This window comes from Lucilia sericata, unplaced genomic scaffold, assembly GCF_015586225.1.
Source record: "Lucilia sericata isolate MDLA Ls3-8-SP2 unplaced genomic scaffold, ASM1558622v1 Contig000714F_arrow, whole genome shotgun sequence".
NCBI lineage: Eukaryota > Metazoa > Arthropoda > Insecta > Diptera > Calliphoridae > Lucilia > Lucilia sericata.
Window position 1 is genome coordinate 62900 of NW_023994716.1, and position 144179 is coordinate 207078.

General features: G+C 32.0%; 3 protein-coding genes across 6 annotated transcripts; all 3 read right to left on the bottom strand.

Moving 5' to 3' along the window:
- Nucleotides 1-10667: 10667 nt before the first annotated feature.
- Nucleotides 10668-20634, bottom strand: LOC119607596 (suppressor of hairless protein). The gene is given in 6 exon segments (XM_037961578.1): nucleotides 10668-11421; nucleotides 12891-13098; nucleotides 13219-13562; nucleotides 13564-14100; nucleotides 19178-20206; nucleotides 20567-20634. Coding segments are annotated over 5 exon segments (2169 nt in total). The 5' UTR covers nucleotides 19922-20206; nucleotides 20567-20634; the 3' UTR covers nucleotides 10668-11085.
- A 4604-nt stretch (nucleotides 20635-25238) lies between these two features.
- Nucleotides 25239-26130, bottom strand: LOC119607594. The gene has a single exon (XM_037961577.1). It carries the CDS (start codon nucleotides 26041-26043, stop codon nucleotides 25489-25491), a length of 555 nt encoding a protein of 184 aa, XP_037817505.1. The 5' UTR covers nucleotides 26044-26130; the 3' UTR covers nucleotides 25239-25488.
- A 13347-nt stretch (nucleotides 26131-39477) lies between these two features.
- LOC119607593 (inactive dipeptidyl peptidase 10) lies at nucleotides 39478-79696 on the bottom strand. 4 transcript variants are annotated; one of them, XR_005231743.1, is made up of 15 exons: nucleotides 79624-79696; nucleotides 79488-79556; nucleotides 57493-57588; nucleotides 56350-56464; nucleotides 54118-54212; nucleotides 48431-48558; nucleotides 47751-47962; nucleotides 45573-45759; nucleotides 44902-45015; nucleotides 44668-44791; nucleotides 44362-44591; nucleotides 43305-44296; nucleotides 42879-43183; nucleotides 42238-42473; nucleotides 39478-39860 (listed from the first exon to the last, which is right to left on the bottom strand). XR_005231743.1 is itself a non-coding variant. In XM_037961575.1 (13 exons), the coding sequence occupies exons 3-13, from the start codon at nucleotides 56381-56383 to the stop codon at nucleotides 39804-39806; spliced, it is 2478 nt and encodes an 825-aa protein (XP_037817503.1). In that variant the 5' UTR covers nucleotides 56384-56464; nucleotides 57493-57588; nucleotides 79488-79696; the 3' UTR covers nucleotides 39478-39803. The 4 variants fall into 4 exon arrangements, 1 of the variants encoding a protein (XP_037817503.1); XR_005231742.1 differs by having other exon boundaries at nucleotides 79488-79690; XR_005231744.1 differs by having other exon boundaries at nucleotides 56350-56498; nucleotides 79488-79690.
- Nucleotides 79697-144179: the final 64483 nt, after the last annotated feature.

Sequence of the window (144179 nt, forward strand, 5' to 3'; positions counted from 1 at the left end):
TTAATTTTTTTTTCTTAATTTACAACAATAGCTTGTAAAATAGTAAAAATCAAGATTTTTTCCCATCATATAGGATCTGGAGGTTTGTGTGGTAAATATTGTTGTTGTTTTATTTCTAAGGCATAAACCTAGTAATTTGCAGTTTTCGTGTCATGATCGGTTGTTGTTTGTTTTTTTTCTAGATTTTTTTGTGGCTACTGTTGTTTCTATTTTTTCACCTTAACAGAATTTGTTAAAAACCCTACAACTTAAACATTTTAGTAAATTAATTTTACTTAGTTGTCGTTGTATTTTTTCAATCATCTAATTTATTTACAGAACAATAGTTGAAATACTGTTGAAATCTAGATTTTCCATGGGAAACAATTTTTTTGAAATGACAATGCCAGTTTGCGAAAAAAAAAGAACAACTGTAAATAGTTTTCAACACTTTTGTATAAAATTACTTATTAAGGAAATATACAAAACAAACAAATCAGACATATTAAGATTGAAATTCGCCCAACAAATCAGATATTTAAACTAAAGTTGGAATATTTATTGAAGTTTTTGCTTTAAAACTTAAAAATTTGTAAAATGCAGGCTAAAGAAACAAATTTCTAATACATACTTCAACTAAAACAAAAGACTTAAGACCAAAACTTTGCAATTCAAAACAAAGCAAACCAAGACAAAATAATTCTACGTATATATTTAATATTTTGAAAATGATCACCATTTTATACATGTTTGAACAATGTTCCTCCAAACTTTAATATTTATGTATATAAAATTTCGCAAAAAAAAACAACAGTTTCACAAAAGAATTTCAATTATTCGACAAAAAAACAAAAGACTTAAGACAAAAACTTTGTAACATATCTAAAATTTTTAAAAATTTTAAATCATTGGTGTATATATATAGTTCTGTTCTAGTTCAGTTCTAGTTCAGTTCTAGTTTAGTTCAAGTTCAGTTCTAGTTCTAGTTCAGTTCTAGTTCAGTTCTAGTTCTAGTTCAGTTCTAGTTCTGTTCTAGTTCTGTTCTAGTTCTGTTCTAGTTCTATTCTAGTTCTGTTCTGTTCTAGTTCTGTTCTAGTTCTGTTCTAGTTCTGTTCTAGTTCTGTTCTAGTTCTGTTCTAGTTCTGTTCTAGTTCTGTTCTAGTTCTGTTCTAGTTCAGTTCTAGTTCAGTTCTAGTTCAGTTCTAGTTCAGTTCTAGTTCAGTTCTAGTTCAGTTCTAGTTCAGTTCTAGTTCAGTTCTAGTTCAGTTCTAGTTCAGTTCTAGTTCAGTTCTAGTTCAGTTCTAGTTCAGTTCTAGTTCAGTTCTAGTTCAGTTCTAGTTCAGTTCTAGTTCAGTTCTAGTTCAGTTCTAGTTCAGTTCTAGTTCAGTTCTAGTTCAGTTCTAGTTCAGTTCTAGTTATTCTAGTTCAGTTCTAGTTCAGTTCTAGTTCAGTTCTAGTTCAGTTCTAGTTCAGTTCTAGTTCTGTTCTAGTTCTGTTCTAGTTCTGTTCTAGTTCATTTCTAGTTCAGTTCTAGTTCAGTTCTAGTTCAGTTCTAGTTCAGTTCTAGTTCAGTTCTAGTTCAGTTCTAGTTCAGTTCTAGTTCAGTTCTACTTCAGTTCAGTTCTAGTTCAGTTCTAGTTCAGTTCTAGTTCAGTTCTAGTTCAGTTCTAGTTCAGTTCTAGTTCAGTTCTAGTTCAGTTCTAGTTCAGTTCTAGTTCAGTTCTAGTTCAGTTCTAGTTCAGTTCTAGTTCAGTTCTAGTTCAGTTCTAGTTCAGTTCTAGTTCAGTTCTAGTTCAGTTCTAGTTCAGTTCTAGTTCAGTTCTAGTTCAGTTCTAGTTCAGTTCTAGTTCAGTTCTAGTTCAGTTCTAGTTCAGTTCTAGTTCAGTTCTAGTTCAGTTCTAGTTCAGTTCTAGTTCAGTTCTAGTTCAGTTCTAGTTCAGTTCGTAGTTCAGTTCTAGTTCAGTTCAGTTCTAGTTCAGTTCTAGTTCAGTTCTAGTTCAGTTCTAGTTCAGTTCTAGTTCAGTTCTAGTTCAGTTCTAGTTCAGTTCTAGTTCAGTTCTAGTTCAGTTCTAGTTCAGTTCTAGTTCAGTTCTAGTTCAGTTCTAGTTCAGTTCTAGTTCAGTTCTAGTTCAGTTCTAGTTCAGTTCTAGTTCAGTTCTAGTTCAGTTCTAGTTCAGTTCTAGTTCAGTTCTAGTTCAGTTCTAGTCAGTTCTAGTTCAGTTCCTAGTTCAGTTCTAGTTCAGTTCTAGTTCAGTTCTAGTTCAGTTCTAGTTCAGTTCTAGTTCAGTTCTAGTTCAGTTCTAGTTCAGTTCTAGTTCAGTTCTAGTTCAGTTCTAGTTCAGTTCTAGTTCAGTTCTAGTTCAGTTCTAGTTCAGTTCTAGTTCAGTTCTAGTTCAGTTCTAGTTCAGTTCTAGTTCAGTTCTAGTTCAGTTCTAGTTCAGTTCTAGTTCAGTTCTAGTTCAGTTCTAGTCAGTTCTAGTTCAGTTCTAGTTCAGTTCTAGTTCTAGTTCAGTTCTAGTTCAGTTTTCTAGTTCAGTTCTAGTTCAGTTCTAGTTCAGTTCTAGTTCAGTTCTAGTTCAGTTCTAGTTCAGTTCTAGTTCAGTTCTAGTTCAGTTCTAATTCAGTTCTAGTTCAGTTCTAGTTCAGTTCTAGTTCAGTTCTAGTTCAGTTCTAGTTCAGTTCTAGTTCAGTTCTAGTTCAGTTCTAGTTCAGTTCTAGTTCAGTTCTAGTTCAGTTCTAGTTCAGTTCTAGTTCAGTTCTAGTTCAGTTCTAGTTCAGTTCTAGTTCAGTTCTAGTTCAGTTCTAGTTCAGTTCTAGTTCAGTTTCTAGTTCAGTTCTAGTTCAGTTCTAGTTCAGTTCTAGTTCAGTTCTAGTTCAGTTCTAGTTCAGTTCTAGTTCAGTTCTAGTTCTAGTTCAGTTCTAGTTCGTTCTAGTTCAGTTCTAGTTCAGTTCTAGTTCAGTTCTAGTTCAGTTCTAGTTCAGTTCTAGTTCAGTTCTAGTTCAGTTCTAGTTCAGTTCTAGTTCAGTTCTAGTTCAGTTCTAGTTCAGTTCTAGTTCAGTTCTAGTTCAGTTCTAGTTCAGTTCTAGTTCGGTTCTAGTTCAGTTCTAGTTCAAATTTAGCTCTATGTCTATGATCTGATCTTTCATTCTATGCTCTAATCTATCGTTTAGTCTATAGGCTAGTTTATGATCTAGTCCATCTTTTAATCTTAGATCTAGTCTATAGAATAGTCTATAGTTTATTCTATGGTGTAGTATTTAAACAGTGGTATAGTCTATCATGTAGTCTAATGTATAGATTATAGTCTAGACATGGTCTATAGTCCAGCATATGGTCTAGTCTATAGTATAGTTTAGTATAGTCTATAGTCTAGTCGTTGCTCTAGTCTATGATCTAATCTATTTTCTATTCCATCGTCTAGTTTATCCTGTATTCTACGGTCTTAGAATATAGTCTAGACTATGGTTAAGTCTATGGTCTAGTCTAATTCATCATTCATCTTTTACATCAACTTTAGTTACAACTGATCAATGTTGTGGTTCGCGTTTTGAGAATTAATCAATCACAAGGTTTATAAGAGAGCTTCTAGAACAACGGATCATCTGTTCCGTTATGAGCACAGCAACGATCCATAGAAAAGTGAACAGAGGCACACCACAAGGAGGTGTTCTCTCTCCACTGTCGCCATAAAATGTTTACTCAAAACACTGGATTCCATGAGATATAAAAATGTTGCCTATGCAGATGATGTTGCGGTAGCAGTATCAGGAATCCGCTTGAATATGCACTCAGAATACTAAGTCGATGGAATAACAATAGTGGTTTGGGTGTAAATCTGAGCAAAACCGAACTTATACCTTTTACCAGGAAGTATAAGATTGACTCTTTTACACTGCCTCGTCTGAACGGAGTTGAACTCCCACATTCGGACTGTGCTAAATATCTAGGGGTTATTCTTGACAGTAAATTATCATGGAAACTCGACATCATAGCTAGATCGACAAAGGCCATAACGGCAATGAACATTTGCAAAAAAGCTATAGGAGCAAAATGGGGGATAAAACCCAAATCAGTGAAATGGATTTTTGAAGCGGTTATCAAGCCAATTCTGTTCTATGGAACTACCTTTTGGTGGAAAGCACTAACTGACTGAAAGACTGATAACTGAATCGCTAGGATCAGCTACGACGATATCCCTTTTCGTGCTGCTTAACTGGATCCCGACAGACTTGTTGGCCACTAAAATAGCACTCACGACGGTATTCAGACTGAATGAAATAATCGCATGGTAGTACAGACCATATGGACATGCTAGCATTACCGATAGGATAGGAAATTTACCGGTAAATATTGATTACTGCGTCCCCTAGTCCTTCCTCCAGAGAAGCTTCAGTTTCAACATCTCGGAAAATCTCGGAAAGCCTATCCGTGTACACAGATGGCTCAAAACTACGAGAACGAATAGGGGGCGGTATTTTCATTCCAGAATTTGGAATCAGGATTACTTTTAGAATCGGTAATGATTGTAATCCAATCCAGGCCGAAATATCGTCCATAAAAAGAACGGCAAATAGGCTCTGGTATCAGAGATATCCTTATCTTTACCGACAGTCAAGCTGCAATTAAGTCCCTGACATGTGTATACTCTACATCACGAATAGTCCAGGAATGCCGGACATCCTTAAATAGGATGGCGAGACATTCAAACATCGTACTCGTATGGGTACATGGATACGGAGACTCTACAGGCAATTGTATCGCTGACGAGCTCGCGAAGGCGGGCTAGCAGTTGCCTGACTCGGACATAGAACATTTCTGTGGTACTCCGATAGGTGTATGCAAAAGACTTATAGATAACATCCCAGTAAAAACTTTCATTACCATGTAAGGGGTTAAAATGCTAAAATTTACTTACACAATAGCATTTTAAGTCATTATTTTAACACGGTGATGTCATTGGAGGCAAGTACTTACCACAAATGATTACAAGTAATTAGAAAAAGTAGTCATTGTAAATCGCATGAAAAAACGTATACATAGAAGCTGTATATATCTTTACTGGCAAGAATTAGAAAGTATTTATATAATACATTATTAGTAAGACCTTATTAGACCACTTCTATGTAATCCAGGCGATATGTAGTAGTTATTGAACAGTATGTTATTAGGTAAGTAATTACAATTGAAAGCTATTACCCAGTTTTTGCTGGGATGTTTTATGAACTCTCTTGATTAACAATAAATCTCAATCCAGTTAGATTAAGGAGAATTTTTAAATCTTTAGTTAATCGATCGTGAAAGTATATAAGCAGAAAACTTCATACCCGGTCTTAATCTTAATGACGATCAGTTTTGTGATTTCAACTATTGATTTTGTATACTAAGTATTGGATTGATTTCTCACTAAAATTACAGAACTTTTGACGATCAATCATGTATTTATTTTAAAATTAAGATTTTATCTTACTTCATCTTTGTTGGAATGTTTATGATGTAGATAATATGTATATGAGCCTCTAAATACTTATAGATACCGAAATCCGTTCATCTATCGGTCTGTTAAAACCCAGATATCTTATGGTTACAAATCCTGAATAATACATAATTACACAATTGAAATATTAACCCTACTTTATAAAAAAATGTGAGAAAATCTTGAACTGTTTCTTCTCTGAAAATTAAACCGCTTTTTAAAAATTATAACAACTTGTTAATACCAACTAGTAATTCACCACAAAAATTTCCCCTTTTCAGACACATAAGAAAACATTCCTTAATATTAACGATATTTTCTCAAGATCTGATAAGAAAATTACTATTATTTCGAGAAAGAAAAAAACTTGAACTTGCATGTTTCGGCTAAAGTAATATTTAAAATAAAATTTCCCATCATTTATTAACACAACTTTGCGTGTTGAAAGTAGCTGCGACTTCAGTAATAGTATTGGAATGTCTTTAAGACAACAGCAACCAAGCAACCAACCACCTTAAGATCATAAATAGAGTTTTAGTGGGAAAAATTTTGTGTTGACTTTACTTCTGCAACCTCAAAATTAGTAATTCTAATGAGTCGGATGCAAAGCTAGTAAGTAGCTGAAAGTAACCCTCTTTTCTTATAAGATTTATTAAGAAAAAAAAAAACAATCCCCTTTGGAATAACATTTTCCCTATTTAGTTTATAGAGTTGCCAGCAAAAGAGCAAAAATTGTACAAGTCATAAACTACAGATGTCTCTTTCAAACTTTAGTGTAAAACTTACTTTCCTTAAGCTGCTATCTCTTTCTCTCATTATATGTTCTTATGGTTAAAAGACAAAAAACATTAATTATAAGAAAAAATTCTTAACTTCTTAGTTTTACTTTAACAAATAACTTTTCACACGCTAAATTATGTTGAAAAAAAAAAAACAAGTGGTAGTTTTTTTTTACATTTTTATGACAAAAAAATCACAACTGCGTGGGAATTTTATGCAAAAACAACTTTAGAATTTAAGGTAAAATATAAGAAAATAGAAAACTTTACCTTCCACCACTTACTTTTAAAATTATGTTGTGTGTCTTGCTTTGGTTTTTCTTTTAATGTAAGAATATTAATAAGTTGTTGTTTCTTTTTTTTTTGGTCTTTCTAAATTTTCATGGGAAATGAATTTGGTTGGCAGGTAACTTAAGATTTGTATCGAAATTTAACTGGAGCATTTAATGTTTTCTAACATTTTTCTGTTTTAATTCAGGCGTTTTTGCGTTGACTGCAAGCAAATAAAACGAAAGACTTAGGAAGGAAACATTTTTTGTGGCAAGCAAATGGCTGCAGAATGTTTATTGCTTAAGTCTTTTGTATTTTTTCTAAGTAGAACTGAACTAGAACTGAACTAGAACTGAACTGAACTAGAACTGAACCAGAACTGTACTAGAACTGCACTAGAACTGAACTAGAACTAAACTAGAACTGAACTAGAACTGAACTAGAACTGAACTAGAACTGAACTAGAACTGAACTAGAACTGAACTAGAACTGAACTAGAACTGAACTAGAACTGAACTAGAACTAAACTAGAACTGAAATAGAACTGAACTAGAACTGAACTAGAACTCAACTAGAATTGAACTAGAACTGAACGAGAACTGAACTAGAACTGAACTAGAAATGAACTAGAACTGAACTAGAACTGAACTAGAACTGAACTAGAACTGAACTAGAACTGAACTAGAACTGAACTAGAACTGAACTAGAACTGAGCTAGAACTGAACTAGAACTGAACTAGAACTGAACTAGAACTGAACTAGAACTGAACTAGAACTAAACTACAACTGAACTAGAACTGAACTAGAACTGAACTAGAACTGAACTAGAACTGAACTAGAACTGTACTAGAACTAAACAAGAACTGAACTAGAACTGAACTAGAACTTATATAGCAGTGAACTAGAACTGATTTAGAACTAAGCTAGAACTGAACCAGAACTGAATTACAAATGAACTAGAACTTAATTAGAACTAAACTAAAACTGAACAAGATCTAAATTAGAACTGAACTAGAACTGAACTAGAACTGAACTAAAACTGAACTAGAACTGAACTACAACTGAACTAGAACTGAACTAGAACTGAACTGGAACTGAACTAGAACTGAACTAGAACTGAACTAGAACTGAACTAGAACTGAACTAGAACTGAACTAGAACTGAACTAGAACTGAACTAGAACTGAACTAGAACTGAACTAGAACTGAACTAGAACTGAACTAGAACTTAACTAGAACTGAACTAGAACAGAATTAGAACTGAACTAGGACTGAACTAGAACTGAACTAGAATTGAACTAGAACTGAACTAGAACTGAACTAGAACTGAACTAGAACTGAACTAGAACTGAACTAGAACTGAACTAGAACTGAACTAGAACTGAACTAGAACTGAACTAGAACTGAACTAGAACTGAACTAGAACTAAACTAGAACTGAACTAGAATTGAAATAGAACTGAACTAGAACTGAACTAGAACTGAACTAGAACTGAACTAGAACTGAACTAGAACTGAACTAGATCTGAACTCGAACTGAACTTGAACTGAAATAGAACTGAAATAGATCTGAACTGGAACTGAACTAGAACTGAACTAGAACTAAACTAGAACTGAAGTAAAACTGAAGTAGAACTGAAGTAGAACGGAAGAAGAACTGAAGTAGAACTGAACTAGAACTGAACTAGAACTGAACTAGAACTAAACTAGAACTAAACTAGAACTGATCTAGAACTGAACTAGAACTGAACTAGAACTGAACTAGAACTGAACTAGAGCTGAACTAGAACTGAACTAGAACTGAACTAGAACTGAACTAGAACTGAACTAGAACCGAACTAGAACTTAACTAGAACTGAACCAGAACTGAACTAGAACCGAACTAGATCTAAACTAGTACTAAAAATAAATTAGAACTGAACTAGATCTGAACTGGATCTAAACTAGAACTAAACTAGATCTAAACTAGAACTAAACTAGAACTAAACTAGAACTGAACTAGAACTGAACTAGAACTGAACTAGAACTGAACTAGAACTGAACTAGAACTGAACTAGAACTGAACTAGAACTGAACTAGAACTGAACTAGAACTGAACTAGAACTGAACTAGAACTGAACTAGAACTGAACTAGAACTAGAACTGAACTAGAACTGAACTAGAACTGAACTAGAACTGAACTAGAACTGAACTAGAACTGAGCAGGAACTGAACTAGAACGGAACTAGAACTAAACTAGAACTGAACTAGAACTGAACTAGAACTGAACTAGAACTAAACTAGAACTGAACTAGAACTGAACTAGAACTAGAACTGAACTAGAACTGAACTAGAACTGAACTCGAACAGAACTTGAACTAAAATAGAACTGAAATAGAACTGAACTGGAACTGAACTAGAACTGAACTAGAACTGAACTAGAACTGAACTAGAACTGAACTAGAACTAGAACTGAACTAGAACTGAACTAGAACTGAACTAGAACTGAACTAGAACTGAACTAGAACTAAACTAGAACTGAACTAGAACTGAACTAGAACTAGAACTAGAACTGAACTAGAACTGAACTAGAACTGAACTCGAACAGAACTTGAACTAAAATAGAACTGAAATAGAACTGAAATAGAACTGAAATAGAACTGAACTAGAACTGAACTAGAACTGAACTCGAACAGAACTTGAACTAAAATAGAACTGAAATAGAACTGAACTGGAACTGAACTAGAAACTGAACTAGAACTGAATTAGAACTGAACTAGAACTGAACTAGAACTGAACTAGAAGTGAACTAGAACTGAACTAGAACTGAACTAGAACTGAACTAGAACTGAACTAGAACTGAACTAGAACTGAACTAGAACTAAACTAGAACTGAACTAGAACTGAAGTAGAACTGAAGTAAAACTGAACTAGAACTGAACGAAGTAGAACTGAAGAAACTGAACTAGAACTGAACTAGAACTGAACTAAAACTGAACTACAACTGAACTAGAACTGAACTAGAACTGAACTAGAACTGAACTAGAACTGAACTAGAACTGAACTAGAACTGAACTAGAACTGAACTAGAACTGAACTAGAACTGAACTAGAACTGAACTAGAACTGAACTAGAACTGAACTAGAACTGAACTAGAACTGAACTAGAACTGAACTAGAACTGAACTAAACTGAACTAGAACTGAACTAGAACTGAACTAGAACTGAACTAGAACTGAACTAGAACTGAACTAGAACTGAACTAGAACTGAACTAGAACTGAACTAGAACTGAACTGGAACTGAACTAGAACTTAACTAGAACTGAACTAGAACTGAACTAGAACAGAATTAGAACTGAACTAGGACTGAACTAGAACTGAACTAGAATTGAACTAGAACTGAACTAGAACTGAACTAGAACTGAACTAGAACTAGAACTGAACTAGAACTGAACTAGAACTGAACTAGAACTGAACTAGAACTGAACTAGAACTGAACTAGAACTGAACTAGAACTGAACTAGAACTGAACTAGAACTGAACTAGAATGAACTAGAACTGAACTAGAACTGAACTAGAACTGAACAAGAACTGAACTAGAACTGAACTCGAAAATTTTATTCAAATTGAAACTCCGTTAAAATGTTTTCTTTAAAAAATATTAAATTCTTTTTTTATTGTTTTTTTTTTTTTTTTATTACAGTATTATGTACTTAATTTTTACAATATTTTGTGTGTTTTAAGGAGTCTGTGTGTGTATGTGGTTTGTTTGTGTATTGGATTTGTTTTGTTTTTAGGGTGGAATATTTGTTTTTGATCTTATATACTTAAATATTAAATAGAATACATTATGTTAAAAACAAATTATACACTAATTTTTGTCTTTTATTTTGTTAATTGTAAATTATAACTTAATTAGAAATCTGTTTGTTTTGCTAATAAAAAAGAGAGAGTTGGTTGCAATAACTTATTATTAATAAAATATAATTTCTATAAAAACAGTATATGCAACATATAAAGTTTTATTTTTTTATATTCTTGCCGGTTTTTGCTTAATAATTTTAGGTTTTTTTTTTATTTTATAGTTTACATTAATTTTTAATATAAATTATTAAACCTAAAGAAGTGTATAAAAAAACTACTACTTAGTAGTTATTAATATATTTAATATATTTATTTTGTTTTATTTAAATATAAAATAAAATAGCAAGATTTTTGTATATAAAGAGTGTTACGAAATGTGAGTAGAGAGTTAAAAAAAGCAAAATAATAAACATTTGAAATGTTATTTACAAGTTAATAGAATTTAAAAAAAGTATACGTTTTTGCTTTAAAATAATACTAAAAAAATATATGTATATATTTTTACTTTAAAATTTAATGGAAATGACAAGATCTTTTTTATAAATTTTCTTTAAAGTTAAAAAAATCCCAAATCTGGCTAATTAAAAGGAAATCATATTCATTTAAAAAAAATTATAATAATAAATATAAATATAAAAAAATTTTACTTTGATTTGTTTTTCTCTTTTGTTATCATCATTTGTTGTTGCTGTAAAGGTTACAAACTTAATTTTAAATACCAAACAAAAATTGTAGGCAGCACTCAGGATAATCCACCCGCATGAGTATTCCATTGCACTTCTGACATTGAGGGTAAAGTTTGTTGTTGCTGCTGCTGCTGCTGCTGTTGCTGTTGATGCATATGATTAGCATTGAGTCCGCCTTGCGAACCATCACTGGGTGATCCCACATTATTGTTATTGTTGTTACTCATACTCGTTAGATTATTGTTATTAAGTCTTGTTCGCATTACATCTTCAGCTTGAGTACAGTGTGGTCTAGGTCCCGGTTCGGGTGTATAGGTAAATGTTAGGCCGGTGGCATAGATAATGCCATCGTTGCGTACTAGCGATATAGGCACTTGTGTGGGTTGACGGACCTGGGAAAGAGATACAATGTTTTGGCTCATAAGTATAAATCCCGTATAAAAACGCAACTAAAACTAAAGAAAAACTAGAAGTAGATCTAAAGTTTGAAACGAGAACGGAACTAAAAATGGACTAGAACAGAACTAGAACAGAACTGGAACAGAACTAGAACAGAACTAGAGCAGAACTAGAACATAACTAGAACAGAACTAGAACAGAACTAGAACAGAACTAGAACAGAACTAGAACAGAACTAGAACAGAACTAGAACAGAACTAGAACAGAACTAGAACAGAACTAGAACAGAACTAGAACAGAACTAGAACAGAACTAGAACAGAACTAGAACAGAACTAGAACAGAACTAGAACAGAACTAGAACAGAACTAGAACAGAACTAAACAGAACTAGAACAGAACTAGAAACAGAACTAGAACAGAACTAGAACAGAACTAGAACAGAACTAGAACAGAACTAGAACAGAACTAGAACAGAACTAGAACAGAACTGGAACGGAACTAGAACAGAACTAGAACAGAATTAGAACAGAACTAGAACAGAACTAGAACAGAACTAGAACAGAACTAGAACAGAACAAGAACAGAACTAGAACAGAACTAGAACAGAACTAGAACAGAACTAGAACAGAAATAGAACAGACCTACAAACAGAACTAGAACAGAACTAGAACAGACCTACAACAGAACTAGAACAGAACTAGAACAGAACTAGAACAGAACTAGAAACAGAACTAGAACAGAACTAGAACAGAACAAGAACAGAACTAGAACAGAACTAGAACAGAACAAGAACAGAACTAGAACAGAACTAGAACAGAACTAGAACAGAACTAGAACAGAACTAGAACAGAACTAGAACAGAACTAGAACAGAACTAGAACAGAACTAGAACAGAACTAGAACAGAACTAGAACAGAACTAGAACAGAACTAGAACAGAAACTAGAACAGAACTAGAACAGAACTAGAACAGAACTAGAACAGAACTAGAACAGAACTTGAATAGAACTAGAACAGAACTAGAACAGAACTAGAACAGAACTAGAACAGAACTAGAACAGAACTAGAACAGAACTAGAATAGAACTAGGACAGATTTAGAACAGAACTAGAACAGAACTAGAATAGAACTAGGACAGATTTAGAACAGAACTAGAACAGAACTAGAACAGAACTAGAACAGAACTAGAACAGAACTAGAACAGAACTAGAACAGAACTAGAACAGAACTAGAACAGAACTAGAACAGAACTAGAACAGAACTAGAACAGAACTAGAACAGAACTAGAACTGAACTAGAAAAGAGAAGTCTTGGAAAGCCTAACAATGTTTTTGGTTCGTTTGAATAACTATAATGCCGTTGGTTTAACTCAACCTTATCAGAAGGTTTTGAAAGAAAGAAATCATTATTTTTTACTATATCCTGTAACGAAAATTAAATTAAAGATCTTCCTTGTACTTACCCACAACCATTCACCTCTAAATTGTGATATCTCGGGTACAACACACAGCAGCGTTTCGGTGCAACGATACATGGTTTCGGCTTCCACATCACCGAACCACACCTGTAAATGGGGTGTAAAATTATCGCCACTTAATTCTAACATGGCAACATCGCCACCGCCATTGAGATTCAAAGAATTAACTATGGGTACGGGTGTAACGGGGGAACTAAAAATAAAAATCAAACAAAAATAAAATTATTAAACATTCTGCAAAAGATATTGTTTTTAAGGATATTGTTTTTTTTTTTACTTAATTCTAAAGTTAAAGTAACAAACGAATACTTACGATACTGGTCCCATGCCTTCATAAAACTGATATTCCGCCTTATCCGTTGATATAATCGTCCAACAGGCTCCATCATTAATCATCTCCTTATTTGGTTCCTTCGGACACGGCGTTGCTTGAAACTGTATGATTTTCTCTTGTGACAAACACAAATACATGCGATCAGTGTCCTTCATATAGAACGCACACTTATGCAGTTGTGAAACAGGATCATCAGCCTCTAACAAAGCCATTTGTTTGTCTACTTTGCGTATAATCAAACGTGGTAAAGCCATACCCGAAACCGAACACACCAGTTTCACCGTGGCCCCATAATGTATATAACCATCACGTACTTGAAACTCTTTCCGATTCTGATTCATTATCATCGAGCAGGTGTATGGTAAAGGCTCCCCACTGCGTCGAGGAGGCATGGAAATGACCATTCTCAACGTGCAGGTAACGGGTAGAGACAGTTTGTGAACGTAAACGATTGAAGAGTGCAACATTTGTGCCACTGGCTATACAGAGATCGGCATTTTTAAGCGACTGTTTCTTTTTTGAGGGTTTCGAGATGACTTTAATGCGTTTGGAATTGAATACCCCAATATCATGACCATTGCCATAGAACATTTTAACGGACAGCATGAAATGTTTACGTTTATCGGAATCGGATATGAAGAGTGTTTTGGCTGCACAATATTGTTTGCCATTTAGATCGAGCTGTTGCATGTCCTGATCAGCACTTCCAATGCCTATAAAGGCACATAGTTGGGCACCCTGTTCGCCTTCACCTTCTGCAGCATTTCTTCATAACGACGACGCCCAACCACTGCCAAAGAGATAAATGCACGGAGGAGGGCAGAAGAAACGTTTCTCATTACCGTAGGATTTTTGGGCGACCTGGAAAGAGAACAGAATAGTCAAACAAAAATACTAATACGAGCTAAAGTAGAACTAGAACTGAACTAGAATTGAACTAGAACTGAACTAGAACTAAACTAGAACTGAACTAGAACTGAACTAGAACTGAACTAGAACTGAACTAGAACTGAACTGGAACTGAACTAGAACTGAACTACAACTGAACTACAACTGAACTAGAACTGAACTAGAACTGAACTAGAACTGAACTAGAACTGAACTAGAACTGAACTAGAAACTGAACTAGAACTGAACTAGAACTGAACTAGAACTGAACTAGAACTGAACTGAACTAGACAACTGAACTAGAACTGAACTAGAACTGAAAATGAAAACTGAACTAGAACTGAACTAGAACTGAACTCTAGACTGAACTAACTGAAACTGAACTAGAACTGAACTAGAACTGAAACTAGAACTGAACTAGAACTGAACTAGAAACTGAAGACTAGAACTGAACTAGGAACTGAACTAGAACTGAACTAGGAACTGAACTAGAACTGAAACTAGAACTGAACTAGAACTGAACTAGAACTGAACTAGACTGAACTAGAACTGAACTAGAACTGAACTAGAACTGAACTAGAACTGAACTAGAATGAACTAGAACTGAACTAGAACTGAACTAGAACTGAACTAGAACTGAACTAGAATGAACTAGAACTGAACTAGAACTGAACTAGAACTGAACTAGAACTGAATTAGAACTGAACTAGAACTGAACTAGAACAGAACTAGAACAGAACTAGAACAAAACTAGAACAGAACTAGAACAGAACTAGAAAGAACTAGAACAGAACTAGAACAGAACTAGAACAGAACTAGAACAGAACTAGAACAGAACTAGAACTAGAACAGAACTAGAACAGAACTAGAACAGAACTAGAACAGAACTAGAACAGAACTAGAACAGAACTAGAACAGAACTAGAACAGAACTAGAACAGAACTAGAACAGAACTAGAACATGAACTAGAACAGAACTAGAACAGAACTAGAACAGAACTAGAACAGAACTAGAACAGAACTAGAACAGAACTAGAACAGAACTAGAACAGAACTAGAACAGAACTAGAACATGAACTAGAACTGAACTAGAACTGAACTAGAACTGAACTAGAACTGAACTAGAACTGAACTAGAACTGAACTAGAACTGAACTAGAACTGAACTAGAACTGAACTAGAACTGAACTAGAACTGAACTAGAACTGAACTAGAACTGAACTAGAACTGAACTAGAACTGAACTAGAACTGAACTAGAACTGAACTAGAACTGAACTAGAACTGAACTAAACTGAACTAGACTGAACTAGAACTGAACTAGAACTGAACTGGAACTGCACAAGAATTTAAACATTCATCATTAATTTTTCTAAAATATATTTCTTAAATCTCACAATTATTAAAGTCCACTTTTGTTCTACTTTATTTTTTGTGGTCTTTTCGTAAATAAATTATCGCCCCAAAATAACACCTTTACAAGCTCTACAACCAAAAACTCTCACGATGTGCTTTGAAGTGTAACAAGCGTAAGGTAAAACCCTCAAAGACCCAACAGCGGCAGCAAGAGAAAAATGCATAGAACAACAAGTAAGCAAGCACCTGATTAAAAACCTTTTAAGCATGCGCTGTATTTAACCACCAAAGTTGTTAAAACATTTTTCTATGGAAATGTACGATTCGCTTAAATAATAAATGAAGAAAAAAATATAAATCAAATCATCAAACATCTTAACCACAGAAATTTTATTCAGTTTTTCTAATTCAATTTGTCTATTTCTCAAAATTAACGACAAAATCTAGAAAAAAAATCAACAACCAGCAATAATTGCAATAATAAATTAAAAGCGTAAAAACAAACAAAAAAAAATCAACCATCAAAATTATGATTAGGAATTTAATTGTATTACAACTTTAATTAAATTTAAAAAGCACTTGTGCTGACGAGTATTACGACGACGACGATAGTGGTGATGATGATAATTTGTTTAATGCAAAAGTTATTCAGGTGTGAAGGATGTGAGTGAGAGCAAAAAAAAAATCAAACAAAACTTTAATAAAATAATAAAAAAGCAATGGTGACGTAGGCAATGTTAAGTTTGAATTTTTCAACTTTTGACCACAATGTCGAACTTTTATGGGATTTGATTTTTTTTTACTATTTTTCTTCTTAGTTTTAATTCTTTTCGCAGTTTGCATAATTAAGATAGTTTGTGTTTAGGGTTGCTTTAACCAAAAATATGCGGCAACTATTCTTTTTAGCAAAAACCAAAAGAATTTGAATAATTGACAAAACAATTTCGAAACTATAACATAATTTACATTTTAATGATTAAGTGGGGACAGAGAAGAGAACTGACAACTAAAGTAAAAATATGTTTTTATGCGGTTTAAGTTATCTTAAAGGTAAAATTATTTTGAAGCAGTGAATTATTTCTGTGAAGGAAATCTGTTTTGTTTTCAATTCAAATAAAAACATGATTATAACAGTTCGAATTTAGTTCTAGATCCGTCCTAGTTCAGTTCTGGTTCAGTTCTAGTTCAGTTCTAGTTCAGTTCTAGTTCAGTTCTAGTTCAGTTCTAGTTCAGTTCTAATTCAGTTCTAGTTCAGTTCTAGTTCAGTTCTAGTTCAGTTCTAGTTCAGTTTTAGTTCAGTTCTAGTTCAGTTCTAGTTCAGTTCTAGTTCAGTTCTAGTTCAGTTCTAGTTCAGTTCTAGTTCTAGTTCAGTTCTAGTTCAGTTCTAGTTCAGTTCTAGTTCAGTTCTAGTTCAGTTCTAGTTCAGTTCTAGTTCAGTTCTAGTTCAGTTTCTAGTTCAGTTCTAGTTCAGTTCTAGTTCAGTTCTAGTTCAGTTCTAGTTCAGTTCTAGTTCAGTTCTAGTTCAGTTCTAGTTCAGTTCTAGTTCAGTCTAGTTCAGTTCTAGTCAGTTCTAGTTCAGTTTCTAGTTCAGTTCTAGTTCAGTTCTAGTTCAGTTCTAGTTCAGTTCTAGTTCAGTTCTAGTTCAGTTCTAGTTCAGTTCTAGTTCAGTTCTAGTTCAGTTCTAGTTTCAGTTCTAGTTCAGTTTAGTTCAGTTCTAGTTCAGTTCTAGTTCCGTTCTAGTTCAGTTCTAGTTCAGTTCTAGTTTCAGTGCTAGTTCAGTTCTAGTTTCAGTTCTAGTTCAGTTCTAGTTCAGTTCTAGTTCAGTTCTAGTTCAGTTCTAGTTCAGTTCTAGTTCAGTTCTAGTTCAGTTCTAGTTCAGTTCTAGTTCAGTTCTAGTTCAGTTCTAGTTTCGTTCTAGTTCAGTTCTAGTTCAGTTCTAGTCAGTTCTAGTTCAGTTTCTAGTTCAGTTCTAGTTCAGTTCTAGTTCAGTTCTAGTTCAGTTCTAGTTCAGTTCTAGTTCAGTTCTAGTCTAGTTCAGTTCTAGTTCAGTTCTAGTTCAGTTCTAGTTCAGTTCTAGTTCAGTTCTAGTTCAGTTCTAGTTCAGTTCTAGTTCAGTTCTAGTATTTCAGTTCTAGTTCAGTTCTAGTTCAGTTCTAGTTCAGTTCTAGTTCAGTTCTAGTTCAGTTCTAGTTCAGTTCTAGTTCAGTTCTAGTTCAGTTCTAGTTCAGTTCTAGTTCAGTTCTAGTTCAGTTCTAGTTCAGTTCTAGTTCAGTTCTAGTTCAGTTCTTCAGTTCTAGTTTCAGTTCTAGTTCAGTTCTAGTTCAGTTCTAGTTCAGTTCTAGTTCAGTTCTAGTTCAGTCTAGTTCAGTTCTAGTTCAGTTCTAGTTCAGTTCTAGTTCAGTTCTATCTAGTTCAGTTCTAGTTCAGTTCTAGTTCAGTTCTAGTTCAGTTCTAGTTCAGTTCTAGTTCAGTGTCTAGTTCAGTTCTAGTTCCAGTTCTAGTTCAGTTCTAGTTCAGTTCTTAGTTTCACGTTCTAGTTCAGTTTCTAGTTCAGTTCTAGTTCAGTTCTAGTTCAGTTCTAGTTCAGTTCTCAGGTTCTAGTTCAGTCTAGTTCAGTTCTATTCAGTTCTAGTTCAGTCTAGTTCAGTTCTAGTTCATTCTAGTTCAGTTCTAGTCGTTCTTCGTTTCTAGTTCAGTTCTTAGTTCAGTTCTAGTCAGTTTAGTCAGAGTTCTTAGTTTCTAGTTCAGTTCCGTTCAGTTTTCTAGTTCAGTTCTATTTCAGTTCTAGTCAGTTCTAGTTCAGTTCTAGTTCAGTTTCTAGTTCAGTTCTAGTCAGTTCTAGTTTCAGTTCTAGTTCAGCATTCTATTCAGTTCTTGTTCAGTTCTAGTTCAGTTGCTATCTGTTCAGTTTCTAGTTCAGTTCTAGTTCAGTTCTAGTTCAGTTCTAGTTCAGTTCTAGTTCAGTTCTAGTTCAGTTTCTAGTTCAGTTCTAGTTCAGTTCTAGTTCAGTTCTAGTTCAGTTCTAGTTCAGTTCTAGTTCAGTTCTAGTTCAGTTCTAGTTCAGTTCTAGTTCAGTTCTAGTTCTAGTTCAGTTCTAGTTCAGTTCTAGTTCAGTTATGGTACTAGTCTATTTTTAGTCCAGTTCTATTAGAGTTTTAAATTAGTTCTAGTTCATTTTTCGTTCTAAGTTAAAATAATGAAGATATACGACTCATTTTTCATGACGAAAAGATTTTTCAAATAATTTTCTATATTTAATTGCTAAGGAATTTGAGTTTCCCCGTATGATCCAACTTATTTTGAAAGCAAAAACGAAATGCTTAATAATACCAAACTATTATGCTTTTCATATTTTAAGGAGCTAAATTCCTTTTCCAAAATAAAAGGATTTTAAAATATTAAAATAGCTAGATTAGGTTCCACAAGCAGTTATCGCGCAATATATACCACAGTGCAACTTGGATCCATAAGGTTGCTTTGTAGTGAAAATAGAAAATCGAAACAAATATTTCTCAAATAGGAAAATAATAAAAAATAGTTACATGGGTAATAATGTCTCTAAAATCAGGATGCACTAAGGATTTCAACAATTTCTTGATTTTCCCAACAAATTCTGATTATTTTTCTACAAAAACCTCAAAAGCTTTATTTTTATCGAAAATCTTAAGAATCTTATTAAAAACTGTCATTTAACTCACCTTTGCATGCAATATAACAATAACCATATCGTTACGTTCCCGCATATAACGTTCCATAGCATCGCGGGTTAATTTTTTCTCCTCAATATGTGAACGAAATGAGGTGGCGGAGGAGAGAGAACTGACGGAGGTATTTAGACCGGTGGACATTATGGAACCACCACCACCGCCGCCACCAGGATTGCCGCCAGTAAGACCGCGTGGCAACAGGGCCAAATGAGGATGATGTTGCTGTTGTTGTTGATGTTGCTGCTGCTGCTGTTGATGTTGTTGGTGAGCCTGCTGTAGATGATTGGGCGGACTGGGAGGCATTAAACCACCATTGCCACCACCGCCACCAACATTATGATGTAGAGGCGGACTGGGTGGGGTTTGAGCATAAGCATTATTGGCCATACCAGGACCAGAACCTAAACCAAAATGAGGCATAGGGGCGAGTTGGCTGGTGTGGGTAAAGGAAGATGAGGTGGCAGGTGATGAAGAGTTGATACTGTTGTTGTTGTTGTGATTAGGTGAAGTTAAAGGATTATAATTATCACAGTTATTGTTGCTAGTGCTGCTACTGCTGCTATTGTTGTGGGCCGGAGAATGTTGAGTTGGCTGTAAATGATAGGCAGTTGTTGCTGTTGTTGTAACGCCACAATTTGGAATGTTGGAGTTTTCAAAAAGCATATAATTTTGTGTTAAATTTAAAGTAGAATCCTGAGGATCTGTTATAAATTGCGGTTGCTTAAAACACTGCATTTAGTTAAAAATTTAACATTTTATTTAAAATTATTAAAGTTTTCTGCGGAGAATTTATTAAATACATTTTATTTATGTATTAGAGGATATTTTTACAAAAATGTTTGTTGTTTTTACTTTAAAACTTTATAAAATTGGCATTTGTTGTTTTGTGTTTAGTTAATTGGCACTTTTGTTAATAATGTATAAACAATTTGCAAGCAATTTAAAATAATAAACAATAAAATTTTAGTTAATTTCTCTTCTGTTTTTATCCTTTTTATCTGCAATTTTCTCTAATTCCCGCTTTCGTTTTGTTGGTTGAATAAAAAAAAAATAACAAAAACACGGTAAATATATTAAAAACAAGAGGAAATTATAAAAATAATAACAACAACCATTCAACACATTCTCTGCTTTGCTTTTCTATTACAACAAAAACAAAAATTCACACACAAATGTCACTTTAGCAGCTGTCATTTCTCACGCGCCGCGTATGTTAAGTTTACTTTAGGTTTTATTTAAAACTTATTTTGTTGTAGTTTTTTCTTTTAATCCTTTTAGTTTTTAATCAAAAAAAAAAGTTATTAGTTTTATTTAGTGTTGTTTTAGTTATATTCTGTGAAAATTTAAAACACCGACTGAGCTGTTTTTCACAAAACAAACCTCTTTTATTCCGCTGTAGCTTTTTTTTTAGTTTATCTCTTTTATACACTGTTTCTACTTGTTTTACGTCGTTGTTGTTTTCTTCTTCTACATATGTCGTTCATTGAAGTTGTTGTTTTATTGCTGCTTGTTCTTGTTTTGTTTTCAGCAAAGTGTCATAACAACTCTGTTATAGATATTAGTACTAAGAAAATGCAACTCTGTTTAATAGTTCAAAAATACTAAAATCATGTAAATTATAAAAAAAAAACCGTTATAATTAAGAATTTCTTGTTATATAATTGACTGAAATAATGTAAATTTATTTAAAAAAATATAGCTATGCCCAGTGTGCTTCGCTACACTCATCGTAATGGAGTAAAATAAATATTATTGCACAGTTTCTGTCTCTTTGTTTATTAATTCTGCAAATACGCCTAAACGGCTGGACGGATTTTCATAAAAGTTGTAACATAGATAGGTGTCTTTATGGATGCAATGATAGGCTATATAATTTTTCTAAAGTTGGGCCAGAAGGGGATACAAATTGGCGGAAAAGGAAAAAACCAGGTAAAAATTTATGTTTTTGTTTTATTGTGGTAAATGAAAGGACCAATTTTCTTGATATTTGGAACTTAGCTGGATTAGTCGATAGACTATACAATTTTTCAAAAATTTTACCAGAAAGGCATAAAACAATATAATAAATTACAGATTTTACTCCTTTACTTCCTAAAAAGAACGAATTTCAAAAAAAGTACCAGACAACTGACCACTTATTTTTAAAATTAACGACGATAAGTTTAAAATTTATGTTTTGTGTATAATTATTAAAAAATTGCCTATTATTTTAAAACAATTCCCAATGACACTCTTTTTTTGGGCCTTAAAAATACAACCCTGCATTTAAGCTCACTTCCTTTTACATTTCCCTTTTAACGCCTCTCTAATTGTCAGTTTTATTTTAACTCATATACCAAGCGTAAGTTTTCTATAAAATTTTAGGCGGGCTAGTGTGAAAAAATTATAAAATTGTGTTTTAATTTATTAAAAAAAGTGTTTAAATAGTAATAATTACAGCAAATAATAAAGAAATAACAAATTGTTCGTTTTATATTTTAAAACGTAATAAAAAGAAGTAAAAAGTTTACTTCTAAGCGGGCGTGAGTGAAAATTTGTTTCAATTGGCTGTAAATTAATGAAAAAAGGTTTATTTCTTTAAATATAATAAAATTTGTGTTAAAAAAGAAAAAAAAAATAAGTGTTATTAAATAAATAAGCAAAAAAAAGTAAAATTAATAAAAGAAAAGTGTGTGAAAGCAAAAATAAAAAATAAGTATTAAACGAAATAGATGAAGTGTCTCAGCTGCCACAGGTAAGTCTTTTTTGTTGTATGACTTTTTTTAAGCTAAATCTTTTTCCAAAAATCGTGCTAATAACTGTTCAGCGATTTAATAAAGATGTTTTCCGAAATACAGAGACTTAAATACATATTTCTTTATAAAATGTTATTTCAAAATTGCTTCCTTGAATACAGCATTCTGGAACTTCTTTGAAATTTAATTTGTTTGTTTTCTGCTGCCAGTTCTGACTGTTGATCTCAATCAGCTGTTAGATATGTACGTTAGGCTGGAAGACAAACAGACATTGCCTTGCTATACACACAGTAAGCAAAACCTTAACTGCTTTTTGTTTACTTTTAAGCATAAGCATTGTATTGGTCATAAAAGTATTAGAAGTGCCAGTACTCCTGTAAGTGCTACTTCAGTACTAGTTTATAATTCAGTTCAGTGCTATATCAAATCAAGAACACTTCTCGTTGATTCCAATTCCAGTTCAGTTCTAGTTCAGTGCTAGTTAAGTTTTAGTTGAGGCTCAGTTCTACTTCCTTTTTAGTTAAGTTTTTGTTCAGTGGAAGTTAGGCTCTAGTTCAATTCTGGTCCTTTCTAGTTAGATTAGAGTTCAGTTCTAGTTAGATTCTAGTTAAGTTCTAGTGCAGGCCCAGTTCTATTTAATGTTTAGTTAAGTTTTTGTTCAATTCTAGTTGAGTTCTAGTTGAATTTTAGTACTAGTTCAAGTTCTGTTCTAGTTCAGTTCTAGTCAGTTCTAGTTTAGTTCTAGTTCAGTTCTAGTTCAGTTCTAGTTCAGTTCTAGTTCAGTTCAGTTCTAGTTCAGTTCTATTCTAGTTCTAGTTAAGTTCGAGTTCTAGTTCTAGTTCAGTTCAGTTCTAGTTCAGTTCTATTCTAGTTCTAGTTCAGTTCTAGTTTAGTTCTAGTTCAGTTCTAGTTCAGTTCTAGTTCAGTTCTAGTTCAGTTCTAGTTCAGTTCTAGTTCAGTTCTAGTTCAGTTCTAGTTCAGTTCTAGTTCAGTTCTAGTTCAGTTCTAGTTCAGTTCTAGTTCAGTTCTAGTTCAGTTCTAGTTCAGTTCTAGTTCTAGTTCAGTTCTAGTTCAGTTCTAGTTCAGTTCTAGTTCAGTTATAGTTCAGTTCTAGTTCAGTTATAGTTCTAGTTCAGTTCAGTTCTAGTTCAGTTCTAGTTCAGTTCTAGTTCAGTTCTAGTTCAGTTCTAGTTCAGTTCTAGTTCAGTTCTAGTTCAGTTCTAGTTCAGTTCTAGTTCAGTTCTAGTTCAGTTCTAGTTCAGTTCTAGTTCAGTTCTAGTTCAGTTCTAGTTCAGTTCTAGTTCAGTTCTAGTTCAATTCTAGTTCTAGTTCAGTTCTATTCTAGTTCTAGTTAAGTTCGAGTTCAGTTCTAGTTTAGTTCTAGTTTAGTTTTAGTTTAGTTTTAGTTCAGTTCTAGTTCAGTTCTAGTTCAGTTCTAGTTCAGTTCTAGTTCAGTTCTAGTTCAGTTCTAGTTCAGTTCTAGTTCAGTTCTAGTTCAGTTCTAGTTCAGTTCTAGTTCAGTTCTAGTTCAGTTCTAGTTCAGTTCTAGTTCAGTTCTAGTTCAGTTCTGGTTCAGTTCTAGTTCAGTTCTAGTTCAGATCTAGTTCAGTTCTAGTTCTGTTCTAGTTCTGTTCTAGTTCTGTTCTAGTTCTGTTCTAGTTCTGTTCTAGTTCTGTTTTAGTTCAGTTCTAGTTCAGTTCAAGTTCTGTTCTAGTTCAGTTCTAGTTTAGTTCTTGTTCAGTTCTTGTTCAGTTCTAATTCAGTTCTAGTTTAGTTCTTGTTCAGTTCTAGTTCAGATCTAGTTCAGTTCTAGTTCAGTTCTAGTTCAGTTCTAGTTCAGTTCTAGTTCAGTTCTAGTTCAGTTCTAGTTCAGTTCTAGTTCAGTTCTAGTTCAGTTCTAGTTCAGTTCTAGTTCAGTTCTAGTTCAGTTCTAGTTCAGTTCTAGTTCAGTTCTAGTTTAGTTTTAGTTTAGTTTTAGTTCAGTTCTAGTTCAGTTCTAGTTCAGTTCTAGTTCAGTTCAGTTATAGTTCAGTTCTAGTTCAGTTATAGTTCTAGTTCAGTTCAGTTCTAGTTCAGTTCTAGTTCAGTTCTAGTTCAGTTCTAGTTCAGTTCTAGTTCAGTTCTAGTTCAGTTCTAGTTCAGTTCTAGTTCAGTTCTAGTTCAGTTCTAGTTCTAGTTCAGTTCTATTCTAGTTCTAGTTAAGTTCGAGTTCAGTTCTAGTTTAGTTCTAGTTTAGTTTTAGTTTAGTTTTAGTTCAGTTCTAGTTCTGTTCTAGTTCAGTTCTAGTTCAGTTCTAGTTCAGTTTTAGTTCAGTTCTAGTTCAGTTCTAGTTCTAGTTCTAGTTCTAGTTCAGTTCTAGTTCAGTTCTAGTTCAGTTCTAGTTCAGTTCTAGTTCAGTTCTAGTTCAGTTCTAGTTCAGTTCTAGTTCAGTTCTAGTTCAGTTCTAGTTCAGTTCTAGTTCAGTTTTAGTTCAGTTCTAGTTCAGTTCTAGTTCAGTTCTAGTTCAGTTCTAGTCCAGTTCTAGTTCAATTCTAGTTTAGTTCTAGTTGAGTTCTAGTTGAGTTCTAGTTGAGTTCTAGTTGAGTTTTAGTTTAGTTCTAGTTCAGTTCTAGTTCAGTTCTAGTTCAGTTCTAGTTCAGTTCTAGTTCAGTTCTAGTTCAGTTCTAGTTCAGTTCTTGTTCAGTTCTAGTTCAGTTCTTTTTTTTTTAAATATTTTCTTTTCTTTTTCTTTTTAATATTTAATCATACTTTTATCATCATTTTTTATTAAAAAACACTTTTTTCATTATTATGTATTAATATATTTATATTATTTTACTTATTTATTTAAATCTTTTTAAAAACACTTTATTTTTCTTGAAAACACTTTCCGTCTATTGTCTACGATACAAATTTGAAAACTATTCTTTTATTATCAACAACAACAAATTGCAAACCAATTTTCTGTCTTCCTTCTAACTAGTAACATAAATACCTAATTTTCCTTAAATTCAATTAAATATTCAAAATGTTTTATTGAATTTTTAATTGGTTTCGTTAATATTTTTCACTACATTCAATCACACTTTATTGATTTAAATAAAGTATAGAAAACTTAATAATGTGTGTCTGTTAAGACTTTGATTGCGGGAACAGTTTAAGTTTTCTTTGTTTCAAAGAAATTGAAACTATTATTTAAAAGGTGGAAGAGACAGTGTTGTCGATGGGAAAATTGTTTAAAGAGACAAGGGGTCAACTGTAAATTAGACTTTTTTAAAAGTTTTAATAGTTATTATCTTATTACAATAAAAGTTTAAAACTTCTTTAAACTTTTAGCAAAAAGAACACTTTCTGTTTAACAAAACATAATTTTATTGAATTTTCTTTTTCAATTTAACAATATCACATTTAAAATAACTTTTTGTAACAAATTAAAAATATGTTTAAACATACTTTCTTAACCACCTCTCTGTATTTGCTCTATAAGGCAAATAACCATGTATTTACTTCTATATATCAAGACAAATCCTTGGGAATGTTAACAGCTGCTCGTTGTCCATGTTCTCTATACAATGTTTACTGGGCAAACTAGTCTAGTAAAATATCCTCATATTCGTGCAAACTAAACGGCAATTGTATGTGTTTATTACCAGTTGTAATTAGTTGTAAAGACCGTATATCTTCGACATACGCTCCAGATACTCTAGATTTACCCAAATCCAATATTTCCAATTTTGGACAATTTTTACTTAACATTTCAATATAAACATCGTGTATCGATGGTGCTGGACATTTTATACGTAATACTTTTATATTTGGCATTTTTAGTTTAAAATAAAACGTATAATCCGGTCGATTATTCAAACGATTCGAATTATAGACATAGGCAAAATTATTGCTAACATCTATTTTTAATTGTCGTATATTTTCCTGATTAATGCGAAAGAATTGTTTGTATTGCTGCAGATCGAGTGGTTGTAAACATCTCATTTGGCTGTGAAGATCAGTGTATTTTTTAGACCAAATATATTTTGCAATCAAAAATTGAAAACGTTTACAGATTGTAGTAAGTTGTACTTGATCTTGGAGAGGTAACAGTTCGAATATTTGTAGGAGACAATCATCGTTTAGATTTGATAACATTATTTGGAGAAAATTGAAAGTTTAACTAGACATTGGAATAAATAAAGTTCACTTGACGACGATCACTTACTAATTGCAATTTTTGTTTTCAAGTACTTTGTATAAAACAGCTGTTGAATTAACCCTCAAATGAGCAAAAAAAATTTATTCAGTTTTAGAACTGAACTAGAACTAAACTAGAACTGAACTACAACGGAACTAGAACTGAACTAGAACTGAACTAGAACTGAACTAGAACTGAACTAGAACTGAGCTAGAACTGAACTAGAACTGAACTAGAACTGAACTAGAACTGAACTAGAACTGAACTAGAACTGAACTAGAATTGAACTAGAACTGAACTAGAACTGAACTAGAACTGAACTAGAACTGAACTAGAACTCAACTAGAACTGAACTAGAACTGAACTAGAACTGAACTAGAACTGAACTAGAACTGAACTAGAACTGAACTAGAACTTGAACTAGAACTGAACTAGAACTGAACTAGAACTGAACTAGAACTGAACTAGAACTGAACTAGAACTGAACTAGACGAACTAGAACTGAACTAGAACTGAACCTAGAACTGAACTAGAACTGAACTAGAACTGAACTAGAACTTAAAAAAAAACTGAACTAGAACTGAACTAGAACTGAACTAGAACTGAACTAGAACTGAACTAGAACTGAACTAGAACTGAACTAGAACTGAACTAGAACTGAACTACGAACTGAACTAGAACTGAACGAAAACTGAACTAGAACTGAACTAGAACTGAACTAGAACTGAACTAGAACTGAACTAGAACTGAACTAGAACTGAACTAGAACTGAACTAGACTGAACTAGAACTGAACTAGAACTAGAAACTGAACTAGAACGAACTGAACTGAACTAGAACTAAAAAAAAACTGAACTAGAACTGACTAGAACTGAACTAGAACTGAACTAGAACTGAACTAGAACTGAACTAGAACTGAACTAGAACTGAACTAGAACTGAACTAGAACTGAACTAGAACTAGAAACTAGAACGGAACTAGAACTGACTAGAACTGAACTAGAACTGAACTAGAACTGAACTAGAACTGAACTAGAACTGAACTAGAACTGAACTAGAACTGAACTAGAACTGAACAGAATGAACTAGAACTGAACTAGAACTGAACTAGGAACTGAACTAGAACTGACTAGAACTGAACTAGAACTGAACTAGAACTGAACTCGAACTGAACTAGAACTGAACTAGAACTGAACTAGAACTGAACTAGAACTGAACTAGAACTGAACTAGAACTGAACTAGAACTGAACTAGAACTGACTAGAACTGAACTAGAACTGAACTAGAACTGAACTAGAACTGAACTAAAACTGAACTAAACTGACTAGAACTGAACTAGAACTGAACTAGAACTGAACTAGAACTGAACTAGAACTGAACTAGAACTGAACTAGAACTGAACTAGAACTGAACTAGAACTGAACTAGAACTAGAACTGAACTAGAACTGAACTAGAACTGAACTAGAACTGAACTAGAACTGAACTAGAACTGAACTAGAACTGAACTAGAACTGAACTAGAACTGAACTAGAACTGAACTAGAACTGAACTAGAACTGAACTAGAACTGAACTAGAACTGAACTAGAACTGAACTAGAACTGACTAGAACTGAACTAGAACTGAACTAGAACTGAACTAGAACTGAACTAGAACTGAACTAGAACTGAACTAGAACTGAACTAGAACTGAACTAGAACTGAACTAGAACTGAACTAGAACTGACTAGAACTGAACTAGAACTGAACTAGAACTGAACTAGAACTGAACTAGAACTGAACTAGAACTGAACTAGAACTGAACTAGAACTGAACTAGAACTGAACTAGAACTGAACTAGACTAGAACTGAACTAGAACTGAACTAGAACTGAACTAGACTGAACTAGAACTGACTAGAACTGAACTAGAACTGAACTAGAACTGAACTAGAACTGAAATAGAACTGAACTAGAACTGAACTGGAACTGAACTAGAACTCAACTAGAACTGAAATAGAACTGAACTAGAACTGAACTAGAACTGGACCTGAACTGAACTAGAACTGAACTAGAACTGAACTAGAACTGAACTAGAACTGAACTAGAACTGAACTAGAACTGAACTAGAACTGAACTAGAACTGAACTAGAACTGAACTAGAACTGAACTAGAACTGAACTAGAACTGAACTAGAACTGAACTAGAACTGAACTAGAACTGAACTAGAACTGAACTAGAACTGAACTAGAACTGAACTAGAACTGAACTAGAACTGAACTAGAACTGAACTAGAACTGAACTAGAACTGAACTAGAACTGAACTAGAACTGAACTAGACTGAACTAGAACTGAACTAGAACTGAACTAGAACTGAACTTAGAACTGAACTAACTGAACTAGAACGACTAGAACTGAACTAGAACTGAACTAGAACTGAACTAGAAACTGAACTAGAACTGAACTAGAACTGAACTAGAACTGAACTAGAACTGAACTAGAACTGAACTAGAACTGAACTAGAACTGAACTAGAACTGAAATAGAACTGAACTAGAACTGAACTGGAACTGAACTAGAACTCAACTAGAACTGAAATAACTGAACTAGAACTGAACTAGAACTGGACCTGAACTGAACTAGAACTGAACTAGAACTGAACTAGAACTGAACTAGAACTGAACTAGAACTGAACTAGAACTGAACTAGAACTGAACTAGAACTGAACTAGAACTGAACTAGAACTGAACTAGAACTGAACTAGAACTGAACTAGAACTGAACTAGAACTGAACTAGAACTGAACTAGAACTGAACTAGAACTGAACTAGAACTGAACTAGAACTGAACTAGAACTGAACTAGAACTGAACTAGAACTGAACTAGAACTGAACTAGAACTGAACTAGAACTGAACTAGAACTGAATTAGAACTGAACTAGAACTGAACTAGAACTGAACTAGAACTGAACTAGAACTGAACTAGAACTGAACTAGAACTGAACTAGAACTGAACTAGAACTGAACAAGAACTGAACTAGAACTGAACTAGAACTGAACTAGAACTGAACTAGAAACTGAACTAGAACTGAAATAGAACTGAACTAGAACTGAACTGGAACTGAACTAGAACTCAACTAGAACTGAAATAGAACTGAACTAGAACTGAACTAGAACTGGACCAGAACTGAACTAGAACAAGAACTGAACTAGAACTGAACAGAACTTTAATAAAAATGAACTGGTACTGAACTAGCACTGAACTATAATCGAACTGAATTATTATTTGTCCCTATTTGTAGGTTGTATGGTTTATATAGTTCTCTTATCTGTAAAATACAACCCCGTTTAGTGGTGTATATAACTTATGCCCTTTTAATACAACCCTGCAGTTTATTATACTCACCTTAATTTCACCTAGTAGAGACACAAACCGTTTCCAACACACCAAACTTATCAACGTATTTTTACGCTAACTCAAACCACGCATGTCTTCGCGGTAAAAAATGTGTGTTTTATTTTTAAATTTCATAAATTTCAATTAAATCTAAAACAATGCTTAAGACCTGCCGTCAGTTTTTATTTAAAATCCCCCATATAATACACTTATTATGCTGGGTGTTTTGTATTATTACTTTTAGCTTGACTGTCTACACACAAAACGCTAAAGTGTTTTGTCATGTTACAATGTATGAAAAATGTCAATTAAAAATAATTTTGTTTTACTTTACTGGCGGTGGGGAACATTATTATTAAATATGTCAAAGAAAAAGCAAAAAAAAAAATATGAATGACATTTAAAAAGATTTATTTTTATTGTGAAAAGGGGAGAAGGGTTTTAAGGGAAGTTTTAAGGCTTGTTAAATTTGTAGAATTGTTACCAGGTTCTAAATAAAATAAAACATGTTTGTAATGATTTTTTTTAATTGTTTATTTACTGTTCTATTTTAAATAATTTTTATTCGTTTTCTTTATTACATGTTTTGTTATTAATTTTAATTGTATTTTTTTGTGTGTTTTAATGTTTTTAATTTTCTTTTCTAATTTTTAAATATAATTCCGTTTCTTTAAATGCTCTAATAAACTTTTAACTTAATTTCTGTATAATTTAATTTTTTTTTTTAAATTAATTTCTAACTTTTCTTTATTTATTAAGTTTAAATACTTTTATAATTTTTGCTTAGAATTTTAGGTTTTTCTTTATTCAAAATTAATTTTTATAGTTAGTGTTTTATTAATAATTAAATTTTCAAAAATAGTTTATGTTTTTTATGTTTAAACTAATTCTTGGAAGAGAAGAAATTTATTTTTTTTTATTAAATTTATTTTCATTAATGGATCACAAAGGTTTTATTTAGTAATTTTGTTTTTAATTTAAATTTTAAAATTAACTATACATTTTAGTAAGTATATGAGTATAATGTTTTATTAATTATTTTAAGTTTTTTTTCATATATTTTTTAAAAGAAACTTAACAATATTTACAAAGTATTTTTTTTATTATTTAAGGCTGGTAAGAAAGTTTTATTAAATTTTCTAGCAAATTTAATAAGTTATTTAAGTAACAAGTAAGAAAATACTTTAGTTTAATTAAATATTCTGGGAATATATTACAGTTTAACAAGTTTTTATTTAAAGAGGGTTTTTATGACTTCTTTACAGAATTTTAGTTTAGTTTTTAGTTATCATTATATAGTTTAGTTAATATTATTGCAAATTTTATGTTTTCTTCTAATTATTAATAATTTATAATTTTGTTTAATTGGTCCTTAGAATTCTACGTTTAAAACTTGTATTCCACTACTGGCATTTAGATTATTTATTTATATGCAAACATTTTAATCTTTTAATACTTTTATGTTTATTTATGTCTAATCAATTAAACATATTTTAACCATGTTTGTGTTAAAAACCACTACTTTTTAACGTAAACTGCTGGAAAAAAAAAACCTAAAAGTATGTTATATATATTTTCTATTTTTCATTTTATAATGGCTCCCAAAAGTAGGCCATAGAATTCGTTATAAGTTGCAGCTAATTTAAAAGTTTATGTATTAAACTAAAAGCATACTTTAAAATATTAAAACTTCTTCTTTTATTAAAATGTAAAAAAGGTCTTTAAATGATTATAATATTTCTATGTAAAAAAAAACCTTAAAGCAGGCCATAAACTTTGCCAAGTACACCATTAAAATGTATATATTTTGCAAAACTTTTAAAAAGCTTTTGTCTATAAAAGAAACTAAACATACTTAAACTATACTACGCAAAAGGTTACTAATTAAAACAACGTAAAGTTGAAATTAACAAAAACACAATCTATATTTATGGAATATAATATAAATAGCCTAAAGGTATGCTTCATTAATGCACATTTCCGTTCAATTATAGAATGTGGCAAATATAAATTGAGGAATAAATTAGACTTTACCAAGCATAAACAAGTATCAAATTCCCACCTGCTTAAACAAATTTTTATGAATAATTTATAAAATCACAAGTAATTTTACAATTTCAGTGAATTTAGTTAAGTTTATAGTTTCCTTATTGAACCACTGTTAAGGATACCAACTAAATTATCGGAAACTATTGCCATTAATATCAATGAAGCTGAAATTAACCACCGAAATTTTTACAAAGTGTTTACTTGAAATATTTAATTTAAAAGTGAATAAAAGAACCGTGAGCTAATAGTTTTGAAAAACCTTTAGCTAAAAAAATATTTTGTGGTAAAATGAAATAAAAAGAAAAAAATTTTCAGAAAATGTTTCCAGCATAAAACGAAAGGCTGCTAAAGGAGATAGAATTGGATCTTTACAGATAAAACATCGATAGATATACTTCCTATCTATATAAGATAACTGTAATCGTTCTCTTCGAAAAAGTTCTGAAGAAAGAATTTACTTGAAAAACATTGGCTCTAATGACAATCAAGCTGAAATTTGCCGCTGATACTTTTACATTCGCTAGAGAATTTAAACCCGTTAGCCAAGTGGCGCTTCTTAAGTAGTTTATACAAAATGTTTAGATATAAAACATTGATCTTTATCTTTGTAAGATAAATATAATCCATCCCTTAAAGAAAGTTCTTCAGCAGACTATTCTAAGCTCGAATATTACAAATTTGGTTGTAAAAGGAAATAAAAAGAAAAAAATATTTAGATTCTGATTCTAGTCATTTAGTCTAGTATTAAGTGTAGTACATAGCCTAGCCTAGAAACGAATTAGAATTGAACAAGAACTGAACCAGAACTGAACTAGAACAAGAACTGAACTAGAACTGAACTGAACTAGAACTGATCTAGAACTGATCTAGAACTGAACTAGAACTGAACTAGAACTGAACTAGAACTGAACTAGAACTGAACTAGAACTGAACTAGAACTGAACTAGAACTGAACTAGAACTGAACTAGAACTGAACTAGAACTAGAACTGAACTAGAACTGAACTAGAACTGAACTAGAACTGAACTAGAACTGAACTAGAACTGGAACTGAACTAGAACTGAACTAGAACTGAACTAGAGCTGAACTAGAACTGAACTAGAACTGAACTAGAACTGAACTAGAACTGAACTAGAACTGAACTAGAACTGAACTAGAACTGAACTAGAACTGAACTAGAACTGAACTAGAACTGAACTAGAACTGAACTAGAACTGAACTAGAACTGAACTAGAACTGAACTAGAACTGAACTAGAACTGAACTAGAACTGAACTAGAAATGAACTAGAACTGAACTAGAACTGAACTAGAATCTGAACTAGAACTGAACTAGAACTGAACTAGAACTGAACTAGAACTGAACTAGAACTGAACTAGAACTGAACTAGAACTGAACTAGAACTGAACTAGAACTGAACTAGAACTGAACTAGAACTGAACTAGAACTGAACTAGAACTGAACTAGAACTGAACTAGAACTGAACTAGAACTGAACTAGAACTGAACTAGAACTGAACTAGAACTGAACTAGAACTGAACTAGAACTGAACTAGAACTGAACTAGAACTGAACTAGAACTGAACTAGAACTGAACTAGAACTGAACTAGAACTGAACTAGAACTGAACTAGAACTGAACTAGAACTGAACTAGAACTGAACTGAACTAGAACTGAACTAGAACTGAACTAGAACTGAACTAGAACTGAACTAGAACTGAACTAGAACTGAACTAGAACTGAACTAGAACAGAACTAGAACTAGAACTGAACTAGAACTGAACTAGAACTGAACTAGAACTGAACTAGAACTGAACTAGAAATGAACTAGAACTGAACTAGATTCTGATTCCCGGTATAAAACGAAAGGCTTGTTAAGAAGAACATGGAGAGGACAATGAAACTATGGAGTATGCTTTTTGTCAGACTTTAATCGAAATTAGATGCAAACAATATTTTCCAAGTGAACTTTGAAGCTCAACTTTTGGGACAATAATATTTATAATTTTAAAACAGTAAAATAAAATTAAATAAAAATAAAAAATAATGTCGACAATTGTATGTTTTAAGTATAAATTTTATAAAATAGCCTTAAGATATTAAGTTATTGTATAAGTGTATGGAATTATGATTTAAAATCAATTTAAAAAAGTTTTTTGAAATGTTTAACAAAATGTTTATTTGTGTTAGAAAATATGTATTAAAAATTAAAAAAAGTTGTTTGAAATAAAAAGAAATAAAAAGAAAACTCTTAAACCACATTTCATAAAAGCTATTTTAAATGACATGAAATATTCATAACCTAAACAACAAACAAAGAATTTATAATAATTTTAAAAAGTATGCAGTAGATATTAAGTTAAATATAAACCTAAAAGCATACTTTATTAAGTGTATAAAAAGAAAATGAAAATTGTGGTTTTAAACAGCTGACAAATTTAATATTTTAGGAAAAATTTCGCAAAGAACTTTTAAATTCTTAAATCTGTGCTAAATATTTAGCCTAAAAGTATACTTCATTATATAAAAAGAGAGAGAAGACCATTTAAATAAAATTTGTAACTATCACCTTTCCCTTAATCGTGCACTTATGTCTCTTCATTAATTTTATTCTTATAAGTTTATCTCTTGCCCACAACACATATTTTTATAATGATTAATTTTCTTTTCTTGTGTTAATGGAAAAACGGCCCAAAACCTAAAGTTTTGTGTTTTTAATTCTTCTTTATCTAACAAAGATTAAATGTTTTTCTCACAATCGATATATTAAATGCCAGCTAAACCTACCTCTAAGCTTAGCAGCATTTTGCCTAAGATAAATTTGTATGTTTACAGCATACCTTTAGGCGGTCAATTCTCATTAAGAAATACTCATCAAAAATTAAACCCCAACATAAAATAGTCCAATTAAAGTTGATGTTATATTAAAAAGAACTGTAGTTGTTAATTATAAATTACAATTTATTGTTAAAAAACTCCTGTTTATAGTTGACATTTATTAAAATCAGGCAAACAATAAGCTGATGTCAGGGAGAAAATGCCAGAAGGTACATTAATATTAAAGGATAGAAAAATTACTTTTTAAGTTTACTTTTTAGATTGAAGTCATAATCTATAAATAAAACTTAGTATAAATAAAATATCGGTTACAGTTTTATGTCCCTCTCTATGTTTTTGCTTAGAAAAACATAAATTTTATATTATTGATCCTTTACGCACACAAAATTCTAAACAATAAACAAATAAACTTGTTTACAGACGAATTAGTGGCTTTCTCTAGCCTAAATGTATGCTTTAAACTTTCAATATTTATGTTAAACTAAAAGTATACATTAGTTATGAGGGGAATAAAGGAGGAAAGCAATGGGTTTATTTAGTTGTAGTTAAAATGGCTACAGTAATTAAACCATTTCTTCATCAATCTAACAATCTAGAGAATATATCTCAATATTTCTTAATTTGTTTAAAGAAGTTGAGTAAAATTTAAGTTGTCATTTTTATTTTTTCTATTTGGGACCTTTAAAATATTTTCGTTTTTGTTTCTACTTGTCAAGAAGTGGAAAGCTTATTTGTCATTAGCCTTTTTTGGCTTGGGTTTGAGAGTATAAGGATGTGTGTTACAAAATGTACACACACTTATTCATTCATTCTTTCATTCACTTAAAATTCCTTTTTGTTTTGTGTTCGTATAATGAATAGAGCAGTAGTTTCTTTTGTTTTTTCATCTCTTTTTTTTTTGAACTTTAAGCTTAACTAAAAGTGTAGCATACTTTATGCTGTTAAAATGGATAAAAATCTAAAGTATACTTTAGGGTTGAGTAAATAAATATAAAAGTTTTTGTTTTGGTTATAAATTCTATGTTAGCATTAAAGTGGTTAGAACAGGGGAACATTTAAAACAAAAGCAAACTTTTTGTGTAATAATTTTTGAAAAATTACGAAATGTTAAAGAATTTTGTTGAAATTTAAGGTCTTAAGCTGAGTTTTTTAATTTTGCCGATTGCATTTTCGTACTCGTACTCTTAGTCGTAATCAAGAACTCATGAATTCTTCTTGACTTTGTACTCTTAGACAACATCCAGAACTCCCGGTTTCGTCTTGACTTTGTGTGGTATTGCCGATTTTATTTTATTCGTACTCTTAGTCGAAATCAAGAACTTTCGAATTCTTTTTGAATATGTTTGGTATAGCCGATTAAATAACATTCGTATTCATAGTCCAAATCAGGAACTTCCGAATTCTAATTAACCAAAAGCAACTTTCTTCGATTATCTTTCTAAAGAGGACTTTACCAGTTTTCAACGTCACCTCAGTACAACTCGATCAATTCCAGAATTTTAACTTTCTGACAAATCGGTATGAATAGAAAGCTTTACTATGAAACTTGTGTCCATCGATAAAGCTCATTTCTAGCTTAAAGAGTTTGTTAATAAATATTTAAGTATATTAAATTGGGCGAGATGTGGTTTCAAAAGGATGGAGCCTTGTGTCATATGGCGACTGAAATCATCGTTTGAATTAAAATAAAAAAAATGCCTATATTTAACTTGATGTCTCGAAATGAACCTGTCAATAGGCCTCTAAGGTCTTGCGACAAGAAGTCATTAGTTTATATGCTGATAAACCAGTAACAATTGAAGACAATTTCAGTGCTATTTGCGACATACGGTCAGCAATGTTCGATTAAGTTGGTCAAAATTTGACGTCCACAACGTCAACCTAATCTAGCCAGTTCGTCCGCAATCTCATTACCATGTACATTACAATGCCCCGGCACCCAACACAATCTAATGACAAACGGTCTAATAATGTCTCTAAGGGCATTTCTACAATTTACAACTAGGCGCGGATCTACCGTGTGACAAGCTAATGCTCTGAGAGCAGCTTGACGGATCGTTATGATTCTGTACCAGTTCTGTCGCTTTCCAGATGGGAAAGATCTATATTTTGATTAAAATTTACTTTTATGTTTTATATTTTACAATTTAAAGTTCTATCAGGCTTCAATTCAATATCTTTATATTGCCTACTTTTGGTGACATGTTTTCCTCACTTTTCACTGCCTACTTTAGGGAGCTCTTTATATACTATATCTTAATCTTTAAGCTAATTTAAACTATTAAATTTTATATTAATTTATCGCAATTATACATATTTTTAAAGCTTTTTTACGGTTGCGCAAGACTTTACTAAAATATTTTTTTTTTTTTATTTTCAATTTGTACTCAATTGTGGGATTAAGATAAAATTAAATAAATAAGAGCAGCAGCGCACAATACATTAGTTTAATTAACAGAATATAAAAATGACATTTGCAAATGTATACATATTGCAATTATTGACAACACAAAAACAATTTTAATTAAATTATAGCCATACGCCAGGAATAGTTTTTGTTTTTTGTTCACTTTAAATTAATTTTAATGGAGCAGTTAAAAATTGTACTAATTAATTAAGAGCAATTAAAATTTATTCATTAAATATTGCTGGTTGTTTTTTGTTTTTGTATAACTATGTATATATACATAAATATAAGTATTTATTTTAGAGAATTCTGTTAATTATTAATTTATTATTATTTTTGTATTTGTTTTTTTTTTTTTTTAAAGCTACATTTTATTTTAATTGTATTCATAAAATATTTATTAACAAAACATTATAAATAATAAGCCTAACATTATTAAGGGTATTCACAGTATGTTTTATATTGTATCGTATGAATCGTTACTATTAGTTATAACTAGTTGCTCTTTGCTTATGGTGAATACCCTTATAATACTTGCTATTTCATATTTTTTCAATTTTGCCCGTTTAACAAAATGTTTAAATATTAAATTTGTTGATCTGACTTTTTATATTGTTAAATTATTGATTTTTGTTTTAAATATTTAATGTTATATTTTGTTAGTTTTCCTTTATTTTACGGGATTTTTTGGCTTGTTTTATTATTTTAGTTTAATATTTTAAAACAAATTCCTTTTACCTTTTACAATATTTTCTATATATTTTGTCAGGGTCTTTTTTTTAAGTATTATAAGTTCTTATAGTTATTAACCCTTTAGTGGCTTAGGGATTTATTTAGTTTTTGGTTTAGAGAAAGAATAGGAACTTGATAGGAGTTAAAAACATGTTAAGTGGTCCTTCGAACCATACGGAAATTGAGTTTTATGTTTTTCTCATGTAAAATTATCCCAGATCTTGTTGATTGCTTTAGGTAAAAATATATCGAAAAAATCGATGGAATAGACTTTCAGATGACAAGAAAAGAATGAACTAGAACTGAACTAGAACTGAACTAGAACTGAACTAGAACTGAACTAGAACTGAACTAAAACTGAACTAGAACTGAACTAGAACTGAACTAGAACTGAACTAGAACTGAACTAGAACTGAACTAGAACTGAACTAGAACTGAACTAGAACTGAACTAGAACTGAACTAGAACTGAACTAGAACTGAACTAGAACTGAACTAGAACTGAACTAGAACTGAACTAGAACTGAACTAGAACTGAACTAGAACTGAACTAGAACTGAAACTAGAACTGAACTAGAACTGAACTAGAACTGAACTAGAACTGAACTAGAACTGAACTAGAACTGAACTAGAACTGAACTAGAACTGAACTAGAACTGAACTAGAACTGAACTAGAACTGAACTAGAACTGAACTAGAACTGAACTAGAACTGAACTAGAACTGAACTAGAACTGAACTAGAACTGACACTAGAACTGAACTAGAACTGAACTAGAACTGAACTAGAACTGAACTAGAACTGAACTAGAACTGAACTAGAACTGAACTAGAACTGAACTAGAATTGAACTAGAATTGAACTAGAACTGAACTAGAACTTGAACTGAACTAGAACTGAACTAGACCTGAACTTTGAACCTAATTTTCACTTTTTTAATTAAAATATAGATTTTTCGTATAAAATTCGAATTTTCACTAAAAATCGGAAATATCACAAAAAATTTGGATTTTGACTAAAAATTTTATTTTTCATTAAAAATTCGATTTTTCACTAAAAATTCGATATTTTACACAAAATACGATTTTAATAGAATATCACGAAAATAAATACTAATGCTCAGCCTATATTCTAGTCTAAAAATATTGACGTTTTAATGTTTAGACATAATAACCGATTTCCTAACAAAGAGTTCTAACTTAATCTATATAATTAAAATTATAGTGTTTGTTCTGAACTACGGCACCAGATGGGAGAAAATTTGACATTTGTGTTCCAGGGATCGTGAATGTTCCTGTTAACTTTTTAATTTGTCGGATAGAGTGCGTTGAAGTCAATTTCCTGTCAATTACAGCTAAATCTCTAATCCGAATGATTTTAAAATTAATTTAAACTGGAGAAAAATATAGGCCAATAGTTGGAACGATAACATGGACCACGTACAGCTAGTTAAGCTATAAAAGCGAGGAAAATATTATAGTTCATAATGAAAAGAAATCTTTGGGTCAGATGGTCCTTCCAACAATATTGGATTACTGAATAGTTAAAAATAAAAGCATACTTTTAGGCTAAAATTTAAGGAATAGTTAAATGCGTTCTAGTATAAACCATGCCACCGTTAAAGGGTTAATTTTAAATACTATACTTTTTGTTATTACATTTTTGTTTCATGTTTTTGTTAGTTGTGTGGTTATTTCAATTCACTTTCATGTTTATTTTTATTACATAGTTGTTGTTATAGTTATTTTTTCATTTGTTATTTCTTTTCAGTTGATGTGTTGTTGTTGCGGTTGATGTTATTGCGGAGCTGTTGCTTATTTTGGTAAGTTACTATTTGTTATTTTTTACTATTACAGTTCTTGTGTTTTTCTTTATTTTCTTATTTTTATGTTTGCAAATTGTTGCAAAATTTCAATTCATTGCATATTTTTAGGTGCATTGTTTTGTTTTTGTGAGTTTTTTTCTAGTTTTGTTTTTATTATTCACAACCATGTTTGTTTTTTTTTCAAAGTTTTTTTTTATAGTTTTTCTTTTATTATTGGAAAAGTTGTTTAGCATTTAGTAGTTGTAACATTTCAAAACTATTACTTTTAGTTGTTGCAAATTTGATTAAGTTGTTATTTGGTATGATTTGATTATGTTTCCGTTTCCGTTTAGGTTGTAACTGCTGTTTAAGTTTTTAGCACTTTTTTTATTATTGTTTTTTGTTTTGTTTTCTTATATGTATTTGTTATAACACAAATTATTTATAAGGGAATATATTTAGTTGCTTTCGTTTTACTCACACATCATTCATTCATTACACAAACAAATAGACATTTTGAAAAATTTATTGCTGTTGATTATCACCACCATTACCCAGGCCAGCTTTCGTTTCCGGTGGTACCTGTTTGTAGATATGAAAAAAAAAGAAATAAAAATAAAATTTATGTTTGTTTAAAAAAAGTCCACAATTTGTTATAAACATTTTGTAAGTTTCTTGAAAAATAACGCTATAACAAAAAAATCAGGCATTTTATTTATATTCATATATATCAACAACAACATTAAGAATTTATTTTTGTTAAAAAAAAACAAAATTACAAATGTTTCTTTTTTTATTATTTTCATAATAAAAATGTCTGTTACGTTTTTTTATGTTTGTATAATGATAACAGTAATAATCATAAAAGTAATCATTAAAAGTAAAAGAAAGTAAGAGCGAGCGCGAGTGTGTTATAAAATAAAACAAGCATAATTTTAGGCATTGTGACATTTAGATTTAAATAAATATTATTAGTATGTGTTTGTTTTTTATTTATATACTAAAGAAATTATTATTTTTTTATAAGATGCTGGTATTACAGTTTAAAGCACATTTATTTCCTCCTTTTAATTTAAAAAAAAAGAAAAAAGTTTTAAAGCTTAAGTTTAAAGCTTAAAGTATTAGTTTGTTTTTGTTATATATATTTAGAAGCATTATTTTTTTAAATAGAACAAAAGCATTATCTGTTTTAAAGGATGCCATTTAAAAAAAGTTAATTACAGAACAAAGTTTTGAGGAATATTAATTTGTGTGTTAATAATTCTGTTCAAACGTTAAATTTAAAATTGAATCTAAGGATTCACCTATTAGCCTGATTTACAGGCGGGTAAACAGAAATAAAAAGAAAAAAATATTATCGGATTGGCAGCCTTGTGGTTTCATTCTTTTCATCGTGCACCAGAACTGTACTAGAACCGATGTAAAATTTAACTAAAACTAGAACTGAACTAGAACTGAACTAGAACTGAACTAGAACTGAACTAGAACTGAACTAGATCTGAACTAGAACTGAACTAGAATGAACTAGAACTAAACTGGAACTGAACTAGAACTCAACTAGGACTGAACTAGAACTGAACCAGAATTGAACTAGAACTGAACTAGAACTGAACTAGAACTGAACTAGAACTGAACTAGAACTGAACTAGAACTGAACTAGAACTGAACTAGAACTGAACTAGAACTGAACTAGAACTGAACTAGAACTGAACTAGAACTGAACTAGAACTGAACTAGAACTGAACTAGAACTGAACTAGAACTGAACTAGAACTGAACTAGAAACTGAACAGAACTGAACTAGAACTGAACTAGAACAGAACTAGAACAGAACTAAAACTGAACTAGAACTGAACTAGAACTGAACTAGAACTGAACTAGAACTGAACTAGAACTGAACTAGAACTGAACTGGAACTGAACTGAACTAATGAACTAGAACTGAACTAGAACTGAACTAGAACTGAACTAGAACTGAACTAGAACTGAACTAGAACTGAACTAGAACTGAACTAGAACTGAACTAGAACTGAACTAGAACTGAACTAGAACTGAACTAGAACTGAACTAGAACTGAACTAGAACTGAACTAGAACTGAACTAGAACTGAACTAGAACTGAACTAGAACTGAACTAGAACTGAACTAGAACTGAACTAGAACTGAACTAGAACTGAACTAGAACAGAACTAGAACAGAACTAGAACAGAACTAAAACTGAACTAGAACTGAACTAGAACTGAACTAGAACTGAACTAGAACTGAACTAGAACTGAACTAGAACTGAACTAGAACTGAACTGGAACTGGAACTGAACTGAACTAGAACTGAACTAGAACTGAACTAGAACTGAACTAGAACTGAACTAGAACTGAACTAGAACTGAACTAGAACTGAACTAGAACTGAACTAGAACTGAACTAGAACTGAACTAGAACTGAACTAGAACTGAACTAGAACTGAAATAGAACTGCATTTCTACAGCTATTGTAAGGATTTCGACATTTCATGCTAGTTCGGCATCTTATTAAAAATGTTCGGTATTCGAAGGTGTCAGATGAACGTAGATCCATATATATTTGAATATCATTTCAATGTACACAATTAATTCAATTCTATTGTTTCTCAAAAATACATTCAGAGATGAGATTTTACATCAAACAGAAATGAAAATGAGTTATCCTGGATGGTAGAGGAGAGTTTTATTTTCTAGAAATTTATTCTGCAACGGAATACCTACTAATTAAAATGTTAATTGAATTCGAATACGCATCCGCAGTTAATTTAATTAGTAGCTTAAGCTTATTTATTTTAGTTAACATTTTAAAAAACACTTATTTAAAAACACTTAAAGAATAAAAATCATATATGTAAAACATACACACACATCAAAACAACATCGAAAAAATTTACATTTTTGTAATCTTTTTGTAAATTGTATAAAAAATATTCACACTGGTACCTTTGGAACGATGTTTAAATCGTTTATATAGTTTTTGGCTTTTTTATTTTATTTTCTAATTTAAATTTACATTTCGTTATTTTTTTTGGTTTCATTTCATTTTGTATGATTGATTGAGATTTTTTATTTTTCTTTCATTGTTCATGGTAATTTTTTTTGGCATTAATTTATGTATAAAAGCTATGAAAGTCCAAAAAATCCGAATAATCGGTTTGATTAGCCTGCTGTTGGTCAAGCTATAAAACAAACAGAAAAATGTAGATGGCGGTAGTGGTAAAATGTTGAGTAAAACGTTTACGTTAACAAAATTTTTTTGGTTTTTCACATGATGTCGTGTTGTTTGTTATTATTTTTATATTAATTTTGATTTTAATTAATTAGAATTAAGTGAAAGAAAGTTAAGTGAGTTGAGAGAAAAAACAAAAGAATAATTTGAAAAAACTTATAATTATATGAAATGTTTACAATATTTACTTTATATGTATAAGTTTAGTATTGAATTAATGAAGAAATTATTAAAGAAAGTAACTAGTTTATGTATTAGACTTAAAATATTATTGTTTAAAGTATTTACTTTATTATGTTTAAAACAAAAGAATATGGGAAAAGGATGTTTAAAAATTTTTTTTTGGAATACATACCAATTTCTTAAAACAATCATCAAAGAAGGCGGTCATAGAACGATATAAATGCCTTTTTACACCCGATAATTGATGACCCTCATCGGGGTATATTTGTTGTTTGTATAGTACACCTTTATTAGTTAAGGCTCTGGATAGAACCATAGATTGCTGTAGATGTACATTATCATCTGCAGTACCATGAATCAATAGGAATTGTTTATCTCTTAGGTTGTCTACATATTTGGAGAGATCACCCTCTTCGTAGCCTTTATAATTGTCGGTTACATTAGGAAAACTTAAATAGCGTTCAGCATAAGTGGAATCTAAAAGAGAGGAAACAAAAGAGTGTATTTTATGTGACTAAATCAAGAACCTGGAGTTCTGTCATCAGCCTGTTTAAAAGGCGGGTAAACAGAAATAAAAAGAAAAAAATAAATCACTTACCATATAATTTCCAATTCGTTACCGGACTAACACTTATGCCGCACTGGAATATCGACTGAGCGCCAGCCAAAGCCAAGGCGGCCGTATAACCACCATAACTCCAACCCCAAACACCCATGCGACGATTATCGATAAAATGTAAATTATCACGTAAATATTCGCTAACTTCCAATTGATCCGAAACTTCAACTGTACCCAGTCTTTTATAAACCTCATGCAATAGTTGATAACCCTGACCCGACGAACCACGTCCATCAATTTCGATTACAATATAATCTTTATTACCCGACAAATAAGTATTCCAATCAACATGCCATTTATCGGTAACCAATTGAGTGCCAGGACCCGAATATACATGTAATATAGTGGGATAACGGGTTATTTCATCTTCTCTTAAGACGGGCGGTAAATAGAGCTTAACTTGAGCATGATAGCCACCGGAAATCATAACGGGAAATGTTTTCACCTGAGGCATAGCCGTCTTGGACATTTTCTCCTTTAGACGTGTGTTATTCTGTATAACCATAAGCAGTTCTAAGGGTAAATGATGTTTTTCAATGCCATTTGCTGTACGTTCTTTTTCCACACCATTGACTATATAAATACTAGAAGTGGGTATGGCAGGGCCCAAGCACTCGATTAGCACAAATCTAGCATGTAAACTAGGTGGAAATTTGGCGGTATTATATAGACATTCATCGGAGTCTTCAGAAATTTTCGATTCTCTTGGATGTTTTTGTTCCAAAGGTAATGCTGGTCCCGCCACCGCTGGAGCATCATCCGAATTTTCCCAATCATCATCCCAGGCGGTAACCAGTTTAGGTGGTGGTTTGGTGTGAGCCTCATAGGCATAAGTGCCATCACTGTTTTTGGGTATGGGGCAAGTTAAACAATCTGGAGCATATATGGGTGAACCATGACGTGGCGGTAAAGCTGATACTCTATACAAATGCTGCTGGGAAGGCAAACGTTCGGGTACGCCCAAAAAGTAGCTAAAATTTGAACAAAATTTATAAATACAACGAAATCTTAAACTATTCCTTATTCTCATACTAACATCCAATTATTCTCTTGATCCCAGTGCAACAACTCTTTCACCTCATATTGACCATGAGTCAGTGGCAAGACCCTTTTCTTGGCCACATGTACGTGAACTATATGACGAAAATAGCCTGAACTGCCATCACGCAAAGGCGATATTGAGATATAAGAAGTACCATTGGCAGCAAATAACGGCACCGTTAATGTATCCACCCAACCGCGACCATCACCACTAACACGATGGGTCTGTTATTTTTTATAATGCCAAGCATAAACTTATTTGTATCTCTATTTATTAAATATTCCATTCTTAATAACTTACCTCAACACATACAAACATAGGCGCTTTGCATACGCTAACCACAGAAATATTTTGCGGTCTATTTAACCAGACCACGCTAACTTCATTTTCACTTACCCAACTGGCGCTGGTAATATAATAATCTCTGTAATATGGCGGAATAAAGAAAATGTAAAGTATATTTATTTTTTGTTAGTTAATGGGCTGCAAATGGAATTGTTGTTAAGGCAAGGAAATCTTTTATGAGTAACTTACTCGTTTTGTAGGACTTGCGGTGGTTGCACATCACGCGTATGTATTCTTTCGGCATTCTTTAGGTCTACAACACGTAGTGTTACAGTGGGATTTTGTGTGCCCGGTTTTGGATATCTGTAAGAAGATACAAGAGTTTATAGTCTAGTCTATATTTTAGCTTGTAGTCTAGTCTAGCTAATACATAGTATAGACTATGGTATAGTCTAGTCTCTAGCCTATTGAACAGTCTATAGCCAGGACTATTGTATAGTATATAGTCCAGCCTATAGTCAAGTCTATAGTCTAATCTGCAGTCTAGAGTAGTACTTAATACTTAGCAGTTACAGTCACGTTTAAAAATTATTACTTGACAGACTTTGTTGCTAAGGATTCTTATTATTTTAAGTACCTTTTTTATGGCAACATTTAATCATCAAATACAATTAACGACAAAAGACTAACATTAAAATTTACAAGGACTTTTCTATGTGTCCTTGTTAAAACACGACATTTTTTGTAAATTCAGTTTTATATTTATCACAAAATCTCATATATCCCAGTACAATCTACTAACAAAAAAACGACAAACTTCTTAATGAATTTTTAATGAACTTCCTTTAAAAATTATGTGTATGTATTCAGTGCTATAAACTATAAATGACACGACAACTACGTCTTTTTTTCTAACTCACCTTAATGACCTTATTTCCGGATACAAATTAGCATTTGGATGATGGCCAGCATTAGGATTTCCAGCATTTGTTGTACCATACCAAGCGAAATGTTGTTCTTGCACTAATGAATCATTGAATGAAGCATATAACATGGTACGACCATCATGTGAAAGCCATATTGCATTATTTGCATTTAAAATTTCCTCTATAAATAAAAAGTGGCATAATGAAATAGAAAGTAATAAAAACGAATCACATTAAAATTGTAAATAATCATAAGGAGGTCGGACAGTAGTATGTATTAAGTAAGTACCTCCTAATAACATTTAAGGAAAATAATAATAATGTTGACAAATATATCCGAGTGAAGTCGAGTCAAGCCTGCTTGATGTGTGTGACAAAGGAAATTCAATTTGAAAGCAATTTTTTCAGACAAATACATATATCAACGACTACTGTGAGTGTAGCAGGAGGTTAGGTTGAAAAGACATTTAGAGCAGAACTAGAACAAAATTAGAACAGGACTAGAACAGAACTAGAACAGAACTATAACAGAACTAGAACAGAACTAGAACAGAACTAGAACAGAACTAGAACAGAACTAGAACAGAACTAGAACAGAACTAGAACAGAACTAGAACAGAACTAGAACAGAACTAGAACAGAACTAGAACAGAACTAGAACAGAACTAGAACAGAACTAGAACAGAACTAGAACAGAACTAGAACAGAACTAGAACAGAACTAGAACAGAACTAGAACAGAACTAGAACAGAACTAGAACAGAACTAGAACAGAACTAGAACAGAACTAGAACAGAACTAGAACAGAACTAGAACAGAACTAGAACAGAACTAGAACAGAACTAGAACAGAACTAGAACTAGAACAGAACTAGAACAGAACTAGAACAGAACTAGAACAGAACTAGAACAGAACTAGAACAGAACTAGAACAGAACTAGAACAGAACTAGAACAGAACTAGAACAGAACTAGAACAGAACTAGAACAGAACTAGAACAGAACTAGAACAGAACTAGAACAGAACTAGAACAGAACTAGAACAGAACTAGAACAGAACTAGAACAGAACTAGAACAGAACTAGAACAGAACTAGAACAGAACTAGAACAGAACTAGAACAGAACTAGAACAGAACTAGAACAGAACTAGAACAGAACTGAACTAGAACAGAACTAGAACAGAACTAGAACAGAACTAGAACAGAACTAGAACAGAACTAGAACAGAACTAGAACAGAACTAGAATAGAACTAGATCAGAACTAGAATAGAACTAGAACAGAACTAGAGCAAAACTAGAACAGAACTAGAACTGAACTGGAACTAGAACAGAACTCGAAAAGAACTAGAACAGAGTTCGAATAGAACTAGAACAGAAGTAGAACAGAAGTAGAACAGAAGTAGAACAGAACTAGAACAGAACTAGAACAGAACTAGAACATTACTAGAACAGAACTAGAACAGAACTAGAACAGAACTAGAACAGAACTAGAACAGAACTAGAACAGAACTAGAACAGAACTAGAACAGAACTAGAACAGAACTAGAGCAGAACTAGAGCAGAACTAGAACAGAGCTAGAACAGAACTAGAACAGAACTAGAACAGAACTAGAACAGAACTAGAACAGAACTAGAACAGAACTAGAACAGAACTAGAACAGAAGTAGAACAGAACTAGAACTAGAACAGAACTAGAACAGAACTAGAATAGGACTAGATCAGAACTAGATCAGAACTAGAATAGAACAGAACTAGAACAGAACTAGAACAGAACTAGAACAGAACTAGAACAGAACTAGAACAGAACAGAACTAGAATAGAACTAGATCAGAACTAGAATAGAACTAGAACAGAACTAGAGCAAAACTAGAACAGAACTAGAACTAGAACTGAACTGGAACTAGAACAGAACTCGAAAAGAACTAGAACATAGTTCGAATAGAACTAGATAAGAGTTCGAATAGAACTAAGTTATTTTTATTATTTAAACAACTTTTCCTACTGACCTCCCACACTCGAATAAATAAAAAATCTTGCACTCACAAATGACACAACTAATAGTCATTTTGTCATTCAATAGTATTTATAGTGCTTGTTATAAACTAAACATTTACACTCATACATACTAGCAAGCAGCTCCTCTAGCTGTGCTTTAACTAACTCACTCAACTTACCTTCATATAACCAATCAGGTATTCCATTAAAGATAACACCAGGTATGGCATCACTCGTTATACGATGTACAGGTTTAGAATGCACCTCCTGGCAGTAATAGATGTCGTAATTGTAGACTAAAACGAGGGCATGTGAGGCGGGTGTAAAATGTGCATAATGCAAATACGGCCATTCATTGTCGCTGGCATCGATTTTCAATTTAATACTTTCACTGTTTAAAAAAACCAAAATCATCGTCATCATCATGAATACAGCCAACACATTGTAGATATGCCGGTGGTTTTGAAAAATGCAATAGACACCATCACAAGCAGGATAAAAGAAAATGCAGGAAAATTGAAAAAAAGAATAAAAGAAATAAATATATGTATATTCAATATTTAATGTAACGTAATGCAGTTAGTTTAATATAATATTCCTGAGGTGATTTCTCTGGGTTTACAAAGTGTGAAATTGCATAGTAAAGAGGAGAAAGAGCAAGTATGGAGAAAGTCAATTTTAGGTTAATTTGTAATCTGAGATAATACTAATCCAGTTTTTATCAGATTAATTCATTTAACACTTCATAACCAAGTTTTAACTGATCAATTTCAACTCTCCTTTTTCTATCTCTCTCACACTTTAAAATGCATACACATTAAGAACTAAGTATAGCCTACTTTCGCGCGCTCTAGCTTACCTAGTTTGAATGTCAAACAATGTATATTGTGCCAAAAACGAATAACGGAACAATTTGATAACGTTTTGTGACAATAATAAAAAACGTTTATCCGCTGATATGGAAAATGTATACGGTGACAATGTTTTCTATATAAAAAAGAGAAAATATTTAAGAAAATCCATCATATATTCAAAAAATTAACGTCATATATTTAATGCAATTAATTTAAAGTTTGTAATAAATGACAGCCATATTTAATAACTACATATTTAAATAATAACTATAGCAAAAAAAACGTAAATATAATATTAATAAATGTTACAATTAAACCATAACAGTGAATGAATGAACTGACGGCAGAGACAGAGAGAGAGACATGGCAGGACATGAAAAGGAATTAATAAATTGTACAACATGTGTTACATACAATTATGATATGCCATGGTTTCTGATGTTAAAGAATAATTTGTTATTATATACATACGTGGTTATAACAAAACGATAAATTGCTTTTGACTGCTTTTCCCTATTTTCCTCCTTTTTTATGGTGTGGGGAGGGTGAAGTGTTTATGTGTGTTTGTGTTGTGCAACAAGGATTACATGTGTTTACAATGCGGTTAAGAAGGATATTTTCATAATAAAATATATGTATATGATTAAGGGAAATAATTGCAATAAAAACTATTAAGTCAATGTAGTATGAAAATAGCAATATAATTGTATTTAATTGTGTTATATACATATGTTATTTAATAAGGATGGGATATTTTAATAATTTAAGCTCTCAATTTTAAATGGCAAAGTTCCTGGGAAATCACCTAAGGGTGTTATTCTATACTAGTACTGTTCTAGTTCTGCTCTAGTTGTTTTTAGTGGTGTTGTAGTTGTGTTCTAGCTGTGTTCTAGTTGTATTCTAGTTGTGTTCTAGTTGTGTTCTAGTTGTGTTCTAGTTGTGTTCTAGTTGTGTCTAGATGTGTCTAGATGTGTTCTAGTTGTGTACTAGTTGTGTTCTAGTTATGTTTTAGTTAAGCTCTAGTTGTGTTCTAGTTCTGTTCTAGTTGTGTTCTAGTTTTGTTCCAGTTCTGTTCTAGTTCTGTTCCAGTTCTATTCTAGTTCTGTTCCAGTTCTTTTATAGTTTTGTTGTAATTTTGATGTGTTCTAGTTGTATTTTAGTGTGTTCTAGTTCTGTTCTAGTTCTGTTCTAGTTCTGTTCTAGTTCTGTTCTAGTTCTGTTCTAGTTCTGTTCTAGTTCTGTCTAGTTCTGTTCTAGTTCTGTTCTAGTTCTGTTCTAGTTCTGTTCTAGTTCTGTTCTAGTTCTGTTCTAGTTCTGTTCTAGTTCTGTTCTAGTTCTGTTCTAGTTCTGTTCTAGTTCTGTTCTAGTTCTGTTCTAGTTCTGTTCTAGTTCTGTTTCTAGTTCTGTTCTAGTTCTGTTCTAGTTCTGTTCTAGTTCTGTTCTAGTTTCTGTTCTAGTTCTGTTCTAGTTCTGTTCTAGTTCTGTTCTAGTTCTGTTCTAGTTCTGTCTAGTTCTGTTCTAGTTCTGTTCTAGTTCTGTTCTAGTTTCTGTTCTAGTTCTGTTCTAGTCTGTTCTAGTTCTGTTCTAGTTCTGTTTCTAGTTCTGTTCTATCTGTTCTAGTTCTGTTCTTTTCTGTTCTAGTTCTGTTCTAGTTCTGTTCTAGTTCTGTTCTAGTTAGTTCTGTTCTAGTTTCTGTTCTAGTTCTAGTTCTGTTCTAGTTCTGTTCTAGTTCTGTTCTAGTTCTGTTCTAGTTCTGTTCTAGTTCTGTCTAGTTCTGTTCTAGTCTGTTCTGTTCTAGTTCTGTTCTAGTTCTGTTCTAGTTCTGTTCTAGTTCTGTTCTAGTTCTGTTCTAGTTCTGTTCTAGTTCTGTTCTAGTTCTGTTCTAGTTCTGTTCTAGTTCTGTTCTAGTTCTGTTCTAGTTCTGTTCTAGTTCTGTTCTAGTTCTGTTCTAGTTCTGTTCTAGTTCTGTTCTAGTTCTGTTCTAGTTCTGTTCTAGTTCTGTTCTAGTTCTGTTCTAGTTCTGTTCTAGTTCTGTTCTAGTTCTGTTCTAGTTCTGTTCTAGTTCTGTTCTAGTTCTGTTCTAGTTCTGTTCTAGTTCTGTTCTAGTTCTGTTCTAGTTCTGTTCTAGTTCTGTTCTAGTTCTGTTCTAGTTCTGTTCTAGTTCTGTTCTAGTTCTGTTCTAGTTCTGTTCTAGTTCTGTTCTAGTTCTGTTCTAGTTCTGTTCTAGTTCTGTTCTAGTTCTGTTCTAGTTCTGTTCTAGTTCTGTTCTAGTTCTGTTCTAGTTCTGTTCTACGTTCTGTTCTATTCTGTTCTAGTTCTTCAGTTTCTGTTCTAGTTGCTGTTCTAAGTTCTTCTAGTTCTGTTCTAGTTCTGTTCTAGTTCTGTTATGTTCTGTTCTAGTTCTGTTCTAGTTCTGTGCTTAGTTCTGTTCTATGTCTGTTCTAGTGCTGTTCTAGTTCTGTTCTAGTTCTGTTCTAGTTCTGTTCTAGTTCTGTTCTAGTTCTGTTCTAGTTCCGTTCTATTCGGTTCTAGTTCTGTTCTAGTTCTGTTCTTAGTTCCTGTTCTAGTTCTGTTCTAGTTCTGTTCCTAGTTCTGTTCTAGTTCCTGTTCTAGTTCTGCTTCTAGTTCTGTTCTAGTTCTGTTCTAGTTCTGTTCTAGTTCGGTTCTAGTTCTGTTCTAGTTCTGTTCTAGTTCTGTTCTAGTTCTGTTCCTAGTTCTGTTCTAGTTCTGTTCTAGTTCTGTTCTAGTGCTAGTTCTAGTTCTGTTCTAGTTTCTTGTTCTAGTTCTGTTCTAGTTCTGTTCTAGTTCCTGTTCTAGTTCTGTGTCTAGTTCTGTTCTAGTTTCTGTTCTAGTTCTGTTCTAGTTCTGGTTCTAGTTTCTAGTTCTAGTTCTGTTCTAGTTCTGTTCTAGTTCTGTTCTAGTTCTGTTCTAGTTCTGTTCTAGTTCTGTTCTAGTTCTGTTCTAGTTCTGTTCTAGTTCTGTTCTAGTTCTGTTCTAGTTCTGTTCTAGTTCTGTTCTAGTTCTGTTCTAGTTCTGTTCTAGTTCTGTTCTAGTTCTGTTCTAGTTCTGTTCTAGTTCTGTTCTAGTTCTGTTCTAGTTCTAGTTCTGTTCTAGTTCTGTTCTAGTTCTGTTCTAGTTCTGTTCTAGTTCTGTTCTAGTTCTGTTCTAGTTCTGTTCTAGTTCTGTTCTAGTTCTGTTCTAGTTCTGTTCTAGTTCTGTTCTAGTTCTGTTCTAGTTCTGTTCTAGTTCTGTTCTAGTTCTGTTCTAGTTCTGTTCTAGTTCTGTTCTAGTTCTGTTCTAGTTCTGTTCTAGTTCTGTTCTAGTTCTGTTCTAGTTCTGTCTAGTTCTGTTCTAGTTCTAGTTCTGTTCTAGTTCTAGTTCTGTTCTAGTTCTAGTTCTGTTCTAGTTCTGTTCTAGTTCTGTTCTAGTTCTGTTCTAGTTCTGTTCTAGTTCTGTTCTAGTTCTGTTCTAGTTCTGTTCTAGTTCTGTTCTAGTTCTGTTCTAGTTCTGTTCTAGTTCTAGTTCTGTTTTAGTTCTGTTCTAGTTCTGTTCTAGTTCTAGTTCTGTCCTAGTTCTGTTCTAGTTCTGTTCTAGTTCTGTTCTTGTTCTGTTCTAGTTCTGTTCTAGTTCTGTTCTAGTTCTGTTCTAGTTCTGTTCTAGTTCTGTTCTAGTTCTGTTCTAGTTCTGTTCTAGTTCTGTTCTAGTTCTGTTCTAGTTCTGTTCTAGTTCTGTTCTAGTTCTGTTCTAGTTCTGTTCTAGTTCTGTTCTAGTTCTGTTCTAGTTCTGTTCTAGTTCTAGTTCTGTTCTAGTTCTGTTCTAGTTTGTTCTAGTTCTGTTCTAGTTCTGTTCTAGTTCTGTTCTAGTTCTGTTCTAGATCTGTTCTAGTTCTGTTCTAGTTCTGTTCTAGTTCTGTTCTAGTTCTGTTCTAGTTCTGTTCTATTTCTGTTCTAGTTCCTGTCTAGTTCTGTTCTAGTTCTGTTCTAGTTCTGTTCTAGTTCTGTTCTAGTTCTGTTCTAGTTCTGTTCTAGTTCTGTTCTAGTTCTGTTCTAGTTCTGTTCTGTTCTAGTTCTGTTCTAGTTCTGTTCTAGTTCTGTACTAGTTCTGTTCTAGTTCTGTTCTAGTTCTGTTCTAGTTCTGTTCTAGTTCTGTTCTAGTTCTGTTCTAGTTCTGTTCTAGTTCTGTTCTAGTTCTGTTCTAGTTCTGTTCTAGTTCTGTTCTAGTTCTGTTCTAGTTCTGTTCTAGTTCTGTTCTAGTTCTGTTCTAGTTCTGTTCTAGTTCTGTTCTAGTTCTGTTCTAGTTCTGTTCTAGTTCTGTTCTAGTTTCTGTTCTAGTTCTGTTCTAGTTCTGTTCTAGTTCTGTTCTAGTTCTGTTCTAGTTCTGTTCTAGTTCTGTTCTAGTTCTGTTGTAGTTCTGTTCTAGTTATGTTCTAGTTCTGTTCTAGTTCTGTTCTATTCTCTTCTGATTCATTTCTTTTCCTGAAAATGTCTGTCACCACATATTTACTTCATGTTCTCCGAAGCGTATGATTAATATTAACTTTTCATTAATTTGAAAAACATTAAATTCCTATCGTTAATTTCAAAATAGACTATGTTGATCTGTAACTGAAATACAATGTATTGAGCTAACAATTTTTTATAATTTATGTAATTTTCTAATGTTTGTTATCCTCGACGTATGCTTTTTTCATAAAATTTTTATTTAATTTATGTTTTTTTTAGAATTTGTATAGAAAATTAAATTCAATTGTTTGTGTACGAAAATAAATTCTTTTTCAATGACAAGCTGACATTGTTAGCAAAATTTCTAACAATTTCATTGATAACAAATTAAACTATAAATTGTATGCAGAGAGAAAATAAAAAACATTTCGTCCTTTGTTATTCAAATGATTTATTAGATTTGAAATATTTGTAAAAATACTAAGAACGACTGAAGATTATATTAAAAAAAGCAAATAAATATTAAATGATGGTCAAGTAATAAGAGCTCTTTCAGCCCTATCTCCCCATTGGGATTAAATATGAAAAAATATGTTCAACAAGGATTATTAAAGACGTTAAAGTTGAAGAGGGTGGTGTGCTCATTACAAAAAGTATAAAATTTGAATATTGTTGTAAAAGAGGATTATTAATGCAAAGGTAGTTGATATTTTTTTTAAAAAAGTTAAATAATTCAATTAACAATAAAAACAAGTTTTATTAAAAAAAATTGCACAAAGAAAAAACGTTTTTGCTTGTTAAAATATTTACTGATAAAATATGACTAACAAACAGTGGAAAAGTAAACGGAAGAGGGAAAGGTTGGACGTATAACAACGACATAAATAATAACGGACCAAATCAAATGTTAAGTCAAGTATAAACACTCGAGATAAAGTCTGTCTGCCCCAGACAATACAAATACACAGAAAACAAAATTAAAAACAAATACAAACGAATGAAAGGAATCACAAACAAGGAATGTTAAGAAATAAACGAGGGGTGGCTAGAAAACTAAATTCCCTTAAATTAAATCTAATACTTAAGCAATGACCATAAATAAAACTTAGTACTTAAAGAAAGAGCAAAATATATTAAAAGGATAAACAGATAAATATCTAAAATGTTCAAAAGCATATAAAGATAAAAATAATAAAATATAAAGAGGAAATGCTAAACAAGAAGTATGAATACTTTAAGAACAAACTTACAAATGTAACATTTGACATTAAGACACGTTCAGTTAGATTGGCAACATTCAAAAGACAAATGCGTCCCCAATGATCTTGATAAAGGAATTCTTCTTCTGTAAATAGAAAAATGAACATAAAAAAAAGAAAATATATTTATTAAATGCACATAAACTTCATAAACAAAATGGAATTTAATTATCTAGAAGATGGATTGTGTAGAAAAATACTTAAAGTTTTAATAAATAAGTTTATAAAATATAGTCTATAGTCTAGTCTATAGTCTAGTCTATAGTCTAGTCTATAGTCTAGTCTATAGTCTAGTCTATAGTCTAGTCTATAGTCTAGTCTATAGTTAGTCTATAGTCTAGTCTATAGTCTAGTCTATAGTCTAGTCTATAGTCTAGTCTATAGTCTAGTCTATAGTCTAGTCTATAGTCTAGTCTATAGTCTAGTCTATAGTCTAGTCTATAGTCTAGTCTATAGTCTAGTCTATAGTCTAGTCTATAGTCTAGTCTATAGTCTAGTCTATAGTCTAGTCTATAGTCTAGTCTATAGTCTAGTCTATAGTCTAGTCTATAGTCTAGTCTATAGTCTAGTCTATAGTCTAGTCTATAGTCTAGTCTATAGTCTAGTCTATAGTCTAGTCTATAGTCTAGTCTATAGTCTAGTCTATAGTCTAGTCTATAGTCTAGTCTATAGTCTAGTCTATAGTCTAGTCTATAGTCTAGTCTATAGTCTAGTCTATAGTCTAGTCTATAGTCTAGTCTATAGTCTAGTCTATAGTCTAGTCTATAGTCTAGTCTATAGTCTAGTCTATAGTCTAGTTGTCTAGTCTAGTCTATAGTCTAGTCTTGTCTTCAGTCTAGTCTAGTCTAGTCTATAGTCTAGTCTATAGTCTGTCTAGTCTATAGTCTAGTCTATAGTCTAGTCTATAGTCTAGTCTATAGTCTAGTCTATAGTCTAGTCTATAGTCTAGTCTATAATCTAGTCTATAGTCTATTCTATATAGTCTCGTTCTATAGTCTAGTCTATAGTCTAGTCTATAGTCTAGTGTATAGTCTAGTCTATAGTTTAGTCTATAGTCTAGTCTATAGTCTGTCTATAGTCTAGTCTATAGTCTGGTCTATAGTCTAGTCTATAGTCTAGTCTATAGTCTATTCTATAGTCTAGTCTATAGTCTAGTCTATAGTCTAGTCTATAGTCTAGTCTATAGTCTAGTCTATAGTCTAGTCTATAGTCTAGTCTATAGTCTAGTCTATAGTCTAGTCTATAGTCTAGTCTATAGTCTAGTCTATAGTCTAGTCTATAGTCTAGTCTATAGTCTAGTCTATAGTCTAGTCTATAGTCTAGTCTATAGTCTAGTCTATAGTCTAGTCTATAGTCTAGTCTATAGTCTAGTCTATAGTCTAGTCTATAGTCTAGTCTATAGTCTAGTCTATAGTCTAGTCTATAGTCTAGTCTATAGTCTAGTCTATAGTCTAGTCTATAGTCTAGTCTATAGTCTAGTCTATAGTCTAGTCTATAGTCTAGTCTATAGTCTAGTCTATAGTCTAGTCTATAGTCTAGTCTATAGTCTAGTCTAGTCTAGTCTATAGTCTAGTCTATAGTCTAGTCTATAGTCTAGTCTATAGTCTAGTCTATAGTCTAGTCTATAGTCTAGTCTAGTCTAGTCTATAGTCTAGTCTATAGTCTAGTCATAGTCTAGTCATAGTCTAGTCATAGTCTAGTCATAGTCTAGTCATAGTCTAGTCATAGTCTAGTCATAGTCTAGTCATAGTCTAGTCATAGTCTAGTCATAGTCATAGTCTAGTCATAGTCTAGTCATAGTCTAATCATAGTCTAATCATAGTCTAGTCATAGTCTAGTCATAGTCTAGTCATCGTCTAGTCATCGTCTAGTCGTAGTCTAGTCATATTCTATTCTCGTCTAGTCTATATTCTAGTCAATAGTCTAATCTATAGTCTAGTCTAATCTGCAGTCTTGTCCATAGTCTAATATATACTCTAGTAAATAGTCTAATCTGCGTTCCAGTCTGTAGTCTAGTCTATAATGCAGTCTAGTCTGTAGTCTAGTCTATAGTCTAGTTTGTAGTCTTGTTTGTATTCTAGTCTATAGTCTAGTCTATAGTCTAATCTGTAGTCTAGTCTATATTCTAGTCTATAGTCTGGTCTGTAGTAGTCTAGTCCATTGTCTAGTCTGTAGTCTAGCCATTGTCTTAATTACTCTTAGAAATACAATAGTTTTACTCACCATTTACCCAGGTGCCATTGGTTTTTTGTGGCATAAATACGCCATCAACAATTTCTTGCAATTTAAGACGTTGACCTTTGACTCTGGGCCCTTCATCGGGGGGAGTGAGAAGTACCTTTTATAAAAGCAAGAATTTTATATGACGTTTTCTACATAACCAAACATTTAACAAACAAAATATAAAACCAAACAAATGAATAATTTAAAATTAACAAAACCAAACCAAAGACACACACAAACATAAAATACAGTTTTGTTAATAAGTTTTTTTGTTTTATTTTTTTGGATTTAGCACAACAACCATAGACAAAAGAGGTTTTAATTTGAAGACAAAAAAAGTTATAAAAACAAATAGTTAATAAATGAAAGAGAAAAAAGGGGGGAAATGAAAATTGCAAAAAACATAACAAGTGCCTCAAACCAAAGAAAAATAAACAAAAATAGCAAAAATATTTCATTAAAACCAATTGTTTTTGTGTGTGAGAGAGATAGAGGAAGGAGAAGAAAAAAATATATACCACACATACGCAAATATTATTACAAAAATGAAAAAGAAATGTAAACCAAAGGACCACATTAGGAGGAAGAGAGAAAAGAGGGTGAGAAAGAGAGAGAGTGAAGGAAAACCATAATGAAAATAACAACATTTTTGACACACATTCATACATACATCCACATGATGGACATTCAATTATTACAACAATAATAATCATAATAATAAAATAAAAGTTTAAAAAGAATGAAAAAAGAAGAGACAAAAAAAGAAGGGCACACATAAACTTTATGACTAAAATAAAGGATTATTAATATATTTTTTGTTTGTTTTGTTTTAATTTGTAAAAAAAATATTTTCTAGTTTTTTATACAAATATTAGAAATATTTTCAAAAAAACAAATATTTTTGGGTTTAGTACATTGACATGCAAAATGTCAAAACAAATTCCACTAAAACATGTTCACTTTGACTTGTCCTCTTTTGTTATTTTTTTCTTTTGGAAATTTGTTTATTTTTAGTTAGTTTTTTGTTAATGGACATTCCGTGTTCTAAACATTAAGTAATTGTTGCTATTTAGTTGACCTCAGTGTTTGGTTTTTATTTATTTTGTTGTTGTTTGAGTTCCTTGAGTTTGTTGTTGTACTCACCACTGATGTTACAATTAAAGCTAAAACTATTGTTATGACCAATAAAGCAATGAATATACCACGCCAATTACGTTGATTTGGATTACCGGATACCAGCTGTAAATGCGAAAAGGAAAATGGGAAAATTAGTTGGAAAATTATGAATAATTGGATCTAGTTAGTTGTAGGTTTAATTAAATGTCTAATAAATATAATATTATGTATAGCATGCAAGTTCTCTGAAGAAACTTAACTCTAAAGAGAGATAGTCTAAAGATTCGACTATAGACTAGACTATAGACTAGACCATAGATTGGACTATAGACTTTACTATAGCCTAGACTATAGACTAGACTATAGACTATACTATAGACTAGACTATAGACTAGACTATAGACTAGACTATAGACTAGACTATAGACTAGACTATAGACTAGACTATAGACTATACTATAGACTAGACTATAGACTAAGACTATAGACTATACTATAGACTAGACTATAGACTAGACTATAGACTAGACTATAGACTGGACTATAGAGTAGACTATAGACTAGACTATAGACTAGACAATAGACTAGACTATAGAGTAGACTATAGACTAGACTATAGACTTGACTATAGACTAGACTATAGACTATACTATAGACTAGACTATAGACTAGACTATAGACTAGACTATGGACTAGACTATAGACTAGACTAAGACTAGACTATAGACTAGACTATAGACTAGACTATAGACTAGACTATAGACTAGACTATAACTAGACTATAGACTAGATATAGACTAGACTATAGACTAGACTATAGACTAGACTATAGACTAGACTATAGACTAGACTATAGACTAGACTATAGACTAGACTATAGACTAGACTATAGACTAGACTATAGACTAGACTATAGACTAGACGATAGACTAGACTATAGACTAGACTATAGACTAGACTATAGACTAGACGATAGACTAGACGATAGACTAGACTATAGACTAGACTATAGACTAGACTATAGACTAGACTATAGACTAGACTATAGACTAGACTATAGACTAGACTATAGACTAGACTATAGACTAGACTAGACTATAGACTAGACTATAGACTAGACTATAGACTAGACTATAGACTAGACTATAGACTAGACTATAGACTAGACTGTAGACTAGACTATAGACTAGACTATAGACTAGACTATAGACTAGACTATAGACTAGACTATAGACTAGACTATAGACTAGACTATAGACTAGACTATAGACTAGACTATAGACTAGACTATAGACTAGACTAGACTAGACTATAGACTAGACTATAGACTAGACTATAGACTAGACTATAGACTAGACTATAGACTAGACTATAGACTAGAATAGACTAGACTAGACTATAGACTAGACTATAGAACTAGACTATAGACTAGACTATAGACTAGACTATAGACTAGACTATAGACTAGACTATAGACTAGACTATAGATAACTATAGACTAGACATAGACTAGACTATAGACTAGACTATAGACTAGACTATAGACTAGACTATAGACAGACTATAGACTGACTATAGACTAGACTATAGACTAGACTATAGACTAAGACTATAGACTAGGATAGACTATAGACTAGACTATAGACTAGACTATAGACTAGACTATAGACTAGACTTATAGGACTAGACTATAGACTAGACTATAGACTAGAATAATAGACTAGACTATAGACTAGACTATAGACTAGACTATAGACTAGACTATAGACTAGACTATAGACTAGACTATAGACTAGACTATAGACTAGACTATAGACTAGACTATAGACTCGACTATAGACTACTATAGACTAGACTATAGACTAGACTATAGACTAGACTATAGACTAGACTATAGACTAGACTACTAGAGACTATAGACTAGACTATAGACTAGACTATAGACTAGACTATAGACTAGACTATAGACTAGACTATAGACTAGACTATAGACTAGACTATAGACTAGACTATAGACTAGACTATAGACTAGACTATAGACTAGACTATAGACTAGACTATAGACTAGACTATAGACTAGACTATAGACTAGACTATAGACTAGACTATAGACTAGTCTAGACTATAGACTAGTCTAGACTATAGACTGGACTACAGCCTGGACTATAGACTAGACTATAGACTGGACTACAGACTGGACTATTGACTAGACTACAGACTAAATTATAGACTAGACTATAGACAGACTATAGACTAGACTATAGACTAGACTATAGACTAGACCATAGACTAGATTATAAACTAGATTTTATACAATACTGTAGACAAGACTACCACAATAAGCTTTATCTGTGATCACTTTTACTTTTTCCCAAAAACCGACTTTTTTGCATGGAAAAGTCCATGAAAACTAAAAACCTTAATAACTCAGTAAATACTGGGTTTTTAAGGAAAATAAGCATAATCTGTGATCACTTTTACTTTTTTCCTAAAACCGACGTTTTGGCACGAAAAAGTCCATGAAAACTAAAAACCTTAATAACTCAGTAAATACTGGGTTTTTAAGGAAAATAAGCATTATCTGTGATCACTTTTACTTTTATCCAAAAACCGACTTTTTTGCATGGAAAAGACCATGAAAACTAAAAACCTTAATAACTTAGTAAATACTGGGTTTTTAAGGAAAATAAGCTTAATCTGTGATCACTTTTACTTCTTCCCAAAAACCGACTTTTTGCATGGAAAAGTCCATGAAAACTAAAAACCTTAATAACTTAGTAAATACTGGGTTTTAAGGAAAATAAGCTTAATCTGTGATCACTTTTACTTTTTCCCAAAAAACCGACTTTTTTTGTATGAAAAAGTCCATGAAAACTAAAAACCTTAATAACTCAGTAAATACTGGGTTTTAAAGGAAAATAAGCTTAATCTGTGATCACTTTTACTTTTTCCCGAAAGCTGAATTTTTTGTATGGAAAAGTTCATGAAAACTAAAAACCTTAATAACTCAGTAAATACTGGGTTTTTAAGGAAAATAAGCTTAATCTGTGATCACTTTTACTTTTTCCCAAAAACCGACTTTTTTGCATGGAAAAGTCCATGCAAACTAAAAACCTTATTAACTCAGTAAATACTGGGTTTTTAAGGAAAATAAGCTTAATCTAATCACTTTTTCTTTTATCCAAAAACCGACTTTTTTGCATGGAAAAGACCATGAAAACTAAAAACCTTAATAACTTAGTAAATACTGGGTTTTTAAGGAAAATATGCTTAATCTGTGATCACTTTTACTTCTTCCCATGAAAACTAAAAACCTTAATAACTTAGTAAATACTGGGTTTTAAGGAAAATAAGCTTAATCTGTGATCACTTTTACTTTTTTCCAAAAACCGACTTTTTGGCATGAAAAAGTCCATGAAAACTAAAAACCTTAATAACTCAGTAAATACTGGGGTTTTTAAGGAAAATAAGCTTAATCTAATCACTTTTACTTTTATCCAAAAACCGACTTTTTGCATGGAAAAGTCCATGAAAACTAAAAACCTTAATAACTTAGTAAATACTGGGTTTTAAGGAAAATAAGCCTAATCTGTGATCACTTTTACTTTTTCCCAAAAAAAACGACTTTTTGTATGGAAAAGTCCATGAAAACTAAAAAACTTGAATAACTCAGTAAATACTGGGTTTTAAAGGAAAATAGGCTTAATCTGTGATCACTTTTATTTCTTCCAAAAAAACCGACTTTTTTTGTATGAAAAAGTCCATGAAAACTGAAAACCTTAATAACTCAGTAAATCCTGGGTTTTAAAGGAAAATAAGCTTAATCTGTGATCACTTTTGCTTTTTCCCGAAAACTGAACTTTTTGTATGGAAAAGTCCATGAAAACTAAAAACCTTAATAACTCAGTAAATACTGGGTTTTTAAGGAAAATAAGCTTCATATCTGTGATCACTTTTACTTTTTCCTAAAAACCGACTTTTTTGCATGGAAAAGTCCATGAAAACTAAAAACCTTAATAACTCAGTAAATACTGGGTTTTTAAGGAAAATAAGCTTAATCTGTGATCACTTTTACTTTTTTCCAAAAACCGACTTTTTGGCATGAAAAAGTCCATGAAAACTAAAAACCTTAATAACTCAGTAAATACTGGGTTTTTAAGGAAAATAAGCTTAATCTGTGATCACTTTTACTTCTTCCCAAAAACCGACTTTTTTGTATGGAAAAGTCCATGAAAACTAAAAACCTTAATAACTCAGTAAATACTGGGTTTTTAAGGAAAATAAGCTTAATCTGTGATCACTTTTACTTTTACACAAAAATAGACTTTTTGTATGGAAAAGTCCATGAAAACTAAAAACCTTAATAACTCAGTAAATACTGGGGTTTTTTAAGAAAATAAGCTTAATCTGTGATCACTTTTACTTTTTCCCAAAAACCGACTGTTTTGCATGAAAAAGTCCATGAAAACTAAAAACCTTAATAACTCAGTAAATACTGGGTTTTTAAGGAAAATAAGCTTAATCTGTGATCACTTTTACTTTTTCCCAAAAACCGACTTATTTGCATGGAAAAGTCAATGAAAACTAAAAACATCAATAACTCAGTAAATACTGGGTTTTTAAGGAAAATAAGCTTAATCTGTGATCACTTTTACTTTTACACAAAAATAGACTTTTTGTATGGAAAAGTCCATGAAAACTAAAAACCTTAATAACTCAGTAAATACTGGGGTTTTTTAAGAAAATAAGCTTAATCTGTGATCACTTTTACTTTTTCCCAGAAACCGACTTTTTTGCATGAAAAAGTCCATGAAAACTAAAAACATTAATAACTCAATAAATACTGGGTTTTTAAGGAAAATAAGCATAATCTGTGATCACTTTTACTTTTTCCCAAAAGCCGACTTTTTGCATGGAAAGTCCATGAAAACTAAAAACCTTAATAACACAGTAAATACTGGGTTTTTTAGGAAAATAAGCTTAATCTGTGATCACTTTTACTTTTTCCCAAAAACCGACTTTTTTATGAAAAAGTCCATGAAAACTAAAAACCTTAATAACCCATTAAATACTGGGTTTTTAAGGAAAATAAGCATAATCTGTGATCACTTTTATTTTTTACCAAAAACCGACTTTTTTTATGAAAATGTCAATGAAAACTAAAAACCTTAATAACTCAGTAAACACTGGGTTTTTAAGGAAAATAAGCTTAATCTGTGATCACTTTTACTTTTTACCAAAAACCGATTTTTTTATGAAAAAGTACATGAAAACTAAAAACCTTAATAACTCAGTAAATATTGGGTTTTTAAGGAAAATAAGCTTAATCTGTGATCACTTTTACTTTTTCCCAAAAACCGACATTTTTGTATGGAAAGGTTCATGAAAACTAAAAACCTTAATAACTCAGTAAATACTGGGTTTTTAAGGAAAATAAGCTTCATCTGTGATCACTCTTTCTTTTTCCCAAAAACCGACTGTTTTGCATGAAAAAGTCCATGAAAACTAAAAACCTTAATAACTCAGTAAATACTGGGTTTTTAAGGAAAATAAGCATAATCTGTGATCATTTTTACTTTTTTCCAAAAACCGACTTTTTGCATGAAAAAGTCCATGAAAACTAAAAACATTAATAACTCAGTAAATACTGGGTTTTTAAGGAAAATAAGCTTAATCTGTGATCACTTTTACTTTTACACAAAAATCGACTTTTTGTATGGAAAAGTCCATGAAAACTGAAAACCTTAATAACTCAGTAAATACTGGGTTTTTAAGGAAAATAAGCTTAATCTGTGATCACTATTCCTTTTTTCCAAAAACCGACTTTTTGCATGAAAAATTCCATGAAAACTAAAAACCTTATTAACTCAGTAAATACTAAAACTTAAAACCTTAATAACTCAGTAAATACTGGGTTTTTGAGGAAAACAAGCTTAATCTGCAATCACTTTTACTTTTTTCCAAAAACCGACTTTTTTGCATGAAAAAGTCCATGAGAACTAAAAACCTTAATAACTCAGTAAATACTGGGTTTTTTAAGAAAATAAGCTTAATCTGTGATCACTTTTACTTTTTTCCAAAAACCGACTTTTTTGTATGGAAAAGTCCATGAAAACTAAAAACCTTAATAACTGATTAAATACTGGGTTTTTAAGGAAAATAAGCTTAATCTGTGATCACTTTTACTTTTTCCCAAAAACCGACATTTTTGCATGGAAAAGTTCATGAAAACTAAAAACCTTAATAACTCAGTAAATACTGGGTTTTTAAGGAAAATAAGCTTAATCTGTGATCACTTTTACTTATTCCCAAAAACCGATTTTTTTGCATGGAAAGGTCCATGAAAACTAAAAACCTTAATAACTCAGTAAATACTGGGTTTTTTTAAGCAAATAAGCTTAATCTGTGATTACTTTTACTTTTTCCCAAAAACCGACTTTTTTGTATGGAAAAGTCCTTAAAAACTAAAAACCTTAATAACTCAGTGAATACTGGGTTTTTAAGGAAAATAAGCTTAATCCGTGATCACTTTTACTTTTTCCCAAAAACCGACTTTTTGCATGGAAAAGTCCATGAAAACTAAAATCCTTAATAACTCAGTAAATACTGGGTTTTTAAGGAAAATAAGCTTAATCTGTGATCACTTTTACTTTTACACAAAAATCGACTTTTTGTATGGAAAAGTCCATGAAAACTAAAAACCTTAATAACTCAGTAAATACTGGGTTTTTAAGGAAAATAGGCTTAATCTGTGATCACTTTTACTTTTATCCAAAAACCGACTTTTTGCATGAAAAAGTCCATGAAAACTAAAAACCTTAATAACTCAGTAAATACTGGGTTTTTAAGGAAAATAAGCTTAATCTGTGACCACTTTTGCTTTTTCCCAAAAACCGACTTTTTTGTATGGAAAAGTCCATGAAAACTAAAAACCTTAATAACACAGTAAATACTGGGTTTTTTAAGAAAATAAGCTTAATCTGTGATCACTTTAACTTTTTCCCAAAAACCGACTTTTTGCGTGAAAAATTCCATGAAAATTATAAACCTTAATAACTCTGTAAATACTGGTTTTTAATGGAAAATAAGCTTAATCTGTGATCACTTTTACTTTTTCCCAAAAACCGACTTTTTTGCATGGAAAGGTCCATGAAAACTAAAAACCTTAATAACTGATTAAATACTGGGTTTTTAAGGAAAATAAGCTTAATCTGTGGTCACTTTTACTTTTTCCCAAAAGCCGACTTTTTTGCATGGAAAAGACCATGAAAACTAAAAACCTTAATAACTCAGTAAATACTGGGTTTTTAAGGAAAATAAGCTCAATCTGTGATCACTTTTACTTTTTTCCAAAAACCGACTTTTTTGCATGAAAAAGTCCATAAAAAAAGTAAAAAGCTTAATAACTCAGTAAATACTGGGTTTTTGAGGAAAATAAGCTTAATCTGTGATCACTTTTACTTTTTCCCAAAAACCGACTTTTTTGTATGGAAAAGTCCATGAAAACTAAAAACTTTAATAACTCAGTAAATACTGGGTTTTTAAGGAAAATAAGCTTAATCTGTGGTCACTTTTACTTTTTCCCAAAAACCGACTTTTTTGCATGGAAAAGACCATGAAAACTAAAAACCTTAATAACTCAGTAAATACTGGGTTTTTAAGGAAAATAAGCTTAATCTGTAGTCACTTTTACTTATTACCAAAAACCGACTTTTTTGCACTGAAAAGTCCATAAAAACTAAAATCCTTAATAACTCAGTAAATACTGGGTTTTTAAGGAAAATAAGCTTAATCTGTGATCACTTTTACTTTTATCCAAAAACCGACTTTTTGCATGAAAAAGTCCATGAAAACTAAAAATCTTAATAACTCAGTAAATACTGGGTTTTTAAGGAAAATAAGCTTAATCTGTGATCACTTTTACTTTTTCCCAAAAACCGACTTTTTTGCATGAAAAAGTCCATGAAAACTAAAAACCTTAATAACTCAGTAAATACTGGATTTTTAAGGAAAATAAGCTTAATCTGTGATCACTTTTACTTTTTCCCAAAAACCGACTTTTTTGTATGGAAAGGTCCATGAAAACTAAAAACCTTAATAACTGATTAAATACTGGGTTTTTAAGGAAAATAAGCTTAATCTGTGATCACTTTTACTTTTTTCCAAAAACCGACCTTTTGCGTGAAAAAGTCCATGAAAAACTAAAATCTTAATAACTCAGTAAATACTGGGTTTTTAAGGAAAATAAGCTTAATTTGTGATCACTTTTAATTTTTCCCAAAAACCGACTTTTGTATTGAAAAGTCCATAAAAACTAAAAACCTTAATAACCCAGTAAATACTGGGTTTTAAGGAAAAGAAGCTTAATCTGTGATCACTTTTACTTTTATCCAAAAACCGACTTTTTGCATGAAAAAGTCCATGAAAACTAAAAACCTTAATAACTCAGTAAATACTGGGTTTTTAAGGAAAATAAGCTTAATCTGTGATCACTTTTACTTTTTTCCAAAAACCGACTTTTTGCATGAAAAAGTCCATGAAAACTAAAAACCTTAATAACTCAGTAAATACTGGGTTTTTAAGGAAAATAAGCTTAATCTGTGATTACTTTTACTTTTTCCCAAAAATCGACTTTTTGCATGGAAAAGTCGATAAAAACTAAAATCCTTAATAACTCAGTAAATACTGGGTTTTTAAGGAAAATAAGCTTAATCTGTGATCACTTTTACTTTTTACCAAAAACCGACTTTTTGCATGTAAAATTCCATGAAAACCAAAAACCTTAATAACTCAGTAAATACTGGGTTTTTAAGGAAAATAAGCTTTATTTGTGATCACTTTTACTTATTCCCAAAAACCGACTTTTTTGCATGGAAAGGTCCATGAAAACTGGGTTTTTAAGGAAAATAAGCTTAATCTGGTGTCACTTTTACTTTTTCCCAAAAACCGACTTTTTGCATGGAAAAGTCCATGAAAACTAAAAACCTTAATAACTCAGTAAATACTGGGTTTTTAAGAAAAATAAACTTTTTATCAAAAACCGACTTTTTTGCACTGAAAAGTCCATAAAAACTAAAAACCTTAATAACTCAGTAAATACTGGGTTTTTAAGGAAAATAAGCTTAATCCGTGATCAAAAATCGACTTTTTGCATGGAAAAGTCCATGAAAACTAAAATCCTTAATAACTCAGTAAATACTGGGTTTTTAAGGAAAATAAGCTTAATCTGTGATCACTTTTACTTTCTCCCAAAAACCGACTTTTTTGTATGGAAAGGTCCATGGAAACTAAAAACCTTAATAACTTAATAATAAATAACCAAAACCCGACTTTTTTGCATGGAAAAGTCCATAAAAAAAGTAAAAACCTTAATAACTCAGTAAATACTGGGTTTTTAAGGAAAATAAGCTTAATCTGTGATCACTTTTACTTTTTCCCGAAAACCGACTTTTTTGCATGGAAAAGTCCATAAAAACTAAAAACCTTAATAACTCAGTAAATACTGGGTTTTTAAGGAAAATAAGCTTAATCTGTGATCACTTTTTCTTTTTCCCAAAAGCCGACTTTTTGTATGGAAAAATCCATTAAAACTAAAAACCTTAATAACTCAGTAAATACTGGGTTTTTAATGAAAATAAGCTTAATCTGTGATCACTTTTATATCTTAGCAAAAACCGATTTTTTGCATGGAAAGGTCCATGAAAACTAAAAACCTTAATAACTCAGTAAATACTGGGTTTTTAAGGAAAATAAGCTTAATCTGTGATCACTTTTACTTTCTCCCAAAAACCGACTTTTTTGTATGGAAAGGTCCATTTAAACTAAAAACCTTAATAACTTAATAATAAATAATCAAAACCCGACTTTTTTGCATGGAAAAGTCCATAAAAACTAAAAACCTTAATAACCCAGTAAATACTGGGTTTTAAGGAAAAGAAGCTTAATCTGTGATCACTTTTACTTTTATCCAAAACCGACTTTTTGCATGAAAAAGTCCATGAAAACTAAAAACCTTAATAACTCAGTAAATACTGGGTTTTTAAGGAAAATAAGCTTAATCTGTGATCACTTTTACTTTTTCCCAAAAACCTACTTTTTTGCATGGAAAAGTCCATAAAAAAAGTAAAAAACTTAATAACTCAGTAAATACTGGGCTCACTTTTACTTTTTACCAAAAACCGACTTTTTTGCACTGAAAAGTCCATAAAAACTAAAAACCTTAATAACTCAGTAAATACTGGGTTTTTAAGGAAAATAAGCTTAATTTGCGATCACTTTTACTTTTTCCCAAAAACCGACTTTTTTGCATGAAAAAGTCCATGAAAACTAAAAACCTTAATAACTCAGTAAATACTGGGTTTTTAAGGAAAATAAGCATAATCTGTGATCATTTTTACTTTTTTCCAAAAGCCGACTTTTTGGCATGAAAAAGTCCATGAAAACTAAAAACCTTAATAACTCAGTAAATACTTAATCTGCGATCACTTTTACTTTTTTCCAAAAACCGACTTTTTTGTATGGAAAAGTCCATGAAAACTAAAATCCTTAATAACTCAGTAAATACTGGGTTTTAAAGGAAAATAAGCTCAATCTGTGATCACTTTTACTTTTTTCCAAAAACCGACCTTTTGCGTGAAAAAGTCCATGAAAACTAAAAACCTTAATAACTCAGTAAATACTGGGTTTTTGAGGAAAATAAGCTTAATCTGTGATCAGTTTTACTTTTTCCCAAAAACCGACTTTTTACGTGAAAAATTCCATGAAAACTATAAACCTTTATAACTCAGTAAATACTGGGTTTTTAAGGAAAATAAGCTTAATCTGTGATCACTTTTACTTTTATCCAAAAACCGACTTTTTGCATGAAAAAGTCAATGAAAACTAAAAGCCTTAATAACTCAGTAAATACTGGGTTTTTAAGGAAAATAAGCTTAATCTGTGATCACTTTTACTTTTTCCCAAAAACCGACTTTTTTGCATGGAAAAGTCTATAAAAAAAGTAAAAACCTTAATAACTCAGTAAATACTGGGTTTTTAAGGAAAATAAGCTTAAACTGTGATCACTTTTACTTTGTTCCAAAAACCGACTTTTTTGCATGGAAAAGTCCATAAAATCTAAAAACCTTAATAACTCAGTAAATACTGGGTTTTTAAGGAAAATAAGCTTAATCTGTGATCACTTTTACTTTTTCCAAAAACCTGACTTTGCATGGAAAAGTCCATGAAAACTAAAAACCTTAATAACTCAGTAAATACTGGGTTTTTATATTATATTCTTTATAATTAATAACACTCATACGCCAGAGTGTTTTAGGTCTAAAGCATTAAATAATATTAATCATACGCCAAGTTTAAGGCAAGCTTTTCAATTTAATTTGTTTTTATTTTTTCCAAAAAACTTTTACTTTTTTAATGGCATTTTTAATGTTTAAAAAATTTTAATGTGCCAATTTTATTACTGATAAAACAGCTGTTACCATTTAGAAAAATATAAAACCGGAAAGTAAAGTAAATAAAAAACGCCTCTTCCATTAACCCAACGCCCTTGTCTAACACAACAGTGAACACGAAATTTGCATATTTCATTTTATTTAAATTTTACCATTTTACCATCATGTTAAATGCGCTTGGTTGGATAATGAAGTGTTTTCATTGTTTTCGCTACTGCCAAAACTCTTTACTTTGGATTAGTTTATTTTATAAAAGACTTAAAATTTTGTTTGTTTTTAAGGAAAATTCACTATCAAGGTAGTAGTGGTTATTGATACTTTTCTTAAACTTATTATACTATTGAATAAAACTTTGGTTTCTTTACAATCTCACTCTTTTGTTCTAGCAACATAAAGTAGGAAAAACTTTGCTGAAATGTTTCCATAAGTTTGTAGTATTAAAGGCAAGTTTATGTTTCCAACATATAACTTTTAACGTATTTTAACTATTTGATGCATTGTTCTAAAGGAAAAAAAACTTTAATGCAGATTTTGTTGGCAGGCAAAGTTCATCAATAATGATATGATATGGCAACAAGAAAGTTGAATGTAGTTTATGGAGATAAAAGAATTTACTTCAGCAAAGTATCTGTAGTACTTTATTAAGTATTGACTTTATTAGGGAACAAGAAGTGAACTGGAACTGAACTAGAACAGAAATAGAACAGAAACAGAACTAGAAGAGAACTAGAACAGAACTAAAACATAACTAGAACAGAACTAGAACTGAACTAGAACAGAACTAGAACAGAACTAGAACAGAACTAGAACAGAACTAAAACAGAACTAGAACAGAACTAGAACAGAACTAGAACAGAACTAGAACAGAACTAGAACAGAACTCGAACAGAACTAGAACAGAACTCGAACAGAACTAGAACAGAACTAGAACATAACTAGAACATAACTAGAACAGAACTAGAGCAGAACTAGAACAGAACTAGAACAGAACTAGAACAGAACTAGAACACAACTAGAACATAACTAGAACATAACTAGAACAGAACTAGAACAGAACTAGAACAGAACTAGAACAGAACTAGAACAGAACTAGAACAGAACAGAACTAGAACTAGAACAGAACTAGAACAGAACTAGAACAGAACTAGAACAGAACTAGAACAGAACTAGAACAGAACTAGAACTAGAACAGAACTAGAACTAGAACAGAACTAGAACAGAACTAGAACAGAACTAGAACAGAACTAGAACAGAACTAGAACAGAACTAGAACAGAACTAGAACTAGAACAGAACTAGAACAGAACTAGAACAGAACTAGAACAGAACTAGAACAGAACAAGAACAGAACTAGAACAGAACTAGAACAAACCTAGAACTAGAACAGAACTAGAACAGAACTAGAACAGAACCAGAACAGAACTAGAACAGAACTAGAACAGAACGAGAACAGAACTAGAACAGAACTAGAACAGAACTAGAACAGAACTAGAACAGAACTAGAACAGAACTAGAACAGAACTAGAACAGAACTAGAACAGAACTAGAACAGAACTAGAACAGAACTAGAACAGAACTAGAACAGAACTAGAACAGAACTAGAACAGAACTAGAACAGAACTAGAACAGAACTAGAACAGAACTAGAACAGAACTAGAACAGAACTAGAACAGAACTAGAACAGAACTAGAACAGAACTAGAACAGAACTAGAACAGAACTAGAAACAGAACTAGAACAGAACTAGAAAGAACTAGAACAGAACTAGAACAGAACTAGAACAGAACTAGAACAGAACTAGAACAGAACTAGAACAGAACTAGAACAGAACTAGAACAGAACTAGAACAGAACTAGAACAGAACTAGAACAGAACTAGAACAGAACTAGAACAGAACTAGAACAGAACTAGAACAGAACTAGAACAGAACTAGAACAGAACTAGAACAGAACTAGAACAGACTAGAATAGAACACTAGAACAGAACTAGAACAGAACTAGAACAGAACTAGAACAGAACTATAACAGAACTAGAACAGAACTAGAACAGAACTAGAACAGAACTAGAACAGAACTAGAACAGAACTAGAACAGAACTAAACAGAACTAGAACAGAACTAGAACAGAACTAGAACAGAACTAGAACAGAACTAGAACAGAACTAGAACAGAACTAGAACAGAACTAGAACAGAACTAGAACAGAACTAGAACAGAACTAGAACAGAACTAGAACAGAACTAGAACAGAACTAGAACAGACTAGAACAGAACTAGAACAGAACTAGAACAGAACTAGAACAGAACTAGAACAGAACTAGAACAGAACTAGAACAGAACTAGAACAGAACTAGAACAGAACAGAACATAACTAGAACAGAACTAGAACAGAACTAGAACAGAACTAGAACAGAACTAGAACAGAACTAGAACAGAACTAGAACAGAACTAGAACAGAACTAGAACAGAACGGAACTAGAACCAGAACTAGAACAGAACTTGACTAGAACAGAACTAGAACAGCACTACAAATTAACTACATTTTACCTTTTATATCTAAGTTGGTTCCAAGCTTAAGGTTCTCAAACCCATCGTTAACCATTTAGATACTTGAATATCTTTTTTTAATAATTTTCTTTTCATCTAGTTGTAATGGTTATTGTTGTTGTTATGTTCTTTAGCAGCTGTTGTTATTATTATATTTTTTTGATATTTTTTGAAGAACTTAAACAACACTAACTGACAGTTTGATTCAAGGTTATATTCGTTATGCACTTAAAAAATCCTTTTTCTATTCGAAAACATATTTGCACTCAAACATTTACAATTTATTACTACCACCAACAACACATGGTTGGTTGATGAGGATGAAAAAACCTCCGTACAAAGAGAATGAAAAAAAACCCTTTTGGTCTGAATTCGAGAACACACATGTCATCACATCACTTGTTCAGGATGATATTGTGACATTACACAACCACTTGATCGTTTTACTTACAAAACACAGACACACGTGAACAAGCGTTTCATTCAAATGAAAATAAAAATATTTGTGTTCAAGGGATGTTCAAAGGATGTATAGAATGAGTTTGTAAGATTGTTCTTTATACATTGTTGTCGTTGGGTTTTGTTGTTGTGTTGATGTTATTTCTCATACACACAATTTTGTTTTAACTTTCTTTTAATACTGAATTTCTTTCTAGATGCTGTTGTTTTTGTTATTGTTGTACATTTTCAATTGTTCATACGTACTTAAGTGTTTGTACAACATTTGGTTACACCTCTTTTGTCAAATGTCTCTATCATATTTCATATGCCGGGGAAAAGCAGAGGTTCTTAAAAGTTACTTCAAAATTATTAACAATTTGTCAAGGAGTTCCTCTATAATCATAAACTATAGCCATTTTAAGAACCTCTGTCTTAAAAGGACAATATTTTAAGTATGCTATAAAAAAACTATATATTGTTGATTTGTCATTTTAAATTTTTCATACCGGAACCATAGTTATTGCAATGCCTGATGTTGCAAAAAATATCAAAAGATAGAAATTATTTTTTATTACAAAAAGAAACGACAATGCAGCAGAGAATGTATATTTTGAGGGCTTGCAAATCATTTTAAATGATGTTTGAAGATACACATGAATCTTGTATGAGCTCAAGAAAACTAAACAGCAAAAATTCTATCTTACACACAAGTGTCTGCAATTGAAAAGGATATCTGCTGGCAAAATTTATTATAAATAGATATTTTAATATTAATATAAAGTTGTTAAAGCTATAACTTAAAACAGCAATTTATAAAATTTATAAGTTGTAATCAAATACAGTTCAAAGAAATGAGTAATAGAGAGATTTTGGGAAGGACATGCTGTGACATGTTATTCTATGTGAGAAAGAACTTCAGTTTGATATGAATGTGCTTGATGTTTTGATATTATAGCCTACAGTGTGGTCTATAGTCTAGTCTATAGTCTAGTCTATTGACTAATAATAGTCTAGTATATAGTCAATCAATAGTCTAGTCTATAGTCTGGTCAATAGTCTAGTCATAGTCTAGTCTATAGTCTAGTCTATAGTCTAGTCTATAGTCTAGTCTATAGTCTAGTCTATTGTCTAGTCTATAGTCTAGTCTATAGTCTAGTCTATAGTCTAGTCTATAGTCTAGTCTATAGTCTAGTCTATAGTCTAGTCTATAGTCTAGTCTATAGTCTAGTCTATAGTCTATCTATAGTCTAGTCTATAGTCTAGTCTATAGTCTAGTCTATATCTAGTCTATAGTCTAGTCTATAGTCTAGTCTATAGTCTAGTCTATAGTCTAGTCTATAGTCTAGTCTATAGTCTAGTCTATAGTCTAGTCTATAGTCTAGTCTATAGTCTAGTCTATAGTCTAGTCTATAGTCTAGTCTATAGTCTAGTCTATAGTCTATCTATAGTCTAGTCTATAGTCTAGTCTATAGTCTAGTCTATAGTCTAGTCATAGTCTAGTCTATAGTCTAGTCCTATCTAGTCTATAGTCTAGTCTATAGTCTAGTCTATAGTCTAGTCTATAGTCTAGTCTATAGTCTAGTCTATAGTCTAGTCTATAGTCTAGTCTATAGTCTAGTCTATAGTCTAGTCTATAGTCTAGTCTATAGTCTAGTCTATAGTCTAGTCTATGTCTAGTCTATAGTCTAGTCTATAGTCTAGTCTATAGTCTAGTCTAGTCTATCTATAGTCTAGTCTATAGTCTAGTCTATAGTCTAGTCTATAGTCTAGTCTATAGTCTAGTCTATAGTCTAGTCTATAGTCTAGTCTATAGTCTAGTCTATAGTCTAGTCTATAGTCTAGTCTATAGTCTAGTCTATAGTCCTAGTCTATAGTCTAGTCTATTCTAGTCTAGTCTCATAGTCTAGTCTATAGTCTAGTCTATAGTCTAGTCTATGTCTAGTCTATAGTCTAGTCTATAGTCTTAGTCTATAGTCTAGTCTATAGTCTAGTCTATAGTCTAGTCTATGTCTAGTCTATAGTCTAGTCTATAGTCTAGTCTATAGTCTAGTCTATAGTCTAGTCTATAGTCTAGTCTATAGTCTAGTCTATAGTCTAGTCTATAGTCTAGTCTATAGTCTAGTCTAGTCTATAGTCTAGTCTATAGTCTAGTCTATAGTCTAGTCTATAGTCTAGTCTATAGTCTAGTCTATAGTCTAGTCTATAGTCTAGTCTATAGTCTAGTCTATAGTCTAGTCTATAGTCTAGTCTATAGTCTAGTCTATAGTCTAGTCTATAGTCTAGTCTATAGTCTAGTCTATAGTCTAGTCTAGTCTATAGTCTAGTCTATAGTAGCTAGTCTATAGTTCTAGTCTATAGTCTAGTCTATAGTCTAGTCTATAGTCTAGTCTATAGTCTAGTCTATAGTCTAGTCTATAGTCTAGTCTATAGTCTAGTCTATAGTCTAGTCTATAGTCTAGTCTATAGTCTATAGTCTATAGTCTAGTCTATAGTCTAGTCTATAGTCTAGTCTATAGTCTAGTCTATGTCTAGTCTATAGTCTAGTCTATAGTCTAGTCTATAGTCTAGTCTAGTTAGTCTATAGTCTCTAGTCTAGTCTATAGTTAGTCTATAGTCTCGTTCTATAGTCTAGTCTATAGTTAGTCTATAGTCTAGTCTATAGTCTAGTCTATAGTCTAGTCTATAGTCTAGTCTATAGTCTAGTCTATAGTCTAGTCTATAGTCTAGTCTATAGTCTAGTCTATGGTCTATTGTCTAGTCAAGTCTAGTCATATTGTTAGTCTAATAGTCTTAGTCTATTAGTCTAGTCAATAGTCTAGTCTATAGTCTAGTCTATTAGTTCAGTCTATAGTTCTAGTCTATAGTCTAGTCTATATTCTAGTCTATAGTCTAGTCTATAGTCCTAGTCTATAGTCTAGTCTATTAGTCTTAGTCTATAGTCTAGTCTATAGTCTAGTCTATAGTCTAGTCATAGTCTTAGTCTATAGTCTAGTCTATAGTCTAGTCTATTAGGCCTATGTCTAGTCTATAGTCTAGTCTATCTTTCTAGTCTATAGTTCTAGTCTATAGTCTAGTCTATAGTCTAGGTCTATAGTCTAGTCTCTAGTCGACAGTCTAGTCTAGTCTATAGTCTAGTCTATAGTCTAGTCTATAGTCTAGTCTATAGTCTAGTCTGTAGTCTAGTCTATAGTCTAGTTCTATAGTCTAGTCTAATAGTCTAGTCTATAGTCTAGTCTATAGTCTAGTCTATAGTCTAGTCTATAGTCTAGTCTATAGTCTAGTCTATAGTCTAGTCTATAGTCTAGTCTATAGTCTAGTCTATAGTCTAGTCTATAGTCTAGTCTATAGTCTAGTCTATAGTCTAGTCTATTGTCTATCATAGTCTATCTATAGTCTAGTCTATAGTCTAGTCTATAGTCTAGTCTATAGTCTAGTCTATATCTAGTCTATAGTCTAGTCTATAGTCTATCTATAGTCTAGTCTACAGTCTAGTCTATAGTCTAGTCTATAGTCTAGTCTATAGTCTAGTCTATAGTCTAGTCTATAGTCTAGTCTATAGTCTAGTCTATAGTCTAGTCTATAGTCTAGTCTATAGTCTAGTCTATAGTCTAGTCTATAGTCTAGTCTATAGTCTAGTCTATAGTCTAGTCTATAGTCAGTCTATGTCTAGTACTAGTCTAGTCTATAGTCTAGTCTATAGTCTAGTCTATAGTCTAGTCCTCGTCTATCTATAGTCTAGTCTATAGTCTAGTCTATAGTCTAGTCTATAGTCTAGTCTATTCTAGTCTATAGTCTAGTCTATAGTCTAGTCTATAGTCGAGTCTATAGTCTAGTCTATAGTCTAGTCTATAGTCTATCTATAGTCCTAGTCTATAATCTAGTCTTAGTCTAGTCTATAGTCTAGTCTATAGTCTAGTCTATAGTCTAGTCTATAGTCTAATCTATAGTCTAGTCTATAGTTTAGTCTATAGTCTAGTCTATAGTCTAGTCTATAGTCTAGTCTATAGTCTAGTCTATAGTCTAGTCTATGTCTAGTCCATAGTCTATCTTAAGTCTAGTCTATAGTCTAGTCTATATCTTGTCTAGTCTAGTCTATACTTTTATTTTATGTTCCTCTTAGGCGTATGATTGTTGTGCTTATATTAATTAATAATAAAGTTCCGCCACATAAACACTGTTCTTAATTATAGCAATTTCCTGAAGCGTATGAGTGTTCGAATAATTAAATAGAAAATTACGTATACGCCTCATTTAACACAATTTTAATAATATAGTTGAAACTGAAATAAAATATAGAAAATCCTGGTGGTTTATAATTTAGTTTCTTTTGTAAGATGATACTTTTTTCTCTAAACATTGTGTCTTTTATTTCTAATATTTGTAGTAGCATTCTTTTAGGTTTAATTGTTTGCTCAACTGTTGTTAGTTTTTTTCTTTAATTCTTTTTTATATCTTCCACATTCTCGACTTAATTGTCAAATCATTTATTTCAATTATTTTATTATAGCTTTTAATGTTTGTCTTGTCAATTAGTAATTTTATTTTATTTTTTATTCGACAAAAGTTTTCAGTTCGCTTTTTCAAATCTAATTAGCGCATTTAATCTAAAAGAAAAACTATAATGTTTTTGAAGACTATAAAACTTACGCTTGGAAAATCATTTAATTAAGTAGATGACGATGAAATGAGACACAAAAAAATGTTATGAGAAGGAAAAACAATAATGAAAAATGGCAAAACAAGGCGGATCTTTAAAAGGTGTTATTTGCCGGAAAAGTTAAATAAATTGGTCATTAGGTTTGTTGGTTTCAAAAGAACAGGAATTGATTTTTTTACATAATAATGAACAATTTTGAATTAATATTAACTCTGTCCCCTCCTCTTTCCCACTGCCTTTTAATAACCGATACTATACAAGTTAATCTCTAAGAAAAGCTGCACAAAAAATTTTAATTTACAACATGTACTTGTATATTAGTGGTTATTTTGTTGTTATTTTAGTCCTGCTGTTAGTTATAGTGATTATTTTTTTCTCTGCAGCTAAAAAACCATTCAACATTTTAAACTGGTCATTAGAAAAGCGTCCTTTAAGGCGACTAACGAAGCGTTTAAATTTTATGTTTTGTATTTTGCTTCTAAGCATGAAAAAAACAAGTTGTAACAAGTTTAAGTTTAATTTTGTTTAATTTTATTTCTTTTCGTTTTAGAAAATTTATACCAAAGGAGCTTCGGCGGGTAAGTGAGAATGAATAGAAAACTAAATGAAAACATATTCTAGGTTATAAAGAAAGTTTTTGAAATCGAAAAACAAGTTTGAGGGGATTTATGATGGAAATAATAATTTCTTTTAAATAATGAACAGAAGTAGAACAGAACTAGAACAGAACTAGAACAGAACTAGAACAGAACAGAACTAGAACAGAACTAGAACAGAATTAGAACAGATTAGAACAGAACTAAACAGAACTAGAACAGAATTAGAACAGAACTAGAACAGAACTGGAACAGAACTAGAACAGAACTAGAACAGAACTAGAACAGAACTAGAACAGAACTAGAACAGAACTAGAACAGAACTAGAACAGAACTAGAACAGAACTAGAACAGAACTAGAACAGAACTAGAACAGAACTAGAACAGAACTAGAACAGAACTAGAACAGAACTAGAACAGAACCAGAGCAAAACTAGAACAGAACTAGAATAGAACAGAACTAGAATAGAACAGAACTAGAATAGAACAGAACTAGAATAGAACAGAACTAGAACAGAACAGAACTAGAATAGAACAAAACTAGACACTAGAACAGAACTAGAACAGAACTAGAACAGAACTAGAACAGAACTAGAACAGAACTAGAACAGAACTAGAACAGAACTAGAACAGAACTAGAACAGAACTAGAACAGAACTAGAACAGAACTAAACAGAACTAGAACAGAACTAGAACAGAACTAGAACAGAACTAGAACAGAACTAGAACAGAACTAGAACAGAACTAGAACAGAACTAGAACAGAACTAGAACAGAACTAGAACAGAACTAGAACAAACTAGAACAGAACTAGAACAGAACTAGAACAGAACTAGAGAGAACTAGAAGAGAACTAGAACAGAACTAGAACAGAACTAGAACAGAACTAGAACAGAACTAGAACAGAACTAGAACAAACTAGAACAGAACTAGAACAGAACTAGAACAGAACTAGAAGAGAACTAGAAGAGAACTAAACAGAACTAAACAGAACTAGAACAGAACTAGAACAGAACTAGAACAGAACTAGAACAGAACTAGAACAGAACTAGAACAGAACTAGAACAGAACTAGAACAGAACTAGAACAGAACTAGAACAGAACTAGAACAGAACTAGAACAGAACTAGAACAGAACTAGAACAGAACTAGAACAGAACTAGAACAGAACTAGAACAGAACTAGAACAGAACTAGAACAGAACTAGAACAGAACTAGAACAGAACTAGAACAGAACTAGAACAGAACTAGAACAGAACTAGAACAGAACTAGAACAGAACTAGAACAGACTAGAACGAACTAGAACAGAACTAGAACAGAACTAGAACAGAACTAGAACAGAACTAGAACAGAATAGAACAGAACTAGAACAGAACTAGAACAGAACTAGAACAGAACTAGAACAGAACTAGAACAGAACTAGAAAGAACTAGAACAGAACTAGAACAGAACTAGAACAGAACTAGAACAGAACTAGAACAGAACTAGAACAGAACTAGAACAGAACTAGAACAGAACTAGAACAGAACTAGAACAGAACTAGAACAGAACTAGAACAGAACTAGAACAGAACTAGAACAGAACTAGAACAGAACTAGAACAGAACTAGAACAGAACTAGAACAGAACTAGAACAGAACTAGAACAGAACTAGAACAGAACTAGAACAGAACTAGAACAGAACTAGAACAGAACTAGAACAGAACTAGAACAGAACTAGAACAGAACTAGAACAGAACTAGAACAGAACTAGAACAGAACTAGAACAGAACTAGAACAGAACTAGAACAGAACTAGAACAGAACTAGAACAGAACTAGAACAGAACTAGAACAGAACTAGAACAGAACTAGAACAGAACTAGAACAGAACTAGAACAGAACTAGAACAGAACTAGAACAGAAAGAACAGACTAGAACAGAACTAGAACAGAACTAGAACAGAACTAGAACAGAACTAGAAAGAACTAGAACAGAACTAGAACAGAACTAGAACAGAACTAGAACAGAACTAGAACAGACTAGAACAGAACTAGAACAGAACTAGAACAGAACTAGAACAGAACTAGAACAGAACTAGAACAGAACTAGAACAGAACTAGAACAGAACTAGAACAGAACTAGAGCTGAACTAGAACTTTATTGGAACTGAACTAGAACTAAACTAAATTAGAACTGAACTAAGGGAGAACTAGAGCACAATTCCGTTAAAGCTAGAAGTAAGCTAGAGTTTTTCACAAAAAATTTTTTAAATATTTGAAAAAAAATATTAAACTATTTTTAGTTATGCTTAACTATTAAGTTTATAATCTAGTGTTATATAAAAAAAAACATAATTTACCTCATCATCATATTGTCCTGTTCAGGCATGTCGTCTGTATTTTTCTCAATTTTGTTGGCTTAAATAAAACTGCAAATTAACGAAAAAATGATAATAATTTTCCTCAAAAAAGAAGAAAATTAAAGCGATTTTTTACTTTAAATTTTTGTCAAAGTTTTTGCACACTAAACTTCATGCGTTTTGCTGTTGTCGGCGACGTTTTAAATTTTCTAAAATTTTAAGGATTTCAATTTAACACTTTGTTGTTTTTTAGTTGTTTGCATGTGTATATGTATTTGTAGAATATGTCGTTGCTTTTTTTGGTTAGAAAGAAGACCTTGTACTTGTAACCTTTCTTGGTAAAAAAAAAAACGTTTCTAGTCAAGTGTCTTCTCTACCTTGTAGTAATTAAAGTAGTTTTTTAGTTTTGTCTATACGTTTGTTTTTCTTTTTTAGTTTTTGTTTGAAGGTTTTTTATTTTGCTTTAAGAAACAAGTTGCAAACACTTATTAAAATGTAAGAAAAAAGATCTCACAAAGACACTAGTCTGCTGCAGCTGTTGACTACTGTAACATTAATGTGTTTGTCACTGTAGTTTCTGTCATAGTAAATGCTGTCGACATCATTATCTTGTTGGTAATTACTGCGTTAATTGCTGTTGCTGCTCTTGCAGTTGCAACGTTTTAGTATATTCATTAACATATTTCAGGGGGCACAACATACACTTTAATTACTGTCTCAACTATGTTGCTGCTCAATGTTAAGTAATGTAGTGGTTTATAGCAGCAGCAGCCGTTTCCATAACCTTGACTTTCTAATTGAAGTGTTTTTTCTTTTCGTTTTTTGTTCGTGTTTTATGATTTTTAAGAAATATGTATGCTGCTAGGACTTTTTTAAATTTTTCGTTTCAAACTGCAATTAAAGCTGAGACTTTTACACAAGACAGAACTAATTTTTTATTAGTTGTTTTTTTGTTACCAATATTTTTATGTTTTGGATTTTTCAAAATCCATTAAAAACCAATTATTGCCATTTTCAAGTCATCACCATGCTAATTATTCAATTTTGTTTTTTTTTTCTGGTGGTATGTATGTTGTAAGTAATTTATGTTCTAGTTCCGTTCTAGCTCTGTTCTAGTTCTGTTCTAGTTCTGTTCTAGTTCTGTTCTAGTTTTGTTCTAGTTTTGTTCTAGTTTTGTTCTAGTTCTGTTCTAGTTCTGTTCTAGTTCTGTTCTAGTTCTGTTCTAGTTCTGTTCTAGATCTGTTCTAGTTCTGTTCTAGTTCTGTTCTGTTCTAGTTCTGTTCTAGTTTGTTCTAGTTCTGTTCTAGTTCTGTTCTAGTTCTGTTCTGTTCTTTCTAGTTCTAGTTCTGTCTAGTTCTGTTCTAGTTCTGTTCTAGTTCTGTTCTAGTTCTGTTCTAGTTCTGTTCTAGTTCTGTTCTAGTTCTGTTCTAGTTCTGTTCTAGTTCTGTTCTAGTTCTGTTCTAGTTCTGTTCTAGTTTGTTCTAGTTCTGTTCTAGTTCTGTTCTAGTTCTGTTCTAGTTCTTTCTAGTTCTGATCTAGTTCTGTTCTAGTTCTGTTCTAGTTCTGTTCTAGTTCTGTTCTAGTTCTGTTCTAGTTCTGTTCTAGTTCTGTTCTAGTTCTGTTCTAGTTCAGTTCTAGTTCTGTTCTAGTTCTGTTCTAGTTCTGTTCTAGTTCTGTTCTAGTTGTGTTCTAGTTCTGTTCTAGTTCTGTTTAGTTCTGTTCTAGTTCTGTTCTAGTTCTGTTTTTAGTTCTGTTCTAGTTCTGTTCTAGTTCTGTTCTAGTTCTGTCTAGTTCTGTTCTAGTTCTGTTCTAGTTCTGTTCTAGTTCTGTTCTAGTTCTGTTTATGTTCTGTTTCTAGTTCTGTTCTAGTTCTGTTCTAGTTCTGTTCTAGTTCTGTTCTAGTTCTGTTCTAGTTCTGTTCTAGTTCTGTTCTAGTTCTGTTCTAGTTCTGTTCTAGTTCTGTTCTAGTTCTGTTCTAGTTCTGTTCTAGTTCTGTTCTAGTTCTGTTCTAGTTCTGTTCTAGTTTGTTCTAGTTCTGTTCTAGTTCTGTTCTAGTTCTGTTCTAGTTCTGTTCTAGTTCTGTTCTAGTTCTGTTCTAGTTCTGTTCTAGTTCTGTTCTAGTTCTGTTCTAGTTCTGTTCTAGTTCTGTTCTAGTTCTGTTCTAGTTCTGTTCTAGTTCTGTTCTAGTTCTGTTCTAGTTCTGTTCTAGTTCTGTTCTAGTTCTGTTCTAGTTCTGTTCTGTTCTAGTTCTGTTCTAGTTCTGTTCTTCTAGTTCTGTTCTAGTTCTGTTCTAGTTCTGTTCTAGTTCTGTATAGTTCTGTTCTAGTTCTGTTCTAGTTCTGTTCTAGTTCTGTTCTAGTTCTGTTCTAGTTCTGTTCTAGTTCTGTTCTAGTTCTGTTCTAGTTCTGTTCTAGTCTGTTCTAGTTCTGTTCTAGTTCTGTTCTAGTTCTGTTCTGTTCAGTTCTAGTTCTGTTCTACTGTTCTAGTTCTGTTCTAGTTCTGTTCTAGTTCTGTTCTAGTTCTGTTCTAGTTCTGTTCTAGTTCTGTTCTAGTTCTGTTCTAGTTCTGTTCTAGTTCTGTTCTAGTTCTGTTCTAGTTCTGTTCTAGTTCTGTTCTAGTTCTGTTCTAGTTCTGTTCTAGTTCTGTTCTAGTTCTGTTCTAGTTCTGTTCTAGTTCTGTTCTAGTTCTGTTCTAGTTCTGTTCTAGTTCTGTTCTAGTTCTGTTCTAGTTCTGTTCTAGTTCTGTTCTAGTTCTGTTCTGTTCTAGTTCTGTTCTAGTTCTGTTCTAGTTCTGTTCTAGTTCTGTTCTAGTTCTGTTCTAGTTCTGTTCTAGTTCTGTTCTAGTTCTGTTCTAGTTCTGTTCTAGTTCTGTTCTAGTTCTGTTCTAGTTCTGTTCTAGTTCTGTTCTAGTTCTGTTCTAGTTCTGTTCTAGTTCTGTTCTAGTTCTGTTCTAGTTCTGTTCTAGTTCTGTTCTGTTCTAGTTCTGTTCTAGTTGTTCTAGTTCTGTTCTAGTCTGTTCTAGTTCTGTTCTAGTTCTAGTTCTGTTCTAGTTCTGTTCTAGTTCTGTTCTAGTTCTGTTCTAGTTCTGTTCTAGTTCTGTTCTAGTTCTGTTCTAGTTCTGTTCTAGTTCTGTTCTAGTTCTGTTCTAGTTCTGTTCTGTTCTAGTTCTGTTCTAGTTCTGTTCTAGTTCTGTTCTAGTTGTTCTAGTTCTGTTCTAGTTCTAGTTCTGTTCTAGTTCTAGTTCTGTTCTAGTTCTAGTTCTGTTCTAGTTCTGTTCTAGTTCTGTTCTAGTTCTGTTCTAGTTCTGTTCTAGTTCTGTTCTAGTTCTGTTCTAGTTCTGTTAGTTGTTCTAGTTCTGTTCTGTTCTAGTTCTGTTCTAGTTCTGTTCTAGTTCTGTTCTAGTTCTGTTCTAGTTCTGTTCTAGTTCTGTTCTAGTTTGTTCTAGTTCTGTTCTAGTCTGTTCTAGTTCTGTTCTAGTTCTGTTCTAGTTCTGTTCTAGTTCTGTTCTAGTTCTGTTCTAGTTCTGTTCTAGTTCTGTTCTAGTTCTGTTCTAGTTTGTTCTAGTTCTGTTCTAGTTCTGTTCTAGTTCTGTTCTAGTTCTGTTCTGTTCTAGTTCTGTTCTAGTTCTGTTCTAGTTCTGTTCTAGTTCTGTTCTAGTTCTAGTTCTGTTCAGTTCTGTTCTGTTCTAGTTCTGTTCTAGTTCTGTTCTAGTTCTGTTCTAGTTCTGTTCTAGTTCTGTTCTAGTTCTGTTCTAGTTCTGTTCTAGTTTGTTCTGTTCTAGTTCTGTTCTAGTTCTGTTCTAGTTCTGTTCTAGTTCTGTTCTAGTTCTGTTCTAGTTCTGTTCTAGTTTGTTCTAGTTCTGTTCTAGTTCTGTTCTAGTTCTGTTCTAGTTCTGTTCTAGTTCTGTTCTAGTTCTGTTCTAGTGTTCTAGTTCTAGTTCTGTTCTAGTTCTGTTCTAGTTCTGTTCTAGTTCTGTTCTAGTTCTGTTCTAGTTCTGTTCTAGTTCTGTTCTAGTTCTGTTCTAGTTCTGTTCTAGTTCTGTTCTAGTTCTGTTCTAGTTCTTTCTAGTTCTGTTCTGTTCGTCTGTTCTAGTTCTGTTCTAGTTCTGTTCTAGTTCTGTTCTAGTTCTGTTCTAGTTCTGTTCTAGTTCTGTTCTAGTTCTGTTCTAGTTCTGTTCTAGTTCTGTTCTAGTTCTGTTCTAGTTCTGTTCTAGCTGTTCTAGTTCTGTTCTAGTTCTGTTCTAGTTCTGTTCTAGTTCTGTTCTAGTTCTGTTCTAGTTCTGTTCTAGTTCTGTTCTAGTTCTGTTCTAGTTCTGTTCTAGTTCTGTTCTAGTTCTGTTCTAGTTCTGTTCTAGTTCTGTTCTAGTTCTGTTCTAGTTCTGTTCTAGTTCTGTTCTAGTTCTGTTCTAGTTCTGTTCTAGTTCTGTTCTAGTTCTGTTCTAGTTCTGTTCTAGTTTCTGTTCTAGTTCTGTTCTAGTTCTGTTCTAGTTTTCTGTCTAGTTCTGTTCTGTTCTAGTTCTGTTCTAGTTCTGTTCTAGTTCTGTTTCTAGTTCTGTTCTAGTTCTGTTCTAGTTCTGTTCTAGTTCTGTTCTAGTTCTGTTCTAGTTCTGTTCTAGTTCTGTTCTAGTTCTGTTCTAGTTCTGTTCTAGTTCTGTTTCTAGTTCTGTCTGTTCTAGTTCTGTTCTAGTTCTGTTCTAGTTCTGTTCTAGTTCTGTTCTAGTTCTGTTCTAGTTCTGTTCTAGTTCTGTTCTAGTTCTGTTCTAGTTCTGTTCTAGTTCTGTTCTAGTTCTGTTCTAGTTCTGTTCTAGTTCTGTTCTAGTTCTGTTCTAGTTCTGTTCTAGTTCTGTTCTAGTTCTGTTCTAGTTCTGTTCTAGTTCTGTTCTAGTTCTGTTCTAGTTCTGTTCTAGTTCTGTTCTAGTTCTGTTCTAGTTCTGTTCTAGTTCTGTTCTAGTTCTGTTCTAGTTCTAGTTCTGTTCTAGTTCTGTTCTAGTTCTGTTCTAGTTCTGTTCTAGTTCTGTTCTAGTTCTGTTCTAGTTCTGTTCTAGTTCTGTTCTAGTTCTGTTATAGTTCTGTTCTAGTTCTGTTCTAGTTCTGTTCTAGTTCTGTTCTAGTTCTGTTCTAGTTCTTTCCGTATTCTGTTCTAGTTCTGTTCTAGTTCTGTTCTAGTTCTGTTCTAGTTCTGTTCTAGTTCTGTTCTAGTTCTGTTCTAGTTCTGTTCTAGTTCTGTTCTAGTTCTGTTTCTAGTTCTGTTCTAGTTCTGTTCTAGTTCTGTTCTAGTTCTGTTCTAGTTCTGTTCTAGTTCTGTTCTAGTTCTGTTCTAGTTCTGTTCTAGTTCTGTTCTAGTTCTGTTCTAGTTCTGTTCTAGTTCTATTCTAGTTCTGTTCTAGTTCTTTCTAGTTTGTTTCTAGTTGTTCTAGTCTGTTCTAGTTCTGTTCTAGTTCTGTTCTAGTTCTGTTCTAGTTCTGTTCTAGTTCTGTTCTAGTTCTGTTCTAGTTCTTTCTAGTTCTGTTCTAGTTCTGTTCTAGTTCTGTTCTAGTTCTGTTCTAGTTCTGTACTAGTTCTGTTCTAGTTCTGTTCTAGTTCTGTACTAGTTCTGTTCTAGTTCTGTTCTAGTTCTGTTCTAGTTCTGTTCTAGTTCTGTTCTAGTTCTGTTCTAGTTCTGTTTAGTTCTGTTCTAGTTCTGTTCTAGTTCTGTTCTAGTTCTGTTCTGTTCTAGTTTTGTTCTAGTTTTGTTCTAGTTCTGTTCTAGTTCTGTTCTAGTTCTGTTCTAGTTCTGTTCTAGTTCTGTTCTAGTTCTGTTCTAGTTCTGTTCTAGTTCTGTTCTAGTTCTGTTCTAGTTCTGTTCTAGTTCTGTTCTAGTTCTGTTTCTAGTTCTGTTCTAGTTCTGTTCTAGTTCTGTTCTAGTTCTGTTCTAGTTCTGTTCTAGTTCTGTTCTAGTTCCGTTCTAGTTCTGTTCTAGTTCTGTTCTAGTTCTGTTCTAGTTCTGTTCTAGTTCTGTTCTAGTTCTGTTCTAGTTCTGTTCTAGTTCTGTTCTAGTTCTGTTCTAGTTCTGTTCTAGTTCTGTTCTAGTTCTGTTCTAGTTCTGTTCTAGTTCTGTTCTAGTTCTTTCTGTTCTAGTTCTGTTCTAGTTCTGTTCTAGTTCTGTTCTAGTTCTGTTCTAGTTCTGTTCTAGTTCTGTTCTAGTTCTGTTCTAGTTCTGTTCTAGTTCTGTTCTAGTTCTGTTCTAGTTCTGTTCTAGTTCTGTTCTAGTTCTGTTCTAGTTCTGTTCTAGTTCTGTTCTAGTTCTGTTCTAGTTCTGTTCTAGTTCTGTTCTAGTTCTGTTCTAGTTCTGTTCTAGTTCTGTTCTAGTTCTGTTCTAGTTCTGTTCTAGTTCTGTTCTAGTTCTGTTCTAGTTCTGTTCTAGTTCTGTTCTAGTTCTGTTCTAGTTCTGTTCTAGTTCTGTTCTAGTTCTGTTCTAGTTCTGTTCTAGTTCTGTTCTAGTTCTGTTCTAGTTCTGTTCTAGTTCTGTTCTAGTTCTGTTCTAGTTCTGTTCTAGTTCTGTTATAGTTCTGTTCTAGTTCTGTTCTAGTTCTGTTCTAGTTCTGTTCTAGTTCTGTTCTAGTTCTGTTCTAGTTCTGTTCTAGTTCTGTTCTAGTTCTGTTCTAGTTCTCTTCTAGTTCTGTCTAGTTCTCTTTTATTTCTGTTCTAGTTCTCTTCTAGTTCTGTTCTAGTTCTCTTTATATCTGTTCTAGTTCTTTTCTGGTTATGTTCTGGTTCTGTTTTGTGTCTGTTCTGATTCCGTTTCGTTTCCGGTTGTATTCTAGTTCGTTTGTTTCAGGTCTATACTTGTACAGATGCAGTATTGATCTAATTTACTTAGTTCTTTTAAATCTGTGTATATACTTTTTTTATACTTTTTGTGCGATCAATTCCGTTCCATTATATTATTCCGGTTCTTTTCTTTTGACATTGACATTTTTTTTTAATTTTTTTTCTTTCCTTTTTGACGCTTTCTGCTGTTTTTCCATCAAATCTGCTGCATGTGTATAACTTTATAACATTTTTAGCTGGAAAATGAAAAAAGAGAAATTTTCGTTATATTCTAAAAATTTTCCATAAAATTTTTGTGGTTTTTTGTTTGGGTTTATGGTTTTAATCATGCTTTAATGGATTTAGTAGCCAATTTTGTTTGGTTTGTTTGTGCTGGAGGAGGTTTGTGTTGGGATGGGCTGTTTTTATAATGATGTTGAAATCCAATTGCGTTATGTGTTAGTGTTGTTGTGTTTGTTTGCATTTGTTTTTATATTTTTTGATATCCTGTTTTGTTGCATGTGTTAGTTTTTTTTATTTCCCTTGTTTAAAATCGTTTCTTTGTGAATGTTTGTTTTTGCGCTGGTTACGTGTTAGTGTTTCTTTTTTTTTTTTTTTTGTAAATTGCAAGTGTTATAATTTATGTGTTTTTTGTTCTATTTTAACGTGTTGTAACCATTTCGTTTTTTTTTCGCCTCTTTTAGACAAATGTTTGTATGTTTCTATGCTTTTTTCGGCATGCATCATGAAATATGTGTTTTCTAAGTTTTTCTGTTTTTTTTGGTGAATACATATGTGGAGATTTTAGTTTTTATTTTTAATATATTGTTAGTGTTTGTGAAGATTTCTTGTAGGTTTTTTTTTATTTTTTTGTTACATGCATGTATTTCATTGTTTGTAAAGTCAAGTAGTTTAAGGTTAAATATTTACATTGTTATTTACATGGTGTGTTTGTAAGAGTTATTTGTGTTTTTTATGGTAAATAGGTGAGCTTTTTTCATTTCTCTGGTCTGTATGTTAAGTGTTCTGCCATTCGTGCAAAAAATATATACTTTTTTTGGTATTTCTTTAGTATAGTGTACTAACAAACAGATTACGTGCTTTTAATAAGTGCAAAGAATATATAATTTTTATTAAGTATAAAAAAATTTACATACATTTACATATATTTTATACAGTTTTTGTAGTTTTAAATGTGCTCATATTTAAAAAAAAATTACAAATTATATTTGCCGAGTTAAAACAAAAATCTCTAATAGAATATTATAATTTATCATAATTTTCAAAAAGAACTAGAACAGAACTAGAAAAGAACTAGAACAGAACTAGAACAGAACTAGAACAGAACTAGAATAGAACTAGAACAGAATTAGAACAAACTAGAACAGAACTAGAACAGAACTAGAACAGAACTAGAACAGAACTAGAACAGAACTAGAACAGAACTAGAACAGAAACTAGAACAGAACTAGAACTAGAACAGAACTAGAACGAATAGAACAGAACTAGAACAGAACTAGAACAGAACTAGAACAGAACTAAAACAGAACTAGAACAGAACTAGAACAGAACTAGAACAGAACTAGAACAGAACTAGAACAGAACTAGAACAGAACTAGAACAGAACTAGAACAGAACTAGAACAGAACTAGAACAGAACTAGAACAGAACTAGAACAGAACTAGAACAGAACTAGAACAGAACTAGAACAGAACTAGAACAGAACTCGAACAGAACTAGAACAGAACAGAACTAGAACAGAACTAGAACAGAACTAGAACAGAACTAGAACAGAACTAGAACAGAACTAGAACAGAACTAGAACAGAACTAGAACAGAACTACAGAACTAGAACAAACCAGAACAGAACTAGAACAGAACTAGAACAGAACTAGAACAGAACTAGAACAGAACTAGAACAGAACTAGAACAGAGAACTAGAACAGAACTAGAACAGAACTAGAACAGAACTAGAACAGAACTAGAACAGAACTAGAACAGAACTAGAACAGAACTAGAACAGAACTAGAACAGAACTAGAACAGAACTAGAACAGAACTAGAACAGAACTAGAACAGAACTAGAACAGAACTAGAACAGAACTAGAACAGAACTAGAACAGAACTAGAACAGAACTAGAACAGAACTAGAACAGAACTAGAACTGAACTAGAACAGAACTCGAACAGAACTAGAACAGAACTAGAACAGAACTAGAAACAGAACTAGAACAGAACTAGAACAGAACTAGAACAGAACTAGAACAGAACTAGAACAGAACTAGAACAGAACTAGAACAGAACTAGAACAGAACTAGAACAGAACTAGAACAGAACTAGAACAGAACTAGAACAGAACTAGAACAGAACTAGAACAGAACTAGAACAGAACTAGAACAGAACTAGAACAGAACTAGAACAGAACTAGAAAGAACTAGAGCAAACTAGAACAGAACTAGAACAGAACTAGAACAGAACTAGAACAGAACTAGAACAGAACTAGAACAGAACTAGAACAGAACTAGAACAGAACTAGAACAGAACTAGAACAGAACTAGAACAGAACTAGAACAGAACTAGAACAGAACTAGAACAGAACTAGAACAGAACTAGAACAGAACTAGAACAGAACTAGAACAGAACTAGAACAGACTAGAACAGAACTAGAACAGAACTAGAACAGAACTAGAACAGAACTAGAACAGAACTAGAACAGAACTAGAACAGAACTAGAACAGAACTAGAACAGAACTAGAACAGAACTAGAACAGAACTAGAAAGAACTAGAACAGAACTAGAACAGAACTAGAACAGAACTAGAACAGAACTAGAACAGAACTAGAACAGAACTAGAACAGAACTCGAACAGAACTAGAACAGAACTAGAACAGAACTAGAACAGAACTAGAACAGAACTAGAACAGAACTAGAACAGAACTAGAACAGAACTAGAACAGAACTAGAACAGAACTAGAACAGAACTAGAACAGAACTAGAACAGAACTAGAACAGAACTAGAACAGAACTAGAACAGAACTAGAACAGAACTAGAACAGAACTAGAACAGAACTAGAACAGAACTAGAACAGAACTAGAACAGAACTAGAACAGACTATGCCTTTTTTGCTAAAATTCAATCAATATTTTTAAATTTTTAAAATTGTGCTTTCATATTACAAATGTAATAATGTAAAAATGTAGTAGGCTTTACATGCCACCCATAAATTATGATAGGATTTAAGAAATTTTTATCTCCTCTTTTTTTCTAAAGAAAAAAATCAGCTTTTGTTACCTCTTCGATTTCATGCAAACATTTAATACGAACTATTCAGCCATTAATATTTCCTCCTTTTTTATTTAGTGTTCATAAATCTCTTCTTTTCCTTTTCAGTGTAGTTATTGTCATATTTTGCGTGTGTTTGAGAGGAGCAGGAAATTTTCAAACCTTTGTTTGTTTTTTTTTTTTTAGTGTATTTCAGTGGGAGTTTAGTTATTTTTTTTGCAGCCTATATATATGCAATGAAATATGTTGAACACAAATATTTTGTATTGCTCTTGAGAGATTTTTTTAAAGGGAAAAAAGATGCATGTGTGTGGGTGTGAGTGGGAGTTAAAATTGTATGTGTTTAAACGTTTTTGAACTGCTTTTTATGGTTGACTAAAGTTATTTATACAAAAAATTTACACAAATTTTATATAAATAAATAATTTTTTAAAGTGTTTAATAATAAATATGTATAAAAATAAGTGACAAATACACATACATATGTACATATGTACGGATTTAAAGAGAATTTGTGAATATTGGGTGATAAAAAAAATCAAAAGTCTGTTTTTTGTTAAACAGACGCATAAAGCGGAAACAGGAAAACGGAAGGGAAAAGAACGATAAAGAAAAGCATTTGAGAGTATTATTGATTAAAGTTTAAAAGAAAAATATTAAATATTTGAACTAAAATTGCTAAATATTTTGCTTTAAATAAATAATTGAAATATTTGACCTTAAGGTAGCAACAACAGTTTCATAAATATTAAACACATTTACAATTGGAACTTTAATTAAAGTTATCGATTAATTTAAGTTGATTAACTTTTATAATTAAACAAATCTCTAGCATAATTATAGTTTGATGATTAAATAAATAACTTTACTTAATGCTTTATACAAACTACTATTGACTTAATTGATTAATCTTCTCTATGCCAGTATATTTTTGTTGTTGTAAATCCTTGCAATTTTCTTTTAACTTTCTTTACATTTTCCCAATTATAATGTATAACTTCCCTTTCCTATTGCCCCCAAACGCCCCCCATTAGAAATGCTTAAGCTGCCACTTTTAGTAACATGCTCAACATATTTTATGGTTTCTTCTTGTTACTTAATTTTGTTGCCATAATTATTATTCTAGTCTCATATAGTGGCCACTAACACAACCACAATGTTAAGTATATAAAACAGTGATTAATTGTTGTTATATAAATAAATACTTAAACAAAAAAAAACAAGGAGAAAAAATATTACTCATTCATTTCAATTCAGTTGATTTCGTTTTATTTTAGTTACATTTTCTTCATGTACTTCATTTAAATTCATTGAATTATTAAAAAATATAAAACATTATCCTGTCACGTACATCATTGCACTGACATACGAAATTATATTATAACATGGGTCAACTAAGAGGGGGACGGACGTAGGGGGAAGGAACACAATTTATTTATGCAATATGTATAAAAAAAAATTTATACAAAATATGGACAACAAAAGCTAAATTAACAATTATATAAAATACGAGGGTTGTTAAAAATTTTTACAATTCAGGTTAAGTTCTGTTCTAGTCGTGTTCTAGTTATACCCTACACCACTTTAGTGGGGAGGGTATATTGGGTTTGTGCTGATATTTGTAACGCACATTAATGTTGGTCCTATGCCCACTTTAAAGTATATCAAACAGCTTAGAATCATTTTCTGATTCGATTTAGCTATGTCCGTCCGTTCATGTAAACCTCTTAATCAAACTACTGGTCGCATTTTTGAAGATAATTCAATGAAATTTAGTACATGATCTTCTATTGTTTCACTGACGAAGTCTATTGAAAATGGTTATGATCGGTCCATTATTTTACCTAGCCCCCATACAAATAAACCCCCGAAGAGGGCTTGTATACATTGTAATCAAAGTACAGGTCACAATTTTGCAGATAATTCAATAAAATTTTGCACATGATATTCTAAAGTACTAGAGACAATTCCTATTGAAAATGGGTAACATCGGTCGAATATTTGACCTAGCCCGCATAAAACTGAACCGCCCGAATAGGGCTTTTAAGTTCATAATTATGTTCAATATACAATTTCTTAATGATAGGGCCTCATTTGAGCCCCTACACAAAGCCCCCTTTGTGTAGGTATATGGCGAAAGTATATCTGAGACAATTCAACATTAATGCTTTATTATGAACACTAAATCACATCTTTTTTTTATAACTGGTGTAGGGTATTATATGGTCGGTCCCGCCCGACTATAACTTCTTACGTGTTCTGTTATAGTTCTGTTCTAGTTGTGTTCTAGTTCTGTTCTAGTTCTTTTCTAGTTCTGTTCTAGTTCTGTTCTAGTTCTGTTCTAGTTCTGTTCTAGTTCTGTTCTAGTTTTGTTCTAGTTCTGTTCTAGTTTTGTTCTAGTTCTGTTCTAGTTCTGTTCTAGTTCTGTTCTAGTTCTGTTCTAGTTCTGTTCTAGTTCTGTTCTAGTTCTGTTCTAGTTCTGTTCATAGTTCTGTTCTAGTTCTGTTTAGTTCTGTTCTAGTTCTGTTCTAGTCTGTTCTAGTTCTGTTCTAGTTCTGTTCTAGTTCTGTTCTAGTTCTGTTCTAGTTCTGTTCTAGTTCTGTTCTAGTTCTGTTCTAGTTCTGTTCTAGTTCTGTTCTAGTTCTGTTCTAGTTCTGTTCTAGTTCTGTTCTAGTTCTGTTCTAGTTCTGTTCTAGTTTCTGTTCTAGTTCTGTTCTAGTTCTGTTCTAGTTCTGTTCTAGTTCTGTTCTAGTCTGTTCTAGTTCTGTTCTAGTTCTGTTCTAGTTCTGTTCTAGTTCTGTTCTAGTTCTGTTTCTAGTTCTGTTCTAGTTCTGTTCTAGTTCTGTTCTAGTTCTGTTCTAGTTCTGTTCTAGTTCTGTTCTAGTTCTGTTCTAGTTATGTTCTAGTTCTGTTCTAGTTCTGTTCTAGTTCTGTTCAGTCTGTTCTAGGTTCGTTCTAGTTCTAGTTCTAGTTCTGTTCTAGTTCTGTTCTAGTTTGTTCTAGTTCTGTTCTAGTTCTGTTCTAGTTCTGTTCTAGTTCTGTTCTAGTTCTGTTCTAGTTCTGTTCTAGTTCTGTTCTAGTTCTGTTCTAGTTCTGTTCTAGTTCTGTTCTAGTTCTGTTCTAGTTCTGTTCTAGTTCTGTTCTAGTTCTGTTCTAGTTCTGTTCTAGTTCTGTTCTAGTTCTGTTCTGTTCTTGTTCTTTTCTAGTTCTAATCTGCTTCAGTTCTCGTTTTTTTCTTTATACATTTCTTAATTCTTTTTACGACTTTTCATTATTTTATCCTTGTTTTTTCATTTTCTATGATTTCATTAACTTTGCCAATATCCAATTAAATTCCCATAAAATTATATTGTTTAGTTTTTAAAAGAATTTCATGTTAAAAAAAATGATAACTTCAATTGTTTCTACTGTATCGACCACCCTCTAAGAATTTATATTAAATTCTTTTAAAAAAAATGTGTTTAATATTTGAATTTCGCTTGTTCAGCTGTCTGTGAAAGACATGGAAAGTAAGGTATATCAGATTGGACTCAAATTGTATTGAATATTTTCTTTTAATTCAATTTAAATTGAACAAGAAATTCTCTTATATATTTGCCTTAAGTTTTCCATGTTAATGCATATTTATTAAACCAACAGTTGTGTTGATTGTGATTTTCTCATTTTCATGTATTTTCCATTTAATGGAATATTTAAATGAAATTATTAGCCTGCTGCCCTCCTGAGGTCTGTTCACCTTGTAAATGTCAAGTTCAGCCTTCAAAGTTTATAGAGGTGGCATATAGTGCCCAACACCACCATCACTTTATCACACTTTGTAGTATAGATAGTTTATTGTGTAGTTGTTGTTGTTGTTTTTGCTACAATCTATTGGTTTATGTTTATAAATAGTATTTTATTGTCTGAATTCAAATGTTTTTGTTGGCTGCTCCAAAAATCGAATAGCAATGACCAACATCAACAATAATGGCAGCAACAGCAACAACAACATTTTTCATTTAAACACTTTTTACAAACAGACAGCAAATAAATTGTATTAGAAATTTACATTAGTCTGTCTGTCCATACGTCTGTCCGTCCGCTTTTGTTAGTTTTCCCATTCATTCAGTTATATTTTTATTTAGATATTTTTCGTTGTTGTTTTTATTAGTTAATTGTTTATAATTTTTCTAGTTTTTTGGTTTATGTTTATAAATTTTGTTTTGTTTTTTATTTGTTTTCGTTTATAAAAAAACAAATATTTGAAGAAAAAAATCTATAGAATAATAAAATAAACAAATAGTAAAATGAGTAAAATAAATAAAATTTTTATAGAAAATCTATATGAGATAAAATCAAAGATATTTAGACAACAAATAAACCAGGAATCGGTTTCTAAAGAATTAAAATTCCATATCTCTTCTAAGTGTCAACTCATCATAAACAATTCATGTCATTTGTAAGGTAGAGAGTGAGCACAGAATCGTGTGTAAGCTAGAGATAAAACGCCAAAGCAATTAGAGAGCTACCCTCTTTTATATTATCTCTCTCTAACTAGTCTCTTCTACTCTTCAATACAAACATTTCTTCATTCAGTAAACAAACATATTGTTGAACAATTCACTGGTTACGTTTTTGCTTTAATTGCTTGTATCCCCCTCATATACGTATAATGTTTAATTAAAAAATCTTTTTCGATATAAAACTCAATAACGTAATTGAGAAAAATTTTATGAAAATAAAACGTACATTGAATGAGGAATCCATAATTTATTGTTACATTTTCCAATTAAGTCATTAAACGATTTTTTTTTGGTGTTTTGGCTACAATTTCTATTTACGTTGAAAAATTTCATATAAATTATTTAAAATGTGAAGAAAATTGATAAAATAGAATTTTAATTAATATTTCGAATTATAGACAAACGAAAGGTGATGAGCGTGAAATCATCAAAATGAAAGATATGTAATATAATATGTAATTGTAGGGAGTATAAAGTTCTGTTTTAGTTCTGTTCTAGTTCTGTTCTGTTCTAGTTCTGTTCTGTTCTAGTTCTGTTCTAGTTCTGTTCTAGTTCTGTTCTAGTTCTGTTCTAGTTCTGTTCTAGTTCTGTTCTGTTCTAGTTCTGTTCTAGTTCTGTTCTGGTTATGTTTTAGTTCTGGTCTAGTTCAGTTTCTAGTTCAGTTCTAGTTCAGTTCTAGTTTCAGTTCTAATTCAGTTCTAGTTCAGTTCTAGTTCAGTTCTAGTTCAGTTCTAGTTCAGTTCTAGTTCAGTTCTAGTTCAGTTCTCGTTCAGTTCTAGTTCAGTTCTAGTTCAGTTCTAGTTCAGTTCTAGTTCAGTTTTAGTTCAGTTCTAGTTCAGTTCTAGTTCAGTTCTAGTTCAGTTCTAGTTTAGTTCTAGTTCAGTTCTCGTTCAGTTCTAGTTCAGTTCTAGTTCAGTTCTAGTTCAGTTCTAGTTCAGTTCTAGTTCAGTTCTAGTTCAGTTCTATTCTGTTCTAGTTCTGTTCTAGTTCTGTTCTAGTTGTTCTAGTTGTTCTAGTTCTGTTCTAGTTCTGTTTCTAGTTCTGTCTAGTTCTGTTCTAGTTCTGTTCTAGTTCTGTTCTAGTTCTCTTCTAGTTCTGTTCTAGTTCTGTTCTAGTTCTGTTCTAGTTCTGTTCTAGTTCTGTTCTAGTTCTGTTCTAGTTCTGTTCTAGTTCTGTTCTAGTTCTGTTCTAGTTCTGTTCTAGTTCTGTTCTAGTTCTGTTCTAGTTCTGTTCTAGTTCTGTTCTAGTTCTGTTCTAGTTCTGTTCTGTTCTAGTTCTGTTCTAGTTCTGTTCTAGTTCTGTTCTAGTTCTGTTCTAGTTCTGTTCTAGTTCTGTTCTAGTTCTGTTCTAGTTCTGTTCTAGTTCTGTTCTAGTTCTGTTCTAGTTCTGTTCTAGTTCTGTTCTAGTTCTGTTCTAGTTCTGTTCTAGTTCTGTTCTAGTTCTGTTCTAGTTCTGTTCTAGTTCTATTCTAGTTCTGTTCTAGTTCTGTTCTAGTTCTGTTCTAGTTCTGTTCTAGTTCTGTTCTAGTTTGTTCTAGTGCTGTTCTAGTTCTGTTCTAGTTCTGTTCTAGTTCTGTTTAGTTCTGTTCTAGTTCTGTTCTAGTTCTGTTCTAGTTCTGTTCTAGTTCTGTTCTAGTTCTGTTCTAGTTCGTTCTAGTTCTGTTCTAGTTCTGTTCTAGTTTGTTCTAGTTCTGTTCTAGTTCTGTTCTAGTTCTGTTCTAGTTCTGTTCTAGTTGTTCTAGTTCTGTTCTAGTTCTGTTCTAGTTCTGTTCTAGTTCTGTTCTAGTTCTGTTCTAGTTCTGTTCTAGTTCTGTTCTAGTTCTGTTCTAGTTCTGTTCTAGTTCTGTTCTAGTTCTGTTCTAGTTCTGTTCTAGTTCTGTTCTAGTTCTGTTCTAGTTCTGTTCTAGTTCTGTTCTAGTTCTGTTCTAGTTCTGTTCTAGTTCTGTTCTAGTTCTGTTCTAGTTCTGTTCTAGTTCTGTTCTCTTCTGTTCTAGTTCTGTTCTAGTTCTGTTCTAGTTCTGTTCTTGTTCTGTTCTAGTTCTGTTCTAGTTCTGTTCTAGTTCTGTTCTAGTTCTGTTCTAGTTCAGTTCTAGTTCAGTTCTAGTTCAGTTCTAGTTCAGTTCTAGTTCAGTTCTAGTTCAGCTCTATTTCAGCTCTAGTTCAGTTCTAGTTCAGTTCTAGTTCAGTTCTAGTTCAGTTCTCGTTCAGTTCTAGTTCAGTTCTAGTTCAGTTCTAGTTCAGTTCTAGTTCAGTTCTAGTTCAGTTCTAATTCTGTTCTAGTTCTGTTCTAGTTCTGTTCTAGTTGTTCTAGTTGTTCTAGTTCTGTTCTAGTTCTGTTCTAGTTCTGTTCTAGTTCTGTTCTAGTTCTGTTCTAGTTCTGTTCTAGTTCTGTTCTAGTTCTGTTCTAGTTCTGTTCTAGTTCTGTTCTAGTTCTGTTCTAGTTTGTTCTAGTTCTGTTCTAGTTCTGTTCTAGTTCTGTTCTAGTTCTGTTCTAGTTCTGTTCTAGTTCTGTTCTAGTTCTGTTCTAGTTCTGTTCTAGTTCTGTTCTAGTTCTGTTCTAGTTCTGTTCTAGTTCTGTTCTAGTTCTGTTCTAGTTCTGTTCTAGTTCTGTTCTAGTTCTGTTCTAGTTCTGTTCTAGTTCTGTTCTAGTTCTGTTCTAGTTCTAGTTCTGTTCTAGTTCTGTTCTAGTTCTGTTCTAGTTCTGTTCTAGTTCTGTTCTAGTTCTGTTCTAGTTCTGTTCTAGTTCTGTTCTAGTTCTGTTCTAGTTCTGTTCTAGTTCTGTTCTAGTTCTGTTCTAGTTCTGTTCTAGTTCTGTTCTAGTTCTGTTCTAGTTCTGTTCTAGTTCTGTTCTAGTTCTGTTCTAGTTCTGTTCTAGTTCTGTTCTAGTTCTGTTCTAGTTCTGTTCTAGTTCTGTTCTAGTTCTGTTCTAGTTCGTTCTAGTTCTGTTCTAGTTCTGTTCTAGTTCTGTTCTAGTTCTGTTCTAGTTCTGTTCTAGTTCTGTTCTAGTTCTGTTCTAGTTCTGTTCTAGTTCTGTTCTAGTTCTGTTCTAGTTCTGTTCTAGTTCTAGTTCTGTTCTAGTTCTGTTCTAGTTCTGTTCTAGTTCTGTTCTAGTTCTGTTCTAGTTCTGTTCTAGTTCTGTTCTAGTTCTGTTCTAGTTCTGTTCTAGTTCTGTTCTAGTTCTGTTCTAGTTCTGTTCTAGTTCTGTTCTAGTTCTGTGTTCTAGTTCTGTTCTAGTTCTGTTCTAGTTCTGTTCTAGTTCTGTTCTAGTTCTGTTCTATTTCTGTTCTAGTTCTGTTCTGTCTGTTCTAGTTCTTTTTTAATTCTGTTCTGTTCTAAATATTAAAATTTTTAAAATTTTCTTTTTATTTACCAATAAAGAAAATCATATTTTCTGTTTAAATTTATTCATTGACAACAACAAACTAAGATGAAAACCCAGGAAAATATAAATGAAATGTTTGTTAACTGGCCTGTCAAACGTTGGAGTGTAATTGAAATGTTTTTTTTTTTTCTATTTTGTAACTGGCGTCAGACTCTTATTGGAACACCCAGGCGCTTTAACTAGACATAGTTTGTTATATATGTATATGTTTTTCCTTGTTCCCATTTCGAAGCCTATAGACAGACTATGGCTTTTTATTTTAGTCATTTATTTATTTTTTATTCTACTCATTCCCTTGTAAAATATTTTGTCTACAAGTTGATTTTATTTGTCCTATTATTTTTGATGTTTTTTTTCTGTTTTGTCGGATTTCATTAACATTGTTAGGAAAACTTCTTGAAACATCATAAACGTGCTTGACTTTAGTAGAAGGCTTTAGTCACTTGACTTAAAGTGTAGTAGAGGTAATCACAGTTTGTAATTTAAGTATTGCTTCTCTCTATATGTTTAACCCTTCGTAATAAAACCATAAAATCCTAATATTTATGTGAATTTGGACTGTTATTTAAAACTTATTTTGGAGTTTATGTTCAATCTGTGATTATCCTGAATGTTTTATATGAAGTATGAAAAAAAGTTCATAAACTTTTTATGAAACAAAAAATAAAACACAAATACATAAACTTAAACAACTTACACGTATGTGTGTGTAGTATCTATGTGTGTAGCGGTATGTCTGTGTCAGTAACCAATTCTCAGCCTTGTTAGTATGTATCTTCAAATGGCAAAAAGAAGAAAATGAAAATAAAACAACAGCAAAAAGCAATTTATAGGCATTCCTTTTCTGTCAGCTGAAATACCAGTCACAGACAACCACAAATATCCTTTTTCATGTACTTTGTTTTTTTTTTCTTCTTCTACATTTTATGCACATCATCATGAATATGAATAAAAATAGACCCAACAGTTTTAATTGGACAAAAGGTATCCTATAATTCTACCACAGAAATCAAGTCAGTCGCTCCTTTTTTATACCTATATAATCTAGGGAATAATTAGATTAGTAACAGCTAAAATCATTATTGTGTGCCTTACCTCGCCAAACTGCCGGGTCCGTACACACACTTTAACAAAGCCTTTCACACAAACTACTAAGGCCTGAGAACAGAGAAGTTAATGTCGGAAATCTAGACAATTTGACGGGCAAACCGTAGTATTAAAATCAAACACACAGTAACAACAAGACAAAGAAAAAGTGGTTTTGTACAAATATAGAGGGTCACTTAAATGGAAAAGAAAAGAAAATTTGAAAGCAACGACAACAACAGTGATAACATTAAAAGGATGATAAAAAACTAATACAATATTTTGTTTACAAGAAGAGGGATTCTACCATCCTATAAAAAATTTCAGGGTACATTTCCAGTTCTCGGCTTTGGTTCTGTTATAGAATAGAACTAGAACAGAACATAGAACAGAACTAGAACAGAACTAGAACAGAACTAGACAAACTTAGAACAGAACTAGACAGAACTAGAACAGAAACTTAGAACAGATATAGAACAGAATCAGAACTAGAACAGAACTAGAACAGAACTAGAACAGAACTAGAACAGAACTAGAACAGAACTAGAACAGACTAGAACAGAACTAGAACAGAACTAGAACAGAACTAGAACCGAACTCGAACAGAAACTAGAACAGACTAGAACAGAACTAGAAACAGAACTAGAACAGAACTAGAACAGAACTAGAACAGAACTAGAACCAGAACTAGAACGAACTAGAACAACTAGAACAGAACTAGAACAGAACTAGAACAGAACTAGAACAGAACTAGAACAGACTAGCACAGAACTAGAACAGAACTAGAACAGAACTAGAACAGAACTAGAACAGAACTAGAATAGACTAGAACAGACTAGAACAGAACTAGAACTAGAACTAGAACAGAACTAGAACAGAACTAGAACAGAACTACAACAGAACTAGACAGAACTAACAACAGAACTAGAACAGAACTAGAACAGAACTAGAACAGAAACTAGAACAGAACTAGAACAGAACTGAACAGAACTAGAACAGAACTAGAACAGAACTAGAACAGAACTAGAACAGAACTAGAACAGAACTAGAACAGAACTAGAACAGAACTAGAACAGAACTAGAACAGAACTAGAACAGAACTAGAACAGAACTAGAACAGAACTAGAACAGAACTAGAACAGAACTAGAACAGAACTAGAAACAGAACTAGAACAGAACTAGAACAGAACTAGAACAGAACTAGAACAGAACTAGAACAGAACTAGAACAGAACTAGAACAGAACTAGAACAGAACTAGAACAGAACTAGAACAGAACTAGAACAGAACTGGAACAGAACTAGAACAGAACTAGAACAGAACTAGAACAGAACTAGAACAGAACTAGAACAGAACTAGAACAGAACTAGAACAGAACTAGAACAGAACTAGAACAGAACTAGAACAGAACTAGAACAGAACTAGAACAGAACTAGAACAGAACTAGAACAGAACAGAACTAGAATAGAATAGAACAGAACTAGAACAGAAAAGAACTAGAACAGAACTAGAACACTATAGACTAGATTATAGACTAGACTATAGACTAACTGTAGACTTGACTATAGACTAGACTATAGACTAGACTATAGACTAGACTATAGACTAGACTATAGACTAGACTATAGACTAGACCTATAAACTAGACTATAGACTAGACTATAGACTAGACTATAGACTAGACTATAGACTAGACTATAAACTAGACTATAGACTAGACTATAGACTAGACTATAAATTAGACTATAGACTAGACTATAGACTAGACTATAGACTAGACTATAGACTAGACTATAGACTAGACTATAGACTAGACTATAGACTAGACTATAGACTAGACTATAGACTAGACTATAGACTAGACTATAGACTAGACTATAGACTAGACTATAGACTAGACTATAGACTAGACTATAGACTAGACTATAGACTAGACTATAGACTAGACTATAGACTAGACTATAGACTAGACTATAGACTAGACTATAGACTAGACTAGACTATAGACTAGACTATAAACTAGACTATAGACTAGACTATAAACTATAGACTAGACTATAGACTAGACTAAAGACTAGACTATAGACTAGACTATAGACTAGACTATAGACTAGACTATAGACTAGACTATAGACTAGACTATAGACTAGACTATAGACTAGACTATAGACTAGACTATAGACTAGACTATAGACTAGACTATAGACTAGACTATAGACTAGACTATAGACTAGACTATAGACTAGACTATAGACTAGACTATAGACTAGACTATAGACTAGACTATAGACTAGACTATAGACTAGACTATAGACTAGACTATAGACTAGACTATAGACTAGACTATAGACTAGACTATAGACTAGACTATAGACTAGACTATAGACTAGACTATAGACTAGACTATAGACTAGACTATAGACTAGACTATAGACTAGACTATAGACTAGACTATAGACTAGACTATAGACTAGACTATAGACTAGACTATAGACTAGACTATAGACTAGACTATAGACTAGACATAGACTAGACTATAGCCTAGCCTATAGACTAGACTAGATAGACTAACTAGACTAGACTATAGACTAGACTATAGACTAGACTATAGGACTAGAACTATAGGACTAGACTATAGACTAGACTATAGACTAGACTATAGACTAGACTATAGACTAGACTATAGACTAGACTATAGACTAGACTATAGACTAGACTATAGACTAGACTATAGACTACACTATAGACTAGACTATAGACTAGACTATAGACTAGACTATAGACTAACTATAGACTAGACTATAGACTAGACCTAGACTACACTATAGGACTAGACTATAGACTAGACTATAGACTAGACTATAGACTACACTATAGACTAGACTATAGACTAGACTATAGACTAGACTATAGACTAGACTAATAGACTAGACTATAGACTAGACTATAGACTAGACTATAGACTAGACTATAGACTAGACTATAGACTAGACTATAGACTAGACTATAGACTAGACTATAGACTAGACTATAGACTAGACTATAGACTAGACTATAGACTAGACTTAGACTAGACTATAGACTAGACTATAGACTAACTATAGACTAGACTATAGACTAGACTATAGACTAGACTATAGACTAGACTACAGACTAGACTATAGACTAGACTATAGACTAGACTATAGACTAAACTATAGACTAGACTATAGACTAGACTATAGACTAGACTATAGACTAGACTATAGACTAGACTATAGACTAGACTATAGATTAGACTATAGTCTATAGACTAGACTTAAGTCTAGACTATAGACTAGACTGAAGACTCGACTATAGACTAGCTGCGACCTAGTTCTGTTTAATTTCTGATCTGGTTGTCTTCTAGTTCTCTTTGTCTTCAAATTCAAGGATTTCGTACTTTTTTTTTTAAATTTGGGAAATGTTACCAAAAAGGTACTTTTTTATTTCCTCTAACTTTAAACTCTCATATTCGTGGTCTTAACAAAAAAAAGGAAAATAATCAACAACAACGATAAACCTCTACATTTTACCGCTCATAAAATCATGAAAATAATTTTGTTTAAAACATTTAGGAAAAACAAGGCCTAAGTTGTTGTTATTGTTGTCATTGTCAGTATTTTTTGTTGTGCCGAAGTAGTTGTTGCCTTTGTCGACAATATTATTGTTTGTTTTTTTTTTTTTTGTAGTTTGTTACAAAAATTAAATTACATTTTGTGTTGTTGTGGTTCATCACTCTTTCTCTCTTTCTATGTGAAATTTTGAAAAACTTTGCTGTTGACGCGTCATCAAATTTATTGTTTGATTTTTTTTATGAACAAAATTTCTGTTTTCTCAATCACATTAATTTTTTTATATTTTTTATTGTTGTTTATTTTTTTTTTGTTGAGGGATTTAATTTGTTTTATAACCAAAACGTTAGAAATAATTTTATAGCCCGAATACATGAATGATTTTAACTACAATAATTTGATAATTTATTTATTTTTTTGCCATAAATTAATTTTGGCTCATAAAGAAAATAAAGGAGCTAGAAATGAAAAATAAACAATATTTTTTTGTTAGAGTAATAAATTGATTAATAAATTCGTGGCAACAAAAAATGGGTTTCAATCGTTTGGAATAAAATTAAGCTGAAAATAATTGAAAATGGATATGTGGGTAATAAATTTTCATTATCAAGTGGGTTAACAAAGTAATAAACAAGTTAGGAAAAAATGCTTTAGAAATTTTGTTGCGCTTTAAAGTTCTAATATGTCGTATTTTTTCGAAATTATTACAGCTTATCCATTATTTTGAGATTTGACTGTAGCCTTCAATTACCACTCCCCAGTCATTTCTACAAAATCCTAAATTAATGTTTCAATAACTCAATGAACCAAATTAATCTTTTGACAGTTTGGCCTACTCTCATTCATTGTAATGACAAGTAACACACATATATACATTCTGGCGAGAGTATTTACAACAAAACATTTTTTTGTACATAATGTTCTCTATTCACCTCTTGTCATTATTGCTCCACCCCGGCCAGCCGTTGTTATTCATTTCTGAACCTCATTAATTTTGACAATAATTGTTTGTGCCAAACATCGGAAAATAGCAAATGAAATAAAGAAATAACATTTTATTGAATGTAGCACAATACAACAATAAAAATAGAAATTGGAACATGTACGTATAAGTAATATTTAAATATTACTTATACGTAAAATAAACTATTGCATCGGTTTATTTAGTTCAGATCTAATTCAGTTCTAGTTCTGTTCTAGTTCTGCTCTAGTTCTATTCTAGTTCTGTTCTAGTTCTGTTCTAGTTCTGTTCTAGTTCTGTTCTAGTTCTGTTCTAGTTCTGTTCTAGTTCTGTTCTAGTTCTGTTCTAGTTCTGTTCTAGTTCTGTTCTAGTTCTGTTCTAGTTCTGTTCTAGTTCTGTTCTAGTTCTGTTCTAGTTCTGTTCTAGTTCTGTTCTAGTTCTGTTCTAGTTCTGTTCTAGTTCTGTTCTAGTTCTGTTCTAGTTCTGTTCTAGTTCTGTTCTATGTTCTGTTCTAGGTCTGTTCTAGTTCTGTTCTAGTTCTGTTCTAGTTCTGTTCTAGTTCTGTTCTAGTTCTGTTCTAGTTCTGTTCTAGTTCTGTTTCTAGTTCTGTTCTAGTTCTGTTCTAGTTCTGTTCTTAGTTCTGTTCTAGTTCTGTTCTAGTTCTGTTCTAGTTCTGTTCTAGTTCTGTCTGTTCTAAGTTCTGTTCTAGTTCTGTTCTAGTTCTGTTCTAGTTCTGTTCTAGTTCTGTTCTAGTTCTGTTCTAGTTCTTTCTAGTTCTGTTCTAGTTCTGTTCTAGTTCTGTTCTAGTTCTGTTCTAGTTCTGTTCTAGTTCTGTTCTAGTTCTGTCTAGTTCTGTTCTAGTTCTGTTCTAGTTCTGTTCTAGTTCTGTTCTAGTTCTGTTCTAGTTCTGTTCTAGTTCTGTTCTAGTTCTGCTGTTCTAGTTCTGTTCTAGTTCTGTTCTAGTTCTGTTCTAGTTCTGTTCTAGTTCTGTTCTAGTTCTGTTCTAGTTCTGTTCTAGTTTTGTTCTAGTTCTGTTCTAGTTCTGTTCTAGTTCTGTTCTAGTTCTGTTCTAGTTCTGTTCTAGTTCTGTACTAGTTCTGTTCTAGTTCTTTTCTAGTTCTGTTCTAGTTCTGTTCTAGTTCTGTTCTAGTTCTGTTCTAGTTCTGTTCTAGTTCTGTTCTAGTTCTGTTCTAGTTCTGTTCTAGTTTTTCTAGTTCTGTTCTAGTTCTGTTCTAGTTCTGTTCTAGTTCTGTTCTAGTTCTGTTCTAGTTCTGTTCTAGTTCTGTTCTAGTTCTGTTCTTGTTCTGTTCTAGTTCTGTTCTAGTTCTGTTCTAGTTCTGTTCTAGTTCTGTTCTAGTTCTGTTCTAGTTCTGTTCTAGTTCTGTTCTGTTCTAGTTCTGTTCTAGTTCTGTTCTAGTTCTGTTCTTGTTCTGTTCTTGTTCTGTTCAAGTTCTGTTCTAGTGCTGTTCTAGTTCTGTTCTAGTTCTGTTCTAGTTCTGTTCTAGTTCTGTTCTAGTCTAGTTCTGTTCTAGTTCTGTTCTAGTTCTGTTCTAGTTCTGCTCTAGTTCTGTTCTAGTTCTGTTCTAGTTCTTTTCTAGTTCTGTTCTAGTTCTTATTGACTAAATCATGCATTTGGATTTAATAAAAATAACAAATCAAAGCATACCTTTAAGGACGAGAAAAAAAATGCGTCAAGCAACCTATTGTTTGAAATTTCAATCTACTTTAAAGCTTTTTTTTAGAAAACAAAGATAACAAAAATCCAAACGAAATATTAAAAAATAGACATGTTGATTTTTAACACGCTCGAGTTGTGGTCGAGTGCATGTGATGCCTGAATTTCAACAGTTTATCAAAGTGTTCTCTATCTATCAAACTGTCTGTCTGACTGCCTGTGGTGGTCCTGTTAAAAAATGCATTCGGCTTATAGTGATATTTGTTGAATTTTTCGATTTTTTTTTTTTGGTTTAGCAGCCATCAAGTGGACTTATATGAAACTTGTAGTTGCAGTTATTGGATTTGGAATTCTCCAAAAATACACGATAAAAAACTATAAATTGTTAGTTTTTTCTCCCTTTTTTGCATTGAACAAAAACAAGATAGAAAAAATCATGGTAAATATAAATTGTTAAAAGCTTTTAGGCGCAATTTTTTTGTGCTGTCAAAGAAATTCAAATAAAGCTTAAGGTTAGTTATAGGAATAAATTGCCTGAAATATTTAAAAGAAATATATTATTTATCTATAAAAGAAATTGCTAATATATTTTAAAGAGAACGGAAACTATAAAAAATAAAATTGGCAAATTCAGGGTTAAAAAATGGATTTCAATTTAATTTTATTGATATTCAAAGTGGCGAAATAGGTAATATCAAGGTCGCAAAAACAAAACTTATATAAAGTGGCATTTAAATTGTAACAAAATATTTCATACTTTTAATATTAATATAATGTTAAAATGTTTAACATTTTCTGTAATTCACAATAAAAATTAGATAAAAATTTCACGAATCACTAAACATGACATAAAAACATTTTTAAGCATCATTCAAAATGGCAGAAATTATTGAACTCACATACAGATTAAAACATCGTTCATTCATGATAAAATTTCACAAATAGAACAAGTAAGAAAGTATAGTCGGGCATGGCCGACCATATGATACCCTACACCAGTTATGAATATTAAATGTGATTTATTTTTCATAATATCGCATTTATCTTCAATATTCCCTTGTTCCGATACATTTAAGCAATTTATGGATGAAAAACTAATTTTCTGAAAGAGGCTTTATATGGGGGCTAGGGGCAAATATGGACCAAGCCCGATAAAATTTTCTGAATATATTTATATTTACATAATATTTTATTGTGCTGAATTTCATCGCGATATTTGTGTTTATAAGTTAATTTGGGACATTCAAGTAATTTTCTGAAGGGGACTTTGTATGGGAGCTAGGGTCAAATGGGGCCCGATCTTTATGAAATTTGGCAGGGTTATCAAGACTTCTATAAAACTTAGTTATGCCGTATTTTATCGATATATCTGTATATTTAACATAATTATGAGCTCAGAAGCCCTTTTCGGGGGGTTCTGTTCTATGGGGGCTAGGTGAAATAATGGACCGATTTTAACCATTTTCAATAGGCTTCGTCCTTGGGTCAAATAAAACGTGCGTGCCAAATTTCATCCAATTATCTTGAAAATTGCGACCTGTAGCTTGCGCACAAGGTTTACATGGACAGCCAGCCAGCCAGCCAGCCAGCCAGACGGACGGACGGACGGACGGACGGACGGACGGACATAACTTAATCGACTCAGAAAACGATTCTAAGCCGATTGGTATACTTTAAGGTGGGTCTAGGACGAATATTTTTATATGTTACAAACATCAGCACAAATCCAATATACCCTCCCCACTAAAGTGGTGTAGGGTATAAAAACTATTGACAGCCATCAATTAAATTGAAATTAGTTCATGAAACACATTAGAATGTGTTCAAAAAATCGAAACATTTTGGTCTAAATTTAGGAAATTGTTCATACTATAATCAAAAGTTTACAGTTTGTGTGCAGCTTTGTACATAAATATTAAAATATGTTGTTTTTTTTAATAAATATACGTCTGTAATGTTTATTAACAGTCGAATTAACCAATGACCTTGAACAGAACTAGAACAGAACTAGAACAGAACTAGAACAGAACTAGAACAGAACTAAAACAGAACTAGAACAGAACTAGAACAGAACTAGAACAGACTAGAAGAACTAGAACAGAACTAGAACAGAACTAGAACAGAACTAGAACAGAACTAGAACAGAACTAGAACAGAACTAGAACAGAACTAGAACAGAACTAGAACAGAACTAGAACAGAACTAGAACAGAACTAGAACAGAACTAGAACAAACTAGAACAGAACTAGAACAGAACTAGAACAGAACTAGAACAGAACTAGAACAGAACTAGAACAGAACTAGAACAGAACTAGAACAGAACTAGAACAGAACTAGAACAGAACTAGAACAGAACTAGAACAGAACTAGAACAGAACTAGAACAGAACTAGAACAGAACTAGAATAGAACTAGAACAGAACTAGAACTAACAGAACTAGAACAGAACTAGAACAGAACTAGAACAGAACTAGAACAGAACTAGAACAGAACTAGAACAGAACTAGAACAGAACTAGAACAGAACTAGAACAGAACTAGAACAGAACTAGAACAGAACTAGAACAGAACTAGAACAGAACTAGAACAGAACTAGAACAGAACTAGAACCACACTTTAATTGAAAAACTGCTGCAGTTTATTTTTATTGTAAGTTTTTCTTCATCATGGATTTTTGGCGCCTTTTAGTTTATTCCTTCCATAGGTCAATTAAACCACCCGATAAATACGTTATATCGGCCTGAACTAACCTTGAGCCTTAGGCTTAAACAAAAAAATGCAATCGGTTTTTATCTACAATGTGTTGAAGTGTTGCCTGAAGTGACATAATAAAATTTGCTAAAATTTTCACACACACACACACACATACATACCCCGGCGACAATAACAAGATAAATAAAATTTATATATAAAAAAAAATAACATAAAAAATGTTTTGTTAAAAATTCACATTTGATGAGGATTAAGTTTAGAAAAAAACATAAATGTGTTGTTGGCATTACAATGACACACAGTTTTATTTAGGTCTTAAACAATAGTTATGCATTTAACAATTGTTATTGCAAATAATTGCCAGCTTTTAGGCTTTTTGTTAGAGATTTTGTTTTTGCTTTCAGTAAAATATCTATTTGCAAGTTTGTTAATTGTCAAGTTGAGTGGTTGCAAAGTGTTAGATTGCTAAACAGGATTTTCTGTCATATCGTTTCAACAAAAATAAATATATACAGTTATGTATGCACACATATACATACATATATAATTCACTTTAACGTATTTATTTTGCCTTAAGCTGCTTACATTTTATCTTTTACCTTGCATTTGTCTACAATTGTCGTGAGAAAGAGAGGAAATTTTATATGCGTATGTTTATGTATGTATATAAAATATACCTTAAGCTATTTATCTTTCAACGCCTGCTCCCTCCCTAAAAGTATACTTCACTTTTGCAATCATCACTTATACTAACATCCATGCATAAAATAAGAAAGATGAGAAGCAAAAAAAGTTTTAATTTTCATTATACTAGAAGCATTCATTCAAATTATAGTCATTCATACAGTCGTTCAGTTAGTCAGTCTATCAGTCCTTCATTCATTCATACACTCATTGAGTCTGAATGTAGAGTAAGACTGCCACACACATTTATCCATAACTAGACTCACTTTGAGCCCTTAAGCCTTAAGAATGTTTTTCAAGTGTTTCTCATCAATCTTGGATAGAGAACGAAAGGAAGGGTGATGCTGAGAGAGAGAGGAAGAGAGAAAATATGAATTTACTTAAACTTCCTGGCATTATGAATAAATGAAGATGAAGCGTTAAAAGATGATGATGATGGTAATATTCCAAACATCTTTGGTGCTGTTGTTAAATAAGTTGCCATCTTTGAACATATATTCTTTATATTTTAAAAACATTTGCTGGCAATCATTGTCCTTAACTCATACCTCTCCTATCTGACAATTGTACTGCCAACACTTCTATTCAAGAAACCTCTGTTATGGGCACTTATTGAAATCGAACATATGTTGCTTCATGTACTCATTCAGAAATTTGCTTAAGTCAGTCTCTCCCATCACTGTCCTGAATTCATATTACAAATGAGTTTTCTTTCTTTGTTCTATTTTAAGGAAGTACTAGTAATGAAAGCATGAAAGTTGATAACTATAATTTTCTTGATAAGATTCTAAAGGAAAAACACTTCTAAATTGTTCTTGAAATGAGGAAATTTTAGACTGAATTGGGTATGTTGTAAGCAATTTTGTACTTATGAAGACAATAAGCAGAAAATTTCAAAAAGAATCTAGCTATAACAGAACTGAAAAATAAATAGATAAGAACTGGAACAGCGCTGGAATAGAAATAGAACTGACTGGAACTGAACTAGAACTGAACTAGAACTGAACTAGAACTGAACTAGAACTGAACTAGAACTGACTAGAACTGAACTGACTAGAACTGAACTAGAACTGACTAGAACTGAACTAGAACTGAACTAGAACTGAACTAGACTGAACTAGAACTGAACTAGAACTGAACTAGAACTGAACTATAACTGAACTAGAACTGACTAGAACTGACTAGAACTGAACTAGAACTGAACTAGAACTGAACTAGAACTGAACTAGAACTGAACTAGAACTGAACTAGAACTGAACTAGAACTGAACTAGAACTGAACTAGAACTGAACTAGAACTGAACTAGAACTGACTAGAACTGAACTAGACTGAACAGACTGAACTAGAACTGAACTAGAACTGAACTAGAACTGAACTAGAACTGAACTAGAACTGAACTAGAACTGAACTAGAACTAGAACTACTGAACTAGAACTGAACTAGAACTGAACTAGAACTGAACTAGAACTGAACTAGAACTGAACTAGAACTGAACTAGAACTGAACTAGAACTGAACTAGAACTGAACTAGAACTGAACTAGAACTGAACTAGAACTGAAACTAGAACTGAACTAGAACTGAACTAGAACTGAACTAGAACTGAACTAGAACTGAACTAGAACTGAACTAGAACTGAACTAGAACTGAACTAGAACTGAACTAGAACTGAACTAGAACTGAACTAGACTGAACTAGAACTGAACTAGAACTGAACTAGAACTGAACTAGAACTGAACTAGAACTGAACTAGAACTGAACTAGAACTGAACTAGAACTGAACTAGAACAGAACTAGAACAGAACTAACTGAATTAGAACTGAACTAGAACTGAACTAGAACTGAACTAGAACTGAACTAGAACAGAACTAGAAACAGAACTAGAACAGAACTATGAACAGAACTTAGAACAGAACTAGAACAGAACTAGAACGAACTAGAACAGAACTAGAACAGAACTAGAACAGAACTAGAACAGAACTAGAACAGAACTAGAACAGAACTAGAACAGAACTAGAACAGAACTAGAACAGAACTTGAACAGAACTTGAACAGAACTAGAACGGAACTAGAACTAGAATAGAACTAGAACTGAACTATAACTGAACTAGAACAGAACTAGAACAGAACTAGAACAGAACTAGAACAGAACTAGAACAGAACTAGAACAGAACTAGAACAGAACTAGAACAGAACTAGAACAGAACTAGAACAGAACTAGAACAGAACTAGAAAGAACTAGAACAGAACTAGAACAGAACTAGAACAGAACTAGAACAGAACTAGAACAGAACTAGAACAGAACTAGAACGAACTAGAACAGAACTAGAACAGAACTAGAACAGAACTAGAACAGAACTAGAACAGAACTAGAAAAACTAAACAGAACTAGAACAGAACTAGAACAGAACTAGAACAGAACTAGAACAGAACTAGAACAGAACTAGAACAGAACTAGAACAGAACTAGAACAGAACTAGAACAGAACTAGAACAGAACTAGAACAGAACTAGAACAGAACTAGAACAGAACTAGAACAGAACTAGAACAGAACTAGAACAGAACTAGAACAGAACTAGAACAGAACTAGAACAGAACTAGAACAGAACTAGAACAGAACTAGAACAGAACTAGAACAGAACTAGAACAGAACTAGAAAGAACTAGAACTAGAACAACTAGAACAGAAGTAGAACTGAACTAGAACTGAACTAGAACTGAACTAAAACTGAACTAGAACTGAACTAGAACCTAAGCTGCTGGGTATACTTCTCTATCTACAATCTAGGATTCCTTTAAGTATATGAGTACTTGTTTTTCTACATCAACATAGTTTGTTTTCCTTTTGTGCTGTAGTTATAGTGTTAAAAGCAATTGCTTTTAAAACATATATTTACTCATATTGTTAAAGTTTTTTTTTCTGTTGTTATTGCTATAGCTGTAGTTGTAGCAGTGTTAGCATAAAGCATATGTTTAAGTTACCATTTGTTTAATCTACACTTTTCATTTGCTTTGTATATATCTGTATTTGTATCTTTGTTTTCTGACACATTTTCTGCATTTTTCCCTCTTAACAAACAATATGGGTTCTGGTCTACAATTGTATGTTTTTCTTCTATATATCAACACTTTATATTTTTTTGTTTAGAAAGAAACTAACAAAAAGGAAAAAACTACATAAAACATTAACACAATTTTTTTCCTTGTTGCATTTTGTAAATTACATCCCATATATTTGTACTTAGTACGTGTATAAGAATGACTGTCTGTCTGTCGTTCTTTTTTTTCTGCTCTAGTTATTAGAATTTATAACATAAAACAAGCATACTTTTAGGAGATGGAGAGAAGAAACTGTTAAATAAAACAATGCAAAATAAAAGAAAGATAAGATGGTAAATATAGCATAATATTTTTGTTGTTGTTTATTTTTTCTTTATTTAAACTAAATCTTAAGCAGGTTAAATAAATGCAAATTTAAATTTTCTTAAAAAGTCTAAAAATAAGCAATATTTTTTGTGTTTTACTGCTCCCTAAAATTATGTAATTTTCACTTAACTATAAAAAAATCATGACTTTTCCTTTTAAATTTATAACAAAATTTTCACATGAATTTTAATTTCCCTTCTGTTTACAACCAGCAAATTAATTTAAAATATTCTTTTGAATGTTTTATATTCTCTTGAAATTGAATTTAATATGACTTTTTTTCCAAAAACCTCTTCCTGCCCATAAACCTTATAAGTATGCTTTTTTAATTATATTTTTCTTATTTAATTTTATTTTTAGTGTGTGTGCGTGTGCCTATATGTGTGTTATTTTCTGTTTTATTTTGTTTTGCTAAACAAAACTTTTATTGTCAAGATTTCCGTTTTAAATTAGAAAAGTTTATCATTGTTGTTTAAGCCTTAGAGTAGGCAGCAAAAAACATTTTTCATAACAATATGAACTTTATTTTCATTTTATGAAATCAAAACAACAAGAATATAAAAGCAAAGAGAAAAAAAAATCAGTTGTTTAACTCTTTTTAAAAAAATAACTTAAAATATTTGTGTGTTGGAACATAAAATGAAAACATTTAAAAAGTTTTGTTTTGTTTTGAGGAATTCTTATACAATAACAATGCTCCTTAAAGTAGATTTTAAAATTGTTGTGTATTGTATGAGTTTGACATAATTTGAAAACAGATAAACTCTTGATTTTCTATTAAAATATACAAATTTATTTATAACAGTTTTTATTGTAATTCTTATCTAGTTCTGTTCTAGTTCTGTTCTAGTTCTGTTCTAGTTCTGTTCTAGTTCTGTTCTAGTTCTGTTCTAGTTCTGTTCTAGTTCTGTTCTAGTTCTGTTCTAGTTCTGTTCTAGTTCTGTTCTAGTTCTGTTCTAGTTCTGTTCTAGTTCTGTTCTAGTTCTGTTCTAGTTCTGTTCTAGTTCTGTTCTAGTTCTGTTCTAGTTCTGTTCTAGTTCTGTTCTAGTTCTGTTCTAGTTCTGTTCTAGTTCTGTTCTAGTTCTGTTCTAGTTCTGTTCTAGTTCTGTTCTAGTTCTGTTCTAGTTCTGTTCTAGTTCTGTTCTAGTTCTGTTCTAGTTCTGTTCTAGTTCTGTTCTAGTTCTGTTCTAGTTCTGTTCTAGTTCTGTTCTAGTTCTGTTCTAGTTCTGTTCTAGTTCTGTTCTAGTTCTGTTCTAGTTCTGTTCTAGTTCTGTTCTAGTTCTGTTCTAGTTCTGTTCTAGTTCTGTTCTAGTTTCTGTTCTAGTTCTGTTCTAGTTCTGTTCTAGTTCTTTCTAGTTCTGTTCTAGTTCTGTTCTAGTTCTGTTCTAGTTCTGTTCTGTTGCTAGTTCTGTTCTAGTTCTGTTCTAGTTCTGTTCTAGTTCTGTTCTAGTTCTGTTCTAGTTCTGTTCTAGTTCTGTTCTAGTTCTGTTCTAGTTCTGTTCTGTTCTAGTCTGTTCTAGTTCTGTTCTAGTTCTGTTCTAGTTCTGTTCTAGTTCTGTTCTAGTTCTGTTCTAGTTCTGTTCTAGTTCTGTTCTAGTTCTGTTCTAGTTCTGTTCTAGTTCTGTTCTAGTTCTAGTTCTGTTCTGTTCTAGTTCTGTTCTAGTTCTGTTCTAGTTCTGTTCTAGTTCTGTTCTAGTTCTGTTCTAGTTCTGTTCTAGTTCTGTTCTAGTTCGTTCTAGTTCTGTTCTAGTTCTGTTCTAGTTCTGTCTAGTTCTGTTCTAGTTCTGTTCTAGTTTGTTCTAGTTCTGGTCTAGTTCTGTTCTAGTTCTGTTCTAGTTCTGTTCTAGTTCTGTTCTAGTTCTGTTTCTAGTTTCTGTTCTAGTTCTGTTTCTAGTTCTGTTCTAGTTCTGTTCTAGTTCTGTCTAGTTCTGTTCTAGTTCTGTTCTAGTTCTGTTCTAGTTCTGTTCTAGTTCTGTTCTAGTTCTGTTTCTAGTTCTGTTCTAGTTCTGTTCTAGTTCTGTTCTAGTTCTGTTCTAGTTCTGTTCTAGTTTCTGTTCTAGTTCTGTTCTAGTTCTGTTCTATTTCTGTTCTAGTTCTGTTCTAGTTCTGTTCTAGTTCTGTTCTATGTTCTGTTCTAGTTCTGTTCTAGTTCTGTTCTAGTTCTGTTCTAGGTCTGTCTGTTCTAGTTCAGTTCTGTTCTAGTTCTGTTCTAGTTCTGTTCTAGTTCTGTTCTAGTTCTGTTCTAGTTCTGTTCTAGTTTCTGTTCTAGTTCTGTTCTAGTTCTGTTCTAGTTCTTGTTCTAGTTCTGTTCTAGTTCTGTTCTAGTTCTGTTCTTAGTTCTGTTCTAGTTCTGTTCTAGTTCTTGTTCTAGTTCTGTTCTAGTTCTGTTCTAGTTCTGTTCTAGTTCTGTTCTAGTTCTGTTCTAGTCTGTTCTAGTTCTGTTCTAGTTCTGTTCTAGTTCTGTTCTAGTTCTGTTCTAGTTCTGTTCTAGTTCTGTTCTAGTTCTGTTCTAGTTCTGTTCTAGTTCTGTTCTAGTTCTGTTCTAGTTCTGTTCTAGTTCTGTTCTAGTTTCTGTTCTAGTTCTGTTCTAGTTCTGTTCTAGTTCTGTTCTAGTTCGTTCTAGTCGTTCTAGTTCTGTTCTAGTTCTGTTCTAGTTCTGTTCTAGTTCTGTTTCTAGTTCTGTTCTAGTTCTGTTCTAGTTCTGTTCTAGTTCTGTTCTAGTTCTGTTCTAGTTCTGTTCTAGTTCTGTTCTAGTTCTGTTCTAGTTCTGTTTCTAGTTCTCGTTCTAGTTCTGTTCTAGTTCTGTTTTCTGTTCTAGTTCTGTTCTAGTTCTGTTCTAGTTCTGTTCTAGTTCTGTTCTAGTTCTGTTCTAGTTCTGTTCTAGTTCTAGTTTCTAGTTCTGTTCTAGTTCTGTTCTAGTTCTGTTCTAGTTGTTTAGTTCTGTTCTAGTTCTGTTCTAGTTCTGTTCTAGTTCTGTTCTAGTTCTGTTTAGTTCTGTTCTAGTTCTGTTCTAGTTCTGTTCTAGTTCTGTTCTAGTTCTGTTCTAGTTCTGTTCTAGTTCTGTTCTAGTTCTGTTCTAGTTGTTCTAGTGTTTCTAGTTCTGTTCTAGTTCTGTTCTAGTTCTGTTCTAGTTCTGTTCTAGTTCTGTTCTAGTTCTGTTCTAGTTCTGTTCTAGTTCTGTTCTAGTTCTGTTCTAGTTCTGTTTAGTTCTGTTCTAGTTCTGTTCTAGTTCTGTTCTAGTTCTGTTCTAGTTCTGTTCTAGTTCTGTTCTAGCTAGTTCTGTTCTAGTTCGTTCAGTTTCTGGTTCTAGGTCTGTTTGAGTTCTGCGCTAGTCCTGTTATAGTTCTGTTCTAGTTCGGTTCTAGTTTTGTTCTAGTTCTGTTCTTCTAGTGCCTTGTTCGTTTCTAGAGGAAAAGTTAATCTTAAAGAATATGTTTCCAAGTTCTTTTTCTTTACCATAAATATTACATGAATAGGATATTAAATTTTACTTATACTTCTTATATTAAATTTCTTAATTATTATTTTGATTTTTGTTCATTATTAAAATTTTTCGCTTATTCTTTACAATTTTTTTCGTACAAACAAAGTTTTCATATTCATTTCCATTAATTTATTCATTTTCGGTTTTTATTTCCCTCGTACTTTTTTTTCGATTCATGATGTTGTTTAATGTTTAATTATTTCAAATATTTAACATTTTCGACATGACCAGAGCTGAAAGCCTGAAAATGGCCACATACAAATGCAGCATATACTCACACATCGAACAGACATATTTACATATGTATGTTCGCCATGGACATGTAGAAAATACCACAGAGAGTAATAAAACCAATTTACATACATGCATGCATGCAATAGCATGCAACATCATCATGGTCAGTTTATATAAACACTTGTTTTCTGTAAATAAAATGCATATATACGATATGAAAATTATATTAGTTTGGTTGTGTGTGTGTGTGTTTTTGGTTGTTCAGTTAATGTGATTGTATGCAAAATGGCTTCAAATTGTATTGTATCTTTCTGTTATTGCTCTACAATTGCTATAATTCTCAAATAACTGTAAAGTTCAATTTGCATATGAGAACTTTATCTACACACTCTCCCTCGCTCGTATGCAAAAAGTAAAGTTTTCTGTTATTCTGTAGTTATTATTGGCGAATTTACGTTTGTGGTAGAACATTGTATGGTTTTGTTGATAGTGTTACATTTGGCCATAACTTAACGCATTAATTTTAAATGAATGAATATATGCATATATTCTCTCTCTTTCTCTCACTCACACTCTCCATATATCTGTGAAAATGTTAAGTTATGCTTGTCCGTTTTAATATGCTTGGGTGTTGGAATTGCATGCATATTCAGGTAAAAAAAGTCCTTGTTAAATGTAAAATAATGAAACATTTTCAAGTGGATTAGTGCAAAAATACCAACATATTGTAGGCAAATTTTAAAAATGCAATAAATTTTAAATGGTTTTAAAGAATTTAAAAAAAATTCAAATAAAAATTTGTTTCCCAAAGTATTAATGCAAATATTTATTACTTTTTTTAAAAATATTAAATAAAAAACATAAAAAGAAGTAAAGTTGTTTCCGTACCCCCAGGCGTATGTGTTTTAATTAAACACTCATACGCCTCAGTGTCCCCTTTTAACAAACCCACATGAAATAGTATTTTTCTCCCTCTTTCATTTGTCAACCACTTTTTTTCAAGATAAAAGTAAACATTTGCTTAAATCTTGAAATTCTTTAACATATTTGTAATATTTTACCTTTAAAGATCATATAAGCATATCACGTGTGTGTATTTTTTACTGCTCCTTACCCCCTCACCCCTCTAAAATAAATGTTTACAAAGTCATAAATCATAAATTTACTGTTACGTTTTATTGCCATATATATATTTTTTAGTCTTATTTCTTTTCAAAACATTTACAGTAAATGTATATTATTCTAAATTCATATAAATTTCCTTAAAAATGAAAAAAAAAACACGAGAAATTGACGTCAATTTTTTTAAAAATAAAAATCTTTTAAGAGAAAAAGTTTATTTTTTTTTTTTGACTGTTTGTTTGTATTTTAATACGGTTTAATAAAATAAACCTTTTTTGGGGGAGGTAGAGTTTTCATAATTCTTGAATATTCAAAATATATTTGAAAGGGAAAATTCAAAGTAAATATTTTGGCAAACAGTACCATAAGTCTTTTAAGAGTGATATCAAATAAGTATGTTCTGGTACAGTTCTTGTTATACCCTACACCACTATAGTGGGGAGGGTATTATACGTTTGTGCTGATGTTTGTAACACACAAAAATATTGGTCCTACACCCACATTTAAGTATACCGATCGACTCAGAATCACATTTTGAGTCGATTAAGACATGTCCGTCCGTCCGTCCGTCTGTCCGGCTGGCTGGTGGCAATCCTTGTAAACCTTGTGCGCAAGGTACAGGCCGCAATTTTCAAGATAATTTAATAAATTTGGACCAAGCTTGTTTTTTGGCACAAGGACGAAGCCTATTGAAAAGGGTTGAAATCGGTCCATTATTTCACCTAGCCCCCATACAACCGTACCTCCCGATTTGAGCTTTTTATGCCATAATTTCGTCAAATATACTATTATCTCTCTATAAATTGGCACAATTACGTTTTATATAAGTATAAATGACACTGCAGATTTTCGTAATGATCGCCCCTTATTTGACCCTAGCCCCCATACAAATCCCCCTTCAAAAAATGTCTTCAACGTCTAAAATTGACTTGTAACCATTTGTATCGCAATGAAACTCAACATAATTAACTATTATTTAAAAATATAGCCTTTTCCCAAATTTAATGAGGATCGGCCCATGTTTGACCTATACTCCTATATAAAGCCTCATTTAGAAAATTTTGTTTTTATCAATAAATTGCTTAAATACTTTGGAATTAAGGTAAAATTAAACATAAAAGTTTCTTTGTGAAAAATGAAAATTTTTAAAATATACTCATGGTGTAGGGTGTTATATGATCGGCCATGCCCGACTATACTTTCCTACTTGTTTTGTTATAGTTCTGTTCTAGTTGTGTTCTAGTTCTGTGCTGTTATGTTCTAGTTCTGTTCTAGTTCTGTGCTAGTTGTGTCCTAGTTGTGTACTAGTTCTGTTGTAGTTCTGTTCTGCTTTTGTTCTAGTTCTGTTCTTTTCTAATTTTGTTCTAGTTGTAATCTAGTTCTAGTTCTGTTCTAGGTATGTTCTAGTTCTGTGCTAGTTGTGTTCTAGTTGTTTTCTAGTTCTGTGCTAATTGTGTCCTAGTTGTGTACTAGTTCTGTTCTGTTCTAGTTCTGTTCTGTTCTGTTCTGTTCTGTTCTGTTCTGTTCTGTTCTGTTCTAGTTCTGTTCTGTTCTGTTCTAGTTCTGTTCTAGTTCTGTTCTAGTTCTGTTCTAGTTCTGTTCTAGTTCTGTTCTAGTTCTGTTCTAGTTCTGTTCTAGTTCTGTTCTAGTTCTGTTCTAGTTCTGTTCTAGTTCTGTTCTAGTTCTGTTCAAGTTCTGTTCAAGTTCTGTTCTAGTTCTGTTCTAGTTCTGTTCTGTTCTGTTCTAGTTCTGTTCTAGTTCTGTTCTAGTTCTGTTCTAGTTCTGTTCTAGTTCTGTTCTAGTTCTTTTCTAGTTCTGTTCTAGTTCTGTTCTAGTTCTCTTCTAGTTCTCTTCTAGTTCTGTTCTAGTTCTGTTCTAGTTCTGTTCTGTTCTATTTCTGTTCTGTTCTATTTCTGTTCTAGTTCTGTTCTAGTTCTGTTCTGTTCTAGTTCTGTTCTGTTCTAGTTCTGTTCTAGTTCTGTTCTAGTTCTGTTCTAGTTCTGTTCTAGTTCTGTTCTAGTTCTGTTCTAGTTCTGTTCTAGTTCTGTTCTAGTTCTGTTCTAGTTCTGTTCTAGTTCTGTTCTAGTTCTGTTCTAGTTCTGTTCTAGTTCTGTTCTAGTTCTGTTCTAGTTCTGTTCTAGTTCTGTTCTAGTTCTGTTCTAGTTCTGTTCTAGTTCTGTTCTAGTTCTGTTCTAGTTCTGTTCTACTTCTGTTCTAGTTCTGTTCTAGTTCTGTTCTAGTTCTGTTCTAGTTCCGTTCTAGTTCTGTTCTAGTTCTGCTCTAGTTCTGTTCTAGTTCTGTTTTAGTTCTCTTCTAGTTGTGTTTTAGTTCGCTTCTAGTTCTGTTCTTGTTCAGTTAGAATTCCATTTAAAAATTTTAAATTTACATTTTTTAAACCCTTTTCCTCCCTTCCCTCGTTTTATAACAAACAAAAATTCAAAACTTTTTATTTCAATACATGTTAAATCTTCTTCAGTTTTAGACAACAATGTGCAAAGAAAAAAATGTTGTTTTGTTTTATTGTGATAAATGTGCAGACAAAAAAATTCCAGCTGGGTTTCCACACACAGCAGATCACATTTTTATTTTGTTGTTTTTGTAAAAAGTATGTATATAAAAATAAAAAAACTAACGCCTCCACCTCCTGACGAACAACAAACATTATTATATTTTGCTTTTATCATAAAATACTACTGGCCTGGTTGGGTACCACATTTTCCCCTGGCTCAAGTTATTGGCAGAAAAGAAAACAATAAATACTCGGGATTTAAACTTTTGTTGTTTTTGCGCAAAAAATCTCTGGTGTATAGAACAAATAAATAAACTGGGGAATGAAAGATATATTTTGTAAAGCTTTAATAAATGAAAATAGAAATACGAAAGCAGAACGACTTTAAGGTACTCTACTGAAGGAAAGCTTTGAAAAGTTTAAACAGTTCTTAAACTAGGTTTAAGTTTCAAACGCATTTAGAAATTTTCAAATTATTAATTTGGAAAAAAACAAATTTGTTCTCTGAGTAGTAAGTGTTACGACCCACTGTAGCATACTTTTAACTGCTAAAACTAAAACCTGTATTAGTGTAGTTATTATCATCGTAAAAATTAGTTGCTGTCTTTTTTTTCTTGTTCTTCTAGCACATTTCCTTCATCAAGTGGATGCTAATGTTGGCAATAATGTTCTCAAACTAACACCTGTACAATAACCAACCCGCTTCACCCACCCACCTAACTCTTATAATAAAACAGATTTTTTTCCACAACAGTTTGTCTGTTCTAGTATTTCCTTGTTTGGTTTTCTTTTCTACTCTTTCCTTCCTTCCATTCCATTTATTTCCATTTAAAGGTGCAAAATGCTTTAAAGGCAGACTATACGGCTCCTAATGGCATTTTAAATGAGCGTAAGCATGAGCCAGCTGTTTGATGTAGCCAGGCGTAAAACGTTAGGGGGTTTAGTTTTCTATACTATAAGTTCACACCAGCAAAAAAAAAAAAAAAAACAAGCAAATTGGTCTTGGTGATATACTCGTAATAATGACCAAGGTTTTTTTCACTCTTTTGTCTTTAAATTTTTTTCGTTACAACAATTTTGCAATTAAAATAAATTGTACGTATACGTGTTGTTTAATTTTTTGTTTAAGTGTGAAATATTAAACTTAATTTAAGTTTTTTTTAAAGAAATTAAGACATTGATATTAAAAAAGTACTAAAATTGCTTTTTTGTTTTAAGGTCAAAGTGAACAAAAGAATATTTAGTATTAAATGGAATAATATTGAACTTTTGAAACTAACAAATTTACATAAATTTCGCAAGATTTTTCATACCTTCAACTATAGACTAGAAAACACATTAGACTAAAGACTAGGCTATAGACCAGACTATAAAGTAAACTAAAAACTAGACTATAGACTAGAATATAGACTAAACTAAAGACTGGACTATAAACTATACTATAGAATAGAATAGAATATTGTCTATAAAGTAGATTAGATTAGACTATAAGCTAGGCTATAGACGAGACTCTAGTCAAGGCTATAGACTAGACTATAGACTAGACTCTAGTCTAGGATATAGACATGATTGTAGACTACAATACAAATAAAACTATCGACTAGAATATAGGGTAGTATATAAACTAGACTATAGACTAGACTAAAAACTACACAATAGACTACACTATAGAATATACTATAGGCTACACTATAGGCTAGACTATAGACTAGACTATAGACTAGACTAGACTATAGACTAGACTATAGACTAGACTAGACTATAGACTAGGCTATAGGCTAGACTATAGACTAGACTATAGGCTAGACTATAGCCTAGACTATAGACTAGTCTATAGACTAGACTAGACTATAGACTAGTCTATAGACTAGACTATAGACTAGATTATAGACTAGACTATAGACTAGACTATAGACTAGACTATAGACTAGACTATAAACTAGACTATAGACTAGACTATAGACTAGACTATAGACTAGACTATAGACTAGACTATAGACTAAACTATAGACTAGACTATAGACTAGACTATAGACTAGACTATAGACTAGACTATAGACTAGACAATAGACTAGACTATAGACTAGACTATAGACTAGACTATAGACTAGACTATAGACTAGACTATAGACTAGACTATAGACTAGACTATAGATTAGACTATAGACTAAACTATAGACTAGACTATAGACTAGACTATAGACTAGACTATAGACTATACTATAGACTAGACTAGACTATACTATAGACTAGACTATAGACTAGACTATAGACTAGACTATATACTACACTATAGACTAGACTATAGACTAGACTATAGACTAGACTATAGACTGGACTATAGACTAGACTATGGACTAGACTATAGACTAGACTATAGACTAGACTATAGACTAGACTATAGACTAGACTATAGACTATAGGCAAGACTATAGACAAGTCTATAGATTAGACTATAGACTAGACTAAAAACCACACTACAGACCAGATAATAGACTACACTATAGACTAGACTATAGACTAGACTATAGACTAGACTATGGACTAGACTATAGACTAGACTATAGACTAGACTATAGACTAACTATAGACTAGATTATAGACTAGACTATAGACTAGACTATAGACTAGACTATATACTAGACTATATACTAGACTATAGACTAGACTATAGACTAGACTATAGACTAGACTATAGACTAGACTATAGACTAGACTATAGACTAGACTATAGACTAGACTATAGACTATACTATAGACTAGACTATAGACTAGACTATTGACTAGACTATAGACTAGACTATTGACTAGACTATAGACTAGACTATAGACTAGACTAGAAACTATAGACTACACTATAGACTACACTATAGACTACGCTATAGACTACGCTATAGACTACACTATAGACTAGACTATAGACTAGACTATAGACTAGACTATAGACTAGACTATAGACTAGACTATAGACTAGACTATAGACTAGACTATAGACTAGACTTTAGACTAGACTATAGACTAGACTATAGACTAGACTATAGACTAGACTATAGACTAGACTATAGACTAGACTATAGACTAGACTATAGACTAGACTGTAGACTAGACTATAGACTAGACTATAGACTAGACTATAGATTAGACTATAGACTAGACTATAGAATAGACTATAGACTAGACTATAGACTAGACTATAGACTAGACTATAGACTAGACTATAGACTAGACTATAGACTAGACTACAGACTAGACTATAGACTAGACTATAGACTAGACTATAGACTAGACAAGACTAGACTAGACTATAGACTAGACTATAGACATGACTATAGACTAGACTATAGACTAGACTACAGACTAGACTATAGACTAGACTATAGACTAGATTATAGACTAGACTATAGACTAGACTATAGACTAGACTATAGACTAGACTATAGACTAGACTACAGACTAGACTATAGACTAGACTATAGACTAGACTATAGACTAGACTATAGACTAGACTATAGACTAGACTATAGACTAGACTATAGACTAGACTATAGACTAGACTATAGACTAGACTATAGACTAGACTATAGACTAGACTATAGACTAGACTATAGACTAGACTATAGACTAGACTATAGACTAGACTATATACTAGATTATAGACTAGACTATAATATACTATATATATAGTTTATGGTCTTGTCTATAGTCTAGTCTATAGTCCAGTTTATGGTCCAGTCTATAGTGTAGTATATAGTATATTCTATAGTCTAATCTAGAGTCTAGTCTATAGTCTATACTATAAGATAGACTTTAAAACAAACTATAGACTAGACTATATACTAGACTATAGACTGGAGTATAGACTTGACTATAGTCTAGACTATAGACTAGACTATAGAATAGACTATAGACTAGACTAGACTAGACTAGACTATAGACTGGAGTATAGACTTTACTAAAGACTAGACTATAGAGGGGACCATAAACTAGACCATAGACTAGACTAGACTAGACTAGACTAGACTAGACTATAGACTAGATTAGACTATGTAGTAGACTATAATTCAGATTGTGGTCCAGACTATATACTATAGCCCAAACATTAGGTTATACTATAGTCCATATAACAGACTAGACCATGAGTTGATTGTCTGCACTTTTGGTTATTTGATCTTGAATGCAAATTATCATTAGTATTTATTCAAAACTTTTATTTTATTAATATTTAAATAAAAAATTTCCCCCAAACTTGTTCATTAAAACCAATTTTTATAATATTTTTTTATTATAATTTCTTTTGCACTTTTGTTAGAGTTAAAGTGTCCTTAGCAAAAAAAAAAAAGTTGCCTTATTAGCTCAAATAAAAAATAAAATGGAAATTTTTTGCATAAATACATTTTTAAACATTAACGAAAAAAGGAAAAAGTGAATTAAAAGCCAAAAAAAAATTGAAATAAAAACTTTTAAATATGTTGAGGCGGAAATACACGTACAACATGTACAAGTGACATGACACACAGTATCCGGTTGGTGAACAAGAAGAGCAAGAAAGAGGGTGGGTAGTAACAATTTTAAATATGTTTATAAAGGCAGGAGGTATTATTTGTTAAAAAATATTATTTTAATAACATAATAAGGACCTTGTTTTGTCTTTCTCTATATAAAAGTAAAATTATTTTATTTTTTTTATTTTATGTTATTTACGTAAGTTTATGTTCTTGACAACAATAAGTTTCCTATTCATTTTTTTTTGTTAAGCTTTTGTTGGGAGAAGGAATGAAACAGGTTTTAAACATTTTTTTGCAAAATAAATTCAAATTTAATTTAAATAAATTTTTTTGTATTATTTTCTTAAATCCGCAATTAAATTTTGTTTATGTTAGTAGATTTTTAAGCAAAAAACTCTAAATCCCTGAAAACAAAAAAAATATATAAAGAAATTTACATAAACCCTCAAATAAGCTACAATTTTGACACTCTTTAATAAAGTGTGAGAACAAAAAAACAACAAATTATTCATATACAAGAGAGTATAAGAGTAGACTAGAGTAGTATACTTATTTTGTATAAAAATATCATCATAAAATTTGCATATGTATAAAGCAACAAAAAAAGTCATATAAACGCCATAAAAGTATGCTACAAAAAAATTAAAAACATAATGTTTCGTTCATAATTCACAGTGAAATAAAAAAATGTTAGTCACAATAAGATAGATTTGCAATGTTACTAAATATTACATCATATTTTACTTATTTATTTATTCACTAGCTATACCCAGTGTGCTTCGCTACCCTCATCGTAATGGAATAAAATAAATATTATTGTAAATGTATATATATCTGCAATATCAAAAAGTCCCCTATTTAAATTTATGTTTATATATTCAATATTTTAGAAAACTCAAAAAGTACCAATGAAGTACGAAAAAGTAACAAAAGACCTCTTTTATTTAATTTCATGTTCCTAAGTTCAATATTATAGAAAATTAAAAAAGTACCAGTTGAAGAACGAAAAATTACCAAAGGGTCCCCTTTTATAGATTCTCATTAACTCCGGGCGCCACATGGTTAATTTCATGTTATAAAAAACACAAAAAGTACCTTTTGAAGAACGAAAAATTACCAAAAAGTCCTCTTTTATATGTTCTCACTTACTCCGGGCTCTACGTATTTAATTTCATGTTTCTAGGTTCAATATTATAGAAAATTCAAAAAGTACCTTTTGAAGAACGAAAAAGTGCCGAAAAGTCCCCTTTTATAGGTTATCACTTAATCTTGGCTGTACTTGCTTAATTTCATGTTTCTAGGTTCAATATTATAGAAAATTAAAAAAGTACCTTTTGAAGAACGAAAAAGTACCAAAAAGTCCCCTCTTATAGATTCTCATTTACTCCAGGCTCTATATGCTTAATTTCATGCTTCTAGGATCAATATTATAGAAAATTCAAAAAGTACTTTTTGAAGAACGAAAAAGTACCAAAAAGTCCCCTTTTATAGGTCCTCACTTAATTCGGGCTCTACATGTTTAATTTCATGTTTCTAGGTTCAATATTATAGAAAATTCAAAAAGTACCTTTTGAAGAACAAAAAAGTACCAAAAAGTCCCCTTTTATAGTTTCTCACTTAATCCAGGCTCTACATGCATACTTTCATGTTTCTATTTTCAATATTATAGAAAATACATAAAGTACCTTTTGAAGAACGAAAAAGTACCAAAAAGTCCCCTTTTATACATTCTTATTTAGTAAGGGCTCTACATGCTTAATTTCATGTTTCTAGGTTAAATTTTATAGAAAACTCAAAAAGTACCAGTCGAAGGACGAAAAAGTACCAAAAAGTCCCCTATTATAGATTCTCATTTACTCTGGGCTCTACATGCTTAATTTCATGTTTCTAGGTTAAATTTTATAGAAAACTCAAAAAGTACCAGTCGAAGGACGAAAAAGTACCAAAAAGTCCCCTATTATAGATTCTCATTTACTCTGGGCTCTACATGCTTAAATTCATGTTTCTAGGTTAAATTTTATAGAAAACTCAAAAAGTACCAGTCGAAAGACGAAAAAGTTCCAAAAAGTCCCCTTTTATAGATTCTCATTTAGTCCGGGCTCTACATGCTTAATTTCATGTTTCTAGGTTAAATTTTATAGAAAACTCAAAAAGTACCAGTCGAAAGACGAAAAAGTTCCAAAAAGTCCCCTATTATAGATTCTCATTTACTCCGGTATCTACATGTTTAATTTCATGTTTCTAGGTTCAATATTATAGAAAATTCAAAAAGTACCTTTTGAAGAACGAAAAAGTACCAAAAAGTCCCCTTTTATAGATTCTCATTTACTCCGGTCTCTACATGCTTAATTTCATGTTTCTAGGTTAAATTTTATAGAAAACTCAAAAAGTACCAGTCGAAGGACGAAAAAGTACCAAAAAGTCCCCTTTTATAGATTCTCATTTACTCCGGTCTCTACATGTTTAATTTCATGTTTCTAGGTTCAATATTATAGAAAATTCAAAAAGTACCTTTTGAAGAACGAAAAAGTACCAAAAAGTCCAATTTTATAGATTCTCATTTACTCCGAGCTCTACATGCTTAATTTCATGTTTCTAGGTTTAATTTTAAAGAAAACTCAAAAAAGTACCTGTGTAGAACGAAAAAGTAGCGAAAAGTCCCTTTATTATTAATTTCATGTTTCTGTTTCAATATCATAGAAAACTCAAAAAGGAGCAGTTGGAGAATGAAAAGTACCAAAAAATATCACTTGATACCGGGGTTCCAAATAACACCCCATTAGGATATTTAGTGTTTCTAAATTTAAAAATTTTATATAAATTGGATCATTGTGGTTGAATAAAATCAAATTTCCCGTTTTTACCCCTTTTGGTACTTTTTTCCTCCCCATTAAGGAAATAAAAATTCTATTCCAAAATGTTGCAACATCGTAGTGGGAGGCCGTTATTATGTATTCATATGTATAAGTTAATAAACCAAAAACAATGTTTTATGAAAAAAGTACCAAAAATAGGTACAATTTTAACCCCTTAAACGTCCGAATATCCAAAAAGTACTAAATTCATATTTTTATTTTTTCGTTAAGTTATGAAGGAGCCAAAAATATTTTTTGAATGTGCACTGGTTCAAAAGATACATGGGGTGCGAAAAAAGTACCAAAATACAGTTTTTACCCGTTTATTCCCTAAAGGGGCCGAATTTTAAAAAAGTACCAGACACCTGTCCGTTTATTTTTTAAATGAACGACGATAAGCTTTAAACTGTTTTGGTATCTTTTCTAGTTTCAGCTCTTTAGCTTCAACCGTTTAGGCTGTGCGATGATGAATCAGTCAGTGAATCAGTCAGTCAGTCAGTCAGTAACGTTAGAATTTTATATATATAGATATTCAATATTTTAGAAAACTCAAAAAGTACCAATAAAGTACGAAAAAGCAACAAAAGACCTCTTTTATTTAATTTCATGTTCCTAAGTTCAATATTATAGAAAATTAAAAAAGTACCAGTTGAAGAACGAAAAATTACCAAAGGGTCCCCTTTTATAGATTCTCATTAACTCCGGGCTCCACATGGTTAATTTCATGTTATAAAAAACACAAAAAGTACCTTTTGAAGAACGAAAAATTACCAAAAAGTCCTCTTTTATATGTTCTCACTTACTCCGGGCTCTACGTTTCTAGGTTCAATATTATAGAAAATTCAAAAAGTACCTTTTGAAGAACGAAAAAGTGCCGAAAAGTCCCCTTTTATAGGTTATCACTTAATCTAGGCTGTACTTGCTTAATTTCATGTTTCTAGGTTCAATATTATAGAAAATTCAAAAAGTACCTTTTGAAGAACGAAAAAGTACCAAAAAGTCCCCTCTTATAGATTCTCATTTACTCCAGGCTCTACATGCTTAATATCATGCTTCTAGGATCAATATTATAGAAAATTCAAAAAGTACTTTTTGAAGAACGAAAAAGTACCAAAAAGTCCCCTTTTATAGGTCCTCACTTAATTCGGGCTCTACATGTTTAATTTAATGTTTCTAGGTTCAATATTATAGAAAATTCAAAAAGTACCTTTTGAAAAACAAAAAAGTACCAAAAAGTCCCCTTTTATAGTTTCTCACTTAATCCAGGCTCTACATGCATACTTTCATGTTTCTATTTTCAATATTATAGAAAATTCATAAAGTACCTTTTGAAGAACGAAAAAGTACCAAAAAGTCCCCTTTTATAGATTCTCATTTACTACGGGCTCTAAATGCTTATTTTCATGTTTCTAGGTTCAATTTAATAGAAAACTCAAAAAGTACCAGTCGAAGGACGAAAAAGTACCAAAAAGTCCCCTTTTATGGATTCTCATTTACTCCAGGTTCTACATGCTTAATTTCATGCTTTTAGGATCAATATTATAGAAAATTCAAAAAGTACCAGTCGAAAGACGAAAAAGTACCAAAAAGTCCCTTTTATAGATTCTCATTTACTCCAGGCTCTACATGCTTAATTTCATGCTTCTAGGATCAATATTATAGAAAATTCAAAAAGTACCAGTCGAAAGACGAAAAAGTACCAAAAAGTCCCCTTTTATAGATTCTCATTTACTAAGGGCTCTACATGCTTAATTTCATGTTACTAGGTTAAATTTTATAGAAAACTCAAAAAGTACCAGTCGAAAGACGAAAAAGTACCAAATAGTCCCCTTTTGTAGATTCTCATTTAATAAGGGCTCTACATGCTTAATTTTATGTTTCTAGGTTAAATTTTATAGAAAACTCAAAAAGTACCAGTCGAAGGACGAAAAAGTACCAAAAAGTCCCCTTTTATAGATTCTCATTTACTCTGGGCTCTACATGCTTAAATTCATGTTTCTAGGTTAAATTTTACAGAAAACTTAAAAAGTACCAGTCGAAGGACGAAAAAGTACCAAAAAGTCCCCTTTTATAGATTCTCATTTACTCCGGGCTCTACATGCTTAATTTCATGTTTCTAGGTTAAATTTTATAGAAAACTCAAAAAGTACCAGTCGAAAGACGAAAAAGTACCAAAAAGTCCCCTTTTATAGATTCTCATTTACTAAGGGCTCTACATGCTTAATTTCATGTTTCTAGGTTAAATTTTATAGAAAACTCAAAAAGTACCAGTCGAAGGACGAAAAAGTACCAAAAAGTCCCCTTTTATAGATTCTCATTTACTCCGGGCTCTACATGCTTAATTTCATGTTTCTAGGTTAAATTTTATAGAAAACTCAAAAAGTACCAGTCGAAAGACGAAAAAGTACCAAAAAGTCCCCTTTTATAGATTCTCATTTACTAAGGGCTCTACATGCTTAATTTCATGTTTCTAGGTTAAATTTTATAGAAAACTCAAAAAGTACCAGTCGAAGGACGAAAAAGTACCAAAAAGTCCCCTATTATAGATTCTCATTTACTCTGGGCTCTACATGCTTAATTTCATGTTTCTAGGTTAAATTTTATAGAAAACTCAAAAAGTACCAGTCGAAAGACGAAAAAGTACCAAATAGTCCCCTTTTATAGATTCTCATTTACTAAGGGATCTACATGCTTAATTTTATGTTTCTAGGTTAAATTTTATAGAAAACTCAAAAAGTACCAGTCGAAGGACGAAAAAGTACCAAAAAGTCCCCTTTTATAGATTCTCATTTACTAAGGGCTCTACATGCTTAATTTCATGTTTCTAGGTTAAATTTTATAGAAAACTCAAAAAGTACCAGTCGAAGGACGAAAAAGTACCAAAAAGTCCCCTATTATAGATTCTCATTTACTCTGGGCTCTACATGCTTAATTTCATGTTTCTAGGTTAAATTTTATAGAAAACTCAAAAAGTACCAGTCGAAAGACGAAAAAGTACCAAATAGTCCCCTTTTATAGATTCTCATTTACTAAGGGATCTACATGCTTAATTTTATGTTTCTAGGTTAAATTTTATAGAAAACTCAAAAAGTACCAGTCGAAGGACGAAAAAGTACCAAAAAGTCCCCTTTTATAGATTCTCATTTACTCCGGGCTCTACATGCTTAATTTCATGTTTCTAGGTTAAATTTTATAGAAGACTCAAAAAGTACCAGTCGAAGGACGAAAAAGTACCAAAAAGTGCCCTTTTATAGATTCTCATTTACTCCGGTCTCTACATGTTTAATTTCATGTTTCTAGGTTCAATATTATAGAAAATTCAAAAAGTACCTTTTCAAGAACGAAAAGTCCCATTTTATAGATTCTCATTTACTCCGAGCTCTGCATGCTTAATTTCATGTTTCTAGGTTTAATTTTAAAGAAAATTCAAAAAAGTACCTGTGTAGAACGAAAAAGTAGCGAAAAGTCCCTTTATTATTAATTTCATGTTTCGATTTCAATATCAAAGAAAACTCAAAAAGTACCAGATGAAGAATGAAAAAGTACCAAAAAATATCACTTGGTACCGGGGTTCCAAATAACACCTCATTAGCATATTTAGTGTTTCTAAATTTAAAAATTTTATCTAAATTGGATCATTGTGGTTGAATAAAATCAAATTTCCCGTTTTTACCCCTTTTGGTACTTTTTTCCTCCCCATTAACGAAATAAAAATTCTATTCCAAAAAGTTGCAACATCGTAGTGGGAGCCCGTTATTATGTATTCATATGTATAAGTTAATAAACCAAAAACAATGTTTTATGAAAAAAGTACCAAAAATAGGTACAATTTTAACCCCTTAAACGTCCGAATATCCAAAAAGTACTAAATTCATATTTTTATTTTTTCGTTAAGTTATGAAGGAGTCAAAAATATTTTTTGAATGTGCACTGGTTTAAAAGATACATGGGGTGCGAAAAAAGTACCAAAATACAGTTTTTACCCGTTTATTCCCTAAAGGGGCCGAATTTTAAAAAAGTACCAGACACCTGTCCGTTTATTTTTTAAATGAACGGCAATAAGCTTTAAACTGTTTTTGTATCTTTTCTAGTTTAGGAGATATAAGGTTACCGAATTTACCCGTTTTTACCCTTTTTTACCCCCTAAACATTCGAATTTCCAAAAATCCCGTCTTAGTGGATCTACTTGGCGGGAGACCAACCTCCTGTCCAAATTTCAGCTCTTTAGCTTCAACCGTTTAGGCTGTGCGATGATGAATCAGTCAGTGAATCAGTCAGTCAGTCAGTCAGTCAGTCAGTCAGTCAGTAACGTTAGAATTTTATATACATAGATTAATCACCAAACTTTACTTTCTTTTAATTTCGAGTGTATCCATGTATTTGTCTTTCAATGCCTCTAGTAAGGATATGATTTGACAAAAATATATAAAAGTCTCTAACATAATAACCTTTAAAAGTAAAATAAAATACATTATATTCCCATTTCAATGCATAAAAATAGAAACATTTCAATAAAACAATCATTGCCAACTTCAATAAAAATTCAATTTTTTCAACTATATATTGTTCAGATTTTCAACAGCCACTCCCCTATGCAGCAGAGATTTCGTTTATATCAGTAGTTTAATATCTATAATAAAATTATTGTAAAGTATACTTGTAAATGTTATGAATAATTTATATTATTTAAAAGAGAAAAAGTTACATTTTATGTGATAAAATGTTTTAGCATTATAATGATGATTTTGGTAGCAACAGTGACATAGTGACAGTTAGGAACACAGTAACAAAGTTATATAACCAGAGTCAGTAATGAGCTATGACTAGTTCTAGTTATAGTGTAGTACATAGTCTAGTATATAATTTTGCCTACAGCCTAGTTAATAGTCTAGTAAATTGTCTAGTCTATATTCTATTCAATAGTCCAGTCAATAGTCTAGTAAATAGTCCAGTTAAAATTCCACTTAATAGTCTAGTTGATAGATTTTTTAATAGCCTAGTCCATAGTCTCGTCCATAACCAAGTCAATATCCAAGTCAATATTCTTGTGTAGTAACTGTTCCATCAATAGTCAACCAGCCTAGTTAATAGGCCAGTCAATAGCCTAGTCAATAGTCGAGTCAATAGCCTACTCAACAGTGAAGTCAATAGTCTAGTCAATAGTCTAGTCAATAGTCTAGTCTATAGTCTAATCTATAGTATAATCTATAGTCTAGTCTATAGTCTAGTGTATAGTCTAGTGTATAGTCTAGTCTGTACTCTAGTCTATAGTCTAGTCTATAGTCTAGTCTATAGTCTAGTCTAGAGGTCTAGTCTATAGTCTATAGTCTATAGTCTAGTCTATAGTCTAGTCTAGTCTATAGTCTAGTCTATAGTCTAGTCTATAGTCTAGTCTATAGTCTAGTCTATAGTCTAGTCTATAGTCTAGTCTATAGTCTAGTCTATAGTCTAGTCTATAGTCTAGTCTATAGTCTAGTCTATAGTCTAGTCTATAGTCTAGTCTATAGTCTAGTCTATAGTCTAGTATATAGTCTAGTCTATAGTCTAGTCTATAGTCTAGTCTATAGTCTAGTCTATAGTCTAGTCTATAGTCTAGTCTATAGTCTAGTCTATAGTCTAGTCTATAGTCTAGTCTATAGTCTAGTCTATAGTCTAGTCTATAGTCTAGTCTATAGTCTAGTCTATAGTCTAGTCTATAGTCTAGTCTAGTCTATAGTCTAGTCTATAGTCTAGTCTATAGTCTAGTCTATAGTCTAGTCTAGTCTATAGTCTAGTCTATAGTCTAGTCTATAGTCTAGTCTATAGTCTAGTCTATAGTCTAGAATATAGTCTAGTCTATAGTCTAGTCTTTAGTCTAGTCTATAGTCTAGTCTAACTCATATTTAACAAGATTCAAGATAAAAGAGAATATATATTGTGAAGACTGTGGATCCCAAGAAGATACCGCAGAACATACTCTATTTCAATGTGAAAAATGGAACCAAATGAGGAGATCTTTATATGAATATATTGGAACTATATTAACTCCGGTAAACATTGTTTCGGAAATGTTGAAATCCGAAGAAAAGTGGATGAAGTGTCAAGATTTTATCACACATATAATGAAATGCAGATCTGATCGCAACGCCGAACCCCTAATCTCATATGAGGATGGGGGAGTAGGATAGCGATATATAAAATCGTCTGCCCCGATGAAATGCGAAAGTGGTACCGGGGTGAGACGGGGAGGTATTCGTGGGGCCACTAGTTGATAGTGTACTATCACTACGTCCTATAAAAAAAAAAAAAAAAAAAAAAAAAAAAGTCTAGTCTATAGTCTAGTCTATAGTCTAGTCTATAGTCTAGTCTATAGTCTAGTCTATAGTCTAGTCTATAGTCTAGTCTATAGTCTAGTCTATAGTCTAGTCTATAGTCTAGTATAGTCTAGTCTATAGTCTAGTCTATAGTCTAGTCTATAGTCTAGTCTATAGTCTAGTCTATAGTCTAGTCTATAGTCTAGTCTATAGTCTAGTCTATAGTCTAGTATAGTCTAGTCTATAGTCTAGTCTATAGTCTAGTCTATAGTCTAGTCTATAGTCTAGTCTATAGTCTAGTCTATAGTCTAGTCTATAGTCTAGTCTATAGTCTAGTCTATAGTCTAGTCTATAGTCTAGTCTATAGTCTAGTCTATAGTCTAGTCTATAGTCTAGTCTATAGTCTAGTCTATAGTCTAGTCTATAGTCTAGTCTATAGTCTAGTCTAGTCTATAGTCTAGTCTATAGTCTAGTCTATAGTCTAGTCTATAGTCTAGTCTATAGTCTAGTCTATAGTCTAGTCTATAGTCTAGTCTATAGTCTAGTCTATAGTCTAGTCTATAGTCTAGTCTATAGTCTAGTCTATAGTCTAGTCTATAGTCTAGTCTATAGTCTAGTCTATAGTCTAGTCTATAGTCTAGTCTATAGTCTAGTCTATAGTCTAGTCTATAGTCTAGTCTATAGTCTAGTCTATAGTCTAGTATAGTCTAGTCTATAGTCTAGTCTAGTCTATAGTCTAGTCTATAGTCTAGTCTATAGTCTAGTCTATAGTCTAGTCTATAGTCTAGTCTATAGTCTAGTCTATAGTCTAGTCTATAGTCTAGTCTATAGTCTAGTCTATAGTCTAGTCTATAGTCTAGTCTATAGTCTAGTCTATAGTCTAGTCTATAGTCTAGTCTATAGTCTAGTCTATAGTCTAGTCTATAGTCTAGTCTATAGTCTAGTCTATAGTCTAGTCTATAGTCTAGTCTATAGTAGTCTATAGTCTAGTCTATAGTCTAGTCTATAGTCTAGTCATATAGTCTAGTCTATAGTCTAGTCTATAGTCTAGTCTATAGTCTAGTCTATAGTCTAGTCTATAGTCTAGTCTATAGTCTAGTCTATAGTCTAGTCTATAGTCTAGTCTATAGTCTAGTCTATAGTCTAGTCTATAGTCTAGTCTATAGTCTAGTCTATAGTCTAGTCTATAGTCTAGTCTATAGTCTAGTCTATAGTCAGTCTATAGTCTAGTCTATAGTCTAGTCTATAGTCTAGTCTATAGTCTAGTCTATAGTCTAGTCTATAGTCTAGTCTATAGTCTAGTCTATAGTCTAGTCTATAGTCTAGTCTATAGTCTAGTCTATAGTCTAGTCTATAGTCTAGTCTATAGTCTAGTCTATAGTCTAGTCTATAGTCTAGTCTATAGTCTAGTCTATAGTCTAGTCTATAGTCTAGTCTATAGTCTAGTCTATAGTCTAGTCTATAGTCTAGTCTATAGTCTAGTCTATAGTCTAGTCTATAGTCTAGTCTATAGTCTAGTCTATGTCTAGTCTATAGTCTAGTCTATAGTCAGTCTATAGTCTAGTCTATAGTCTAGTCTATAGTCTAGTCTATAGTCTAGTCTATAGTCTAGTCTATAGTCTAGTCTATAGTCTAGTCTATAGTCTAGTCTATAGTCTAGTCTATAGTCTAGTCTATAGTCTAGTCTATAGTCTAGTCTATAGTCTAGTCTATAGTCTAGTCTATAGTCTAGTCTATAGTCAGCTATAGTCTAGTCTATAGTCTAGTCTATAGTCTAGTCTATAGTCTAGTCTATAGTCTAGTCTATAGTCTAGTCTATAGTCAGTCTATAGTCTAGTCTATAGCTAGTCTATAGTCTAGTCTATAGTCTAGTCTATAGTCTAGTCTATAGTCTAGTCTATAGTCTAGTCATAGTCTATCTATAGTCTAGTCTATAGTCTAGTCTATAGTCTAGTCTATAGCTAGTCTAGTCAAGAGTTTAGTCAATAATCTAGCTAATAGCATCGTCAATAGTTAAATCAATAATCTAATGAATAGTCTAATCAATAGTCTAACCAACAGTCCAGTCAATAGTCTATTAGTAAATAGTCTACTCAATAATCTATTCAATAGTCCAGTCAATAGTATAGTTAATAGTCTACTCAATAGTCTAGTCAATAGTCTTGTCAATAGTCTAGACAACAGTCTAGTCAATAGTCTTATTAATAGCATAGTCAATAGTCTAGTTACTAGTCTAGTCAATAGTCTATTCAATTGTATTGTTAATAGTCTAGTCAATAGTCTAGTTAAAAGACTAGTCAAGTCAAAAGTCTATTCAATAGTCTAGTCAAAAGTCTAGTCAATAGTCTAGTCAATAGAGTAGACAATAGTCTAGTTACTAGTCTAGTCAATAGAGTAGACAATAGTCTAGTCAATAGTCTAGTCAATAGTTAATAGTCCAGTCAATAGTCTATTCATTAGTCAATAGTCTAGTCAATGGCCTAGTCCATAGTCTAGTTAATAGTCCAGTCAATAGTCTATCCATTAGTCAATAGTCTAGTCAAAAGTCTAGACAATAGTCTAGTCAACAGTCTAGTTAACAGTCTAGTCAATAGCCTCATCAATAGCCCACTCAATAGTCTAGTCACTAGTCCACTCAATAGTCTAGTCAATAGTCTAGTCAATAGTCTAGTCAATAGTCTAGTCTATAGTCTAGTCTATAGTCTACTCTATAGTCTAGTCTATACTCTTTTCTAGTTTATTCTAGTCATGGTCTAGTCATAGTCTAGTCATAGTCTAGTCATAGTCTAGTCATAGTCTAGTCATAGTCTAGTCATAGTCTAGTCATAGTCTAGTCATAGTCTAGTCATAGTCTAGTCATAGTCTAGTCATAGTCTAGTCATAGTCTAGTCAAAGTCTAGTCATAGTCTAGTCATAGTCTAGTCATAGTCTAGTCATAGTCTAGTCATAGTCTAGTCATAGTCTAGTCATAGGTCTAGGTCATGGTCTAGTCATGGTCTAGTCATAGTCTAGTCATAGTCTAGTCATAGTCTAGTCATAGTCTAGTCATAGTCTAGTCATAGTCTAGTCAGTCTAGTCTAGTCATAGTCTAGTCATAGTCTAGTCTAGTCATAGTCTAGTCATAGTCATAGTCTAGTCATAGTCTAGTCATAGTCATTAGTCTAGTCATAGTCTAGTTCATAGTCTAGTCATAGTCTAGTCATAGTCTAGTCATAGTCTAGTCATAGTCTAGTCATAGGTCTAGTCATAGTCTAGTCATAGTCTAGTCATAGTCTAGTCATAGTCTAGTCATAGTCTAGTCATAGTCTAGTCATAGTCTAGTCATAGTCTAGTCATAGTCTAGTCATAGTCTAGTCATAGTCTAGTCATAGTCTAGTCATAGTCTAGTCATAGTCTAGTCATAGTCTAGTCATAGTCTAGTCATAGTCTAGTCATAGTCTAGTCATAGTCTAGTCATAGTCTAGTCATAGTCTAGTCATAGTCTAGTCATAGTCTAGTCATAGTCTAGTCATAGTCTAGTCATAGTCTAGTTATGACTAGACTATGTAGTAACTGTTCCAATCAATAGTCAACAGCCTAGTTAATAGGCCAGTCAATAGCCTAGTCAATAGTCGAGTCAATAGCCTACTCAACAGTGAAGTCAATAGTCTAGTCAATAGTCTAGTCAATAGTCTAGTCTATAGTCTAATCTATAGTATAATCTATAGTCTAGTCTATAGTCTAGTGTATAGTCTAGTGTATAGTCTAGTCTGTAATCTAGTCTATAGTCTAGTCTATAGTCTAGTCTATAGTCTAGTCTATAGTCTAGTCTATAGTCTAGTCTATAGTCTAGTCTATAGTCTAGTCTATAGTCTAGTCTATAGTCTAGTCTATAGTCTAGTCTATAGTCTAGTCTATAGTCTAGTCTATAGTCTAGTCTATAGTCTAGTCTATAGTCTAGTCTATAGTCTAGTCTATAGTCTAGTCTATAGTCTAGTCTATAGTCTAGTCTATAGTCTAGTCTATAGTCTAGTCTATAGTCTAGTCTATAGTAGTCTATAGTCTAGTCTATAGTCTAGTCTATAGTCTAGTCTATAGTCTAGTCTATAGTCTAGTCTATAGTCTAGTTCTATAGTCTAGTCTATAGTCTAGTCTATAGTCTAGTCTATAGTCTAGTCTATGTCTGTCTAGTCTAGTCATAGTCTAGTCTATAGTCTAGTCTATAGTCTAGTCTATAGTCTAGTCTATAGTCTAGTCTATAGTCTAGTCTATAGTCTAGTCTATAGTCTAGTCTATAGTCTAGTCTATAGTCTAGTCAGTCTCTAGTCTATAGTCTAGTCTATAGTCTAGTCTATAGTCTAGTCTATAGTCTAGTCTAGTCTATAGTCTAGTCTATAGTCTAGTCTATAGTCTAGTCTATAGTCTAGTCTATAGTCTAGAATATAGTCTAGTCTATAGTCTAGTCTTTAGTCTAGTCTATAGTCTAGTCTAACTCATATTTAACAAGATTCAAGATAAAAGAGAATATATATTGTGAAGACTGTGGATCCCAAGAAGATACCGCAGAACATACTCTATTTCAATGTGACAAATGGAACCAAATGAGGAGATCTTTATATGAATATATTGGAACTATATTAACTCCGGTAAACATTGTTTCGGAAATGTTGAAATCCGAAGAAAGTGGATGAAGTGTCAAGATTTTATCACACATATAATGAAATGCAGATCTGATCGCAACGCCGAACCCCTAATCTCATATGAGGATGGGGGAGTAGGATAAGCGATATATAAAATCGTCTGCCCCGATGAAATGCGAAAGTGGTACCGGGGTGAGACGGGGAGGTATTCGTGGGGCACTAGTTGATAGTGTACTATCACTACGTCTATAAAAAAAAAAAAAAAAAAAAAAAAAAAAGTCTAGTCTATAGTCTAGTCTATAGTCTAGTCTATAGTCTAGTCTATAGTCTAGTCTATAGTCTAGTCTATAGTCTAGTCTATAGTCTAGTCTATAGTCTAGTCTATAGTCTAGTCTATAGTCTAGTCTATAGTCTAGTCTATAGTCAGTCTATAGTCTAGTCTATAGTACTAGTCTATAGTCTAGTCTATAGTCTAGTCTACTAGTCTAGTCTATAGTCTAGTCTATAGTCTAGTCTATAGTCTAGTCTATAGTCTAGTCTATAGTCTAGTCTATAGTCTAGTCTATAGTCTAGTCTATAGTCTATCTATAGTCTAGTCTATAGTCTAGTCTATAGTCTAGTCTATAGTCTAGTCTATAGTCTAGTCTATAGTCTAGTCTATAGTCTAGTCTATAGTCTAGTCTATAGTCTAGTCTATAGTCTAGTCTATAGTCTAGTCTATAGTCTAGTCTATGTCTAGTCTATAGTCTAGTCTATAGTCTAGTCTATAGTCTAGTCTATAGTCTAGTCTATAGTCTAGTCTATAGTCTAGTCTATAGTCTAGTCTATAGTCTAGTCTATAGTCTAGTCTATAGTCTAGTCTATAGTCTAGTCTATAGTCTAGTCTATAGTCTAGTCTATAGTCTAGTCTATAGTCTAGTCTATAGTCTAGTCTATAGTCTAGTCTATAGTCTAGTCTATAGTCTAGTCTATAGTCTAGTCTATAGTCTAGTCTATAGTCTAGTCTATAGTCTAGTCTATAGTCTAGTCTATAGTCTAGTCTATAGTCTAGTCTATAGTCTAGTCTATAGTCTAGTCTATAGTCTAGTCTATAGTCTAGTCTATAGTCTAGTCTATAGTCTAGTCTATAGTCTAGTCTATAGTCTAGTCTATAGTCTAGTCTAGTCTAGTCTATAGTCTAGTCTATAGTCTAGTCTATAGTCTAGTCTATAGTCTAGTCTATAGTCTAGTCTATAGTCTAGTCTATAGTCTAGTCTATAGTCTAGTCTATAGTCTAGTCTATAGTCTAGTCTATAGTCTAGTCTATAGTCTAGTCTATAGTCTAGTCTATAGTTCTAGTCTATAGTCTCTATAGTCTAGTCTATAGTCTAGTCTATAGTCTAGTCTATAGTCTAGTCTATAGTCTAGTCTATAGTCTAGTCTATAGTCTAGTCTATAGTCTAGTCTATAGTCTAGTCTATAGTCTAGTCTATAGTCTAGTCTATAGTCTAGTCTATAGTCTAGTCTATAGTCTAGTCTATAGTCTAGTCTATAGTCTAGTCTATAGTCTAGTCTATAGTCTAGTCTATAGTCTAGTCTATAGTCTAGTCTATAGTCTAGTCTATAGTCTAGTCTATAGTCTAGTCTATAGTCTAGTCTATAGTCTAGTCTATAGTCTAGTCTATAGTCTAGTCTATAGTCTAGTCTATAGTCTAGTCTATAGTCTAGTCTATAGTCTAGTCTATAGTCTAGTCTATAGTCTAGTCTAGTCTAGTCTATAGTCTAGTCTATAGTCTAGTCTATAGTCTAGTCTATAGTCTAGTCTATAGTCTAGTCTATAGTCTAGTCTATAGTCTAGTCTATAGTCTATCTATAGTCTAGTCTATAGTCTAGTCTATAGTCTAGTCTATAGTCTAGTCTATAGTCTAGTCTATAGTCTAGTCTATAGTCTAGTCTATAGTCTAGTCTATAGTCTAGTCTATAGTCTAGTCTATAGTCTAGTCTATAGTCTAGTCTATAGTCTAGTCTATAGTCTAGTCTATAGTCTAGTCTATAGTCTAGTCTATAGTCTAGTCTATAGTCTAGTCTATAGTCTAGTCTATAGTCTAGTCTATAGTCTAGTCTATAGTCTAGTCTATAGTCTAGTCTATAGTCTAGTCTATAGTCTAGTCTATAGTCTAGTCTATAGTCTAGTCTATAGTCTAGTCTATAGTCTAGTCTATAGTCTAGTCTATAGTCTAGTCTATAGTCTAGTCAAGAGTTTAGTCAATAATCTAGCTAATAGCATCGTCAATAGTTAAATCAATAATCTAATGAATAGTCTAATCAATAGTCTAACCAACAGTCCAGTCAATAGTCTATTAGTAAATAGTCTACTCAATAATCTATTCAATAGTCCAGTCAATAGTATAGTTAATAGTCTACTCAATAGTCTAGTCAATAGTCTTGTCAATAGTCTAGACAACAGTCTAGTCAATAGTCTTATTAATAGCATAGTCAATAGTCTAGTTACTAGTCTAGTCAATAGTCTATTCAATTGTATTGTTAATAGTCTAGTCAATAGTCTAGTTAAAAGACTAGTCAAGTCAAAAGTCTATTCAATAGTCTAGTCAAAAGTCTAGTCAATAGTCTAGTCAATAGAGTAGACAATAGTCTAGTTACTAGTCTAGTCAATAGAGTAGACAATAGTCTAGTCAATAGTCTAGTCAATAGTTAATAGTCCAGTCAATAGTCTATTCATTAGTCAATAGTCTAGTCAATGGCCTAGTCCATAGTCTAGTTTAATAGTCCAGTCAATAGTCTATCCATTAGTCAATAGTCTAGTCAAAAGTCTAGACAATAGTCTAGTCAACAGTCTAGTTAACAGTCTAGTCAATAGCCTCATCAATAGCCCACTCAATAGTCTAGTCACTAGTCCACTCAATAGTCTAGTCAATAGTCTAGTCAATAGTCTAGTCAATAGTCTAGTCTATAGTCTAGTCTATAGTCTACTCTATAGTCTAGTCTATACTCTTTTCTAGTTTATTCTAGTCATGGTCTAGTCATATAGTCTAGTCATAGTCTAGTCATAGTCTAGTCATAGTCTAGTCATAGTCTAGTCATAGTCTAGTCATAGTTAGTCATAGTCTAGTCATAGTCTAGTCATAGTCTAGTCATAGTCTAGTCATAGTCTAGTCAAAGTCTAGTCATAGTCTAGTCATAGTCTAGCTATAGTCTAGTCATAGTCTAGTCATAGTCTAGTCATAGTCTGTCATAGTCTAGTCATGGTCTGGTCATGGTCTAGTCATGGTCTAGTCATAGTTAGTCATAGTCTAGTCATAGTCTAGTCATAGGTCTAGTCATAGTCTAGTCATAGTCTAGTCATAGTCTAGTCATAGTCTAGTCATAGTCTAGTCATAGTTAGTCATAGTCATAGTCTAGTCATAGTCATAGTCAGTCATAGTCTAGTCATAGTCTAGTCATAGTCTAGTCATAGTCTAGTCATAGTCTAGTCATAGTCTAGTCATAGTCTATTCATAGTCTAGTCTAGTCAATAGTCTAGTCATAGTCTAGTCATAGTCTAGTCATAGTCTAGTCATCGTCTAGTCATAGTCTAGTCATAGTCTAGTCATAGTCTAGTCATAGTCTAGTCATCGTCTAGTCATAGTCTAGTCATAGTCTAGTCATAGTCTAGTCATAGTCTAGTCATAGTCTAGTCATAGTCTAGTCATAGTCTAGTCATAGTCTAGTCATAGTCTAGTCATAGTCTAGTCATAGTCTAGTCATAGTCTAGTCATAGTCTAGTCATAGTCTAGTCATAGTCTAGTCATAGTCTAGTCATAGTCTAGTCATAGTCTAGTCATAGTCTAGTCATAGTCTAGTCATAGTCTAGTCATAGTCTAGTCATAGTCTAGTCATAGTCTAGTCATAGTCTAGTCATAGTCTAGTCATAGTCTAGTCATAGTCTAGTCATAGTCTAGTCATAGTCTAGTCATAGTCTAGTCATAGTCTAGTCATAGTCTAGTCATAGTCTAGTCATAGTCTAGTCATAGTCTAGTCATAGTCTAGTCATAGTCTAGTCATAGTCTAGTCATAGTCTAGTCATAGTCTAGTCATAGTCTGTCATAGTCTAGTCATAGTCTAGTCATAGTCTAGTCATAGTTAGTCATAGTCTAGTCATAGTCTAGCATAGTCTAGTCATAGTCTAGTCATAGTCTAGTCATAGTCTAGTCATAGTCTAGTCATAGTCTAGTCAAGTAGTCATAGTCTAGTCATAGTCTAGTCATAGTCTAGTCATAGTCTAGTCATAGTCTAGTCATAGTCTAGTCATAGTCTAGTCATAGTCAAGTCATAGTCTAGTTATAGTCATAGTCATAGGCAAAGTCAAGTTTATTCTATAGCCTTTTTACAGCTCATAATATGGTCTTTAGTCAAAATTTAGTCAAGTTTATAAGATTCTATTCTATAGTAATAAATCCTTTGAATTACATAATTTCTCGCCCTATTTGATTTGTATATTAAATACAGTCTTAGTTGCTCTGCCTTACAATTTAAAAAAAATTATAAGCACCTCATTAGGACAAACAATTATTTAAGCCGGCTTCGAATTTCTTACCCAATTAACTACCAGTGACTTGTCATTTGACCCTTGTTGTCATGCCAACATAATTTTCATTATAATTTTTCTCTTTGGTAATTATTACTAAAGATATACCATATTCCCATGCATCCAAGGAATATAATATAAATAATGTTTCCTTGTTATTTTCAAGTAATAAGAAATTATTTCCTGTTTGACACACGTGTCTTTTATATGACCTCCCGAAAATAATATGAAAAGAAAAACGAAACACCCACAAGTAAGAAAAAAAGACAAATTGCCCCAAAAGAAAAAATGAAATTGCTACCTTAATGTAGACTTAAGCTTTAAGTCATGGCCTTTGAAAAAGAACACAAAAAAAAATACAATTTCACATATTTACAGTTAAAAAATACTTTAAGACTATTAACTTAATTTTCTATAATGTTAACTAGAGTATCTGTCTATAGATATGTACAACATATAAAGGTAAATATACATTACTGGCTGGCTTTTGTCTTAAGAGATGAATCTGGGAATAAGGGAAAGAAAGCTTAAGGAAGGAAATAGTTTTTACAAATATAAACATAGAAAACAGGAAATATTTTGCTTTGCCTCATAAATCTAAAGTTTAAAAAGCTCATAAATAAATACATTTTAAATGAGAGTTCCTTCCCTTCTATTTTTTCTGCTTTACAAGTAATTGCTCTTCATTTATTTTAAACATTGATGATGATGTTGCCACAGATAATGATGATTATATACATTCTTGTTCCATACACTTAGATGCTCTTAGATGCTAAACAAAGCAACTTTTCAATAAGCTAAAAAAAAATTCTAAAGAAAAATAGAGGAAAGCCAAGAAAATTGTTACGAAAACAAAAAGCAGCTACAACTAAACTTTAATCCTTATATAAATATGCGGGATTTATATATTATTTGTTCAAGGAGAAAACAACAACAAAATAGCAAATATAAGAACAAAACAGGTATTTGTTTAAAAATTATATAAAACAGACTGAATACAAAAGCACTTGACTTGGAAAAATAAGTCAATGAGTAAAAGATTTGAGATGTAATACGGGGTACTCGAAAGCCATGTGCAACTTTTTGAGGCAAAATTGTAGCAGGTTGTTTTGTTTCAATTTGTGCAGCAATACTGTTCATACTATTGCCAATACTATAAACTACACCATTGACCAGACTATTGACTAGACTGTGGGACTAGACCACTCACTAGGCCATTGGCTATACTATTGACTACATTATTGACTAGGCTATTCACTAGACTATTATTAGACTATTGACTGGACTGCGGAATAGACTATTGACTGGACTTTTAAACTAGACTATGGACTAGGATATTGATTATCCTATAGGCGAGACTATTCACTGAACTGTGGATTAGACTATTGACCAGACTACTATTAACTGACTCTGAACTAAACTATTAACTAGGCTATAAACTGGACTATTGACTTGAATATTGCCTAGACTATTGACTCGAATATTGACTAGACTATTGACTAGACTATTGACTATACTATTGACTATACTATTGACTAGACTACTGACTAGACTACTGACTAGACTATTGACTAGACTATTGACTAGACTATTGACTAGGCTATTGACTAGACTATTGACTAGACTATTGACTAAACTATTGACTAGACTATTGACTAGGCTATTAACTAGACTGTGGACAGAACTATTGACTGGACTGTGAACTAATTATTGACTAGACTATGGACTAGACTATCGACTAGAATATTGATAGACTATTGACTATACTATTGACTAGACTATTGGCTGGACTATGGACTAGACTATTGACTAGACTGTGAACAGGACTATTGACAGGACTGTGCACTAAACTATTGACTAGACCATCAACTAGACTATTGACTAAACTATTGACTGTACTATTGACTAAACTATTGACTAGACTACTGACTGGACAATGGACTAGACTGTTGACTAGTATGTGGGCAGGACTATTGACTGGAATGTGCACTAAACTATTGACTACACTATTGAATAGACTATTGACTAGACTTTTGGTTAAACTATTGACTAGAGTATTGACTAGACTATTGACTAGACTAGACCAGACTATTGACTAGACTATTGACTAGACTATTGACTAAACTATTGACTTGACTATTGACTAGACCATTGACTAGACTATTGACTAGACTATTGACTAGACTATTGACTGAATTATGGACTAGACTGAGGACAGGACTATTGACTAGACTGTGCACTAAACTAGACTATCGACTAGACTATTGACTAGACTGTGGACAGGAGTATTGACTGTTGACTAAAGTATTGATTAAAGTATTGACTAAACCATTAACTAGACTTTTGATTAGACTATGACTAGATTATGGACTAGACTATGGATTAGACTATTGTCTAGAGTTTTGATTAAACTATTGATTGATTA

Bases quoted from the DNA above. Each gene is read 5' to 3' on its own strand.
- LOC119607594 (XM_037961577.1), bottom strand. From the start codon at position 26,043: ATGTTATCAAATCTAAACGATGATTGTCTCCTACAAATATTCGAACTG.
- LOC119607593 (XM_037961575.1), bottom strand. From the start codon at position 56,383: ATGCCACAAAAAACCAATGGCACCTGGGTAAATG. The intron at 54,213-56,349 runs GTGAGTAAAACT...TTCTATTTACAG, and splicing joins CAATGGCACCTGGGTAAATG to AAGAAGAATTCCTTTATCAA. The intron at 43,184-43,304 runs GTAAGTGATTTA...CCTCTCTTTTAG, and splicing joins AACGAATTGGAAATTATATG to ATTCCACTTATGCTGAACGC.